Source organism: Cygnus atratus, chromosome 1 (genome assembly GCF_013377495.2).
Source record: "Cygnus atratus isolate AKBS03 ecotype Queensland, Australia chromosome 1, CAtr_DNAZoo_HiC_assembly, whole genome shotgun sequence".
Classification (NCBI taxonomy): Eukaryota; Metazoa; Chordata; class Aves; order Anseriformes; family Anatidae; genus Cygnus; species Cygnus atratus.
In genome coordinates, this window is record NC_066362.1 from 119,398,851 (window position 1) to 119,539,024 (window position 140,174).

General features: G+C 41.9%; 4 protein-coding genes across 4 annotated transcripts; 1 reads left to right on the forward strand and 3 right to left on the reverse strand.

Moving 5' to 3' along the window:
• The first annotated feature begins 2,118 nt into the window (after positions 1 to 2,118).
• Positions 2,119 to 9,238, forward strand: DYNLT3 (dynein light chain Tctex-type 3). Its single transcript, XM_035542346.1, has 5 exons — positions 2,119 to 2,234; positions 2,679 to 2,720; positions 4,632 to 4,755; positions 5,736 to 5,813; positions 6,926 to 9,238. Exons 1-5 carry the CDS (start codon positions 2,205 to 2,207, stop codon positions 7,000 to 7,002), a joined length of 351 nt encoding a protein of 116 aa, XP_035398239.1. The 5' UTR covers positions 2,119 to 2,204; the 3' UTR covers positions 7,003 to 9,238.
• Positions 9,239 to 24,381: 15,143 nt separating this feature from the next.
• On the reverse strand, positions 24,382 to 43,258 carry LOC118245830 (cytochrome b-245 heavy chain). Its single transcript, XM_035542345.1, has 13 exons — positions 43,214 to 43,258; positions 41,057 to 41,152; positions 39,405 to 39,515; positions 36,180 to 36,264; positions 34,824 to 34,969; positions 33,842 to 34,032; positions 30,403 to 30,532; positions 29,658 to 29,750; positions 27,971 to 28,224; positions 27,514 to 27,676; positions 26,504 to 26,650; positions 25,224 to 25,348; positions 24,382 to 24,508 (listed from the first exon to the last, which is right to left on the reverse strand). Exons 1-13 carry the CDS (start codon positions 43,256 to 43,258, stop codon positions 24,382 to 24,384), a joined length of 1,713 nt encoding a protein of 570 aa, XP_035398238.1.
• A 15,569-nt stretch (positions 43,259 to 58,827) lies between these two features.
• Positions 58,828 to 75,984, reverse strand: XK (X-linked Kx blood group antigen, Kell and VPS13A binding protein). Its single transcript, XM_035542131.2, has 3 exons — positions 75,740 to 75,984; positions 67,275 to 67,537; positions 58,828 to 60,317 (listed from the first exon to the last, which is right to left on the reverse strand). The coding sequence occupies exons 1-3, from the start codon at positions 75,982 to 75,984 to the stop codon at positions 59,491 to 59,493; spliced, it is 1,335 nt and encodes a 444-aa protein (XP_035398024.1). The 3' UTR covers positions 58,828 to 59,490.
• Positions 75,985 to 77,221: 1,237 nt separating this feature from the next.
• On the reverse strand, positions 77,222 to 114,503 carry LANCL3 (LanC like family member 3). The gene is made up of 5 exons (XM_035542306.2): positions 113,947 to 114,503; positions 89,370 to 89,493; positions 87,729 to 87,926; positions 85,455 to 85,662; positions 77,222 to 84,426 (listed from the first exon to the last, which is right to left on the reverse strand). The coding sequence occupies exons 1-5, from the start codon at positions 114,478 to 114,480 to the stop codon at positions 84,267 to 84,269; spliced, it is 1,224 nt and encodes a 407-aa protein (XP_035398199.1). The 5' UTR covers positions 114,481 to 114,503; the 3' UTR covers positions 77,222 to 84,266.
• Positions 114,504 to 140,174: the final 25,671 nt, after the last annotated feature.

Genomic DNA, 140,174 nt, shown 5'->3' on the forward strand with positions numbered 1-140,174 from the left:
TTCTTCAATGTATTTAGTTATTTCTAACATCATACTTTGCTTCCCATTTACTGAAATTCCTGCAACACTACTGCCTAGCCAATTAGTCCCCATTTTGTATTTGTGCATTTGATGTTGGTTTTAGATAGTACTTTGTATCTTTTATGAGATTCCTTCTTGTTGATTTCTCCAGCCTATTCAGTATTTGTAATTTTGATCCTGTCAGTCAACATGCTTCTAACTTCTTTCAACATGCTGTCATTAAAAAGCTTTCCTAAGCATCATTTTTATTGCATGATTCCAGTTATTGCTGCTAATGCTGATTAGCTCTTGGGGAGGGAAAAAAAAAAAAAAAAAAAGGTCGTCTTGTGTTTATTTCTCTTACTTTGATAACCCTTCATTAGGAACAATTGGTTACCTTTTCCCTAGATGATGTATTCTTACTTCAAGTGAAATTTACATGTGAGAGCATAACAAGACACATTCACTACAAAATAACATGCCTACTATTTACTTCCCCCTCATCCATTAAACCATTTGTCCTACCAAAGATTAAAATCATTTTGCTTGACATATACTCTTGATAAATCTGTGTTGGCTGTTCGCAGGTGATGTTGGGTGTTTGTTTGTAAACAGTTCCTGGATTAATACTTGTTCTGCCATTTTATAACCTAATAGCTCTCCGGGCATTGAGCTGAGCCTGACAGACCTCCTGCTGTCCTCCTGTCTGTAAATGGCGGGGTTGGGGAGGGGGGAACAGTTCATTTTTTTGCATTAGGACATCAACACAAACACGTATACACGCATCGGTCATTCAGGAACCTGATTTTCCATGGAGTCTGCCAAGATGATTGTTACAAAGAAGGTATTTCTTTGAATATTTTGAACAGAGCTGAAAAATGGTTAGCAGCTGGTTTCATTTGATAGTGTACTGCATCTCAAAGATACAAAGATCTCTGAAAATACAGAGGATAAAAAAAAAGAAGAAGATCCAAGGCTAAGTCCTTTTTAGCGCTGTTAGCTTTTTCTCCTGGTTGCCAGTGCAAATACAACATGTGCTTCCACTAGCTTTTATTTTTAAAAAAAATAAACATGAAATTTTATCCCTAGTTTTGAACCGGTAATACATAAAAAGATACTTTGTTTTACTTGTAATAGCTTCATCTTGTGAAAGCCCAGGAAAATATTGTGCAAATCAGCACAGAAAAAACTTTATACTGAAGGAGATTTTTTATGTCCCCCCTCCCCAATGATTACATCCATTTGTGCTTGTTCATAAAGATCTGCTTTTAAAGAGATTCACTCTTCATGTTCAGCCTTCTCATCCTACTATACCCATTAGCAAAAATTAAATGTGAAAGCCAGTTTCAAAGCAAGGCAATATAAAAATGTTTAGCTTCGTTTCCCCCTGTACTGCCATGTTTTAGAGTTTTTCCAATTAGCGTACAATTAACACTGAGCAAGAGGCACTTTTTTTATGCACGTATCTATCCAAATATCTGCCACCAAAACTGAAAGTAGAACTGAGGCAACCTTGGCCCCGTAATTTGAAAAATCTGCACTGTTTGATAGTAGGCATCTTTCGTGTTCCCCAGGCAACTTCATGGGGAGAGAGAAGACCCTATTTCTTTACACCTGTCTTTATAGTGAGTAAAATAAAACCTAGCGTTATTTCTTTATTATAAAGCGGAAGTAAAAGAACCGCTTATTGCAAGTCACCATGCTGACAACTTTGTGTCAGACACTTTACACTGATCCACAAATAGGGGGGGGGCATAAAAATACGATTGCTTCTCATCAGGAACTTCTCCTGGTGCATGCCCTGTGCCTCGAGCTCTTTATATTCACCACAAGGGGGATGTATATAATAATAAAGCTACAAACAAGTATTTCACCGCCTTTATGGCGAGGGCAGCAGGCTGAGGCGTGCTGCCGGCCTATACCGCCGCTGGGGGACAGAGCCGAGCAGGGCAGGGCAGGGCATGACATGGCAGGACAGGACAGGGCAGGGCAGAGCAGAACAGAGCAGCTCCAACTCGTACACCCAGAGCCCCTGCAGCTCCTCAGCCGCCGCAGGCCCCGTCCCCGCCCCGCCATGCCGCCAGCCCCGCAGCGCCCCCCGCCGCCCGCCTCATGGTGCCGCCGGCACCGCCCCGCCGAGGCGGAGCCGCGCAGGACGCGGAGGAGCCGCCGCCGCCGGAACAGCCACCGCCCGCGCCGGGGCCATGGAGGACTTTCACCCCCACAACGATGAGGTAGGGGTCCCCCTGCTGGGGCTCGGGGCTGGGGCGCCGGCCTGGCCCCGCTGGGGTTTCGGCTCTTCCCTGCCCGTGCCGCCTGGAGGCCGGGGCCGCCCTGCCGGGGTCCCCTCTCGCCTCTGCAGCTGCCTGCCTCCATTACAGCTGCCGGTCTGGCCCTGAGGTTTCTGCCCTCGCCCGATTAGCCATCTAACTTTTTGTTTTGGGGAATATCCTGACACATAGCATAGACAGTGGTGGTATTTAATCTCCATGGGAAGCGCAAAACCAACTGGTTTGCGGGCACGCTGGGGACCGAGCTTTTGGGACCCACTCAAAGGTCGCTGGCAAAAACAACACTAAATAACACACGTGTAGTGCTGGGACAAAAGTGGGACTTCAAACCTGCATTGTGTGTTTACTTCTCTATCGGAAATAAAAAATAATTATTTTTTATTACAGATGATCTTCAACGCTGATGAGGCCCACAACATAGTTAAGGAGGTAGGTGTTAGCCATTTAACCAGTATGTTGTGATTTCAAAGAAACTCTTTACCTTACTTTGCGATATAGTGAAAAGAAAGACTATCAGTCAGCCATCCCAGATAAATTCAAACTTATATGAAACATAAACTGTTTTTTATATCAAATTATACAGAGCTTCATTTGGAACTGCTTTAAGCCTCATCTAATTACTGTCTTCAACTACCTAATGGGGAAAAGGTGGCTGAGAGAAGAGAGAGACAATTTGCTTTACATTAGAAAGACGGGGGATGACAGTCACAGGTTGCATGGGAAAATTTATTATATCTTATATTTTTTTTCCTTTATCCAGCTAGAGAGTAGATAATCACTAGAGCAGGGTGCAGAGAGAGCTTGTGGAGTCTCCGACCTTAGACACTGTAAAAACTTCACTTCAACCTGATGAAACTTGGAAGTTTAGCCTTGGCTTGAGCAACAGGTTGGACTACATGAGGTTGTTACACTATCAATGTCTTTTTAAAAAATATTTTTACACTAAAAGAGCAGGTTGAGAATGAGTAGCGTGATGGTCCAAAATAAATGCCAGGTAACTAGGAAGTGAGTAATGAAGAGTCTGTGGTATACAGATGATTGTCAGGTTTTACAGGGAAATACCATTTTTATAAAGAAATTTCTAGAGGGACCCTGCAGGTCCTTTCCTGCCTGCCCTATCAGGAAGGGAAAGGACTGTATTTCTAGAGCTGCTCCAGGTCACAACAGCAAGCTCTTAGATGTCGGGTAAATGACAGTTCAACCCTTTATATAACTGTCCCTGCCTTGAAAGGCCAGACAGGTTCTCTTTATTTTTACATCTGATGCTGGGAGTAAAGCCAAGTGTTTGTACCTCTGATTTAAGGCTTAACTGGAGCTGAAGAGTTCTGGCATAGGACACATTTTTGGAAAAGACCAAAATACCTGAAGGATCGCTAAGCATCCTTGTCCCTCTCTTACCTTCTGTTCTGTTTTGTTTGTTTCCATTGAGTCATTGTCTAGCTTTATACAATGTGATCAGAACTAATTGAGCTTTGTGGGATCTGGGGCACAAATCTCTTACACAGCCTGTAAGTGGGTGGTGAGTGTACACGATTTATGCTACTGAATCAAAGGAGAACATAGTTGTATTTAACTTACCTATTACGGATGTAAATTTCTTCACACTTTCATGTTGAGAAATTCAGTTTCCACCAGCATTTAATTCTGAATTTCTTTAGGAGTAAAGAATGAAATTTAAGAGTTACAGTTATAGAGCAGGTTGTCAGTCATTTTAAGTTTAAGCAAGATAGTTGGTGGCCATTCTATGGCTGTGGGAGAATATGAAATTTTCAAGCAGTTCAGATATCCCTCATGCTGCAAGATGCAACACTTCAGTGTCGCTTGCTCTTAACTTTTCCTCGTTTTCTAAGTCAAGACACGTGTTTTGCTTTGGGGGCTCTGGCTTTTTGGAGATTTTGGTATATTGCTTACAGACTCAGAAAGGTTGGCTGGCTCTAGCGACATTGATTAGAGTGGTACAATTTCCATTACAGCAGCATCTGAAAGCTGACCTGGAGTAGGCAGTCATTGAGAATGGTGGGATGTGTTAGTATTTTCATTGGTAAATGGATCCAGTGGCTTAACTTGGCACTTAAAGCATATGGCTAAGGTCTTTCCTACACGAAATTTTCAGTCAGAGCCTCATTTTTCTCCACATAATAATGTGGTAAATATATACTAAAAATAATTTTCCAAGAAGGGTCATTTTACTTCCCATTCAGTAACTGATACCTGATGAGCTGAAATGATGTAAAGTAATCCAATTGCCAGATAAAATTCTCAGATTATGTGAGACATTTTAAACCTTTACATTTTAAAGCATGGTATATTTATTGTAACTTTTTTTTTCCTCTATTACAGTGCATAGAAAGTGTCTTAGGCAAGGCAGATTATAATCACAACAAAGTCAACCAGTGGACTGCAGCTATAGTAGAACAGTCGCTGACACATTTGGTAAAGCTTGGGAAAACATACAAGTACATCGGTAAGTAGAAGTAACCATACTTTTATCCCTATACAATCACAGTGAGTAATTGTGGAAAGGTTCATTCCAATGTAGTGCTATATTCAATAAATAACATAAACTGTAAACAAAGAGCAGATACTTGAACTCTTCTGTTATACAGATTTTTACTAATTACTGTGGTAAAACTACAGCAGTTTTATTTGTGCTAAGCATGCTGTCAGCACTTAGCACAGAAGATGCTAAGATGTTACACAGTCTTCCCCGACTCTTAAGCAACCCCAAAATAATTATATCAATATTTTGGTATCAGTTCAGGAAATAGATGCTTTATCTTAAGTTAGTTTTAATAGGATTAAGCTTCTTATAAATACAGACATTTAAAAGATTTTCAGTTCTGTAAGACACCTCATGTCCCATTATTTTTATATGCATATCTATGGAAGAGAAATTGAGATAATTACAAGTTTGAAGTGCTTTGGTTCTTTTGTGGAGTGTTGATATAACAGCTAGAGTTTGCACTGTGTTCTGGTTTTGAAAGTCTTGAATTCAGACTGTCATTGGTTTTACAACAATTACAGGTCAGTCTAGAAATGCTTTATTACTGGAGTGTGGTTTCAGAGAGCTGACAAAAGTAATTTTGGGAAACAACTCTCGTCAGGTGTGACTTCTGTTGTACCTGTGAGGACAGCACATGCAATCCAGTTCTGATGCACACCTGACACGAGCCATATCTAAGCAGTTTAAAAGATAAAAAGCGTAATCCTATTAGCAAGCATTTTGTTAAAGCCATTGTCTTTATGTGAGTAAAGATAATCACGAAATGAATACCAAGTTCTTGAGGAGAATACCGGGGGTGACAGAATTGTCAAAATAGGTGTTGACGTAGCTGAATGCTGCCTGCCAGCCATTTGAAATCACAATGTGTGCTTGAAATTGTAAATAATTCACCTCTTCTGCTTCAATAATGAAAGTCCTAATTTTTTGACTGTATTTTTCAGTAACCTGTGCAGTGATGCAGAGGAGTGGAGCTGGTCTACACACAGCAAGCTCATGCTTCTGGGATACCACAACTGATGGTAAGCTTCCTCACTCAGATGAAAAAGTTGTGGCAAAAGAAATGTTACCTGTTGCTCAGTTGTAATAGTTCAGCTGAACATTTTGGAAGAGTGTTTACAGAAGCAGTAGCTTCCAGAACTAGACCCTTGTTTACAATCCCAGGGGAAATGTTTTGTTAACAATCCGTGTTTGCGTTAAGAGTGACTGCTTTGCAGATGGTACAAAGCAAATGTAGAAATGCCTTCGTTGTGAAACAAAAATAAAAAAAAAATCTCTTCAGTAATTGTAGATCAGTTGAAGAGGCAATAAAACGTTCACAGTAAATGTAAGCACGTAATCCTAAACATATCTGACTGCTGTAAACAGACAGTGCTACTCTGAAGGAGAACAGAACTTGGTTTAAAAAAAAAAGTTTGACTACAGTGTGTGTTTCAACCGCCTAACTATCAGATAGTTTATAGGCTTTCAATGCTCTTCATTGCATCTAAAATAGTTCTAAATGCAATTTTCCCGGGTTCAGGATATCATGAGGAAATTAGGTTAAAATAATCTTCTCTGTCACAGACTCAAAATGGTCTGTTTAGAAGAGGATACCAAGATATAATGTAAAAATAGAGATTGAATTAGAAAGTCAACTGAGGTTAAAACAAAAATCATTAAGTGAAGTTATATAGACAAGCACAATTTAATCTTCACGTTTTCTTGGTTTGTAAAGCCAAGATACGTTGATAGTTGATATACATTGATAAAAGAGGAAAAACACAGACAGAAAATAAAGTAGAACGTATTGGATCCAGACTTTTTCTCTTGATTTCTTGTGAGATTATCTTGACAATTTCAATATCAGATTTTCAAGGATTTTTGCAAATCCAGCTTTTTAAAAGAGTTACTGAGATTGTTTTGTTCTTGCAAATTGTTTTGAGGCTCACGTTAGGTAGTAAGCCATGTCCAAGTTAATGAAAATGTTCTGAGGAATTTAGTCTACTTACAGCCATGATGACATAGTTGTAATCACCTTAAATCATAGCTGAATTATTTGTACTAATTTGACTTAGTTTACATAGAGGTAAAATGAACATAATAAAGACACTGGAATTCTTTTTTTTGTTTGTTTTGTAATAATCTCTTTTAGGAACTTGCACAGTGAGATGGGAAAACCGAACAATGAACTGCATTGTGAATGTGTTTGCTGTTGCTATTATCCTGTAGCTGACTGGAAGATAAATACAAGCAACACCGAAGCCTTTAAAAAAAAGAAAAAAGTTCCAAACACATGGCTAAATATTTCAGACAGTTATATTTTTATTTTTTCTTTATGAGGAGTTGTAGCAAATGGAACTTCTCTACAGAGAGCATAGTCTTAGCCAGTTCTCATAGATTATTTGAAATCAAGCAAAAAAATATTTATATGTAGAGAAAGCAAGTTTAATAATTTAAATATTCAGAAGTATATTAATAAGAAGATGCCACAAAGATCAATAGAATTTATATCAAAGTTAATATCAAAGACACTTTATTCAAGAGGAACATAAAATATCTGGTCAGAGGGTAAGCAGGACCTCTCAGGATTGTGGTGCATTTGGGAACAAATTATGAACACAACTCTGAGTGCACGTGCTGTGTGCAGTATCAGTGCTTCGTGTCTGGTTAAACAAAGATAACTGTCATATTGGATGCTGGTGCTTCTGAAATTGCACAAGCATCGCGCTTTAGTCAAGTGTGAACTTCTGCGTTGAAATTAGATCCGTTCAAGCTATTCCCCTTGAGGCAGAGGATGACTTCACTAGGGCAAAGGTGCAATATACCTGGGCCTAACGAGATTTCCAATTTTCCTTCAGAATGAAGATCATATTTATTGTCAGTTCAGGGAATGTCATGGGTCAGACATTAGCACTGAACTCATAATTACTTCCTAAAGCATTCTGAAAGTACTTGTATCTGATTTTATTCCATGACTACAAATTTGTGACAAGCACTTTATTGAATCCTCCTGCAATGCAAGAGTAGCCAGGAGCTGGGGCAGTAAGACTGGGCCCGCATTTCTCCGAGTAGGAGTAAGTTGTTCAAAGAGAAGGCACGCGCATTTGTAGAGGCTCCTGTTACCTTTGAAACCATTTATCTTGAAGCAACATATCTGCTCTTTATAGGAGTATTTCCTATATTCTCTGAGTCTAGAATTGACCTTAATCCTATGAAAAAATACAGTTAAGTTTTAAGCACTAAGATTTCCCATCCTATAAAGATTTATGCAAGTTCTTTGCTCATCGGATGAGTTTTAACTTGAACTATTCCACATGGAAGGAAAGCATTTGCACACACAAGTATTTGCTGGATTGGGGCCTACATTTTTGTTGATTAATGCACAAGTTATATGATAAAGATGTATCAATACCGAAAATGCCTAAATGATTGCTGCCACTAAGTGGCAGCTACATTGTGTTATCAGATGCTGCTTAAGGATAGAATGTTTTCTTTATTACTGCATGTCTTTGGAAGAGACTGGTGACTACCTAACAGCTACTGTAAGGCTGCAATTTTAACAAATGAGTATTAAAGCACTATTACACAGTTTTGTTTGTTTTTCTGATAACTGACTATGAGGACATGTAGCAAGTGTCCTGTACAAAGAACAAACTGAAAACCATGTCGTTGCTTAAACTGTGTATACACGTAGCTAGTACAAGTAGAAGGAACATGTAGGTGTAATTTACAATGCTGTTCAAAATCTCTTGCTTTGCAGACAAATAGAATTCTGCTTTTACCTAAGTGCAAGTGAAACTAAGCACTGTAACATTGCCTTTGCCTTACGGGCAGGTGTAGTGTTAAGATGTGTATGTATGTTGTACCGACCTTCAGATACGTAGTAGTTCAACATTATTTAGGTGGGGATAACAATTTCTGAACTAGATCCTGACTCTTAAGAGCTGAGTAGTGAAACTAAAAAATCATAGAATTGTGTGGGTTGGAAGGGACTGTAAAGATCATCTAATTCCAGCCCCCTGCCATGGGGGCTTCCCATAATGCCTTCCATTAGACCAGGTTGCCCGAAGCCCCATCCAACCAGGCCTTGAACACTTCCAGGGATGGGGACAGAGTTTCACTGATGTTTGGGACTGCACAAAGTGGAAAAAATAAGTGGAGTAGCAACTGGAACAAGCTTTGGTAGGTTTGATACAGCATAAGATGTGAGCGAGTAAAAATAGTTGTGGTTGTTATCCCTGTTCAATGGCTGCCATGGTTAGAAGGAATATTCCAAATAGCCATTCATAACTATTTTGGTGTCTTTGCTTTTCTTGAAAATACAATGCACTGAGCAAGGCTATCAGTTTAATGAGACTTGGTGAAGGTTCCACTGAGAAAAAACTTGGAAAAAAAAACTTGCTTAACTGTAAGACTGCTTCATTTTTCTTTCTACCAAAACAAATAAAGATCTGCCTTAGTTGTATTTTTGCCTCATGTGTGCTTGATCAATACAAATAGCAACTGAGAACAGTATTTCTCTTTCTTTCCTTCACTTGTATACAATGGTGAGAACTTGGGAAATTTATTAAAGTTTCATGTGCATTTTAGAGAGAAGACTCATCAAAGGCTAATTCCCAAACTTGAACTGGTTTCCCACATGTCTTGTCTGATCATACCAATTCCTTGTGTTGCTTGACGTGGTGATGCAAGTTACAGTTTTTGTTGGTCCAGAAAGATTATTATGAAACACAGGGAAAAGTACTTACATTCTGCATCATACTTTAGCAAATTTAACTTCTTTTATGTTTTTCCCTTCCCCATCATCTGTGGGTACAAACAACTACTTGTATTTAATATAACTCTTAAAATGAATTCTGACCACCACTACTTTCCCAGAAGATTTTCCAAGTAGCTTGTTTTCAAAGATAAAATTCTGGATTGTAGAATATGAGAATGTGCAATAATATTTCAATAGTGCTTTCTATCAGTACAATGTTTTCCTTCGTTCTTGCAGTCATGGGGATGAGTTATTGTTAACAAACAAGGGGTTTTACTAACAGGACATAAGAATTTGTATCAAGGCATAGCCCATATATATGGAGCTATACGTTTCTGTACACTATTTCATGGCAAAAGACACCTGTTCCTCTCATGCAGAAAGGTATATAAGAATTTTGTTATCTATACAGAAAAGTGTGAAAGGGAAGGTAGGGGAACAGATTCATTATTTTCCTTTCTATTACTTGCCAGCTGTCCTTCAGCAAGTGTCACCTTACTGATGACTGTCTTCCCTTCATACTTGCTTAAGAAGTACAAATCCTTTTGTGTTCAATTTAGTTTCCTGCAATCTAAAGCACTGTGCCAAAGCCACTGAATTCCTGGTTTGTAGGTAGCCTGTTTAGCCTACATGAATGTCAGAGCACTGATATTTTAAACATCATAAAAGAGAGAACATTAACTATTGCTAGCCTGTATGCATTAGTATAGTAGTTATCATATAGAGAAAACAGGGCTTTGTTTTAATACAGGCAGCGGATTCTTCGGACAGGAGCGCAGCAAATCCTGTAACGAGCAATTCCTAACTGATTATGGGGATGCACCTTGCTGGCTCTTGCACAATCTTACCAGATCATTTTGTCCAAATGTAATTCCGAGGGGGATTTTTTAATTGTGGTGTCATGTACGTAGAGAGCAGACCAAATCCAGCATCAGAATATCCCGAGCCAGTAAATTCTGCCTGTGTCTCTGCAGGACATTCCCAGACCAACACCAGCCCCAGTTTGTCTCTGGGTGAGACTCTCAGCCCTGATGCAATATTCTGTGAATGCAGCGATAAGCCTACAGAGTGGCTCCGAAGCTACATGGTCAGGTTTACATTGCATTACACTTGAGTTGCTCTAGCCTGTGGGGCCTATGACAGGTGAGGGGGCTGTGTGCATTGGCTTATAGATGGGACAGTTTCTCTCTTTTCCCCCATAATGGAAGGAAGGCAGCAGTCTAACACCGCTGAGGGAGATTTTTCTATTCTGATGAGTCTAAGTTACTACTGAGTAAAGGGAGGTTTTAGCTTGAGTGCTTGAGCATTTGTTTTTAAACACAGGAAGCATACTGTGACAGCAGGTTTGTTTGTTACATAAAAGGTTTTTAAAAAGGGAACAAAATGGTGCTAGAGTGACAACTACTGGGTTCCATGTAACTCCTATTCCACAGTCTGACCTAAAATTACTTGAAAACAAGAATCAGGGTTACAGTAGCACACCTCACTGGTAGTTACAGTTAGAGTCAAGGAGACAGATAGGCTTACTGGGCCAGATAGCACCAGTGCATGAAGGAAAGACAGCCAAGTTTTGTAGTGACATGATTTTAAATAGATTTTTTTTTTTTACTGTCTGAAACTTAATCACAAAGTTTGTAATCTATGCTAGGTAGCTTCACAATGTGGACACCACACAGCTCAGAATCAAAAACCATTAAAATCCCCTATCTGTGGGGAAGGTGGCAAGTTGGACTAACTGTTCAGCTGCAAGACACTCAAACTTTTTCTATTCAGCAGGTTCTCTTACTGGCTATGATCAGAATGATTTCTGAAGAGCTCCTCTTAAATCAGAAACAAGTATCAACATCTTTGCAACCCCCTTAGGAAGAAACTAAACATTCTCTGCTGACTTGTAGTTTGCTGAAGTTTTTGGGGCGGGCCACCTTTATTCAGTTCATTAATAAATTCTTCAAATTATTCAGTTTTGACCAAAAAGAAGGGTGATCTTTCTATATATACTCTGGCTTGTGCACACACACACAACACGCGTTATATACTTTTAAAGATATATTCCTCCTTTCTGTGTATCCACTTCCCTCACAATTAGGGGTCATACATTAGTAATCTTCATTTAGGATTTCATCTTTTGTTATTTATTTCCATTTCAGCAATGTTGAGGTATCAAAACAAGGGTTCCAACAGCATTTGTACACATAAGTGTCCTTGCCATAGAGAACCCAATTTTGCATCTGGATCCTAGCAGCAGCAAGCCAGCAGAAGTGGGAGGGTGAGGCAGCAGCAGCGGTACCGTTGCCTTTTTGTAACTCACAGTACTATTCTTTGAGGTGGTCACCACTTCATCTAATTTCATGCAATAACTCTGGGGGCTGGTTTTCTGTATGGGTTTCTACAGTGGTTTTAAAACTGGTCTGAGCAAATGGCACACGAAACCTACTGCAGGGTTTCAAGTGATGCTGTTTGTTAGTTTATAACCAAATGTCTTCAGAGGCATGTAAAGAGCTCACGGATCCTTGGAGCTAAATAGTATTTGTGTTTGAGTCGAACATTTTAGGACCATAATTCTAAACCAAACTGCGACCACTGCTGTAGCTAGGTGGCCTGCCAGCTTTGTGAACGAATTACAGCTGCATATGGATCAGTATGGATCCCCTAAATGACAATTTAAACGACTGCGTGTAGGGAAGGACACGGCAAAAGCTGGCTTTGGAAGGGAAGGAGTTTAACTTGAGGGTTAGCTCTGCACCCCCTCACGGCTCCCGGGAGCCGGGGCCCGGCCCGGGCCCGCCGTTGCCCGCCCAGCCGCCGGCAGGAGGCGCGCCTCGGGCGGGCGGGAGGCGGCGGCCGGGCGGTGGGGCCGGCATTTCTCCTCAGCGGCCCTCCCGAGGCCGGCTGCCGGCAGCCAGGGGGCCCCCCTCGGGGCTCGGCCCCGATCCCCCCGCACAAGGCTCCCCGCGGGGAGCTGAGGTGGGGGAGACCGGTCCCTGTCACGGCCGGCCGCTTGTCTGCGCACACATGAAAATATGACCACCCCCTCCTCCCCCCCCCCCCCCCACGTGCAGTCCTAAAAGCACTAGCACATAACAGTAGTTTTCTTACAAAACTGTATCGGGCAGTTATGGTTATGTCATCCCTCTCGAAACGTATGTTTTCTGTGAAGTTGTCATGGCCTCCAGGAAGCATGAGGCTGCAAACCGCCCGCCGCTGCGAGCCTGCAGATAGCAGCCCCCCCGGGCACTTCCCCGTTGGGAAGGCAGGAGTTGCTGCAGCAGTTACTGCGGGCTCCGCGAGCTGCAATCGCCTCTGCATGCTCTGGTTTCAGCTATTTTTATACTGTCTGTACTGCCCTCTTGGCCTCATAGGTGTGTGCTTTTTGCACACGTTCAACTCTATTTGACTTTTAATCCCAGTGTTGCTACCATTAAAAATACTTCTCCGTGACCAGAGAAATAGGACTGACATATTTGTATTATACCGCAATAGTAGCAATATCTATTGATAGCGAACAGATGTTGGGGAAGTAAAAATAGCCTTGGCATTAGGTGCACATATTGCCAGCCTCCTTCATTCAGCCGCTGGAGCTGGTGAAGGGGCTGTACAATGTTGTAAAAATTTGCATGATGTTTTCTCAATGAGAAGTCAAACCTGAAACGGAGAAAAGCAAAGAAGAAAAGCGATGTGAGAGGGCAAGGGAAATGCCAACAGCTGAAACAGAAACTTAAGAAAGAAGACAGGACTCCAGCTGTTTTATTTTTGATTTTTCTCATGGGCAAATTTAAATGAGAGGCAAACTCCAAGTCAGTGGGCCAAACCTGAAATGCAGCTGAATTTACAAAACCCTTTTTCAATATCTGTTCTTTCCTGTAGCTCCTATCTCATTTCTCTAGGAAAAACAGATTAAACAAATCATTTTGGAAACCCAGCTTAAGAATTGCTTGAACAGTAGCAGTTGGAATGTGTGAACCTGGTTCTCCATAATAATGATAACAGTAGTGGTAGCACTGCTGTTACTGTGTCATTATCATTGCACCACCTAGAAGCACTAATTCAGGAATGGTGTCCCACTGTATGTTATTCACATGTAAAACAAAAGCACAGCCATAGTCTGAAAGCTCTTCATATTGACTGCAAAGACAAGAGGCAATTGATGGATGCCGACAATCCTAGGAGCACAGAGAAGCAATATTACCCCCCAAAATCGAGGTTCCTAGAGAGGAATTTGAGTCCAACAGCTGTCTCAGGATCAGGGCAGAGAGTACGTGGATGGAGACAGAAATGGAAAGAGATGGCTGCACATCATAGCAGCAGGGAGGAGAGGAGAGGACAGAGCCTCCTGGCCAACCCACCAGCAACAATTGGGTAGGCCCAGCTGGCTCAGAAGCTGGCTGGTGGTTTCGTCTGGTTCTCCTAATTGCAGCTGGACTGTCTCCAGAAAACTGCTGAAAACAGCCGGTAGCCTAGCTGTGGCCAGAGCGGTAAGGGAGTATTTGAAGCAGGTAATGAGCTTTGTGGAGGTTAATAGGGAACTTCTCTTAAGAGTGATCAGAGCATCAAAGGGCACCTGCTCATAGTTTAAAACACAGGACTGGGAGGATGGTGTCATTATCTGAGAGTTTCTGACTCCTGCTTTTGAAGACAGATAGGAGGTAGGCTATGAACAGCTGTGAAGCTAATGTGAATTGAGTGTATTTGCCACACTGGAGAAAGGAGACCTAAAGGAAGATGTACAACTGTCAGTGATGGACTAGGAGTAAGGCCTCTGCAGCAGTGTGTGGGAGGAATATGATGGGGATATGATTCAGCAAGATGGAGGAAAGGGAATGAAGGAGGGGGATGATGAGAGCCCATATATGAGTCTTGGCTTTTGAGGCTGGATAGGAAAAACACCATCCCCAAACTTACACTGAAAAAAAAATCTGCATGTCTCAGGCTTATGAGATGAAATACTAGATGGTCTGACTCAAAGATACCACCGAGTTACAGGTTTTGTCTGCAGTCAGTGAGTGGGAAGGTGGTGGTGCTGGTGGTTGGGGTTGAATCAAGAGCTCTTCTTTTAGTAACTTTGAGGTTGAAGTGGTGGTGACAAATCAGGAGAAACCGTGCCTGTGCTTGAGTTCATCCATACCACAGTTCAAGCCATCTGCCATCACAGTGGCCCTGATGAGACAGACTGAGCTCTGCTGATGTTGTCATCCCTCTGGCCAAGTTACCCTGCCTGGTAAATGAGCTGATTTGCAGCTCAACTTGCATGTTAATGGGCAGGTAACATGGATATTGGGGAGTTTGGGCTGGGGGGCAAGCACAGACCCCGAGCTAACCTGATGTGGTGGTTTTACCCTGCTGGGCGGCTGAGCTCCACCACAACTGCTATCTCACTGCCCCTCCTCAAAGGAAAAGGGGGAGAGAATATGATGAAAATGGCTCAAGGGTTGAGATAAGGACAGGGAGATCACTCAACAATTATCGTCACTGGCAAAGCAGACTCAGAATAGGGAGATAAATATTATTTATTACCTATTACTAACAAGCTAGAGCAGTGAGAAACTAAAAGCAAACTAAAAACGCCTTCCCCCCATCCACCCTTTTCTACCTCCTTCCCCCAGAGCAGTGCAGGGGAATGGGGGAATGGGAGTCGAGGTCTGTCCCCAACACTTCGTCTCCGCCACTCCCTCACGGTCACTCTCTGCCCCTGCTCCACGCGGGGTCCCTCCCACGGGATGCCGTCCTTCCCGAACTGAGCCTGTGGGGGCTGCCCACAGGCAGCAGCTCTTCAAGCACTGCTCCCACACGGCTCCGTACCACGGGGTCCATCCATCCCCCAGGAGCAAACTGCTCCAGCACGGGTCCCCCACGGGCGGGCGGCAGCTCCCCCCAGACCCCCTGCTCCTGCGGGGGCTCCTCTCCACGGGCTGCAGCTCCGGCCCGGGGCCTGCTCCTGCGGGGGCTCTCCATGGGCCACAGCCTCCTCCAGGCCACATCCACCTGCTCCGCTGGGGGCTCCTCCACGGGGGGGCTGCAGCGTGGAGATCTGCTCCGTGTGGGACCCATGGGCTGCAGGGGGACAGCCTGCTCCACCAGGGCCCTCTCCCTGCACAGGCTGCAGGGGAACTGCTGCTACCTGCCTGGAGCACCTCCTGCCCTCCTGCTGCACTCACCTGCAGGGCTGGGCCTCACTCCTTACTCTCCCAGTCACTGTGGTGCAGCAATTTTTTCCCTTTCCTAAATCTGCTCTCACAAACTCAAACAACATCACGTAAAGGCTTGGCTCTGGCCAGCGGTGGGTCCCTTTGGAGCCAGCTGGAGCTAAATGTTATCTAACATGGGGCAGTGGCTGGACTCTTCTCACAGAGGCCACCCCTGCAGCCCCCCACTACCAAAACCTTGCCATGTAAACCCACTACACCTGACAATATGGATGTGGTTGGTACCAAGTAAAGGGAAATGAAGATCTTGGAAGAAGGTCATTGGAAAAAATTTGGAATTTTCCCCCCAAAAAATTGGAAAATTGGAAGCACCAGCAATTGTTTAAAATAATTTCTTGGTAAAAGATGGAAGAGAAGAAGGGCTGGTAGTTATATTAGCAAAAGATAGTTTTGATTATTTTTTTAAAAGATGAGAATGAGTTGGGTGGACAAAGAGAGAAATTAGGTGAGAGATTTCCTCTGCATCTTGTGTGGCATTTTCAGTATAAACAAATGCTGGTCCTGTGCAGCCTTTCCCACTGACACTTTCTCTGATGAGTAAATCTTCACGTAAAGCTGCAATACCTGCTAGTTTGGCCCGCAGTGTTTTCTCTGTTGATGCTGCCCCCATTAGCTGGTGATGGTCAGTGTTTCCATCCATTATTAGAGGGAGAAGGGAAGTCCCAGCACCTTGAAAGAAAGTGGCTGTGGACATTAGCGACATAACAGCTGTTACTTCTAAAGGGGAAGTGGCAACCTTAATGTGGTACAGCTTAGCCTTTGCAAATGACTTGAAAATAACAGGAGGACTTTCATCATTTTCTTGGGTTTGGGGCTAGTTTCTGTTGCTTACATAAATGCAAGCGTACCTATTAGATCTTCCTCATAGTAAGCTGTATTACCCTCTGTGTAGCTCTGAGAAATGCAGATATTTCATTTATTGATTGATTGAGTGAGTGAGTTTAACAGCTTTGGGCTGATGTTTTTCCCATCCAGCTTAACAAGACAAGACTCATGCACAGACTCTCATCATCTCCCTTCCTGAATACTGCTGGTCCCTTTCCTCCAGCCTCAAGATCCTCTCCCCAGATGTTGGTAGAGAAATCTTATCTCTAGTCTATCACTAATACATGAATTTCAATAGCTTATAGTTAACCACCACCACCATCATTCTAGAGGGATTTAGGGCATACAGGTTCCTGCAGAGGGAATCGGTACCTAAAGGGCTTAAATAGGATATTGCCTTCTTGCAAGAAATCAACAAGAACGCTGGCTAAATCCTGTAAATATACTAATGTATTGGCCTGATTATGAAAAACTGAGACCAGCACTCATATCACTATGGTTATCCTGGAGGAGAGGCGATATTCAGAGCAGTTGCTTGGGGAAATACTCATCACACATTGCAGAGCTGCTGGAAGGCCCCAGACAGTGATGTGGTTGGCAGTCCCCCGACGGTAACTTCATTCTTTGTGATGGCTTCCACTTTGGTACCAGCTGAACATCTGACAGATTAATGCAAATAAAGGCATCGGGGCATTTATTAACCCAACAACAACGAGTAACTTTAGGCAAGATTCCCCAGCTGTTCACAACACGGGTTTTGCTGCCGGTCTCGGAGGGTGTGAAATAGCAGTGAAAGGACTCACTTTCAGCTGCAGCAGTAATTGTGGCAGAGGCTAAAATCTTTAAAGGGTTTCCTGTAAATTGAAAGCACAGTAATATTGGGTAACTGAGCATCAGTTAGTACTCTGCAAATAGCATTTTATTGCAACCCATGTTGCTGTTATTTACACACTTCTTATTTACACACTTCTTATTTACACACTTCTTATTGTTTATTTTGACTTGTAGCATTAGGTTTTGCTGTTGACTGCACATGTGAGACAGACAACAGTGATGGAAAGCAATCCAAATCTTTATTTAACCATTTGCAGCTCTAGTACAGTGAGAGTATTTCATGAATTGTTAACAGACAAGAAACTTTCATAATTTTGGAGCAGAAAGTAGTTGCTGCTGACCTGCAGGGCTCTTTATCTGTATTTTCAGGGGGATTTGCTCTAAAAAAACTTTCCCACAATTGGTTTGACAATCTTTTCTGATTATATCCTTGCTGCTGTCTGAGGAAGGTTCACGTCTCTGAGGGCTTGAGTGAATCTGCCACCTGAAAACAGGCTTGACCTAGCATTGCAGATGAAAGGGAAGTATGAGAAAAAGGCCAAGAGGGTGGTAAAACAAAAGCAGAAACTGTCTTCACTAGCTGCTTGTGGGATCTTGCCAGCCCTGGGTCATCCTGCAGAGGCATTCACTTACACTTTGGCTCCTTGGGATGGTAGGGTAGAAATCTCTTCAGTTTAGAAAGGTGGGAAAGCTGCGATATGAAACCAGACTCCTGCTGTGCCAAAGTGCTTTGGTGTTAACACTGGTACTAGTGATGTTTGGGCCTCTCAGCTGCAAAGAGATGATGGCAATTGCCCTGTCCCAGTTCTTCCCTATGCCATTTCTGCACCCAGCTGGTACTGAGGAAAATTCCACCTGAATTTTTTCAGCGCTCTCAGTCATATAAAAAGAAAACAGTGTAGAGACTCTGGACTTCTTCATGGTCCAGTCTAACTCACAGGCATGTAAAAACGCAAAGTCAGTGTAAGAATCACCTACACTTTGCTTCAGAGTTACTTGACCAAAGAGGTCTCTGCAGTCCACTTGTTCTGGAGGCCATGAAAGTCATGGTCAGTGGTATTTTTGTATTTTCTGGTCTTAATACCTGTCCTGCTTTCAGCTGGGATAGAGTTAATTTTCTTCATAGAGGCTGGTATGGTGCCTTGTTTTGGATTTAGGATTAGAATAATGTTGATATCACGCTGATGTTTTAATTGTTGCAGAGCAGTGCTTACACAGAGCCAAGGACTTTTTGGCTTCTCACACTGCCCTGCCTGTGAGGAGGCTGGGGGTGCCCAAGGAGCTGGGAGGGGACACAGCCAGGACAGCTGGCCCACACTGGCCAGAGGGATGTCCCATACCACCTGGCATCATGGTCAGCAGTAAAACTGGGGGAGCTGGCAGGGGGGACTGCTTGCCCAACTGCTTGGGGACTGGCTGGGCATCAGTCAGTGGGTAGCGAGCAGTTGCATTGTGCATCACTTGTTTTGTGTATTCTTTTATTATTATCATTATTTCTCTTCTTTTTTTGACCTCTTCAACTATTTTTATCTCAACCCACAAGTTTTGCCTTTTCTTTTTTTTTTTTTTTCTGATTCTCTCCCCCATCCCACTGAGGGGGAGTGAGTAAATGGCTGCATGGTGCTTAGCTGCCTGCTGGGTTAAACCACAACACTACCAGTTGACCTACATATGTTTTTTAAAAAGTCCAAAACAAAATCAACCAATGAGTTATTTGTAGGGCACTTCGCTTTGTGAACTACTTTTATTATTACGAAGTGCCTGTTCTACGGGAGAGAGATGGTCTGACTCCCCGCCTTGGCTGACCTTCCTGCCCTCTCGCTACAATAATGCTCAGTGAGGTGTGTGGGTATTGGGGATGGGAGCAAGTTTTTTTTTTTCCCCATTACCCTCATTTCTGAACAATGCAAATGAAATGCAGGGCTAAATGCAGATATGTTTTACAAGGCAAAAGTACAGAATTTGACTAACACATGCTGATATACTAGAACAGAGCAGCTCTTAAATCTCCTTCACTGTAGAATTTAAAAAGTTAAATGTGGGGAGAAAATCCTACAGAAGCTGTCTGTCTGGGCAATGCAGAGCTAGCTGCAGCCTTGGTCTCTTTGTAGTGACAGGGAAGGTGGCAGCTGGATCACATCATGCGTGATGCATAGCATGCACTGCACCCCGTGCTTCTCCCTGCACTTGTAGGTGGGCCCGAGCACTTGCAAAAGCATCAGAAAGCCTGAGGGAACTGGAGGTTCTCAAGAAATTTGCAGAGCTGGGGAGCAGGAAGGAGTGGGCGAGTGAGGGTGCAACAGCAGCAACTGGTACAAGAGGATGAATGGGGATAAATCGGTGGTAGCTGAGTGGGCAGAGACACACATGTTAGTCAGGTGAAGGAGTACCAATGGAAAAGGAGGGATGGAGTTAGCAGACGTGCAGAACAGAACTGGAAAGCATTTGTAAGCTTTCAGCAATTCTTTCAACACTTCTCCACTCTCCTGCTATTAATTTCCGCTTGTCTGGGCTGGCTTGCGTGTTGTGAATGTAAATGAGGGCAGTGGGTTGCTGGGGTCTCTGTGAAATGCAAAAATTAACGTGTGGTTCACGAGAAATGACTGCTCTGGTTTGCACCTGTGGAGCTGTCGCTGTTGTACACAGTCAGACATGAGGATCTTGATCCTGCGAGCTCTTATAACCATTAACATCTTAATATATGCTACTAACTTCCTTTGAGCATTTATACATGTGTGTTTGAGGTGTGAGAGCTTACACCTGGCTATGAGTTCTACAAACAACAGCAAAAACAAACAAACAAAACCCACTGCAAGATGGAAAAAATAAGAACAGCGAACATGAATTTCTTAAGAATACCCAAATTAGAGCAGGATTCTGTGACAAAGTGTCATAGTGAGACCCTAAAGTTGTTACTTGCTTGTTCAAAAGTGTCGTCTGTTTAACAGGCAGCTTTTTGCTTGTTTTTCTGTTTCTAATTTGGTTTAACCCACCATTTGAGGACTGAAGTGCAGAAAGTCCCCACCCAGCAGAGAAAGTCTTACAAGACTGAAAAGAGGAAGACCTATTTTGCAACCAGGGTGGTTTTCCCCCGGGACATGCATGATGGTGAACAGGCAGAGTAGCATTCTTATTGTAGGTTAAAACTTATGAAAACTTGGATTTCCTTTCCATGTTTGCAATTTTGCAAGTGTTTACCAGGGAAGGAAGGAGGACAAGGTGAGTCCCAGAGCATACTGAGGTCTCAAATTTATTATCTGGATATGAACAGGTGCTTTGCACCCTCCAGAACCACCGTCCAGTTTCCAAAATTAAGATGGGGCCAATGGAAACTGGAGCTGCCCAGCAGCCCTGAGGATCAAGGTCTTGAAGTGTGAGGCAAACTACAGTGGACTGCAAATCAAGGACACTGATGAATTAATTAACATCTTAATTCAGATGACTACATGTGGAAGACAAAATATTGCGTAAGAAGGGAAGGAAAATGTGATGAGCAGAGGCCACAGTTTCTCTCTTCAGTCCCTTTGAACTGAACTCCTAATTGCTTCCATTAGTTAAAGCATTTATGTTACTAACCCAACAACAGGCTCCTGTTGCCATCAGCAGAGCATTTTACTTTTGAATAGGGAATTTGTGGGACTGGGTGGAAGGACAGATCAGGCCTCAATCCGCTTTATGAACTCCAGTACAGCATGAGGTCAGTACTGCATGTCACACAGGCTGTGTCCCTATCCGTGTTCCTATCCCCAGGAGTGCCACGAGGTCCTTACCTCGTCTAGAGTCAGCCCTACAGAAGAGGCAGCGCTAGGACTGAAGGCTCCTGTAAAAGGACAGCCTTAAAGGGAGAGCCACGTGTAGTGTTCAGACCCCACTGGAAGGGAGGATGATTCTGGAGGGGGCCCCAAGACCTCCATGAGCATGGGCAGCAGCAGAGGTCTGCCTCAGCAACCCTAATTGCTCATTTACTTTGGCAGCCAGCAAGTCAGGAGCCTGGTAAAGGTGGGGGAAGAGTTTTGGGGTGGAAATTGATCCGTGTCAGTGAAACATGGAGCTCTGTCAAGTCCTGCCTTCTACCACCGGCTGCTATCCCCACCCTCCCTGGCACTGCTCCCCTCAGCTGTCCACAGGCACAACCCTGACGTGTCCCTGCCTTTCCCAAAATCTCGCTGGTGCTTCCTATTAAGGTTGGGATGGCAGACACCTTTGCCCAAAGTGCAGGATACCATGTGCAGCTTCCCGAGCAAAGCTGAGAAGCCAACCTTTGTTTCCAGGACAGGCCCTTGAGAGCCAGCAGCGTGACAGCAAAAGAAGCTGTTTATTGTGAGAGCTACCCCTGCCACCGCCCCCAGGACAGAAAATCCCCAAACACACGGAAGGAGGAAATTTTCAGCAAGGGGCCCGGCCTATAGCAGTGATCTATTTCCAAGCAGTGTCATCGGGCCACAAAACAGGACTGTCCTGTAGGCTCACCTGTAGCCTGCTGCCCCGGCCTTCTCCTGAGGGTGAATGAAGAGCACTGCATGTTGTGCATTGGAGGCAGTAGTGTTGTAACCATGATCATCTAGGAGTGGCACGTCTCAAGTGGCTCACAGAAATACCACCTATGTGGGGAACGTCTATAGACCAGGCAAGCATTTGGAAGGAGGGCTTTACTCCATTAGGAAAAAGACAGCAGCGTTGAGAACAATACCACTGACATTCATCCATGCTTTGCTGAAGAGTAGGGAGGACTTGATCTAGTTTCTTTCTTATGTTTGTGTTTCAGTGCTATCTGTAGTGCTATCTGTTTCACTCACCTATCCTAGATTAAAAAAGCACCCTTCATATTTCATATTTCAGACCATGATTGATAATGCATGTCTCATATTTCAGCAGTGTTTAATAAAACAAACCTTTGAAAGAAACTGAGAAGTTCTTGCTTGCTCTTTTACATGTTTTAGGAAGACAGTGGTTTATTAATATGCACACGATTCCTTTTTTCTGAGTTTGAGGTGACCAGCAGTCCCTGGTATAAACGTGCAGCAGGTCAGGGAGTGTCATTAGAACTGGCTGTGAAAGGAAAGATCCCTGGAGTTGTAAGAACAAACATGACAATGTTTAGAAAATGGTGAAGTAAAATGCACCCCCTCCAAGAGTCTTAGAATGGTAAATATGCTGTATTAGACCCCTTCTTCCTTCTTCTGTATTGATTAGACCCCAAACTTCCAGTTTGCCTGCTTTCTGACAGTGTGAAAATCTGATCATATGTCCATTGAAATCAAAGCCAAATATTTCAGTGCTCTCTGCAGAGGATGAGAGCCTTACTCTATTTCAGTAGCAATTCTTTTTATTCCAAGGAAGAAGTTTTTTTAAATTCTGTTTAAGCTCTGTTCTGATTGAATAGGCATGTTTCAAACATTATTATGTGGATTTAAATATGGCCCTTTTGAGAACTGAAGAAAAGAATTGAAAAATTCCTCACCAAGAGCTGATCTTTACTAGCATTTACCAACTGTGACTTCTGCCCTTCAGATGGTGATACAATTCAGTATCATACAGGTAAGTTTCGTATTAATAAATAAAAATGGTAAGCTGTCCTTCTAAAGTAGCATGAAGTGCTTGGATAACATTTAAAAATGGTGTAAAGGGAGAACACATCCCGTCTGGCAAGCTGTGGTGTAAAATATGCTACATACAACCAGAAGGTTACACAAACTTGTGTGAAGTTACAAAAGGAGGTCACCACTTTTATCTGTGACTGCAGGAACCTGTCAGCGAGGTCTAGTGTTGTGTAGGAGCTATTGTAGGGCTTGGCAGAGGAGTTTTAAAGGCAGTAAGCAGGTGGCTGGACTGAACCGGGCTGAAATAAAATATATCTGTTTCAAGTTTTTTTTCACCTTTTTTTTTTTTTCTATGCTGCTGGCTTTAAAGTTTTCTTTTTTCTTTTTCTTTTTCTTTTTTTTTTTCTTTTCCTGCTGCTGGTATTAAAAGTGTCTTGGTTCCTTTTTTTTTTTTTAATAACCTGTTACCTGTACTGTACATACAGAAGCACTGTGCTTTGTATGGGTTTCTTGCATACATGCAAGCTTTATTCGTATCTCTTCCAGCTACTGTCCCCATGGTATTTGCTTTCTCAAACCTACCTCACTACTGTCAAAGAGGAGCAGCTGAACATGGGCCAACAGCCCTGTGTGCATTTTAAAATGCTTCACGAAAGAGCCATTAAACCATTCAGTGACGAGTTCTTTCGGCCTCGAAGTCAGAAATTTAGAGATGTGAAACTGAGAAGTTCGAAGCAGCTGGGCTATGGCTTACAGAGTGGAGGACTTGGTTTGGCACCAGCCTCATGGTCCCCGCTGCAGCTGGGCGATGGTGGCAGCGGTGCTCTGACATCCAGGTGGTTCATTTTCACTTCTCTTCTTCCCTAAAGAGAAACGGCTGCTTTCCAGCTGCCCATGCTATCTCTTGGACGAGGCATTTAGCCTTGTGTCTGGGAGCCTGAGAGATGCTGGTGTGCAAAGCAGATTTCCTGTTGTAAGGTCCAATTTTTCCTACTCACCCTTTCCTAAGTCCTCCCTCATTCCAGAGACTCCCTGTATCCAGGATAAGCTGTCTCTTAATAGCAAGCATTATGCCAGAATACTTTATTGTTTAATAGCATTAAGCTTTCTCTGTGTGAATTGGTTCCCAAATGTATAGGGCTGCCTTGAACCTTCAGCAGTCATTATGAATAACAGGAGAATAAAGACAGTTGAGGGGAATTCCCCTCACACAGATGAAGAATAAATTTTTGCTAAATTGCCAGCATGTTGGGGGGTGGGTGGGCAGGCAGTGCACACTTTCTTAAAGTAAAACTTGACTCCTACTCTACTGCAGCGCCAGAATAATTCCAAAGAAGCAAAGGGATATGCATTTGTGTAACTGGGATTAGAAGCTGGGCTGTTCTTCCCAGAAAAAGAGATCCAGTCTTTAGACTTCGTATTGAATGAACGACTGCCACATATTTGGGAGTTAGAAATTTTCCTTGTTAAAGATGAAGTGTACTCCTCGTGGGTCAGCTTCCGAGTTACTGATGCTCTGCTTGTTGAGCGTGTCAGCTAGGCCCTCAGGTCCACATAGAAAAACACCTATTCTGGAACTGTTAAGAAAATGAAAACATGGTCAGGAACTAAATATAGAGCAGCTGGATGTTATTTGTGCATATCAATCTTATGTTCTGTAGCTGCAAGGTTTTTTTTTCCTCAGTCATGGGACTTAAAGGAGAACAGTATGTCTTCCCTTTAAAACTTATAACCGCTTCAAACTTGCAAGGCATTTTCTACTGCTTCTAAAGGAAATGGTGGGCTAAATCTCAACTCAGCAGAAGTCAGTGAAGACAATTCTATGGACCTCAGTGGAATCAATGAAGTAAAGCCTCAGAGTTTATGACACAAATTCTTGAAAGGGACTGTTCCATTTTTCCCACAAATTTTGGGTGCTCAGCCAAAGGCCATCTATCTATATATATATATAATTTTTTTTTTGAGGTAGAAGGTATTACTATAAGAGGTATTTAGAGGTCAAATGACGTTCCTATCTACTTCAGCTAGGAAGTTGTGATATGTTTTTTCTAAAACATCTGCTAGTAATTGCATACTGCATGAAGTACCTCACCAAACATGGATGATTTTTTTTAAGCTGTAGGTTAAAACAATTTGGTCAAGACTCGAGGTCATGTCCATGTCTGAAACCAGATTAGAAGATACTTGGAGATTGTTATTAAAATACTCTAAAATACTTTCCTCAAACATTATAAAAGGAACAAGATTGTGCTATTATGGCGTTCAGACAGAGGACTATCAGTACAGGTTTACCCTGGATTCTGCCTTGCAATGGTTTTGAACTCGTTTTCCCAGTTAGGTCTTCCATACAAGGTTTTCTGTTTAAGGCCTGTAATCACATCCTTCTCTTCTTCATGATGCACTACAAAATGAGTGGCCTGTGGGAAATGAAAGACAAAGGACAGCATCATGTCAACATGCACTGAATTACTTGCAAACCAAGAACATTCCTGAAGCATTTATGGCGTTTAGAAAGGAAAGTTAACATGAGTATAGTCCTGACTAGTAGTGTCCATCTCCCCTTTTCCCCCTGATTGGGTTATCTCAAGACTTAAAGCCATGAAGTGTTGAACACTGAACACACAGAAATTACATTTCTTTTGGAATGAACTGTTTTAGTCCAAGAACTGTAGAATAAAGCTGTAAATTAAGACAAAACTTCCCCTACAGTTACAATAATACAGCTCCCATGACCTTAATGAAGTCCTGCCAATTTGATCTCTGGAAGGTTTGATCCATATGAGGAGGTCTTGTCTACCTTCCCTGTGTAACTATCACCTAGACCAGCTAAGCTAAGTAGGGACAGGAAGAGGAGAAGAAGTGGTTAGGGCGTAAGTTCAACCCTTGCAGAGTTCTGCAGCACTATTATATGTCAAAAAAGTTAGAGCGGGAACTTTCTCCCAAAGCAAAAATTGTGTGATTTTTCTTCTTTCTTTCTTGTTTTTCCATTGTCTGTGTAAGGAAACTTCCTACTGTACTGCTACCCTATCCCTGTAGCAGAGCTATGGCACTTCAGGCACATGGCAAATTTTGCGAAGGTGAGACAAAAGTGAAGTAAAACATCATAAAAAGTAGCAGAGTGAGCACCTTTCCTGACTGAATCACACATTCTCAGGTGGGTCATGGAGAAGCGGCTCCTTTGTATACCTACAGCGCCCAACATACAAGGGATCAGATGGGAGAACTCATGAAGGCCCTGAAAAGAATATGCTGCCATTGCTCAAATCTTGTGCATTACCTTCTCCCAAATGCCATTAATTCTGCTTTAGGCAGTAGTAACTGCTTTAGAGACACTTGGATGGTCAGCTGAGATTGATGTTGTGATTAAAGACTACTTTCTGGAGTGCACAGAGAAAGTCAGAGTGTACATTAGCAGCTGATCTCATGTAATTTCTGATGGGTAATACCTATCTGCACCTAAAACCTCTGAGAGCCAGGTGGAAGCCCAGGATAATGGCTGTTCAAAAATTTAGCAAAACATAACACACCTGCCTCAGTACATAAGGCAGTGGTATTTTCTGCAGTGTTGTTACCTGAGATTCATCCCAGCCTGTAAGGTAGATGTTATAGCTGAGAAACTCCGCGTTATTTCTCTCCTGCATTTGAGTCTCCAGAGACTGCAAGAGGTCAGCAAACCATTCAAAGGCATGAGTGTCCCTGCAAAGCCAGTAAAAATAGATCTGGAAGAAACAAGAGTAAACTGTCAGGGGACATAGTCCTTTAGGTTTCCGGGTTTCTGTCTGCTGACTAAATAAGGATTTCAGAGTTGTTGTAGAAATTGCCCTGACCAGCTCAGTTAATGGGTAGGCAGTACTGAAGCTATTCAGGAGTTTTGACACTGGGAGGGTTGTGAAGCAGAATGAGCAACTGCAAGAACAAGGAAACATCTTCGTATTTGTCTTTCACTGGTGGGTTACATTTGTAGTTCAGGATGTTTCCCCAGTTGTATCCTTGTAAAACAGCTTGTTAGGACGTAAAATAATGACCTGGAGGTAGATTATATCTCCCTCTCTGCTGACGGGGAAGTTAAATTAAAGCAGGTAATGAAATCAGATCTGTCCTCTGGATATGCCCATAACGGTGGAGTGTGACCCCACACCTCTGTGCAGGGACTTTCCAGGCACAGAAGGCAAGAAGAGGATGGCAGCAGTGTGCTTCCACTGACAGTTGCTCTCTTTGTTGTTAGGGAAGACACACAATATTTGCATGGGCTGTAGTTAGTGCTTGGGAAGTATGGCATGTCATTTTGTATCTAGCATGGCTTGAATGGCACCTCTACCATAGGTGGAAATCCCCAGGACCACAGCCAGGATTTGCGTATAGGATTTTGCTCCAAGGGTATTTCTCTTTTCATTATTTTTAATTTTTTTTTTAAACTTTTGCTTCCCTGTCTGCTCCTCTTGTGAGATAACTGGGCTTTTCTTTCAGGATTCATACATGCTTGGAGCCAGATCCCTTTTCTGGGCCTGTTTTGATTTGGGCTGTCAGCCGTCCAACAACTACATGGGTTCTGGGAAATTTCTGTGATGAAGAGGACACGTACCTTCTTAAGTTTTAGGTTGGTCGCATCGTGGCAGTATTTGTACCAGACAGACTTGAGCACAGATGCAAATGGTGTGACCCCTATCCCAGCTCCAACAAGCATAACAGTTTCATAACTGAATACGTCCTCACTGGCGGTTCCAAAGGGGCCGTCCACAGCTATCCTGAAATCAAAAGTACTCTTAATAAATCAATAGTGAATATTTGTTAGCACCATTTAAAGTAACAGTAGAAAGGTAAAGTATTTGTCTGTTAAAATGCGTGTTTGGGCTGAATGCTAGAACGTAAAAGAAAAGGTGGATTTGATCATAGGAGGGAACTGGAAGGAGCAGTCCAAGGTCAGCATCTGTGATGGAAGTAGTTAAAGACTGTATCGCAGGTGTCACCAAACTGGCTGAGTAAAATTTAAAGTGTTTAAGATTTTGGTTGGCTTTATGACGGAGACTCTTTGTACATACTTGGGCAACTTCCAGGCCTCCTGGAATTCTTGCTTGTCACATCCGCAGGCATTGAACAAGCCCTCTGTCCAGTCCCCCACAATACGGACATGAATACTGAAGTAATCCTCTTCTGGGGCAGAGGTTAGAGTGAATGGATGCCATTCCAGTTTAGACACTGCTGGACATTTGACAAAAATGTATTGTCCGACCTCCATCTTGAAACCCTTCTTCATCATCTGGAGCTCAATCGTCTTGAAAGGATGAATCACCACCTACAGTAAGAGGGACAAGGGGAAAAAAAAGACAAAAGGAAAAGGTTGTCTTCCCTGATCACTGGTTTTATCTATGTCCTTCATCACCAACATCACCCTTTCCTGTGAAGGCAAGGAAAGCAGGTGAAATTTTGTTCCCAGTAAAACTGGGAGTGAGAAGCAATGCCTGACAGCCAGGTGAAAGACTGCAGAAGATGCTGAATTTTTGGCTGAGGTACCTTTTTCACAGTCTACTTGCAGTCATTCCAAAAGGGACAGGTCACACTGGCACATCTTGTAACACGTCACCAGATCTGTTTGCATGTTGTTAATTCTAGGTGCACCGTACACAGTGGCACAGTGTTAATGAAGCTGGATGTATGTATCAACAAAGAGCTATCACACAGATAGGGAATTAGACAGATAGTACCACTGGAAACTGAAGTTTTCATTTTGTACCTGGATGGGAACTATAGTTGTGCCTATTGTACCTATATTTAGCCAAGAATTAACAGTAGGAATATGCTAGAAGCAAGGCTAGCATTTCAGTCACTGCAATTTTTTAATTCTAAAGTCATCTGCCAATGTTATTTTCAGTTTTTAGAAGAGAATCAAGTCTCTCTGTTTATTAATGTAGGTATCATTAATAGTGCTCAGCATTGTGGAAGAAACTTCCTGCCAACAGGGAACCAAGCAGGCACAACAGACATATTATGCAGAAATAGAGAGATTTTGGTAAAATTACTATAAAGTATGCAAGAGTATAAGAGCCTTCCAATATGTCAGCATGGTGCTAGGGAGCAGTAGAGGCATCTACTATGATCCCCCAAATCCTGCTATGACTTGAACAGGGTAGGTCCATGAGATGCAACACACTGCCATGTGAAGAAATTATGTTGGGAAAGGCCAGGGGAGTTTTTATATTTTTGAGTTTGATGCCGTGATAATTTGCCTATCATACTTTCAGAACCAGCATTAGTATCTCTGCAACACACCATGGGGACCTACCACCTAAGCTCAACATTAGCTTTGGTTGTACAAAATAGGTACCCCTTAATTCTCTTACTCAGAAGACATTTGTTCTGCTGAAAAATCCGAATTCCTAAATATCCAGGTAGTTTTGAAAACAAAAATTTGTTATCCTAAATTACTCAGAAGGCTGTGGAATATTTACATTGGTGAGCATTTCCCTAGATCTGAAGAAAAATAATTCTCTAAGATTCAGTCCGGTGCCTTAGCTATCTTCTTCCTGCACTCTTTTAAAGACCGGCTTGGAGACAACTATGCTTAGATGTTAGTGGTTAGTATTATTTTTGCATGTTAGCACCCAGGACACACCTGAGATGTCTTTAATTGACTACATTGTGTGATGTGTTGGCACTGCTGGCTTCGCTGCACCGTCTGGAAAAATTGGTAATGTTTTGCCCAGTGTTAAGCATAGCATCAACACATACCTTTGTGATAACAACCTTCTGCTGTGACCTCCAAAACCGCACCAACCTCTCACAGAGGTACAAAAACATGGGACCTACTACCCACTTCCATGTCTGTTAACAGAATAAAATGAGAAGTCAGATCATGAAGATGGCAACTTACATTACACTGAATTCTGGAAATGCTATTAACAGGAGTTAATTTAAGTTACTTATCAACCAGAGTAGGGAAGCCTTAAAATATATGACACCTTCAAAATAGCTTCTGCTCAGAGAGAGAATTTCTTTCCTTGTTGAGAATTGCAGTTGGATTTTTAATGGATACAATAGTTATAGCAATGCACTTTCCTATGGGTGATTTTGTCTCTACTTTAAAACTAAGGTAGCTAGGTGAAATGTGGAATAAAACTCTCAATGTGTTACTGACTCAGGTCTGTATTACTGCAGGGAAGTTTTCTGTTAACAGCTCTATCTGAAACATGAATGAAAGCCAACCTGGTTAGTTGGTAAGAGCTGAAGTTTCAGCTCTTGATGTCTGGAGACAATCATTTTCTGTTAATGATTATCAATCCATTAATAATATGAAACTATTATGTGGATTATAGCACGTTTTAGGAACCTCCAGAAGCCGCAAAATACATTTTCGTAAACACATATTGCTTTACGTAAAGTAAGCTGCTTTCTACAGTGACTGTATACATTATTTAACAAAAAGTAAACTCTAAACATTTTTGATTGGCTTTACACTCAAAACAATTGTTCTTACCATAGGAGGATTCCCTGAAAACTGGGGGATTGGGCAAGCTCCTTTTCTCCCCCAGTCACTGAAGTTCTTATAGCAAATCTCTGGATTATGTTCAGCCAGACTCTCAGCAGTCTGTCCACGTACAATACGCCTGAAAAAAATTGCAAAACATTAAGGGAATGAAATGTAAATGAACCTACTGTCATGAACTGTCACTTATTATTATTCTGTTTATGTACTATTCTATTTCCGTGAAGTTATGGACTTCTGCAGTGCTAGTGTACCTTTTGATTCAGCTCTACTGCTCTGACCAACCCACAAAATTCCTATTAAAATGATAATAATGAGGAGGAAAGTTTGTAGGGGAAAATACCAACAACAAGATCAGATGAGGAACTAAGGGGCATGTTCATTATCATTTCCAGTACGTGGTCACAATAGGAAAACTTCATTCTTTTCAAAGCAATCCTACTTTTTCCTTCAATAAGAAAAACAAAATGGAGTGCGCTCAATAATCAGTTTCCTAGTGATTAGTGCAGGAATTATTACTGTTATTTAGCTTAGAAATCATAGAGAACCCTTTCCAAAGTACCTCCTTTGATACTTTCTCTCTCTTTAAAGCTGCATAGTAGATGTTCAGTTGGTGTGAATGGGCACAGGTCCCTCTGGCTCAAAGGAGCTACGCCAGCCAAACCAGTTTATGTCAGTTGATGATCTTGACTCTGTATTCTGGCTTGTGCTTTGTTTTGGTTTGTTTTGGTTTGTTTTGGTTGTTTGTTTTATTATAAAGAAGCCTGATTGCTCCAGTTCTAGCTTTCCAGTAGCAGAGCTGGTGCTGGAAGAAAATTTCAGTTTTGAGGACAAAAAATATATTCAGATCTTGTTCATTATTTCCTGCCTCTGTGTGGAGTTTTACCAACTTTAGGGCATGAGAGAGTCCCCAGAATGATGGTAATTAGTAGGATGAGGGTGATAGCAAAGAAATGCAGATTAAGATCTGATGACTCTCCCTAGCAATGGTCTGATTCAGGTTGGCTTTAGGCCAATATGATCCTGTTGATATTTTCTTTCCATGACTTCTCTTTCTGTGTTTCAAGATCAATTTCCTTGAACTAAACTGTGTTTCTTATCTTTCAACAAAATTTGGTATCTAAGTTAAAAGTGTATCTGGCTTTAAGTGACAAACGTATCAGAGGATTATTACAATGCCTGTGCACAATCTTGAAAGTTAAAAGATTTCACTGCTGATAGATACTACTAACGAATCGCTTCCTCATTAAGGGTTTCATTAACATCCTGCCTGAAAAATAAAGGGAAAGAATGACACTGTCCTAGGAGCATCACGAGTTGCAGTTTGCAGGATCACCAGTTGCAATTCACTTCCCCACTAGTGACAATGGCTTCAGTGGAGCCGCCCTCTGGGTTGATTTACGGGAACAGGAGGAGCCCATTTGCTGCCTGTTTTCTGACAACCCTCACCCCCATCACTTAAGGGAAAGAGTGGGCCTGGTGGTTTTTGCCCTGCCCTACAATCCACTCAAAGTTTGACAATGCTGGGAGCCTGTACAAGAGAATGAAAACAATTATTTTCACTTACTGTGCAATGTAGATGCTCTTCCAGTACTGAAATTAAGCTTTCAGTAATATAGCCTTATAATTACTTCTTTTTTCTGCTACAAGTCTTACTTTAACTTCCAAAGCAGGGTGATCTGAATCTCTGTACTCTTTCCTCTTTACTACAAGGGGAAGGTTTGGACTTTCGTCTGTGACGTAACTCATGTGCAAAGAATATTGGTAATGGAAAAATGCTTTAACAGCTTGTAACAGACAAGAATCTGCCCCCTTCTTTCCGTTAACTATATTTGCTTCAGTTTTCTGTATATACATATGTATGTACATATACCTATGTATGACACAGCCTTCTCTTTTGAGATACGATACCTGTCTCTTTCAAACATACAACTTTGAGAGTGTCAGATCATACTTATTTCATAACATCCATCTTTACACATCTAAGATTCCTTCCTTGAGCATAGAAAGACCATCCAATATTTTTTCAGTATAGTATCATTTTCTCTAAACTCAAAATGTCTTTTGCTTTTAAGGCAAAATACGATGGAGCTATCTTTGCCTGAAAGTGATCTAACACCTATCCTGCATATGACTAATGGCCACCCTGAGTTCACTGCCAGAAATCATCCTTCCCACTACAGATGATAATATTCCTGTGTTTATCTCCTCCCAAAGTCTAGCTGAATCTCTATGACAACCACATTGACCTCTACTGCTGCCCAAACTCTTCGTATTTTCAGTACTGTGTTATTAAAATGAAGAAGGTATAGTCCACATCCAAGTAACCAAAAAGTCAACTTTTATGAAATACATGCTACTCACTGACTGCTAGAAAGAGCAATGCTTGCTTTCTGATAGCATTGTGTAGTAGCTGCTGACAAGTCTGGACATTTTGTCGGTAATTATATGGTGTTTGCTGAAGGAAACACGAGCCATTTGTTCTTTTCCTTCAATGTTTTACTCAAACATTCTTCTTGTTTTGGAAGTTGAAATGGACTATCATGCTGCTGATGATCCTCCTCTGCCTTCTATTTTTGCTCTTCCTGTTGTAGTCTCATTTCTGTCTTTTTTTTTTTTCTAGCACTAATGGACTAAGAGGAAGTGTTGTTGAATAGTCATTTTTGTTGGGCATTTTTAAAGGACACTTTCCAGTGCTCTGAATCCTTAGCTATTTTTAAGGTAATAACACCCAGAATTTCATTTTAAATGGATAAAATAGTATAATTATGAACTATGAAATGTGGCTTGGATAATTTAGCTTTTTTTTTTTCTCTAAAAAAAATTCAACTAAAGTTCATTTTTCTAAGAGGTAAAATTGCATATGCATAGTCCTAAAATTGTTTCAATAGGCTATTCAGATAATTCAGAAGGTATGGAATGAACTAACTGTTGGAAAAGAAGATGTTTGGCATTTAAAAGTTACAGAAACTCACGGCTGCCTGTATTTGAGCCGCAACAGCTAAAAATCTATTATGAAATGCTAAAACCCCCAAAACTCATCCAAGTCTGAAAGATAAATATGTGTTGTTATAGTTATCATTTATCCCACAAAATCCTAGGCCTTATGTTATTACTATTCCTTTTAGGACACAAAGATAAAGTAAGAATTAGAAACTGGAGCCTTGGAAAAGAGCTTTCCAGTTTAAATATCAGAAAAAGTTGGTTATCAGTGAACTGATATGCCTGACTCTCATAAGCCTCATGCACGTGAATAACTTGTTGCATGCATCTGAGGGCCTATTGGCCTCAGAACCCGTATTGGCACATCATTACCATAAAAAATAACTGCTGTTTAGTGACTAAAGTCTCTATATACATCTGTGGGTAGAGAGCTTTAAACTAAAATATAGTAGTTATCATGTATTGTGTGATAAATGCAAATACTCACCCAGCACCATGGATGACAAGGCCAATAAAGAAGATGACAAACAGATGATGTGTGTACCAAAATACTTCAAAATACGACCTTCTGATGGTTTTGGTGGACGACGTGATGATTAGTATGAGGGCCAGAGTGATGATAACACCAGTGAGACCAGCCAAGTATGTGAAAGCCACATATAAGCCCCCCATGGGATTCTGTAAAATAATTGAACACATTGGTCTAAGGAAGAGACTGCATCAAAGCTGAGCCAGCTGAACCACCAGCCTGTCTCCCTTGCCAAATTCTTTATCTTGTTGCAAATCTTTGTCATCTTCTATGAATTTGCCAACTATGTTTTGAAAACCCACTCCGTTTTTGTTTTACTGCAAATGTACTCTTACTACAGTAAGTGGAAGTGGAGATAAAGGATTTTCTACCTATTTGCACGCCAAGGACTGTTTCTTACTCTGCCACTGCTCAGCACTAGGGGCTTGGGGAAAAGAAAGATTTTTGCGTAACTCTGTTTCTAGAGCTGAGGTCCTACATCCATATTTAGGAAGCTAAATTAAAGCTCTCATTTTTAGTGGTGTTGTGCAGCTCTGGTTCTCAAAACTTATAAGTATGTCAGACTCTTGGTGCTTCTGAGGAATGGGGAGATTTCTTTTTTCTTTTTTTTTTTTTTCCAACGAGAATTTAGGGAGCTCAAGGTCAAAACGTTTGCTTTGATTTCTGTCTGCCTAATCAGAAGACTTCTTTACAGGGCATTTGTTTTTATGAAATGTTTTAAAACTACTTTGAAATCCTCATGTGAAAAGATATAAAGTATTATCAAAAATCAGCCACACTATTATTGACCAACATAGGGGAATGAATTACAAAAGACTGTTCTGCAAGATGGTTCAAATTGCAGATTGTGTACTCCAGAAATAGGAAATCTGCTGAGATATTCTTACATGATTACCTAGATGAATGGAATAATGATTCTTCACAGCCTGATGTCACTTACCGGAATAGTTTGCCTAAAAAAATTGACATAGCTTTCTCCTGGATTATCACCAAGTTTCGAGAGCACAGTTGTCAGAGTTTCTTTCTCTTCAACACGTGCTTGCACGCTCCACTCTACATTGAATAAGTGTGCAATGGTGTGAATTGCTAGGAGTGACAGGAAACAAATAATTAGGGTTAAGCACAGGGCAAGTACTCAGTGTTCTGGGGTAACATTTGGGTGAACACTGTAACGTTTCTCGACAGCAGCTTAGAACCTTTGCCACTCTCACCCTCTTCATCACAATTTCAGATCACTGATGTGTGTTATTGCTAAAGCTTCACCATCTGAAGTTTACATCTTTTACTGGGTAGAGGAAGGAAAGAGGTAAAGGGAAAACGTTTCTAGAACATCTTTGTTCAACAAAGGCTTTCAGCAATTCAAGTTGAAGAGCAGTGCCCTAATTTTATACTTGGGATGGCTTAAATTATTTCTCAGGATCATACACGAATTATGTAGAAGAGTGAAGCAGTGAATCTGGATCACTTTGGTGTCAGATTTGTTAGGGTTTCTTTGCTCTTCTGTTTGGCTAACAGTCATTAGTAAAGTTTTTGCGGGGCTGGACTTGTCCATAAACTAGTACACCTGAAGTGTTTCACATTATTTTCACTACATGTTATTGCAGGGGTTAGCTATACAACACTTCTCAAATATTTTCCACTTTTATATCACTGGATAAATCAGGGCCTGACAGGTGCAGATCTCACATCCCTGAACAATTCCTCTCTGCTGCAGACCACTTCTGTGACCTTACATAAACTGAATTGCCCTGTTCCTTTCCTGTGAAGTGGTGATCTCAAGTAATCTCCTAAGTACTTGAATACTTTTCTAAGATATATGATTTGTAGGATACTTGAATTGAGAAGTGACAAATTTTTTGGAAAAAAAAAGATAGAAAACCTTTAGTTTACCTAATAACACATAAAACACGAAAATAATTCAACGTCCTGCCCAAGTTTATACAACCCTTTCTTTAATAATTTCTATTATTTTTTTCAGATGTACCAGCTAACTTATAAGCCTAAACAAAAAATATAGCTAGAGTACCTGGTTCTCAAGGCATTGCTAAATACCCTTTATTAATCAGTGCCATGAATTTTGCTAACAGTGCAAGAGAAAGGTATCATTTCTTACTTATCTTTTGTTCTCTGCCAGTTGCAGATTAATGACTGAAAACTTTTAAGCCTTGATACATGCTGACTCCTTTAGGTTAATGAAATCAGCTCTCTGCCCATATCCATAAGAACTTGAATCCCACCTGAATTTTGCCTAAAATGAAAAAGAAAGCAGTAAACAAAGAAACATTTGAGTACCAACCAGTATGAAGGGCGATCATCCACGCCACCATTTTGTGAAAGGTGAGGTTCCTGTCCAGCTGTCGTCTGACACGGGTAGAGCAACACTTTGGGGATGAAGAAAAAAAGTATTTGCAGACTACTTGTGATGCCTTTGCGTACTTATTTAAATGCAGGGAAAACAAAAACATAAACAAAAATGGAGGCCCTAAGCACAACAATTGGTCACATTGGTGGTAAAGAATATTTAGGAATTCAGAATTCCTAAATATAAACAAAAATATATCACTCCATACTTAAGAATATAATAATAATATTATATTTTAATATGTCCCATTGAAACAAAGTATATGATAATGAGAAAAAAATAACATGCAGTATGGCAAGAATATGTCTTATCTGTGTTAAATTTAAATTACGTGTTATAAATGGAGGGAATCATCACACTCTGCCATGCCAAGACAAGGTTTTCGTAGGGACTTAGGTTGCCAGCTAGCATCAGGTTCCTGTTGTGGTTCACACTGTAGAAATGGACTGTAAAGCCTGGCTATAACTGTCATCTCAGAGAACTTCCACTCCAAACACAGCAGTCACTTATGTTCCTAAGTGATTCCTTCCCCAAAATGCTGGGTGTACTTGCCAGACATTCATTTGCAAATTGTCACTGGAGTTATCCAAAGGGAAACAGGAATAAATTAAAAAAAAAAAAAACAAAAAAAAAACCTCTCTGCTAAGAAAAGCTGAAGAACTTGGCTCTTAAGAAGAACAGAATGATATTTTCAATAACGATTATGACAGGTGCCTAAGAGACACCATCTACATTGCACTGTAGTCAGTGGGAGTTCTATAAATTAAAGTTCTTGTAAAGCTAGCATTTATTGTCTCCACACAGTAGAAAGCATAAATATCCTGTGTTGTGTCCTTATATTGCTTTTGCTGACTGCCAAAGGTAACAAAACACTAAGCAAGCTAAAACATTATATGCCTTGGAACCATATAAATGTTTCACACAACAAATTAAGAGAGATAAAAATTTTCTTCGAAGTGCTTGCTGGACATTAACTTTGTAGACAGTCGGGTAAAGTATCTTCCCAGCTAACAGGGTGGATCTGATCATTCCAGATCATTGCTTTTTTTTTTTTTTCCAGCTGTGACTTTGATTAAAAGACAAACTTTAACACTACTGCAATGACTTCAGTGGACTATAACAACAGCCAGAATAAATTTGGCCTTCTCTGCATCATGTGCCTTGAGATATAATTAAAAGGCTTGTAGAATAAAGAGTAGTACAGCATGGAGGTGCCCATCCTGCTTTTCTGCCTTGCAAAAAGCAGGTAGGAGCACCAGATCTTGCTGTTTAAGAAGTTTAAGACCAAGCAATAGCAAAATGCTGTAGTTAAGTTCAGTAGTGAGGCTCATTAACAACAGCAACGAATACAGCAATAAAGGGCATGCAAAAACAACACAGCTGCTGTTCTTTCAATTAATAATAAACAACTTTGTGGTGTATCATTTCTGGGTAGCAGAATGTAAATGGCAGGAGTTTCCATCACATTCCTATTGAGCAATTCACCCCTCTGCCTAACCCCAATGGCATTGCTACTGGAAAGGCCACTACCCCTTCAGTAAGTTACACAATATTTAAAAATCCTGATTTTCTTATGAGATCCTCACAGGTTTTACTTCCAGAGCATAGCTAATTAGACAAAACAGCAGAACAACCATAAACAGCTGTACCACTGCACCATGGCCACCACCGTCCTGTCCCTACCAGTGGCACACTAAGCTGTGCATGTTTTGCTTAAGGTATACAATTACCTGCTTCCTGATGTAATACAACACATTGCTATAGATATATTCTATAAAATTGATTTATATCTATAAATATATTGTGTATATAATATATAAATATACAAATATATAAAAAGCTATTGAGATTTATTGCAACAGGCGACTGAAGTTAAACAAACTCCAAACAGTCTTAAAATCCTATTTTATGTCCCTCCCTCGTGTCCTTGCACATCCTCAGAGCCCTGAGCTTCCTCACACAGCCTGGTGCTGTCAGCTGCAGGCAGGCAGCAGAAATGAAGCTGTAGATCTCTACATGGTTCCAACTTGCAAACTGCAAGAGATGAGCAATTCAGGACAAGAAGCATTAAGACCCAGTTGCAATACAATTCTCAACCCTTGGAATCAGTTTTTAGCATTCCAGTTATGTTTCTGAAAATGTCTTCAGCTTTTTCATTGCTTTGAACTCAGAAGACTTCTTCCCAACCTGCTTTCAGCCCAACTTTGGACAGCGTTGGAAATACAATTTAGGAGCTTAATGTGGCAGAAACAGCTCACTTTTTCATCCACACTGATTGTCAGAGTATATGTACTAAATGAGTGTACACTGTGGGTTGTCTCTGATTATTTTCTTACGTGTTCCCTCAGCTGACAAGGGTCATCCATTTTGTATTAATAAGGTTTGCAACTTGTAGATCCCTTTGGAGGCCTAATAATCATAGCTACGGAATAGAAGCCTTTTTTTAGTATGCCTGAATAAAATTATTTTATCTTTCTGTCTGCATTATTTCTGCTGTAATAGAGATCTAGATTTCAGTAGATACAGTCAGGGCTATCATAGAAAGCCACCCCAGATATCACCTAGAATTGGTTGTCCTTTTTCTTAGTGGTGGTTCCTTTGTGTTGTGCATAACATACCTATTTGGGAGCTAAAAATGGTCAAAAGGCTGGTGAACTATTTCATTCTGAGATAGAAATGCAATGCAGAAAAGAAAGAACGTAATTTATGAACCACTTGAAAAGTCCCATTGTAAGTCTGTGAAAGCATACATTTGCTGTAAGACCTGAACATGCACAGACAGAAGACATGGGTTAATTTCTCCTACTATAAATGGGTATTGTATCATTGACAAATGAGGCAAATATGTGTGAGCATCACCAGTGGTGTCTGGCAGACAGAACAGGGTCTTCTCATCCAAGGCAGCATGATGCCCAGAAGGCAAGAAAAAAGGGAAGAAGTCTAAGTCAAGGCTAAGTATCTCAACAGAGCTTTAGGCATACCGTTGGTATAGAGACCTCAGTCTTGCTCATAGCAAAACTCTGGCCTTCTCTACTTCTTCAGAGAGGACATCCCCAAATAACAGTGTATTTGGGGAACTTGGACTGTCACTTGGGCGTATTTGCAAGGCTACTTGGGTTATTATCTTTCATAAATTTTGAAATTCTTTCTTCATCTTACCGCACTTGATCCTCTGAGGAAGGAGAGCAAGTTTCGACATACTGGCAGCAGAATCAGCATGCAGTTGAAATTCAGACAAGCTGCAGGAGCCCTTGCCAGAGCCAAGGCATGCTGTAATTGGAGAGATGCTATTATTAAATGAACTACCTAAGACGTTATCCAGGAGACAGATAAGCAGAGATTTCATTTATGTATTATATCACAACTATTAATGAGTGTGAGATCTAGAGTTAATTAACAATGCTTGCATTTCAGAGTAGCCATGCTCTGGCCTAGTTAGGGGCACATATGCAGAAAGAAAACTTTCCTCCAGACAGACACCTTCTATGCCCAGTTTTGAAATAACATGGTTGTATGAAAAGCTCCCTCTCAGATCTGACAGTTGGTGGCCGAGCACAAATGCAAGTTTAAGCCATCAAGAGAGTTTTCTGTCCCAACGCTATAAAGAAAGATACCCTGCTGTGGTGTCAGTTGGCTGAGGGTTAGGACAGACAGAAGGACAGCTTAAAAGGGAAGTGGTTGAGTGTTCCAAAAGACAATAGGAGTGGATCAGGACTAGTCTTTCTTGTAATTAACATTGATATCAATGAAGCTTTGTTTTGCTCATAAAGCTCATTTTAGCTTCAGAAGGTTAGTGCCTAAGGCTCCTGCTCTCACCTGTCCCTTGTGTGTGCACCTTTGTCAGTAAAGAGAGTCTAGGGAAATTCATTGCCCCATCTTTTAGACATGTGTTCCCTTGATGTTGATCTTCACATCCTGAATAATTTCAAATTTTGACAAAGACAGTTTGGAAGGAGGCGTTAGTGACCATATTAATCCAAACACACTGAAGGGAAGAGAAAGTGTGTGCTCTCCTTGCATTGATTGGGACCCTTTCAAGTTTCAGAACACAGTAAGAGTAAGTGACTTGGGATTACACTGAGCTCTAGTTACCCATGCACAGGTCTGTGCCCTGACAACAGAAGGCAGAATTCGATCCATAGATCTGAAGCTATATGCAAGAGCAATATTTCCTGCTTGGTTGAATTAAACCATAGATTTGCAGAGCTTTTACAAAATGCTGTGTACTGTAATTTGAAGCTGAGAGTGATTTTTGTGTCTGTGATCAGGCTTTTAAATTATATGAATAAATGAATCTTCTCTATTGGCCATGACCCTTGGTAGTTTTGGAAACACCTTCATAGTTGCACACATACTGTTGCATCAACCAGTTAGGTTATATTAAATAGCCCAGGGTCCAGGATCATGTGACTGCTTTTCACACACTTGATGAATTATGATTGCTTTTCAGAGCTGATAACTATGTCAAATATTCAGGCTATGAAAAAGGGAAAATGGTTGCACAATAGTTCCAATGGCAATATTTTATTCATCTTCTGCTAAATAAAGTGGCAGTCACACGTTTACTTTAATTATCAGGAGAATAATAGTTACCTGGAAACACCTTTAGGATGAGATCTCTCTATTTTGCATACCAGCTTTCTATTCAGAAGCACTGGATGTCTGTCTGCATTATCTGTTTACGTGTGAATTTAACTTCTACATGAACCTGCTGCTCCAGCAACTTGATCCTGTTTCAGTCACAAAAAAATAGGGAAAAATGCTATGTCTATGCTCAGTCTATGCCAAGATAATGTATGTTTTGTACTTACGCCAAGGAGTTCTCTGGTGTAGAAGAATTTTGGTGGGAGATCATACGCAAGATAGAACCACCAAAAGAGGAAGACATTTAACCCCAGCCACACAAGCTGAAAGAGAAACAAAGAAGAAACTTTACAGTTTGTTGTTAAAGATCATATAGCTGAATCTACACAGTTCAAAAAATGGTCAATTAGTTCATTGTGCTTCTATTTGCAGAGTTAGGTGTGCTGCAGGTGGAAATGGGCTTTAAGGAGCACAGGAGTGGCAATAAACCAAAACACAGATAATGGTAGCTGAAACTTTTGCATAGTTTGAAGGACTTACAGTTATGTAAGGACTGCCATGTTACAGGTGTCTCGCTAAGTCTGTGAGTCTAGATAAATCTCCAGACATCATTAAAAGTTCCAAATGGCAGTTTGCCTGAAAATGTCCTTCCCATGCAGCACAAGTCCAGGAAAGTGAAGGGATTTCCATCAGCGTAAGGCAGGATATGGGAAATCCCCAAATCCTCATTACAGAATTAATCTAATCTCAGGATTAAATGCTCTTGAATACGTGTTTAAAGTGTCAGTGTGCCAGTCCCATGTACAGTAGCCTGACAGCGTGCCCAGCAGGCTGACATGTTTGGTGTGATCCTTGATGGATTCTCACAGTCCTTGGTGCTGACCCATACAGAACATGGAAAGTTAGGGGCCATCCATACTCTTCAGCTAGGGCCAATGGAGATTGAGTATGGTGGGGTTAAGGATGCTATGTGTCTGTTTTTTTGAGGTAAATCAATACAAACTGTGGCTGTGCTGTTCCTATCAAGCACCGGACATCCCTGTAGCTAGTCAGCATATAATAAAGCCGTAGTGAACAATGCAGAATACTTTGGTAAGGAAAGTGAACTGTCTGTCTACTTAGCTGCTTTCTTTACTGGTGACTCCTTTAGTTTGTTTCCCTACTAGCTAACCTTGTATACCCCTGAGACTAAAAAAGGAAATAAAAAAAAATCCTACTTGAACAACCTAATGGCCTCTTACTTAATTCTGTTAATATTTCAGTTCTGGTGGAAAAAATATGCCCGAATTCACCTCTTGGTAGTTTCAACTTCCTCAACTCACTGTGGGTGACAGGAAACGTAGTTACTCCTTTTCAAAGCACTGAAGTGCTAATGCTTTGTTCCTAAACTAGAGCTAAGCATCTACAATGTCATATGTAAGTATCAATTGTTCACAGCAGCAGAAATACATTTTTTGAACAAAGACATTCACATTTCAGTCACCACAAATATAGATTGTCTATGTCTTTTTTGCATTACTTTCAGTATTTACATACACTAACCCCCCTTGGCAGAAATCCCATAAATGGTGTTACATTTTTATTGTATATATTATATAAAATAATATTATCATATCATATCATATCATATACCATATCATATCATATATCATATATGCACATTAAATACTGTATATGCGTAGCTCTTGTATCATGTTGATGTGAAAAAAAAGCGAATGCTGAAATACTTTCTTGTCCCTAAGTTTTCTCCAAGGAGGACTGCCTTGCCTTAGTGTTTGGCTCTTTTAAATGGGAGTGAGATTTCTGGTACTTTTAAATCTAGCTTGGAATGAATTTAACCTACTTCCACAGCTACTCCATGTAAGCTATATACAAACTGAGTTCAAATGGTAGTTGTCCTAACAAAGGATTCATGAATCTCTACTCTAAATTCTGGAATCTGACTCTAATACTAATTTTGTATCCTCAAGACATGTCCACAGTGCTTTCAGTTACATCTACTTTTGTTTACAAAAGTGCGAGAAAGGCTTGTTGTTGTGATTGCTTTCTATTTTTGAAGTGCACATGGTTAACAGTGATATGTAATGTTATTCTTTTTCCTTAAGTCACTGTTGCATCCAAATAAAATAGATACTTACATTTATTTCTAACAAAGAAAAAGAAAGTTAACATATGATCATTTCTAAATTGACAATAAAGCCGACCGCAATCAAGATACCAGACAGGGCTCCTAAAACATCATGTTCTTGAAGTGTGTCACTGCACTTGCTGCCCTAGTTTCAGAATAATCAGATAAACCATTCACTGACACAATGAGATCTGGGTATTAAAACTTTCTGTAGAACTTTCTAATGGATACAAATCACAATAAAAATTGTACTTACAACAACAAAGATGGACAGTCCTTCATTCTCCACCCAGTTACCCATGATTGCCTCAGACGAGAGTGCACAACAGCCCCGTTCTTTCTGGGATAGTGTCTCTGTCTTCTCTCATAAGGAAGTGAGAGCAGAAGCTTGCAGCAACCTGTTTCCTTTCTCATTCATTTAGGAAATAAGTTAACCATTGAATCATATCCATAGTTCAATTTCAAACATGTTTCTACCACCTTTACATATAACTTTTCATAGCTCATACATATATAAACCATTGAAATAATCTTTTCCTCATGATACAGAATTTGGATAAAATAAATAACATAACTGGTGAGGTTTTCTGCTGAAAAATATATTGCCACTTTATGTAACTTTTAATGCTGAAGTGTAATACACAAGGCACAGAACAGTCATCTCCTCCCCAGCCTTGTCTTTTTTATCACCTCAAGTCTGAGTTGCCATTCCTGCAGATCCCTTTTGATAAATTACCAATAGAATTATTTATCTTTCAGTAATTTAATGTTCTCAGAAGCCTTCAAATGTAATCTAACACGCCTCTTGTCTGGGACATACATGCAAACCTTGCCATTTCCTCTTTGCTCGGGTCAAAAGTGAGGACGTGTCACTTGACAGTCTGTTTTTCATATCTGGTACTCTCACACAGTTCCAGCCCTGGGAATCCTGTCACTATGTAAGAAAAAAAAAAAGTAGGGTAAACATTTTGCTTCTGTGATTAGAGAGAAGAAATGGAAAATCATCCATATGTATTTTAGAGCTTGTAAGCCCATGGACATTTATCCCAAGTGTATTCATTTAAAAATGTATATATATATTTGTGGGAAATTAGTGATTCTGAATGTTTTGCCTCTGTGGTATCACAGTTCCCAAACCTGCAATAAAGAGTGCAGAAAGATAGACTGGAGGAGACTTTGGGATTAAGAAAATACATCTTTTGTCAAGGTACAGGCCCTAGAGAGGAGAAATCCTTTTACACATGCCTCATGCTCACGTTTTTCTTCAATTCCACCTATTGCACCACAGAAATACAGATCTCCTCCCAAAGTGACTGACACAAGTCTGTCTGATTTCCAAGGAGGTGAGATGTATGGATGGATGATGCTAATGCACTCTGCAAAGATCTTTTTAAACTTTAAAAGCTATGTCCTTCCCTTCCCTTCCCTTCCCTTCCCTTCCCTTCCCTTCCCTTCCCTTCCCTTCCCTTCCCTTCCCTTCCCTTCCCTTCCCTTCCCTTCCCTTCCCTTCCCTTCCCTTCCCTTCACAGAATCACAGAATCGTCTAGGTTGGAAGAGACCTCCAAGATCACCCAGTCCAACCTCTGACCTAAAACTAACAAGTCCTCCACTAAACCATATCACTAAGGCATTCTTCCCAGCATTATACAGAATGGTTTGGCTTGTGATCTCTCTCTGCCAGAGCCATGCCGTGTGGTTCTGCTTTCTCCAATCCTGCAGAATTTCACGGCTTCCCAGAATTTCTTTCTGGGAGGGCCAGGTGGGGCCTTGCACAATACTAACAGTTGTAGAGCACAGGGCCATTTTCAGAGGCTTGATCCTGCTCTTACTGGAGTAAATAGCAAGCTTCTTATCACACTTGTATAACTAAATTTCTTGGGGCCTGATTCTGGCAGTGATGGGACATTTGGTCAGGATGTAAAACTGAAGATGAGGGCACCCAGCACAATTCCCTGTGCTCTTGCTGTTTTCTTCCCGTCTCTACTTCCAGCATACTGCCCTTATTAAATTTCTCCTGGAGTATGGCCTCTGTAAGGTGACATAACTGGGACTTGAACAAAAATCCACTGCAGAAACAACCTCAAACATTTCTAAACAAAGCTATCTGAGTGATAGAGATGACTTTTGAATTACTATTTCTTGATCCATAGTGGCTAAAATGTAGCCTTGTTGAGACCAGCCCTCCTTCACAACTTCTTCACAACGGCAGGGCTGTCGGTATTTTAATCATCTTCCTCCACAGAAGCCTCCCAAGTTTCAGTAACTGAAAACAAAATCCAGTCTTCAACACCTGTGCAGTGGGGTTTGCAACAACTTCATGTGACGAGCAATCTCTGTGACGAGCCAGGCTCTCCCATGGTATCAGTTGCTTTGATAGCCCTGCGAAATGGATGCCAGCAGAGGCTCTGCTCCCCCATACCTGGCTCATGTTTACAGAAGAAGCCTTTGGGAGCTGAACAGCTGGAGTGGTCGGGGAAGGAAAGGAGTCAGAAAGACTCGGGGATGTCTGTTCTTGCTGTCAAGACTAGCCAGATCTCCCCGCCCAGAAACAGCAGTGCTATCACTCCATTTTCTTCCCCAGTTCAGGCCAAGTTACTTGTGGCCTCTACAAACAAGCGTGGGCAGCCAGGATGCTCTGAGCTTTGGCAGCCCTGGCTTGCCTGGCAGCTCCTCAGACGCTGCAGCCACTGAAACATGGGCTCACTGCCTCAGGAGGTTTCTCAAGGGCCATAAACCCAGCGGGGGCTGATCCGAGATCTGTCACAGCGGTCACAAAGCTTAATATCCTCTTGGCAGCCTGAGTAGCAGCCATGAAACAGAATATATTTTAGCTGCTCCAAGCCTAGCAGATATCAAATACTCACAGTTTATCTCACTGCCTGAATTGAAAAGAAGGGGTAGAGGTCTTGGATCTCTCGATGTTGTGTTTTGTGCCTCACTGATGCTTGGAAGCTTTGCCATTAATGTGAAAAGCGACAGCACAACACGCAGCTGGCTTTGCCTGGTTTCTGTACGTAACAGGTGTGAGAAGAGCTGGTATCAAAACCACCCACACGTCACCCTTGATTTAATTCTGATGCTTGGACCTTCTGAACACGTTAAATATCATTGGTGTAATATTACCAAGACTTGCTGGTTTTGTACTTTGGTCTAATTAAAATAAAAAGCATCATGTACAAGAAAAAGCACCACTGGCAACTGTGTATTAACCATTATGTAGGAGTGTGTTAAACTGAAGTAAGAAAAACTTGAATACGTTTTTCTTACTCTGTTTCTAAAATTTCTTTCAAGGTCGTTAATTATTCACATCATTTTTCATCCTTCTTTTAAGTGTAAAGTTCAGTGAACAGTGGTCCTTTCTCAGTGTGACAGTTTGAAAAAGTAAGTCTCAGTCTTCTTCATTTCTTTGCAGTAATTTTACCCCCTTGCTTAGGAGGTTACTTCAGTTTCTCTGCTGATCTGTGCAATAGTGTTCTGTTCTTAGGCTGAAATCTTTACTTTGAATGCTGTGCAGCCCTTGTCACTCAACCTTCCCTTCATTCTACACCAAAAGAGGTAGAAGTGGAAAAAAAATCTTGTCAAGATGCCTTACGTGAAGGCTAAAGCCCCATCCTTAACCTTGTATCCGTTCCCAAATAGCATAATTTCTGGAGCTTTCTCTGCTGCACCACACTTAAGACCTGCTTTCACACAGTCTTAAGTTATCACTGTATTGACTTCCCTTCACTCAGGGGAATGACATAGTCTGAAACTCCTTCCTTTCTGTTTTGTTTACAAGGTAAATTATTCCATGCTGAGACCATGACAGAAAAGTGCATAGATGTGAGCCAGGAAAAAAAAAAGCCAGTGAGACTTCAGTGAGGACTGGCAGATCCTTCTATATATTTGCCTAACATTACCACTGTCAGTGTTGCTCTCTGCTCCTGTACTTCGCCATGCTGCATTTTGCAATGACCATGTCAGGCCCATGTGCTAGTATTCAAAACATCCAAGTACGATCAATACAATACTGGCCATATCAGCCCTAGCTTGTAGTCAAACAGCACAAAATAAGTCAAAATGTCTGTACACTGCTATGTTGTTGGAAGGAAGATCAACCACCAGTGATGCACCCTAAGTACAGAAAAAAAAAAAGTTATCATATTAAGCTGGCAGTAGTTTCCAGGTAGAGGCTGTAGTAAGCATAGCATTAGGATAGCATGACCTCCCATGCATAAAGCCAGAGGCCGAAATAACCCAGCTTTGTGTGGGACTGAGGAGGAGGAACCCCAACTTGCAGCCTTCAGGCAGGCTCCCAGGCTTTATGATCTGCCAGTCCGGCTCTGGGACTGGCACACGGCCAAGACCTATTTGCTGCTCCCTGTGCAGCTACTTTTCACGTTTTCTCCCGTGCTCTCACCACCTACTGCCTAGGAGGGGTTCAACCACCCAGGGCCGGCCGACCGAGGGCCTGCAGGCGGCGGGGAGCGGCTCGGCACCGCCACCCGGCGGGCACAGGAGGCCCTCGGCCGGGCGCCGGGCCCCTTCCCGCCCGGGCCTCGCCACCACAGGCACCTGCCCTTTGGTGTCACGCCCGCTTCAAGCCATGCTTGCTTTCCAAAATTCCTCTCCTGCTCCTATATGTCAGCCCTGGGATGTCATCTCCCATTTCTAATTAGCAGCTCACAGGTTGGGAAGGGACCTCCAGAGATCAATTGGCCCAGCTCTGTGCTTCCAGGCAGAGCCGTGCTGCTCCTGGCGTGCCTGCCTTGCCACATCTAGATGCAGAAATAAGTGAGGTGCACGGCAGAGCCTGCAGTGGGCAGAGGAGTTAAAAATGTCTGAGGGGAGAGGTCTGCTCCGATTGTGTCAGTGAAGCAGGCCAGCACACCAGTGAGAGTTGTCTGGATCTGTGTGTATGGCCTTTTTCATGGTCCCTGGACCGATCCCTGCAGTGAATCTCCCACAGGGTTAGGGATGTTAGGGTTAGGGATAGCTCTGAGGAGAGACCTAATCTTTGCTGGGGCACATTTTGATTCATAAAGCTAACATGCAGTCTTTCTTCAAGACACTGGGGAGTCTGTGAAATTTTACTTTTTTAATCCTTTTTCCTGTAAAAGTTATATAAGAAAATGAGTCCACTGACAGTAAATGTAAGTTTACATTTTGTGTTAAATGTCAACTGTCAGGGATCTGCACTTCCACTGGGAAATATTCCAGGAGATGAGAAATCAAACAAGAATGAAAGTCACAGGTGTGAAATTTAGGTAAAATATCAGCACAGTGGCAGTTCACTGCCCACTATGGTCTACAATCTCCAGGCAGCAGCTTTTTTTTTTTTTTTCTCCTGTAACCAAAAATACCACTTTCTCAGTGTTTCCCTTAGGATTCCATCTCTGGTTCACATGGGCTGACCTTTGCAGCTGTAGATCTGATCCTAGAGGCATCTGAAAACCTAGCAGACTTGACTCATCACAAGTCTTTTGGTGTTAAAGAGAGGCAAGCTGCCTTGTGACATGATTTCCCCGTTGTAAACATCTATCACTTTTCTCTCATATTTGACTTTGAAAACCAATTTTTGAAATTAAGACTGTCTTCTTACTGCATGAGTAAACCATACAGAAAATTTGGGGTGCTGCAGCTATAAACACGTTCATATCTACTGTCACTTCTAATGTAGGGATCACCTGCCTCTGCTACACAGCCTCTGCTGTAGACGCTTCCCCTCTCCTGAGGGGAAAAGACAAGGCAACAAAACATCTGCTCTGAGGAGTTCAGATGTCTGCAGTGCTGTGCTGAGAGAAAGGAGTGGGCAGGAGGGTGAATTAGTGCCAAGACACAGAGAAGTTACTCAGGAGCTTCCTGGGAATGGTCTGAGCAGTGCAGCATCCCCACTGGAGGTGAGTTGGGACCAGGAGCTCTGGCACTGTGGTGGCCCACCGACCATGCGACACCCACATGCACCTTGAGCACAGAGGCAGCTTGGGAGCATGCATGTGCATACAAGAGGCCTCTCTTCCCAGAAGGGTCTATAATCCCAGGTGTCCTGGTTTTGGCTGGAATAGAGTTAATTTTCTTCATAGTAGCTAGTGTGGTGACATATTTTGAATTTAGGATTGAATAATTCTGATAACACACCAATATTTCAGTTGTTGCAGAGCAGCATTTGCACAGAGCCAAGGACTTTTTGGCTTCTCACACTGTCCTGCCTGTGAGGAGGCTGGGGGTGCCCAAGGAGCTGCGAGGGGACACAGCAGGGACAGCTGGCCCACACTGGCCAGAGGGATGTCCCATACCACCTGGCATCATGGTCAGCAATAAAACTGGGGGAGTTGGCAGGGGCGCTGCCACTGCTTGTGGACTGGGTGGGCATCAGTCAGTGTGTAGTGAGCAGTTGCATTGTATGTCACTTGTTTTGTGTATTCTTTTATTATTATTATTTGCCTTTCATTTTCTGTTCTCTTAAACTGTCTTTATCTCAACCATGAGTTTTACTGTTTTTTTTTCCGATCATCTCCTCTGTCCCACTGGGAGGGAGGAAGGTAGTGAACAGCTGTGTTGTGCTTTGCTGCCTGTCAGGATAAACTACAACAGCAGGTCTAAGGTGTACCTGCAACATGATACAGCTTTATCTGTTGGCTAACTGGTTGTCCTAGTGGCTGTGTTGCCGCAGAGGAAGAAATAGTACCAATATAACTACACAGCCATAGAAGTATTCTGGTATCCTCCTGTATGCACATGAACAGCATATGTCCCAAATACACCAGGTGGGAACACCTCAGTGCCTACAGCCTAACTATACAGGTGCTTTACATTGTTGCAGTTCATCTTATAAATACAAATGAGTGCTGTGATAGCTTTTTGCTGATTTTCCTCTCCCATTTTTCAGCATGGGGGTGACAGTGCGACCCAGTTCAGTGACCAGATGCCCGTCCACAGCCGGACATCTGACAGCTACAGCCTTTGGCTCAGCCCTCTTTGTACGGAGGACTGTAATATCAATAGGGGAAACACTGAGGAATGATCTCATGTTTAATGGACAAATCTAAAGAAGATTCATAGAATCAACAAATCATTTAGGTTGGAAAAGACCTCCAAGACCAAGTCCAACTGTTAACCTAGCACTTCCGAGTCTACCACTAGACCATGTCCCTAAGTACCACATTTACATGTCTTTTGAATATCTCCAGGGATGGTGAGTCAACCACTTCCCTGGGCAGTGTGTTCCAAAGTCACACAATCCTTTCAGTGAAGACATTCTTCCTAATATCCAACCTAAACCTCCCCTGGCACAACCTGAGGCCATTTCCGCTTGTCCTCTTGCTTGTTGCTTGGGAAAAGAGACCAGCCCCTACCCCACTACAACCTCCTTTGAGGTAGTTGTAGAGAGCAATAAGGTCTCCCCTGAGCCTCCTTTTCTCTAGGCTAAATAACCCCAGTTCCCTCAGCTGCTCCTCATAAGACTTATTCTCTAGACCCTTCACCAGCTTCATTGCCCATCTTTGGACACGCTCCAGCACCTCAATGTCTGTCTCGAGGGGCCCAAAACTGAGCAGAGTACTCAAGGTGCGGCTTCACCAGAGCCAAGTACAGAGGGACAATCACTTCCCTGGTCCTGCTGGCCACACTATTTCTGATACAAGCCAGGATGCTGTTGGCCTTCTGGGCCACCTGAGCACACTGCTGGCTCATATTCAGATAATATGACACAACGAACTGTGGCACCAAGGAGCAGGCTTTGCATAAAGCTTTTGCTTTAAAATTATCCTTTAGCTAGAGTACTAAGAGGTGGCTCATCCTTGTGCCAAGACTGAGCATGAAGCCTACGTGCTGCTAAGTCATACTTAAGCTGCCTCTTAATAAAGATGACACTGTTCCAGCAACAAAATTCACTGGACTTACATGTTTCTCTTTGCTTATTTGTCATGATGCAACTTTAAAAAAATAATTTTTATTTTTATTTATTTATGGATTTGCCTTGATGAGTTGGAGAGTTGTCTGAGAGTAGCTTGCAAAACCTTACTTGGCTTAAGTGGTCTTGGGTTGACCTAAGGCCCTGCACTGGGAGCATGACAGCCTGCTCTAATACACTCAAAAGCTCTGAGGCAACCATCCATCTCTTTGAAAGACTTAATGAGGTTATAAATGACACATCACTTGGACTTTTAACTGTGATGACTTTCTTCCAGGTTGAATTACCATTGGATCACTACCTACAGATGCCTCCTGTTCCAAGATTGTTTACAGGACTTCACACCTCCCTCTCTAATACGTACTTAACACTTTCAGAGAAACCATGATTAAAAATTACATTAAAAGGAGTAGATTGGATTGGGGAATAAATTTTCTACATTATTGCTCTTGGTTTTGTTTTTATTAGCTCTTAATACAAGGTTTGATGGCTTAATGATATTCTCCCTTTTCCATTGCTCAGGCTTTCATAGGAGTAGAGATAGATGAGAGATACCTCAACTCTTTCTCAGTTGGGTTTAGAGATCATTTCTCCTAAATATTTTTCTGCCAAAGCTAAGGGAGCTGTGTCCACCTTGTTCAAAATCAGATCTTTTACTGCTAATTATAATTGCACTTTCTTTTGTATTCTGGGATGCAACCCCACCTCAATGAGACTTTCCTTGCCTGTCATGGAGAGTCTACCAAATCATGCTTCAATCCTTTGCCAATAATTTTTCCCTTACAAGTACATTCTTCCACACACTAAAATGACATTTAGTTTTCTAGTACTCTAAAAGTTTTTGTGAATCAGTGATACATTTAAGACCATAAGTAGTTTGTATTTTTTAATTTTAGATCCTGTTAGTAAATCTTTTGTTTTGTTTTGTTTTTCTTTTCTTGCCTGAAGAGACAACTGTTCATTTGCTGGTATACCCTAGAAGGAACAGTGATGTTTATTAAGATAGCAGCTGAAACACATAAGCCCTTGACTGCTATCGGACAACTGATTTATAGCTGCCTACTAATTGATTCCTGCTTGGGACCCCTGGGGTTTCCAACTCACTTCGTACCAATGGCTAATCATGCTGAAGAGTCAGGTATAACTGGCAGTTGAGTCACTTGATGAGTTACTGGTACAGCACTCTTCAACCTTCTCTGAATTTGCCTTACAATCAATCTTTATGGCACAACATCAACATCGTTACTGAGATCCATGTTTCATAGCAAGACAGAAGTAATTATTTACTTATTACATCCCTTGCCTGTTCCCACTTGATAATCTGTCTCCCCTTCAATGTTTTTACTTTCCTCTTGCTCTAAAGTAGCTTGGTTCATTTCTGATCCAAACAGCCGAATCACTGTAAGACTTATCTTTTGCAATGTCTTAAGTTTCTCTAATCAATTATATTTTATCTCTCTGTAAAGAACAGACACTGACTTCCCAGGGCATCACATCCTGTTAGTTGATAAAGAAAACCAGATCCAAGCAGGAACCCTTCAGCAACCGTGTGGCATTAAAAGCTCTCTGATATACTGCACAAGTTATTGCTTTTCTTTACGTGCATAAGGAAGGTGTGAACAGCTGAGCAAACTGCATGCATTATGTCAGTGGTAATATTTGTGCTCTGACCATTTGCATGGTAATTGCCTATTTCTTGATGAGATACAGAACCAAAACTAATGTGTGTACTGCAATGCTATGTAATTACAAACTGTGCTGGTATAAAAATTGACAAACAACAAAAAGATAAATTAAAACCAAATGAGGCTATGCCTAGATTTGAAAGGCCTCAGTTTTTGAGGCAAGGTACACAATATTACTGTACCCAGACTCCTTACTTGGGCTTGCACTGTGCACCTTATGAGAACACCAGTGGATAAATCTAGGTTCTTCTTCACCTGAGTTTTTCTGAATTGCCCCATACACTTCTGTAGGTTTGCAATGACCCTTGCCTTGCCATCCCTTCTCTCCCCTTCCCTTCTCTCCCCTTCCCTTCATATTTTTCATTCCTTTTCCTTTAAATATATATATATATTTCACTCGTGATTGGGCTTTTTTCTCCTTGTTGCTTAAAAATAAGAAGAAAATGAAAGAATAAGAACATCCAAAACAATACATGGACAGTGAAAATATATATTTAGGAAACATCTAATTACTCTGTGGTTGTAAGCTACCTTACTTTCCCTGTAGTATCAAAGTTGATGCTACAGTTCCAAAGATGATTCTACACTTGTTTTAGAAAATCTCCTTCCCATTCTCTTTAAAATGCATCTATTTTTTTTTATCACATCTGTATACTCCTGAATACTGTACTGTCCACTATTATTAACATTTTCAATGTAGCAATGAAGAATTGATGCATTCCATGAGCTCAGCCAATTTCATAGCCAAGTAACTTTAGCTGTAAAGATCAACTGTACTGAAAAATGCAGCCACGTGTTTCACTGCATTGTTTCTCCATTTCTATTTAAAATGATCACCATGAAGCAACAGACAGCAAGAAACAGCAGGAAATGTATTCTACAGAACATAACTGATGTTAGGAGGGCCATCAGCTGCAAAACTAATGCGATTGCAAGCATCTCACTTTCTGTTATGTGTGCTAAACACAGCAGCTCTTACTACAACACAGATTTATACGAGCATCAAATCCACACATAAAGAAAACAAAATGTTACACTGGTACATTGACTGTAAGTTGCTGTTTTGATTTTAGCCTCTGCATTAGAAGCCAGGCTTGAACTAATGTTCACTCTGACTCTCTCTGGCAGTGCTCTCCATCAGACCCATCCCTGATCATGTTGCTGAAAGTATCTGTAGCTGATTCAAGTTCTGTACTGACAGGGCACATTAATCAGATGAAAAGAACAGCTGATGAAAGAATTTCCAGAAGTTAATATATGTAACATTTATTCCCTGTCACTTTATTTCCTCTGTCAAAATGGGAACTTTTACAACTATGAATGTGAAGGCACAGAACACGCACTTCAGACAGGCTGTTTCTAGTTCATTAAAGCAGATCTCACCTTCAGGACCAAAAAGTTTCATCAGTGATGTTATTCCAGAAGAATCTCAGTAAGCAACTTCCAGCTAATTAGCATCTGTCCTCACTTACCTTCATTTACCCATTAACATGAGTCTGTAGTTAGAACCCTTTACACAAATAAGCATTCGCCTCTGAATTTCACATCTGAAAGGTGAAATCGTCATACCTGAATACAGACACTTATGACTTCTGTAAAATTTAATTTCAGCAGCACGAGATTTTCCTTATGACTGTGAGAAACCTGGAAAAGGATGAAGCTGTTCTTTCTTTGTCTCCAGGATATAAAGTTGTTGTTTTGGATTTTGGAGTTGTGATTTTGGAGCACCTACCTTGTATTTTGACTTTAATATTGCGGTGAATCTGAGAAACCAAACAGTTTTATTAAACTCCTTTTTACAGGTCAGTAAGAAATTACATAATCCTTAACAACTCTTACTTTAAGTCTTCCGTCTCTAGAGATTCAAATTTTCCATCTCTGCCAAATTACTATATATTCATGTTTCAGTGATGACTCCTGAGTGATTGGAGTCACTGCAACTGCATTTTAAAAGACTGAACTATAAATATCTGCTACGATGTTTGGCTTGCAGAAATCTCAGTTCCAAATACTGTTTTCTTTGGTACATAAGCCTTTCAAGTAGGTGGGAAGTAATAAAAGATGGTTTACTGTTTTAGACTAGATACTATTGGCTGCTATGGAAAAATGTAGGCAAAACAGGGGAATAATATATATATTAAATTATAGTACAGTTTACCAGCCCCAAATATTCATCAGTCCTGAGCCAAGCTGCAAATGTTACCAGACTGGCCTGCAAATAATCAATTCTTTTTTTCTTCTAAAAAAGGATTCATTTTAGTTGTCATACATTTTTCAAGTCTAACAACCCCCTGTCTTTTACTTGAATAGTTAGAAACTTACCTTAAACATGGTTTTCTGCCATCGGTGGAACAATACCAAAAGCATAGTTTCCCGTAGAGCTCATATTGCACCCTATAAACTGAAGTGACTCCTGTTATGTCCCACGACTTTTATAACGTCCTCATCTTCTTTTCCCTGTGTATCCCTTCATCCCCACAACTTCTAATCCTCTTTCACTCCAAGAGCGAGAGGTAGCAGGTACATGGATCACTGAGTGTGATACACAGCCTTATCACACCTAAAAAGAGCGCTGATTGCTTGGCTGGTGTGGGCTTGCTAGTGGTCAGCCAGAAGGTCAAGTAGGTAACTTAACGTTGAAACCTTGCTTATCAGTAGGTTCATTCTATCAATCTGTATCTTCTCCTCCTGGTAGCTGATAGTCTTCACAAATGTGTATAAACCTTTTATTTTTCCCCTCAGATTTCTACCTTCAGAAAAATTTAAAGTTGCCTAATGAATTTGGTATGTACTGGGGAGAACAGGGACGACAGAGAGGCGGGATGGTCACCCACGTCTCTTTTCTTTAAGAAACCACATTGAAAATCAAAAGCAGTGATTCTCTTGAATCTGTAGGCAGATACTATCAAGATTTTTTAATAAAAATAAAAAATAAAGTAATAAAAAAATGCAGAAATTATCAAAACTGTGCCCAAATCTGAAATTTTTCATTTAGTTTTAAATCTGCATTTGATTTTTTAAAAAAAAGTATACTTGTCATTCATTTAAAAATCATCCCCTGAAACTAAAAACAGTATCTGTAAGAAAGGACTAATTACTTTCTGCATTTTAGAGAGGGCAGATAGTGGTGTCCATCACCACCAGTACTTCTAAAACGTTCGTCATTTAGGTGGCATGCTGACATTTCAAGCTGATACATATATGTATAAAATAGATATCATATGACTCCACAGTAGTCCTCAGTGAGAATTTTGCTGGTTATTCCCAAGATCAGAGACGAGCATGTGATAAATCCAGATGAGCATGAAAGGAGTGTGCAGGAAAATGTAACAAGGTCCTTTATAAGGTAATGACGATTCCTTTCTGCTTCCCAACGTAAAACAATTAAATACATAACTAAATCTTGACAATAAATAACCTAAATTGATCTTGTTTTTTATGTCACTTATTTTAAACCACTAACAATTTCAGCTGAGATCCCCACCAGCTAGTAGCATTAGAAGCACCATTGGATTTAGGTGAAGAACTCTCAGATCAATCACAGATTATTCTGTCAGATTTGCTTGAAAACATTTCTTCTACTGTGTGGTACCAGGTGACATAGTGCTATACAACCTTTAGCTTGGATTTCTGAATGCAGTATATTAAGAACTGACACCAAAACAATGCAAGTTAGTGTTTCAACATTTTAATTCATGTTGTTTTACAAGTATAAAAGACGTACCAGATCTTGCATACTCATATCCATGAACAATCCTTACTGAGCAATCCTTCGTGTGACTCAGGACTACTCAAGTGAGTTCAGTTTTTAACATTAGCCCTATACCCTTCCATTGAATATATACACCTCTAACATTGAAAAATCACAGTAAATTCGCAGCAAGACATCACTCTTTCATATACATACATCCTTCCTAGCTAATACTACCCTTCTCTCAGTGCTGCCACTAGGTGTATTGATAATAATACTATCTAGACTGTCACTGTCCTGGGAAAAACTGCATCTCCTGGCATTATAGCACACTTCAGAAACATAAGCTTGTCCTCTAAAACACTGGTCTTGATGCAACAGAATATCTTTGTCTCTGACTCCCTCTCATTCCTTCTTTCTACCAGCAATGGCAGCACCGCAGGATCAAAACACACAGAGCAGCAATATGGCTAGTCAATCTGCACGTGATGCTGCGGTGACACGAGGCACAGAAAAAGCAATGGCACTCACTGTTGATGAGGCCAGCAAAAAGAAGGACAGAAAAAGCAATGGCACTCATGTTGATGCTGTGTTTAAACTGTATTTGGCTAGTATTTGGCTAGTCTGTACCTAAGGCAAAACCATATGACAGTGATATAAGCCATACAATCTTATTTTCAAAATATTTAATATTTAAATATTTAAATATTAAGATTTAAATATTCGGGCTTCTATGCATGCACGTGAGAAAACTAGTATAAAAATAGGAAGTAATATGGTACATTCTCTAAAAATATGCATATACATTAGTCTTCATCATTAGCATGTAAAGTTGAACAGTACTCACTGCATATATATACTGGACTCCTGGCTGTGTCGTTTACAGCTCCCTCCTGTTGACTTCCCTGTAGCATAAGCATTTCACTAGCTGAGGTTTGTGAAGTTTTCACTGTTTCAAGTGGCAAAATCACAATTGGACCATCATTTCCAGTGTCCAAAGTCTGATTTAAAGACTTGAGAGCTCTCTTCTTAGCTGTGAAGTACTTCTACACATGAAGTCACTTTGTTCTCAAAGACTAAAATTTCTCACCTGGGCGCATATGTAGTTAGGCAATGACTTTAATTCCCTGATCATCAACGACCACCCAACTATGAAGTTAGATATTCAGTTCTAAGAATACCTGAAAAATTGGCCCCATGTGCTGAACTATGAAGGTTTGGATTTAAGGGGTCACATTCTCACTTGCTCCTTTAACTCACCATAAAAAAAAACAAAAAAAAAAAACAAATGGAAATACTCTTCTACATCTAGAAAAGTGCAAGGAAATACTATACTGTACCTTTATGTACAGAAGTACAGAGAAATACTGTAGTGTCTTCAAAGAATCACTTCACTATTCTAATGCTACTCAGAGAGAGAAGTTAGAGAAGAGATGTTGGGTTTGGGTGACTTCCCCAAATATATCAAGTACATTCCCATAGTAAGCTCATGCCTAAAAATTCCTATTACTACCCACCAATAATTTAATGAGATCTACATATACATACCACACACATACGCACATTGAGCAAAATGAAAAACATAACTCCATTATAAAACTGAAGTAGGAAGACATTCATTTACAGTGCAGTAAAGGAAAAAATAAAAAATAAAAACAGCTTAGCTCTGTGCAGCGCTGCACGTGACATCTCATTACAAACGACCTCAGACCCCAACTTGAGACGTTTCTAATAAAATGGTGTTGATATCATCCCTACTGAAGAACTTCTCATCTTCCATAAAGTAGGATGGAAGTTAGGCTGAGGACACTAGAATGTACTTTGAATCATGAATTGCTTTTTTTCCACGAGCAGCCACAATGTGTTGTGCACAGAAGAAACCCAAGGTGCTAAGCCATCAAAGTGCAAAAAGCTTTCATTTAATTTTTTAAAATGCAGTTGTTTTTGTGTATTTTACTAAATTGTACTTCTTGCGTGTCCACCTGCTAAAGTTTTCTCAGTGATTTGCAAAATACAGAAACACTTTATTTGTGGTGGTGATATAGTGCATTGAAGAAAAAGTCAACAACTTCCATTTTATTTCAGATTTCAAGCCTGTGGTAATTCTGAGGTAAAAGAAGCCTGAGGTTTTTGCTGTACTGATATCAACCTAGCCATAATACATCACAGCCTCAAAAAGGACTCAGTCTTTTCTATCTCCACGTAACAAGTCACTGAGTTGCCTGCTTGGTGTACTATCAAACTGCTGACAAACACAGTAGCACTTGTCCCTGCTAATTTTAGCCATCTAAAATGGAGACATGGTCAAGACTAGTGGTCAAGACATCTGGTTAACACTGAGAAACAGGCCTCCAGAGAATGATCCGTGTCACCTAAGACAACGTTTTAAGATGCGCTGAATCACTCGCTGGAGATGTTCCCTGGAGAGCACATACCTGACTAGTTCATACAATCCACCCAGCTTCTAGGTATTTCAAGTCATGTAAAGTGAACCCCACCCTAATACAAGAATAACACAAATAATAAAGTATTATTTAAATGATTATATCAGAACAGTGAGCTATTCCAGAACATTACAATTAATCTGTTAAATTTAATTCCCTTACTAACAAGCAGCAAATATGAAGAGTAAAACAGTGCATAAGCCAATAACCCCTCTGTCCATTCTCAGTAAGTCACATTTCAGTATTAGTGCTGGCTAATTAGCCGTTTCTTGGCAACCTAGGCAACTGTGCATTGTAGAAGTCAAATTCTTATGCCACAGAGAGAAGAATTATTTTATGACATTGATTAGAGTGTAAAAAAGTCTGCCATCTGAGGAAAGCAGACCACAGCTATAGTCACTAGATAGTCAAAGACTATGCTCTGTTTCCATGCTAGGGTGGCATGCCTTAATGACATCCTATCTGAAATAAAATGCATTTCCTTCCATCCTCAGATTTCCTGAGTAAGATGAGAATCAGGCTAGTTTTTGAAGGATGTCTTCTATAATGATTTCAAATTGAGCACGTGATAATAAAACCATGTCAAAAAGAATCTGAAACAGAAGTCTACAAACAATGACTGCTTTCTACATTCATACATAAACACATACAGGTACACATACCCATAAGCAACGTTTTCCATAAAGGTAGGCTTGTCAGTCTTCATGCAGCATACACCTGCAAGAAAGAAAACCCACCCACAAGACACAATATCCAAGATGCCCAACATTCCCAGCAGGTGACCTGCAACCTTCCCAAGGCACATACTTGTTTCCAGTTATACTAGGCATTGGAAGAAACACTTTGATGACGATTCCCATTTTGAGAATCTGTTGTCTTGTTACTGCTTTGTGATTCATCAGCATTTTCAGATGATTTCAACTCTGCCTTGTCTGTTACTCTGGTGGATTTGGGAGGCTTGCAAACAAAGCAGAGGAACTTGAAACAGGAGAGCAAACCTTCGGTAATGCTGGATGAAAAGAGTTTTTTGCACGGGTGACAGAACTGGTAGAACACCAACATGAAGAGGACAGCCATGCAGTAACCTATCAGGAGCTGCAAGACCAACAACGGGGCACAGACGTACAAGTAGATATCAGTTTTATAGATGTACCACATCAGCAGGAGGAATGCATTCTCAATGAATCGCAGCATGTAATACACAGTCAGACAGTACCAGTTTTGAGACTTGTTAATTAAGTCAGGATCATTGAGCTTCACCTGCACTGCCGACCAGCAGAACATGTTAATGCCTGCGTACAAGAAGGTGAGAAGGCACAAGACAATGGTGGTGCCGACCCTGCTCAATGCCTTCTCTATGTTCTCGGGAAACGGGGACTTGCTTTGCCAGAAGAGAATCCACGGGTAAAAGAAAAAAACAAAGAAATTCACTAGCACAACGGGGAGAGTCCAGATCTGAAGGACTGAGCTGAAAAGGACCAGCACTGTAACCCGTGTAGCAATCTCAAAGCTTCTCCACATGAATATGCAGAGGTAGGCAGCTGGTTTCACACTGATATCGTAATCATCATACTTAATCTTAATAGCCAGGATGTTGCAGCGTAAGGCGCCATATACAATTGACAGGAGAGAAAGGACCATAAATACACCTACAAAGAGAAAAGACAAATCAGAACCGTCATCTTCACAGAAGACATTGCATCAGAGTAATACAGAGATGCAACTAGTTGTCTTCACAGCACTTCTAGGGATTCCCAGCAGGGCAAAAAACCAAAAAATCCATTCCTTGTATCCACTTCTGGGTTCTTACTCTAACCCTGTGTCCTGTTTTGGTCCCCATTTGTTACATTTCCAAGTAGACAGAAAGAGAAAAGGCAGTGAAAAAAAAATCACAGGTGTCTCCCCACCACCTGCCCAGGACTGTTTGTACATGTACTGTCCTTGGTGATTACACAGCTCAGTTGTAAGACTATGAAAAGTTGCTCTCAAGCAGTACTCTCACAGTACTCCCTAAGGCCCTGGGGTGCTACTCACCCTCTGTACAGATGAAGGACCGAGCCACAGAACCTAAAACTTCGGAATTAGTTGGGCATGCAGACACCACAATGCTTTTGATGTATTTTGTTGAAGCAAATTGTCTAAGCTCACAGAAGTCTTATGGCACAGAGCTCAAAACTGAAAGTCAAAGCAGTTTAAACCCAAAACCATCTGTACCTTTTTTTTTGGCCTTTGTAGACAAATATTTGCTCACGTATCTATATTGTGATTTCCTATACAGGTATTTTCCTTATGCAGCTATCTATACCATGCATTTAAAAAAAACATTTCTTTTAAAAATGACTTAAAATTTAGACCAACTCTCAGTATCTCCCATCTACCCGTATCCCTCATGTGAAGGTTTCCCTGTATTAATGTTATGTAGAAAGTAAAGGCAGGGACTGGCTGTTACCTGGCTTCTACTCCAGAAGCAGCAGGGCAGAGCTTTCTGGCACTGCAGGAGGGACTCCTAACTTGTCACATGAAGGCTCAGCCTGCTGTTTTGAGAGTCCTCAGGCACATTTAACAGCTGAGTCTCGACAACGAGAACGAAGAGAAGCAGAGGACAGACTTCTGAACTGCCCTGTAACAACCAAGATGCAGCAATGCACAACCTCTGGGCTACAGCACTCTGTTAACTGATTGCCAGGTAGGAGATGTGCAAATTAAAGTGCTGAATTAACAAGCACACTGAGGATGGGAACCAACTAGGAGAAAGTTTATGACCTAAGCAGGTATAGATGTATAAGAGCCCTGGACATACATAATAAACACAGAAGCATCCCAGTGGTCAGGAGTGCTAGCTGTGCATTGTTTCGTCAACATCTGCATACCTTCTATGCAATTTTTACCAACATGCTGATACAAGGGACCAATTTCAGGCAACCCCATGCAATACTTTTAGTTCCAATCTGCATTGTTTTCATGCGAGGAACACTTCAAATTTTAATCAGTTAAGCACAGTAAAAATTATTGTTGTTGTTGGTTTTTTTTTTGTATTGTGTGAATGAAACTAGCCAAGCTAACTGGTCATGCTACAGAGCATTATATTGCACCAGACAGAACAAGATAAACAGAGTTGGCAATTCTTGATTACGTCAATTACTTTTGTAATGCTTAGCAGCTAGTTCTTGCTGCAGCCTTCGATTAGTTCATGTAATTATCCAGTACATGAACGAGATTGCCTACTTTGCTATAGCTATTTAACCATGACTATCATTTTTTTCTAATTCAAGTTACTAATTTCTGAGCACGACTTTGAAAAAAACAAGTGTATTTTAGGATCTCTAATAAGTTTCTCACAGGTTTTTCCCTTCCTTTTAGGTAAACTCTCTCCCTCAAATGCCTCTGAATTACTTTGGGAAAGAATTAATTCTTTTTATCTAAATTTTGAATAGTACTCAGTAAACTGAAAAAAATGCCATTTTATACTGTAATTTTGTACGTGCCAGTTTCATGTTGCATATATTCTCTGAAAATGGTTATTTTTTTGTTTCACACTTAAATTTGTAATGTGCATTTTTAAACGTCTTTCTTACAGTCCTACACTTGATCTGAGTATTGTTAAACATTAGAAAGCATTGCCTAAATAAGGAAGAGCAAGTGAATGGAGTCAATAATACCACTGTGGTTCTTTCCAAAGTCACTCCTGTGGCTCCTTTCAAAATCTTTCCTGTACTTTTGTGTTGAGTCTAGAACTGTGAGAGAACAAATAACTTCAATGAGCTAATTAAGCAAAATAATGCTCTGAGAGTTTAAAAAACAAAAGCACACAGAACAAGTAAACCACATACACAAAAAAATCCACTGTAGAAAGTGTGCTTCTGTCCTGGAACTCAAGCTTATCTTCTGCTTCTGATTCCGTTTTAGGGATTCTCAGTGAATCTCAAACTTGCCCTAATAACTCAAACCTTCTAAAGAGGCACTGCTCCATTGATAGAAACTACATTCATGCTGACTCTGGTTTAGTACTGTAATCCAGTTCAGCCGCTTTTCCAAAAGCTCAGTACTGCCACCAAACTACCAGTTCAAACATCACTTCTAAGTCTGTGATATAGATGGTTTTAGTCAACCACATACAGAAATGTGGAAAGGTGATGTTATTGTTGCTTTCCCTTATGATCTGTCACTTCTTTGCCTGCTCACGATAAAGGAAAGTATCTTCCTTTGAGAGTTCAAAATCCTTTAACAGTTCTTATAAAGGTGGCATTTCTGTTCTTCCTTCCTACTATATATATAGCAGAAAGCTATACTTTTCTCACAGATCAGAGATGCACAGTCCCAGAATCATTCAGGTAGGCACTGTTTTACTTTTTGGTTTTGTCACTGCTACAACTTTTAATTGAAAAAATGCATCTTTTCCAGCAGAATGATTTTATTTTTAAATGGCAGGAAATCCCCCTTTTGAGATTATTTTGTGTCTGTAAACAACTTTACTGCTGCTAATAGCAATTAAAAAAAAAAACAAACACACTTTAAACTTACAAAGGAAACAGATCTTTCACATTTGATACTGCACGCTGTGAACTGGCCTTTTTTCAAGGGTAGTAGGCCAAATCATGCAATCCTTCCACCTCCAGCCAGCTATTTTTGTCATTTAAAATAACTCAGGTCTTTCCAGCACCTCCTGGCCTTGAGCTTCACCAGGTGGGATTACCTAAGCAAAGCAGTCCTGCTGGCTGTCCAACACTGTGTAAGCAGTCACGAGCCTGATGTCAGCCATACCTTAAATGCAAGGTTTCAGTTGGCTCTAAGACAATGCATGATAGTGACAGATGCTGTAGCATTTAGTACAAAGTGAAGCCCAAATGCAAAAGAGAGACTGTATTGGGTTTACATGGCAAGGTTTTGGTAGCAGGCAGCTGTAGGGGTGGCCTCTGTGAGCAAAGCCCAACAGCTGCCCCATGTCAGAAAAGGGCCAGCTCCAGCTGTCTCCAAAGGGACTCACTGCTGGCCAGAGCCAGGCCAACAGGTGATGTTGTCTGTGCCTCTGTGAGAGCAGATTTAAGAAAGGGAAAAAAAAAAAAAACCTGCTGTGCCACAGCGGCTGGGAGACAGGAGTGAGAACCAGCCCTGCAGACCTCCAGGTCAGTGCAGCAGGAGGGCAGGAGGTGCTCCAGGCAGGCAGCAGCAGTTCCCCTGCGGCCTGTGCAGGGAGAGGCCCCTGGTGGAGCAGGCTGTCCCCCTGCAGCCCATGGGTCCCACACGGAGCAGATCTCCACGCTGCAGCCCCCCCGTGGAGGAGCCCACGGGGAGCAGGTGGATGTGGCCTGGAGGAGGCTGCGGCCCACGGAGAGCCCGCGCAGGAGCAGGCCCCGGGCCAGAGCTGCAGCCCGTGGAGAGGAGCCCACGCAGGAGGGCTTTATTCTGCTTTTGCAACTCTTTACTCCTCCTCATCTTACATTCTTGGCAGACAGTGAAATGACAATTTCGGACAATAACAGACACTGGCAAGAATCTGATTGTCCAGAATAAAACATCCAGGGAAATTTATTAATGCCGTGAACCACACAAGAAAGACACGACACGGCACGACTATGGTTAACAAGCGATTAGTCAAGGTTGCACATTCCTTTCAGAACTTTTTGATTCAATAGTGGAAGCAATAATGAGTTTCAATCAGATCTAAAAGGGACAAACCATATTACAGAATCATAGGATCACTTAGGTTAGAAAAAACCTCCAAGATCATCAAGTTCAACCATTAACCTAGCACTGCCAAGTCTCTTGAGTTGTCAGGAGTGGGAGGTGGCATGATGGTAAACAGTTTTAGATTCATGGATGATAGTGTCCTCACTACCTCTGACCAAGCAGAATCTACACAGAATAACAGATGAGGTAGTGCAGAAATCCAGAAAAATATAGACTGATGAGAAAACACGACAAAAAATATCGAAATCAGAAGACAAGAAGAAAAGCATAATAGTTATAACATGGACAAATGTAAAGGAGTGTGTCAAAGAACAGGGAGGTTGAAGAGATCTGAAATGTGGAAGAAGAGCTGGACTTGCTGCTAATTACTTTGATAATGCCGCAAGATCCAAAGGCTGAAGTCATGTCTCTCCACATAAGAATCCCCATGTACACATAACAAATAAGCTGAGACTGTGGTATGCATTATTCCTGCTTGCTGTGGAGGCTGAATAATAGTGACGGAAAAAGATATTACTGCCGAAATAAGCTAGCTGAAGAGTGCAGAAAGTCTCAAGACTTCAGAAGGTAAGATACAACAAAAGGAATATGGTTACGGCTTAATTTTTCATTGACTCATAGGATGGTTTGGGTTGGAAAGGACCTTAAAGATCATCTAATTCCAATACCCCTGCCATAAGCAGGGATGCCACCCACTAGATCAGGTTGCCCAGGGTCCCATGGTCTTGAACACCTCCAGGGATGGGGCATCCACAGCTTCTCTGGGCAACCTGTTCCAGTGCCTCACCACCCTCATCGTGAAGAATTTCCTCCTAACCTCTAATCTAAGTATCTCCTCTTTTAGTTTAAAACCATTCCCCCTTGTCCTGTCATTATCTACCCAAGTAAAAAATTGCTCTCCATCTTTTTTATAAGCCCCCTTTAAGTATTGAAAGGATGCAGTGAGGTCCTTTTCTTTTTCAGGCTGCTTGTCCCCGACTCTCTCAGTCTTTCTTCACAGGAGAGGTGCTCCAGCCCTCTGATCATCTTCATGGCCCTCCTCTGGACCTGCTCTAACAGCCCCACATCCTTCTGGTGCTATGGGCCCCAGGCCTGGATGCAGCACTCCAAGTGGAGCCTCACAAGGGCAGAGCAGAGGGGGACAATCAACCTCCTCGTCCTGCTGGCTGCTCCTCTGTTGATATAGCCCAGGACATAGTTGGCCTTCTGGGCTGCAAGAACGCAATGCTGGCTGATTTTGAGCTTTTTGTCTACCAGAACTCCGAAGTCCCTCCCAAGAATTCATCAGAAATCATTTTTCTGGTGAATGAGTTCTTATGGACTCTGCCATTGTTCTAAATCGCTGATTAAGAAAATAAACTTAAACTTATTAAGAAACTTAAACTTATTAAGGAAATAATCAAAATTCTTTTGACTTCTGTATTTTACAATTACACTGGACCTGCTATACAAGTAGCTTCTGGGAGACATGAGGTAAATACTGCATTCGCTGGTGGTGTCTTGCCCTTTCTTTCTATTCATACATATTTACTGAACTCCCTGGTGAGCCACCTTAGCTCTGGTTGTTTAACTTCACTTCACGCACAGAAGATCACTCATCAGTCTGTGAGAAAGAATTTACCTTGGCAGTGACAAATAAAAGTCAAAAGTAATAGGGAGTTACAAATCATTATTAAATATGCATTTTTCTAATGATCTGGAACTCAGGGCTTCTCCTTGCAATCATGACCAATAAGGTCAACACTAGTAATAGAAGAAACACAATAAAAAGGTGACCTTTCTTAAGCAAATGCCGTCTCCAGCGAAGTGCTTGGAAACCGTGCTAATTACACTGCTCAGCAAAGGATTCAACTGCATTGTCCTTATCCCAAATTGCAGATTCCATGGTTATTTGAAGAGTCTACCTGAGCTGTGAAGTACTCAGAAACTCAGGAGCAATGTCTTTCAAGTATCAACTGCTATAATGTTAAACAAATACTTTTGTATGAAGACCTTCACCTGTTGTAATATCTCTTTGTGCTGACTAACCCTTCAGCATGCTTTTGTCTTCCATCCCCTAAGTTGTGAGGAAAACCCTGACATTACTATAAAGGCTTCTTCAAAACAAACAAACAAGGCCTTCGAAAGACCTGTGGCCTCTCAAGGTGTCGTAGCTACAAGAGCCATTTTGTATTTCAGAGAAAATCCTGCTTGTTCTCACAGGTGCCAAAGGCCTTTCTCACATCAAAAAGCCAGTTGTCCTACCACCACATGGTGCAGGTTCTTCTACTAGCAGCCAGCCACCGAATCAAGATTGTATTTCCACAGTGCTGGATCACATAGTGGAGCAAGACGTAAAGAGTCCCATGGAAAGAGAGATGCATCCTAGTAAGTCCATGTGGTGTAGCACTGCTTGGTGAAGACTTAACAGCTTGGGTCCAGAGATGAGATGGTAACATTTGCATACTAAGTTACGCCTTTTGATTCCAAATTCAGAGTCTGGCACAAGTAAAAACAGTTTGTGGCCTCAGTCACACTGCATTCCTGAAAGTGCGCCTTTCATAATGTATCATGACAAAATATACTCTGCATTGTAACCCAAGGAATTTTCTAGAAAGTTTGCTCAGAAGCCAAAAGAAAACAGAGTTGTTGTTTTTTTCTCTTCATGAAGACAGCTCAGTCCCTCCAGCTGCCTCCCTCTCATGCCGTAAGGGCCACTTATCAAATTAATGCTTCTACAGCAACCGAAGTACGCTAAAGGAAATGTTAGTCTCAAACACGATGACATAAACTTTGTCAGCAACACCACCGTCAAAAGCTACCAGATGAAACCATCTGCAGTGTGTTCAGTTCTTGTCAGAGGCAGCTACTCCTGGCTGCTGACCCTCCTCCTCTCCCTCCCACCAAATTACGAAGGCAATGACAACAGCTCCACCTACTTCTGGCAGCCGTTATCTCCTGCTGCAGGACACAGATGTAGAGCTGGAGCGTGAGCTGGGGGGCTGAGCCGAGGAATGCCTGGATCACAGAGGCCCTGCTGAATGCAGACCTGTGCGTACACAGCTTGCCTTCGGCCTGGCCCACTTCCTTCTCAACTTCTTCGGAGTACCCATCCTTGGGCATCTGCCTCTTCTTCGTGATGCTGACATACGGCTCTTCGACTCTGCCAGCATGGAAGTAAATGTAAAAGACTTCCACACACCTACAAGCAAATCAGTAAACAGAGTAACAGGAAAAAATGAAACAAAAGCACAGGTCTTCCCACTGCTTAGTATTTTAAGCCATTTTGTACAAAGTCACTAAGTCTTTTGTTTATAGAGCAAACCTTACACATTTTCTCTTCTTGGTACATTTGTAATAGGACAGATTTTGCTATGCAAAAACATTAACTGCATGTGATGATAGGGCAATAATCTGGGAGTGCCTTTGGGGCTGCTTGTAGGAATACTTGGACATGGGAAGAGGTTTAGTTGTTTTCTGTGAGCTGCCCTTGTCCTCTGCTGTCCTATTAAAGTGCTTTAACTACTCATCCACTATAATGTTCGCAGTTTCCCAGCCCAGGACCCAAGTTGAAAGTGTTTCTTTAGATTCTTTTGCCTTCTGGTGTTATCCATACACCTGTGACACACCAATTGGACACAACAATAAATCCACTTCTCATACCTTTGTCTTACACAAAACATCTCAAGACATCAGAGAGAAGCTCAGAGTACAAGTGGGTGCATGCACCTCAAGCACAGCTGGACTCAAACCCTTGCTTGCTCAAACCCTTGGTCCAAAAATACAAGTACCAAGCAATAGCAGCAACAATGAGAACAAGCAGTTTAGCACCCTGCAACTCATGATATTAGCCTGTTTTAAAAAGATTTAGAAACAGCACCTTTACTCCTTACGTTTGCTTAGATTTATTGCAACATTTAAGAAATATGAAACACAGTCTTGCAAAAATATTCTAAATAAGAAGATGCAATGTTTTCAGTTCCTGCAGTTCTTCATTTTTTAAACACTGATGATCCAAACCCTGTTTATGTAGCTCTAACTTGCCACACATTGACTTCCAAGGAAAAAAAGTTGTGCCAGTACATACATTTCTATTCACAAATTACATATCGTTTTAACATATTTTATTACACGTTGCCTCTACCCATGCATGGAGAATAACCCATATGTTGGGGGGGGGGAATGGAAAAGGGATGAAGGGGTTGGCATCAGCAAGTGCTACAGCAATGAGGATAATACGACTCCCTGGGTACTAAAGAAGAAAATGCAGCCTCAGGCAGACTTCTGAAAGGAAAGTTCCTGAAACTTCCTTCCAACAATCAATTTTAGACTAGCAAAAACTTTACAGACACTATTCTAAGAGAGTCCTGTGGTATAAAAGTGTCAAGGTTGGGCTTTGGTGTCAAGCAGGAACTGAAACACTTAAAGGAACAGTCAGCATTGTCTGAGAAGTAATAATGAGCAAGTATCTGCTGAGGTATAGGCAAAGTCGCAAGATGAGGGGGAAGAGAGAGGAAAGAAATGCTCTATTTCTGTCACATTGCATAGGGTCCTGAAGATACAGAGCCTGCTGTGGAGAAGTCTCTATATAGCAGAAACATAAAGGACAAACAGCATTGGCTACTGAAAAAAAAATGATCCTCCGAAACCCAAACCCAATGTGGACAAAACCTATTTTGTCTTTTATGCCTAACACTGCCACTTCAAAACCAAAACCAACTGATGTGTGAGCTGCACAATTAATGATGGATGGCTTCCACTGAAGCTCTCTCCCAGCTGAGAGAGGACTTCAAGGGGAATGGAAACCTCAACTGCACAGGCACCCTGTGACACCACTTCTAGTTACAGCTCTTCTCATGGCTGGACAGGTATCTCGTCATCTTCTGGTGTAGGCATCATCCTCTGATGAGGACTCAGCTGTCTTCTTTCTTTCCATGGTGCCCTACTGAGGTTCATCTCTCCCTGGTTGCCTCCATAGATAACAGCTGCTGGAATGCAGTAATCTCTGAATGTTTTCTAGGTCAAATTTGGCCAATGTATTTTTGTAATGTCTTGTCTTCTATTTAAAAGTATCTCACAATTACCAAGCGTAGACCTATGCTCGCCTCAGACTATTAGCTATCATTAAGTTTTCAGCTTTCCCTACTCCTCCTCACCACCCCCCAGCAACTGCCAATTCAGTCCTTTGGAGGAAAGCCTTTAGAAGCCTTTTAGAGTGAAGTCCGCAGGCTGATCTAAAAAGCAGCACTGATAAAAATTCATTTTCCCCCCTAACTGGACCACTCGCAAGTTTCAACTGCTCTAGATGGAGAGCAGTTTCAGTACACTGTAGTACTAGCCTTGATTCAGTAGGCTTCAGCTACCATGCTCACTAAAAATATCTGAAAGGCCTGGTACGCTGGAGGCTCCATTCACAGTGGTGACTTTCTATTTTTTCTTTGTTAAACTTTTTAGTCCCTGCCAGCTTTGTTCCGTGTGAGAGAATCCATACAGCCAAAAATAAAGTGTGAAAAATTAATAAAGCACAACAGCTTATGAAGCGAACAGAGATTCTGAAAACAACAAATTGATTTTATTCCAAAAGAGAGGTCCCAGAACATTTATGTCTTGCTTAGTATTCACCACCATCTATTCATCCTGAGCTGAGGGCAAGTCTGAAGCTATTACGGAAAATGAGATCTCAGCATCAGCCTCTGAACTCTTGCAGTGTATGATTAAAAGCAAATATAGCTGAGGGACCCATCCAACAAATTTGAGGTAATCCCATAAAAGAGGTGATAAGATTCCCAGTATTTGCTACAGTCAGTAGTCCTATTACCAACAAAAAGATAGGTTTTGGAGCAAGCATTTGATTTGTATTTATTAGCTAGGTATTAAGTAACAGTATATTGGCTCCGCGTTTATGATGGGAAATTTTTATTTCCATGGAGGAAAGCAAACGTTTCCAATACAGTGTGAAATGAACGGTCTGATCAGCACACCTTACAGCCAGAGGGGACTTTAACCAGTGCGACAGAGCAATACAAATGATATGAGCAAGCACTGAGACTTCACCAGTAGTGATGCCCATCTTCTCTCAAGTCCTAACCATCCCATACAAGAGTGTCTCTGGAGGTGATGCCTTCTGGGGCCCACAACAAATACATTCAAGACTGCACTTGGTGCCACAGCCCATGCAGAAGCTTCAAGCTCTTCTACAGAATGGGGAATTCCGGAGAAGACCCCATTGATCACTGTTCATTGTTGCTCTGCAGGAACAGGAGTGGGACGTCCCAAGTTCTGCACGAACCATTTCCTGCAATTCAGGGATGTTTAGGGCCCTTCAGCAGATCCTCATACGGAGTCAAGCAGAAGGCCTTCAGCTTGGGAGTTACACAGGATGCAAAGCAATGACAGCTGTAGTACAGGCTAAGAAGGAACTAAAATTAATTCAAAGAAAAAAAAAATCAAACCTACTCTCCACACTGGAAGTTAAGAAGTGGGAAAAAGATGTGCTGCTTTCTCCTCTGTTGCCGAATCTTGGCAGAGGGAAGAGCTGTACTTTTTCAAGGGTCCTGATGGTGCTTGCAAAGAGTGATTCAGCAGCAACACTTTCGTCTTCCACACTGTCTGTAGGAGGAATAATCCTATGCCTGTTAAGAGCAAGCACCTCATTCCCTCCTTTAATCATGGATGCGTGGGATTTAAATACAGGCAAAATAATGGTGCTATGGAGAAGGAGCAGGCAATGAAGACATGGAACTTCCCACATCCAACAAGTGCTCCAAGAGCAAACGTCCATTTGAGAGGCCTACCCAGATATGTTCATTGCAAATGTACAAATGGATTTCTCTGATGAATCCATTTTAGTAAATCCTTTTTCTTCAGTGAAGTGTGCAAAAAGACTGATCACGCCTACAGAATTACTTATCTGTGTCAGACAAAGATTTGTTCTCATTCATTTTTCCACCTTACAACTGCACTGACTTTCTGTTCATCGTGTCTTGGGACACCTAACACATCTGCTCAAGAATAAAGGAAAAATAAAAACAAAAACAAACCTGAAGAGGGTCTAAGGCATATTCATCCCATCTGGAAAAGAGGGAGATGCGCCAACAGTTGTAAAGCTTAGAGCTAGCTGAATCTCCTAAAGTCACATCTGCCAATGGCAGTCCTACAAGGAAAAGAGTTTTTTAGACCTGTGCTATCCTGAACTATAAAGCAGATCGCTAGGAAAGACAGACCACCCACAGGAGACAATGCTTCTGCACAGCAAGACTTAGTAAGCTAAAATGGTGAAGATAATGCGTATTAGATTTCCAACTGTAGAATTATGTGCCCAAAACATTAATAACTGATCATTTCAGCCTACCAGTTATTATTAACCTACCTATTATTTCCTACAGCTCACAGATATCTAACTTTAACCATAACAACTGCTCCTCTGGCAGTTTGACTCAAACTTCCTACTACCTCTCCTTTGCTGCTGTCTGCATGGTACATACGTGCACGTCATTTTGTTTCTCCTTAAGAAACAAAGCCTGGTCCCATTAAAAATCTATACTGTATATCCTTGTCCCATTAAAATCTGGGGAAAACAGTCATTACTATTCAATATATGGGTCTATTTTATTTGCTTTCAATTTTTTTTCACAAGAGAAGTTCACCTGGCAGACAGAGCCAACTCCATGACCACAAGTCCTGTCTGTTCAAGTCTGGCAGAAATCTACGTTCCTTACTTCACTCCCTTCACCTATCAACAGCTTGCAGAACAGAAAAGGGCAAACAAGTTAACAGGGGTTTCTGTGGCACCCTTCATGAAAAGTTATTTGCATTTTGAACAAATCCTTAGGTGCGGAGCAATACAGTAGCAAAAATACATCCAGTGTTTTTTTGGAATTGTTGCAGTACCTGAAATCTTGAGACAATATTGGTGTTATAGGTGCTGTACAAATGAACAGAGAACAAAGAGACAACCCTTGGTCCAGGAGAAGCCAGTAATAAGCCAAAAAGATCATTGCAGTCTTTTCCAAATAAAATAAAAATGTCTTCAATCTCTCATTGAACTTGGCTATCATTTTAAGTCATCTTTTGTGTTGTAATTTATTTTGTATGGTAATCTCATCTGAGAAAAAAAAAAAAGGAAAGAAAAGAAGAGAAAGTATCCAAACATTTTCTAAGTATCCAGATGCATCACTGCGTTCATGAGAAGTGGCACCAACCTGAAATGCTGCAGTACTCCCCGCCAGTGCCCAGAAATCTGCAGTCAACTTGTTCAGCCAACTACTGCGAGTTGTCTCTGGCAGCCTACGCCCTGGAGATCTGCGTCAGGGCACCAGAGGGGATTAGGAATTTTACTCCACAAACTGCTCTGACTTTATAGAGACACTGTTCTTAGGGGGAGAAGGAATTAAGAAGGGCAGGCAAACAGTACTCTTCAGGTACAGCACGTGACCTCTGCAGGACGAGGGGAGCATCCTAATTTTAGTGCTTCCAGGGGCAGGCCAGCGAGTGCCTCGAGAACAGGTGGAGCGTGGGTGTCTGGGGAAAGCGGCGGCATGCAAGAAGATTTCATAAGGGAATATGCTTTTTTTCTCCTGTAATACAGAGGATTCAAAATAGGCCAGACCATTTGGCTTGCTAAGCTAAATACACTCCCTCCCCTACCAAGATATTTCCATGCCGTTCTCCAAAATTCAATCTTAATTTTTAGGAGAAAGAGAAAGGGGAGAAAAATTTCTTCATGATCTTAAAAGGTAGGCATCTCCCACATGTACACGTGCTGTCTGTCAACCAGTGCGCTGATGTTTGAATATTTGAGTCTGAACAGAGAAACACTAAATACCCTGTATCGTGCCACAAACCCAAGAGAGAGGGTTAAAAAGCTAATGCTGGCTTTCTTAAGGTCAGCCAAAGCAGACCGGCCTCTATTGAATTATACCACCCTGTGCAGTCTCCAGGCTATTTAGCATTTCCTTCTGATGTCGCAAGTGCACAAAGCCTGCGACAGCTCTACCGTCTGTGTCCTGTTTGAACTAATTTGACCCAAAAAACATGCTGGGCTGTGGAAGAGAGGTGTAAGACCCCCACTAACGAGGGACCAAACACAGGAGATAGCATGAGGCTTTGTGCTGTGGCCACAAATTCTTGGGGTCCAACAGAGCTCACAGTGCACCTCAGCTGGCTCTGTCTTGTGTCCTGGTGTGTATTTTGGATAGAGGTGATAAAAGGCTATCATTCAGAACAGAACATTCAATTTTTTCCCCCTTTTCTTCAGTCCCTAGGGACTACTGGGTATAAGTAGCTTTGAATTAAAACAAACAAACAAACAAACAACAACCAACAACATAGGACAGAGACAGAGATAAACAAACCAGCAGCCCTTTTTAAAACGAGGAAGCAGATGACTAACAGCATCAGGGCTCTCTCATTCAAAGCATCAAGGTTTGCCTAAACGGATGGGACCAAATGGCCTCAGGGACACTGTTTTTCTTCAGCTCTCAGCGGTAAAAGCCACAGTGAAGTGATAATACAGCAACATGTTTTGCCTTCTAGCTATCCCCCTCTACTTGTGTACACTCCAGTCCACACAAGACAGTAAGCCTACTGTGCAAATCAGGGAATGGTGACATATTTCACGTGCTGAAAACACTTGAGCATTCCCAGCTTTGATCTACACTTGATGGGAATTGACATGTTTCCTCTTCTGCCACACAACAGTGTTTAGTGGCAGCAGAAAGGAAGGCAAGGCAGAGGAAAACAAAGTCCCTTACTGTCTATCTCAGACCAATCACTTCACCTTCCCACCCTCCTGTAATGTATCCTATGAGTAGACACATTTCTCTGAATCCAAAGAGGTTGTTTTCTCTGAAACTTCCTCTTAATTTGTAGAGTCCTTGCAGCCTTTAGCTGGAAGCAAGTTTTTCAGGTGGCATGTGTACCACCTTCTTTTAATTAATAATTATAATTTTGGTTATCCCGGGTCTAGAGAGAGGCTGATTCATACTGCCTACACGATGCCATGGGACCTGTGGCACGGGCACACCGCAACACCTCCAAACTCTCTGGAAATGCTGAGGTAGCAGATATTGGAGGTGGTGCACACACACTCACTGCAGCCTTCGTGGACACGAGAGGGCTCCCAGATGCCCACTGGTTTCACAGCAACGACTGTGTCTGGGAGTTCACTGACAGCAGAAAACATTTCCTATGTGACATGTGGCTCATGTTGTAAACAGAGAAGCTTACTGTTGAGATGGAAAGGAAAAGTGAAATCGCGCTTGGATAAGGTTGAAGCAGAAGTCTATGTCTCTTCCAGAAAATTAGAAAGAAAAATTTCTAATTTGTTGTTGCTGTTTATGTCCTTTGTTACTTCTTCACATCTTGCAGCTTCCCATGACAGTCGTTCCAGCAACTGTTTTAGAAGGGCAAAAATCCTTAACAGCCTCTTTATTTTGAGAGTTCTCTTTGGGTCCACTCCTGTTTTCCAAAAAAAAAAAAATAATGTGCAAGTATTTTGTTCTTCGCTTTTAGAAAGCCAGAGCTCTTCAAGAACCTGTTATGCCATAACACAGTAATTGTTATGCCATAACATGGTAATCTCTTTAAAGTATTAACAAAAACAAACCAGCCAGGGTTACAGAGGAATTCAATGGGCTTTTTTTGTGAAGTGTAAGACGTTCTGAAACACCCAAGCTGTTCGCCCTCATTAGTTTGAGCTTAACAAACCTTCCATTTCCACGCCATCCAGGAATTTCAAAAAGCTCCACAGATACCACGTTTATTCTTCTTGTCTTTTAAAGATTTGACCATAAATTGGAAATGAAAATAAATTCCCAAATAAACTGGAAACGAAAGCCCCCAGCCAATGTTTTGTCGTAGGTTTTCACCAACTCTCTAACTTTTAATCTGCCTTTTTTTTTTCCCTAAGGGCGTTTTCCATCAGTTGGACTCAGGTTGTAAAATTCTGCGAGGCGATTTGGGGCAGCTCAGTACCCGAAAGAAGAGACCGGCTAGGGCATTACCAGCATTTCCAACATGCTGGGACCCTTGCTGTCCTGTTAAAGGGGAGCCTGAGCAAAGCCTTCCCTTCTCTCGTGGAAGCAACCTTGGGGTATGCAGCTACGGATGAAGCAGCAGCGAACAAACACAGCCACCGCACGGCTTATCTCATCTGCAAAGAGCCACCCGGGCAGAAGCTACGCGCAGAAAACACCGAGGAAAAAAAAAAAAGCCAGAAGGAAAGCAACAAAACACGCACTGTAGGGCTCTGCAGGGCCACAAAACTCCTGCCCCCCAGCCCCTGCGCCTCTTCCCCCCGGCAACACGCCTTTCGGTGCCGCCCCGGGGCTCGCAGGCACCGCCACCCTCCGCCCCCCGGGGCTCCCCGCAGCCCCCCAGCAGGACCGGGGGGTCCCTCACCGACCTGACGAGGGGCCCGAGCTGCAGGAGGTGCAGCAGCAGCACCAGCGGCCGGTCGCGGCTCACGTCGCGGTGGATGAAGACCAGGCTGAGCTGCACCAGCGCGCAGGGCAGCAGGGCGAAGAGCAGCGTCAGCCACTGCCACATGCGGTCCCCCGCCGCCCGGTACGCGCCGCTCAGGCACAGCGCGGCCGCCGTCTCGGCCACGAACAGGACGACGGAGACGAGGACGGAGCCGGGGAATTTCATCGCCGCAGACACAGCCCCGGCCCGACACACGGACCCGCACACCCAGCGACCGACTGACCGCCGCGCAGCGCGGCCGCCGCCCGCCAGAGGGGGCCGCAGGGCCCGCGGCCGCCGCCCGGCCCCGCCGCACCCCCCTCAGCTTCGCCTCGGCTTCGCCTCACACGCCCCTGTGGCCACAAAACCCAAAGGATGGCCCGCGACACCCGCTGTGCGGTGGTGTGCTCATCCCACAGCTTTTCACTTCACCGGCAGGGGCCAGGAGGCGCCTCCTGCCCGTCCCTCTCCCCTCCAGAGCTCTGTGGTGGCTCGGGATGTGCCTCGGGGCACCCTGCGGGTGGCAAAACGCGTAGCCTAACGGGCAAGGCAGGCCTCTCCATAACATCCCGAATCTAAACACCTGGAGAGATATAACACCCTGAATATAAACACCTGGCAAGTTACAAAGCTCCTGAGGCATCAGGTCGGGCCTGCACGCTGCGCCAAGGAGGGGTCTTCAGTCGCTGCCTCTCGGCGCAGACCCTCGGTCCATGCCCACCAGGCTCTCCCCTCTTGAGCTCCTCTTTCTCCTGGCTGGTGCCCAGGTAGCTGCGGATCTGCTTGTACACATCAGCTAGGAACCGGAGAGCTAACAGGAGCACGCAGGAAAGGCAAAGATGTGGAGTCCGGGATCCTTTTAGCCGATTAATGGCATAGCACTAATAGCTACTTCTGCATGCCAGCTAATATTCTGTAATGCTACCTAGGTTGTCACCAGATTTATAGAAAAAGTGCCAATAACACTTTGTTTGGGACGTTTCTTGACCTGCCTCTGCACTAGCAAATCACGAGTCCCATCACTCACCTCTAGCTGAGCTCAGCTGATGGTGGCAAAGGGGAAACTTTGTTCCGGGTGTGCCTAGGTCATTGTGGTGCTCTGGTACTGGGATCGGAGGGCTTTTACTGGGATATAAGCAGGGTGAAAATAAACAGCAGAGCAGCAAGCTTCAATCCACAGGCCGAAAGCAGCCTGTCTTCTGTTATCTCCTGTGACACAACCATGGGACAGTTCTGCTGAATCACTAAATGCAGCCTGGATGTTTTACCTAATTCTCACATAAATGATTTTACCTTTGATAACACAGTACTGCTGAAAGCCCTGGAGCCTTAAGTCACTGTTCCAGAAAGAAAAGTTGCCGGGAAGATAAGGAATTGACCGGAAAATGAGGAATTAACAAATCCAACACAAAATCATACTGTTCAAAGTAGGACTTTTATTTAAGGCAAAATATAGTCACAGCTTTAATATTAATATTATGGATATACACAGTTTGTTCTGCCACTATGAAGCTTAGTATTATCTCTGCTTTTAAAAAGCTATAAAATCTATTTTCTATCATAATGTACAATACAAAACGAATACAATAAACACATTCTGAAAGGTCACAGTGTTTAAAACATTAGAAGAGCAGGGGTCCTGCTTTTAAACAATAAGGTGCATTTCTAAAGAATCAAATCACCTTGATTCTAAAGGGACTGTACCACAGTATGGCTGCAAATGGCTGTTACACTGAGACATGAATCTAGGGTGCAGCATGTACTCAAATCAACACCCTGTGTTGGAATATATTGAATATTCAGGTGTTGCCAACACAAACTAGACGTGAAATTACACCCTTTATTGGTAATGCCATTTAGTTTCCTGTACTTCTAATTGGTATTGGCTTTCATGCATATTGCAGACATACTGAGTAAAAATGGGTGTAAAACTGCTATCAAATAGGGCCCTGCATATACAACCACCTGTGCTTTCCTCGTACCATATGAACGAGTCTCACTAATCCCGTGGGACTCACGTTGAGAAAAGCCTGCAGGTTTGGGGCCCAGAATGATGCAGTTCTGCCCCAGTTTCACACATGTGGAAGGCCCTAACCTCGCATGCCTGAAATCAAGTGGAGATTCACCATTGACATCAGTGGGTCACATATCTGGTCCCGAAAATGAGAGCACGAAGCCAAAACAGTAGCAGAATTAGACTGTTAGAAATATTTCTTCTCTTCTGTGGTCATGGTAATGAAGACAAAAACAGAGCCCAGTTTCAGGTCAGACAGCCTTTCTCTTCTGTATGAAGTAGGAATAAATATTTGAATAAGATTTGTTTTCTGTTCACTACAGGTTGTCATTAACTTCAGGACTTCTGGTAGCATGTGTGAATCGTAGAATCACAGAATGGTTTGGGTTGGAAGGGACCTTAAAGATCGTCTAATTCCAACCCCCCTGCCACAGGCAGGGACACCTCCCACCACACCAGGTTGCTCAAAGCCCCATCTAACCTGGGTATGTATAGTCATGCAGTATTGTCGATGAATATCACTGCATTATAAAAGATCTTTTATTCAAATATCATTTTACCACTAGTCAAAATGAGTTTTTAATGATTTTTTCTGCCATTTTAGTTGGTATTGCTGTGCTTGACCTAAATGCCTCCACCTTCTCTTTGGGTCATGCAATGAACAAAGCCAAGGGACCCTCCTTGTACATGTTAAACATAAATACAGCTGTAAGTATTTTCAAACAGATTGCTGTTTATAGATTAACTTTTTTTTCCAGAGCGAGCGTGATGCAAAGTTTTAAATATACAGAGTACAGGACCAACAGTGACATCAATGACAGTGTAAATATATCAGAAAATGTATTAGGTGAAAGACAGGTCAAAAAGTTTGTGCATGTTGGCTTTCCCCCTCTCTCTCTTTTTTTTTTTTTTTTTACACCGTGTAAGTATTGATAATGTACATCACTTTTATTCCATTAAATGATAGGAGTAGGCAGTAGGTTCAGCTACAGGCAATTCCTTCTTAGGCAGATTTTTTTTTCAGCATATGATGACTGCTGTAATGACAATGAAGAGTTCAAGGCAGCTATAACCTGTTAAGTACAGCGCATACTGTACCACAGCAAACTGTGCTATTCTCTTGGAAAATGCCTATTCACATCCCTAAACTGCTGTATTGTTTTGTGGACCCTGAGCATTTTTGGGTTATGGCTTTGAAGTATGTTGTTCCGTCAGTAATGTGATTTTTGGTCATTTTCTTATTTATTTTTAATTTAGCTTTATGCCGCTTCCTACTTAATCCAGGACATCTCTATATAAACTCAGAGCAATCTGAAGTGTGCTGTTAGACAACAACTGCTCATCTGTGTAATTTTTCACAGGAAGATTACTCTTTAAAATCCACAGAGAAATTCTTACTCCTGATATACCAGTTTTCCTACAGATTAGAATATGCACTCATGTCAGTGAATATTCAATGTATGTAGGAAATTACTGCACCTGAGATTTATTTGGCAGACCTTTGATATACACTCTGTCCATGGATCTTATAGGACAAAATTTCAAGACAAATAACAAGGTTATATTCTCAAAATGCATGCATATGCTAATATAGTTTGCTGTTTGCATAAAACATGCAACATCTTGGCAGATGCTATAACTGTATATGCAGGTAATGCTTAACATACAAAAAACTGATTGCTCATGAAAGTTTCCATTTTCACACATTGCACCCGTATGTTTCTGAATATAACAGATACCTACATTTATTTTTTTCCATGGGATTTTTTTTTAAGTCAATATTATCATATTCACTGTATGTCCATGTAATTATTATTAGAACCCCAAAGTGGCATTACTTAATTTCACCGAGTGGTGATGAGGGTGACTACTTCACTTGCATTCATTTGTGCATATTTCCTAGAACTATTTGAATGTGTATTTGGGGAGGTTTGGTTATTTCACTTATTTCTGACTGAGATACTAGAGAAGTGAACGTGTTCCCTAGAAAGTCTCCCCCTTTTGTTTTATTTAATGATGCATGTCATCCGTTACAGTTATTTTACAATATAACGATTTTTCCTTAGCAGTTGGGAAACGGCCAAGCCAGTGAGAAGAGACCACCTGGGAGTGTAAAAATAATGTAATGCAAATAAGTGGAACACTCCTCTTCAGAAAAATCAATCGATCTTATTTTCAAGAATAAAAGACCCAGGCTGCTTGTTTAGCCTTCCAAAGTTAAAAGTCTTTCCATAGACTGGGAAAGAAAGGCAGGGAAACCGAAGGAAACAACAGTGCAAACATAGCAGATATTGAAAGCAGTGGCACAAAACAAAAACATTATCATGCTGGGAAGTTGTAAATGGCAGGGAAAAAATAAGATATATTCGTATTAGAACTGTACTGTTGCTGAAACGGATTGCATGTGGCTCTACGAATCCTAAAATGACTAAATCTTGACATCACAGATCTAGTTTCCCTCAAAATTATTCTATGACAGTAATTTATGGATGACCTACCAAAAGTCATGAATAGCATATAGCTCTTTAAACTGCTGTGTAATCTACAGCTTTACTCACAGACAGCACCACACAAACACAGGTACATCACAAATAAGCACCAATACCAGCACAATGCATCCCTTTTGCTCTAACTGCATAATCAGAAATGCTATTATATCACTTAAATTCCTATTGCCTACACTTTAGAAACTTAACACAGTAGAGAGACTAATGTGCAAACGTGACTCGGTAACTTGTGTTTTACGCTTTTAAAAGAGGCTTCTCAAGTTTCTGGTATCACAGTCTTTTGTCACAGCACCATGGCACAATCTGTTCAGAAATACAATTTTTCAGTCTATTAGGCTTGGTTTTGGAGCAGGAGGAAGCAGCATCCAGCTGAGAATATCTAGCGAAGGACACGTAATTGATTTCCCCGAGCAGCACGAAAGGAACACAAAGGACCTTATTTTTTATCACACTAAAAAGTGCTGATGGCTCTACTCAGGTTGCTGTCCTGTCCATGCATTTAATGCAACAAATAAAGGTTGCAACAGCGTATATGTAAAATAGTAAAAGGGAAAAATAGCAATTAGAAAATTAGAAGTAGGAAAAAAATGGAAAACCGTGCCCATTTACTGAGTGGTATTTTCAGACGAGCCCTAGGGTATACTGACACTGTTCAGAAGCTGTGACTACAGCACAAACCTTAGTCCAATTGGATCGGATAAGAAAAGCAACAAAGCTGTAAGAATGAGCTCAAACTGACACATCCAATGTGACAGATGAGTCACTATATTCCAAGATTTTACACGATGTATCCTATGAGACTGGATGTTTATGTTACTATTATTTATATCTTAAGTTTCAGTAAACACACTTTGTGTGTTGCTCTTGGTGACCTCAGTGCTGAACTTGTGTAATTTGCAGAGAGAGATGTGGGACCTAGATTTTGAAAACTGGGTGGTTGCATGGGTTTTCTCATTGCTGACCTTATCAAGTGAGTATTTTCTTTCTCATAGGATTAGTATCAAATGAAGCCAAACACATGGCTTCATATGTGGAGAAGGGTTGCAGACACAGAAGATTGTTTTGCTGGTGCTGCAGAAAACAACACAGAGCAGATCTGAACCTTCTCTGAACCTAAATCAGAAGAAATTAAATCTACAAAGAGACATGGGGTGGGGGGGTGGGGGAGCACCAGAAAACTGGCACTGAATCTTCAGATAGATTTTCTGCCATTTAGAAGAATTACATTAAAAGATAAATGACGGTTGGAAGTTAAGCATAATAAAATGGAGTGATTTTATCTACTACTGTTATGGTAAATTTTAACATATATGTGGTGTATGTTACAATATCAGCATTCATGACCTGGTCAGGGTCTAAATTACTGTATTTATTTATTGTGCTCTAGACTTACTGAGGTTTTGGCTCCTTCAAGCATCTCCTGACAAACAAATAAATAAATGGATGCAATTAAATGCTTTGGCATAATGAAAATTAAGAAGTAAGTGCTGGGGACAAAATCAAAAGGTCATGATTACTCTGCTGATAGGCGTAGATTCTGTTAAGGCTTAATTTTTGTTTGTTTGTTTGTTTTTTGACTGTGTAGTTATCCGAACGCTAGGCTTTTTATTTTACTTTATTTAATTTTTTACGTTTGCATCTGTAAATAAAATAATTGGCAATAAATGTAGGATTGCAACAGGCTGTGCCAGATTGTGGCAGAACCCATTTCTCTGTCTTAGGATAAGATAGAATACAATTGCAATAGCTGTCTAAATGCTCTGACACAAATGTTACTTACATATTTTAGCTGAGTGCTGCAATACAAATTGAGACTAACAAGTTGTTGATCATGGGGAAAAAGTGGATAGGCCAAGTGTTACCTTCCTTAATCTTTTGTGTAAAAAGGTTCCAGTTATGAAATAGATTAGCCCTATGCATTATAGTAAGCAACTATAAGCAAGGAGAATCCCAATGGGCTCAGGATCTGCACTGCTGAAAATGGACTTTCCTCTGATTTAACCAGTGCTTTTAAACATGGCTGGGCAGAGCACATGGACTTTCCATTCACTTCTGGATTTAGCCTCACATGTATACCTTCCTATGAAATACCTGTACACAAAAATGTACACATCTCACTGCTCACAGTGATGAAGTGACAGTAATGGCATCCTTAAAAGACCTTTTATCCCACAAATAAACCTGTAACAAATGTATATTGAATTTTAACATTCATCGAAAGATTCCCAAATACTTGCTAAGCAAATACAGAACTACATTGCTTTAGTCACCAGTGAAATATGGTTACTCCTATGTTTAAATAATTAATTAGAGCTGCACAGTGCATGACAAATAGCAGAAATCCTAATTTGCAGCTCATAATAATGCAAGTCATCAAGTTAAAATAAGAGTGGCATGAGGAGAAATAGGATTACAATATTAAAACATGGAAGGATTGCAAGACTTGGCTCCATGTTATAGCCTGACCAAGGCCCACTGAAATCAAACGGGAACTTTAATCCATTAGGCATAAAAAATAAAGAAATTGTAATCTCCTTCAGATGAGAATGCAGGAAGAGAGACTGCAATGCTTGGCAGTGCACAGAGGTCATTTTTTTTTCACTCTAACTGCAATTTTTGACGTACTGGCCTTCCCGATCTGTCTGTAAAGGTAATTGCATTACATTATTCCCATATAAATAAAAATATTTAAATATAGGTATTGGTTTTATATTTTTTAGTACAAATTACGTATTTTCTTTAGTTTTTAATTATCATGATATATATTACATATAAAACTGGATATAATTGCAACCTTAAGTGCTAGTGCAACTAGTGTTGAGGAAATCATTTATTTCTATAGGTAGAAATAATTGGGGCATATACATTATTTTGTTAACCAGGAGAAGAAGCAGTTTTGTTATCATTTTTTTCTTAAGCTGAGTATGCCATCAAGGGTTTGCATTCAGTTTGCAGGGTCTTTAATGAACAATTCATCAGGAAAATAGTTCTTCCATTCTCTGAACTATGTATGTCTTTGTTCAGAAATGCTGCTATAGGTAATTAATTCTTAAAGGAAGCTTTTGTATCACTGAACAATACCTATCTTGCAACGCGGTACTGTGAAGAAAGCACCTGTCTGCTGTGTCTTTGCTATTTACCTTCTTCATCCAAGGCTCCATTCATCTTCCCTGTGAAAGGGAAGGTATTGATGAGTGACACTGTTACGGTAAATCAGTAAAGGAAACCAGCTCCTTACTACAGACTGTGCTCTGAAAAGAATGGTCAAATTCAGTCCTGATTTACATACGTGAGACCCCACTCACTGAAATGAACCTGTGAAACTGCCGGCTGAATATGTAGCTATCTACATAACTACCATTATATGCATATGATGATGAAAGAGCTCCAAGATACAGGTATTTCTAATACATGGTACTAGTACTAGTAAACGTGGTTTAGGTAGAAAATCCCAGATTTTGCCTTTGTGCAGTGCAGTGACATATCTACAACGCCCTCCCCGTTAAGTGCATTGCTGCAGAAGACTTGCTTTTACAGGTCTCTTTTTAAAACATACTGGATGTATCACTTTCTTCCTTCTTTGCATGTCTCTGTAATTCTACCTTGCCTTTTCTGTTCTCCTGTGTAACCACCAAATTAAAAGTTTGATAATGCCCCTTTCTCTCTCACTTGAATAATTAGATTTTACTTCTTATTACAGATAAATATCTACCCCCGTCAGATTTAATCACTTCCCCCCTTTTTTACTGACCCACTTTTTTGGTCACATGCTTCCCTCCCAAAGCCCCAGAGTATTTACTCCTTCACCTGACTCCCAGCTACGTTAAGGCTAGCATTAGTGGTACCACTGGCTTGTTTTTTGTAAATAGCCTCTCCCGACACGTAAGTGAAACTGCAGGTGCCTTCTCCCGTTGCCACTGGGATGTGGCCCAGGAGAATGTTATTCTCTAGACAAAGACACTGAAGAGGGGAAACTCAGCTTGGTTGGGTTGCAGCAAGTCAGTCAGGAAACACACGGTTCCCGAGAAGCCTTCATACAGACTGTATACACTTTCTAATGCCCGGGAACCAGCCTTAAATTCTTCTGTAAATAAGAACTCTGCAAACCTAAGAAACAGAAAAAAAAAAGAATGTATTATTATTTGGTGTCCCTGTATATCTACTTCCTTGTTGTTTGAAAGCATCTTTTTAATAACGTTTAACAATTAAAAGAGTAAAAGGTTTATTATTTAACCTTATCTGCAATTTTTACACTATTTGATTTCCACTCTAAAGTCAGATCCATTAGATTTAGAAGACCCAAGATTTTGTGATCTCTACATGTGTTGTGCTTCGAGAGCTACACATTGTTCTGGCTTCTATAATGCGTATCATTAAGCAAATAGTTTTTCATAACTTTTGTATCGATTGTTATTTCAGCAAGACTCAAGCAATGTTTTGAATCGACACAACAAATTATGTAAAACTGAAATAACTAAACAAACTTCCAAGAACGTGGCTGAAAATAAGTCACGATAATTACCAAACTACTTCCTCTCATTAAGGAAAACAATAACAAAATCAGAATACTATCATATTAAATATATAGTAAATGACAGAAATATAAATCACAGATAACTGCACCACTATGACAATTCTCAGTGGGCCGTGCTTTCCTGCATCAACCAAATTGGACTTGACTCCACCAGGTAAGCTGGGTAGGACAATGTCAAACTGGCTGAAGCTGGGCATGATAATTTAAAAAACTGTAAAATACACAGCGCAGCAGGTCCTGTACTTCTCCACTTATAGTGGTTGGGGTAGCGTGAAATGCTCTGAAAACCAGAACAAATCGATACGATGACCAGCATCTCATTCTACCCCGCGGTTGGCCTTGTGTAGGCTGGTTTCTGACCTCAGGTCTGGCTGAGGCCTGGCTGTGGGCTGTTCCTTCTTTTCCCTCTGCAGGGATCCCAGGCTGTGGGCAGGGAGGAAGCCGAGTGAACGCCGCCACCTCTGCCGCTGCAGGTGGCCTGGCCTGCACCTGAGGCCCCAGCGCTCCCAGAGGGCTGGAATCGCAGCCCCTAAGCAGCTTTATGTTCAGTAATTGAGGCTGTCTGGTGCTACCCTCAAACCAGACAGGTAGGAATACTAACCTTTGTGCCCTGTAGATGTATTTTGAGTTTCCAGTGAGCCTATAGAGCAGCAGGAACACGTAAGCACTACCAGCCACTCCGTGGCATATGCCAGGTCCCTTCTTCAGCAGGCCTTTCTGCCAGGTTAGCTCTCCACAGCGGATACAAGTGTCCAGATACTGAGGCTTCTTGGAAACCAGATAAGCTTTGGCAAACAGATACGCAATGCCTAGGAAAACAGCAACGAAAATAGTCTTGTCATAAGTAGTGTACATAATAAAAAGAAAGATAACACATAAATACATAGTAGATTGACATGCAATACACCTGCAGTCTCATGCTCTACACATGTCAACGTTACATGTCTACATGTAGAGGGAGGAGTATCTGCTACCCTAAAAAGCACAAGGTAAGACGCACTTTTGCACTCTGTGAAAACACCGCTTTCAATCTTTTCAATGCTGTACTTAATTTAAGGTTTCCCTCTAATATTCACAGTCCTTCAGCAATTTAAAACAGTAGCCACATTTCTGTCTTGAAAACAATAAACTCTCACCACTGCCTTCTACCATTTCAAATCCCCATTCACCTCACCTGTTTACACTGACAGAAAAACAAGGATGGGCAGGACAGGGAATAGTTTCTTGTATTGGCAACAGATACAGTTTTTCACTGAATGAGAGAAGAATCTTGTCTTCTTTTCTCTTCAGCAGGGCACATGCTGCTTTAGTCTATCTATGAACAGTTATGAATACAAACTTCTGTAAAAAAATGCTATTCGGCTTATTTTTTGAGGGACTGGAATAAATGGATCATAATCTTCAACAGAGTATTGCACTGCTTAGTTCACGGTAACCTTAAAGGAATGCATATGACATTTAACCAAATCAAGCACCTGTCTTTACCAATATAGACATAACTTTAATCTAGGGAGACAAAAGCTCACTTGTGGTCTGAATATGAAGTAAATATAAATATGAATAAATAAATATAATATGAATATGAAACTGAAGTAGCTAAAAAGTGTTCTTGTAAGCTACATGTGCTTTACTATCCATGAAGAGTGACGGGGTACAGGATTTTCCGGGAAAGAGCAATAGCAATTAATGAATTTAGATGTCTCTAAATGTTTTCTAAATTAACTTCTTTATGCCCTTTGGGATTTTGTCACCTTGGCTGAGTCTCACTACATTTCCACTAATAGTTAAACCCACATCAAAGTCTCAAGATACTGAAACAAAGAGGGCATCTTCCCCACAGATTTCATCACTAGGCCAGCCACACCATAGAAGTCACTTTTTTCCTCTTAAAAAAAACTGTTTTCATGTCACTTCACTAGAGTGCAAGAGCAAGAAGCTTGTTCCTTTAATCATACCAATAAAAATATAATGCATCAGCAGAAAGCACATATGAGGGATATTAATTATGATGTACTTTTTGTAATTTAAATAGAAACCTTTAAAAGCAATGCCTCAATGCTCATGGCCATTCTTGAACAGAAGTCAGCTTCTCTGTAACCTAGGTTCATGTTACAAAACCAATAGGACTGGTCAGCAACAAAATTCTGCCTGGGGTTAAAAAAGCAATTTCAACAAACAGCATTAATTGCCAAAATTGTTAGGGTATAAGACTTGATTCTGAACTGACAGACAACAGCCTTAACTCGTGAACCCAAACAAAGTATTTACCTTCTCTCTTAAAAGCAGTTGTATATGTGTGAATTTCAGAAAAAAATGCCTCTTTCTAGTACAAACTCTCCGTCACATGAAAATATTTTGACCAAACTTATGCATTATCCATGTAATATGCACAGGCTTAACCTTTGATTCTGATAAGGGGGGGAAAGTTCTGAATGCCTTCCCTGGATTCTCATATGTGCCTGTATCTGTGTTCTTTTGGATACAATTCTCTGTCCAGCCGCATGTTGTCTTTGGTCTGAGCTGTACCATTCTTTGAGGCTTTGCCATGAAAGGGAGCAAGAGTGTAAAACACATGAGTCAGGCCTTTTCCTGCATGGCAGTGCTTAGCATTACAACCAGATCCTCAGAACTTTTTCAGCTATGATCACATACATTTATAAACTCAAGTAGGATGTATGCTTACCCTTCCAGCTGCTTGAGCAATACATAAAACATTATTAACTGCAAGAAAAAAAATTAAATAGTTCACCTTCATCTCATAAAATGTCAAAATCAGTGCAATTTAACTTGAGATTATCTTCTTCATGGAATCACCTAATGTGGAAAAACAATGTGATCAGCATCTGGCTGTGCATAGCATTAATGGGAAAAGAACCTGGAGCTCCATGACACCAGTGGACAAGCTCATTCTCCCTTTCGATCGTCTCCCCCAGCTCAGGAGGCCAGTTGCTGTTCTGCTCTTGGTCCATGAGGAAATCGACACTCTGCCACACAAGCTCCTGATCTGCTGGCTGCAAGTACTCGTAGTAGGAGAGTAACATCTGAAGGATTGATGAAAGCCCATGTGCTGCACCTGCAAGGAACAGCAACAGTCAAAAGGAGAGGGTAGGTTTAGGTGCTACCTCCATCCCCCTGCATCTTTCCTTCACAAATGATTTCCTTGTCCAGCGCATGGCTCTTTGGTTTTCTTTATGCATGTTACAATAGTGCTTTAAATGAAAGCATTTCAGGTGCATGACACTATGATTTGTTACTGCTTATGTCTTCTCCAGTTCTCCAAGCTAAGGAAAAATACGCATGAATTTTGTCTGCTCTCTCTGGTATGACTGAAATTCTGTGCATGAAGTTAAACTGAACATTAACTGAAAACTGTTTCAAGATGTCATTTTTCTCGACACAATGCTGAATCTGAACCATTGCTCTGAAGTCTCTGTTGAACCCAAACTGAAACTGGGCCACAAAAGGAATTTCCAGTTACTGATTGAGAGTATTATCCAGCTAAAACCTAAAGTTCAGTGCAAGAACTGTCTGTACCTGCCAGGGACGGTGGAGCAATATTACTCTGTGACATCTCTGTCTGCTCCCCTGCCAAAGAACTCACTAATATCTGCAAACAAATCTCATGTTTTCTGCACTATGGCACAGCGCCTTGACGACCCCACTGGTGACCTGCTCAATAACTTTTCATCACTGCTTCAGAGGTGCTCCAACTAAGCTGCTCATGATGGGTGGGAGGTGACTATACGCTTGAGTTGCATTGCAATTACTAGAAATGCTCTACAAGTCCCTGCTTGGCAGCATCAGCTTACAAAGTACCTCCCCTGACACTTCTCTCCAGAATTCTTCTCCACACAGGCAAGGGGACCAGCACCTCTCCCTGCCTCCACCTGCCAAGGGCAAATGCACCAGGGCAGAAAGGAGGGAATGAAGCTGCTCTCTGCTGCTGCATAGGCACCTTTTGTACCCGCTAGCACTAGAATCAGTCCTTCCCTCCAGCTCCTCAATCCCATACAGCAGATTTAGGAAGCTTGATACAAGCTGTGACACTAGGCTGAAGCTGCATTTGCTGCTGGGGTACAGGAGCTGGGGGTCGGGTGTGTTGGAGCCCTTCCTGAGCTTGAGGACAGCTGCAGGCACACACTTACCGTGCTATCTGTTTGAATATCTGCTGCTACATGTTTTTTCCAACTGGAGCTGATTGTGCCCTGTTAAAACAGTTAATGTACCCGCAGAGAAATAATCTCAATCACAGCTAGACCCAAACTGGAACCAGACTGAAAAGGATAAAGGTTCAATTATCCTATTTTAGGATAATGAAAATTAAACACTTTTTTTTCACACACTCAGGAATAAGCGTTTCACAGCTAGAAACACTGCTTTTAGGAAAGGAAAAGGTCCCAGCTCAGTCAGGAGAAATCCCACACTGTATATTTTACATATTTTATTTCTGAATCATCTACTGGCTCAGCATCTACACACTGCATTACTTTTGAAGTATTTGGTGTGTTTTACTCACCAAGATACTCTGTTCCATAGTAGGAATACATGAGTGGGAATGGTTTCCTCTTCTTCACTGCATACTGCTTTCCTGATTCCAATATGGCCAGGCAAATCGATTTTATTTGCGCTGGGGTCAGCACCTAACCAGACACATCAAAAAAAACCAAACAAGTCTATTATAATAATTTTGTATTTTAGACATTTTTCAGGACTCTGCTGTTTTTCTGGTGCACAAGACAAAGTACTGCCTTTAATCTTATGAACATGCTATAATATAAATTTCTTTTAAGAGCTCCTTACTTAATACAGTAAATGTACATAATGTTTCTCAAAAACAGAGTTTGATCCCAACTCAGGAAAGTGAATGTCAAATCTTGGGTGCACAGAGGCCCACTAAGAGCCTTCCTTTCCCAGAGATACTTGAACCTGATGAAAGCAGACAGCAAGCACCAGGCAAGCTGCAGTACAACAGCTGTGAGACTGGAGGAAGAGACAAGATGAGAAGACAAAAGAAAACGTACCTAGAGAAGAAGTAAACGTTACAGGCTTTATTGGGACATACTGAGCAAGGCAGATTTTTCTTCAAACAAGATAAAAAAAAAAGAGTAAGCAAGGAAGAGGGTATTAGACATTATTAAAAAAGCAACACTACCTATTTGGGTTCAGAAACATCTTACTAAAGAATTACCCCTTCTAACTTCACAGAAATGCTAACAAAAAATGAAGTGCAAGAGATTCCTATAAAGGGAGGCTAGCTATGTTTACAGGACTCTGTCACCAAGAACAAGTCAATGCTGCCTTTGTTTTAATGGAGTGCTAGGAACTGACTAACGCCTCACTCTTAGGTGTGTTGAAACTAAACAGGATTGACAAATCTTATGCTCCACCAGACGTGAACTTTTTCAAGTTGCTGACCTGAAGTATTCAGCGAGGAATCTGTTTTACAGCTTTTAACTGCAGCTCTAATGATACGTATTTCACTACAATCATTTGCAAGTTCCTCTATGTCAGCCACTTGTGCACATTATTGACCAGTACCTAGGTCATTGAAATAATTCAGCTCAGCTCAGCAGCGTTTTGGCTTTAGGGTGCCTGTATTGCACCTGTGTTTTGCAAAAATACACTTCAACTTATCAAAAGAGAACTGGTAAAGAAAGGGAGAAAAAGCAAAGTGAGACAGATAAAAGAAAAAGGCTGTAGGATAGCCTTGACAAGATAGATAAAAATCCTAAAACTAACTGGAATAACAAGATAATGTCATTAAAATGTTTCTGTACACATTTGCTCTTGTAATTTGTATTATCAAAGGTCTTACAACTACTTAAATTTAAAAAAATACAATTTGCAGTAATTTTGGAGGCATCATCTGTTATAAACTATACACTTTGGCAAGTAAAATATGCTAGAGATAGTTAATGTCACTTAGAACTTGACTGAAAAATCTTGTTTGTCCATCTTACTTTACTCCCTGACAACAAGGCTTTTTATTACTGCTACTCCAATGAATTTGTACAACCTGGAGAACAACCCAGTTCTGCTCTTGATTAGTGTTCTTTAATGTTACTGCAGCAGAAGTAAATAAGCTCTTAACATCTGGAGACTTCACTCATTTCCAGTCAGTTTAAGATTAATTGTTTCAGCTTCACTGAATTTAATAACGGCTTAAATCCTACGCAAATGAGAAGATCACAGACGTAGAGAGACATGCTGCACTCTCTCCAGAGTTCTGATTTATAGTCTTGTAGCTTGGGACCTAATTCTCCAAATCCTATACTTTGTACATGATCAGTAACATAACCCTTGAAAAATAGAAGTAAAGGTTAAGATCTCTTTGTAATGCTGGAAGGCAAATGGATGCTGATTAGAAAACTCAAGATCAGTTCATTTTCTATATGCAATGGTTCCTTTACTTAATAAATGAACTGGATTTCAATGTAAACCATGTTTTGATCAACCTATTTTCATGTTCAGCGCATATAATTTTTAAATCGAATTAATGACAATTTCAAAATACTGATTGTGTTTTTTAAATGGATTTCAACTTCTACCCAAATCCAGCCTTACACGACACTGTGTAAAGAAGTATCAGCTAGTAATATGTGTATTGTCCATCATTTTTTAATGTAAACTAAGTGTAAGAAGCAGAATGCTTAAGCACTAAGTGTATAAACAGTATACCCTTTTGACTGGCTTAATGCAATTATGTCAGCTAACAAATACCACTTTTTTTTTTTTTCCAGAATGGAAAAAAAGCCCCCATGAAAAGCCAGGTGAAAACTTAATACTAAAATCATGATTAGAATGGATGTTAGAAATCAACCCATCCTGAGGCACATCCACGGTACTGAAGAGAAAATGGAGAAGAAAATGACCTGTATATCTTGAAAGCAACCTTCTCTCTTTGGCCACTCAGAGTGGCCTGTAAGCATGAGGCAGGTGGGAGATGTGTACTAACAGCTAAATAAGAAGAATTTTGTGCTGACTCCAAATACTTCTAGCCAAGCACCTCAATCCACATGTCCGAATAAGGCTGCTGGTTTTCAAAACACTTAAATATGAGACATTTGTATTTGCTCCTTATTCTAGAAAATGATTCACTGAGATGAGAGACTCTCATCATAATTATTAGTGGCCTTCCAAAGGTTTAATGATCTGATACCACACTTAAGATCCCCATTGGCATGCTACATTTTATTTCAACCAAATCTGTATTAAAAGCTCCTCAAGAGATCTTTCATGTTGCCAAGAAATAAAAACTATGGGCTGTCTCTGTATGCTCCATCTCAGCATCTTTAAAAACTAGCAAAAAACGTATCACCAAAACAGCAACCATAGAATACGCTAATCATAACCACAACCGGTTTAACTGTGATGCCATGAAGTTCATTTTCATTTCAGCATAGTCACAATGCCTACTTGCCCCTGGGAATTACTGAAGCAGTATGTTTAATTAGAGACAGCAAAGAAATAGACTGATTGTCCCAAGGTCTTTAAAGGATAAGTTGCATATTGCTATCATGTCCTCTGCTGAAACCTGTACAGTGCTTTAATGAAGAGCAAAGCCAGTATGAGGATCTGCTGCCCAGAAAACAAACAAACAAACAAACAAAACCCCATACACATATCAAGCTATCTCAAGCTGTATTTTCATAAACTTTGATGTCATTTAATATGAGCTTGCTACAGAGTGGGTAAAATTATTCTTTATTATGTCAGTACTCAGCCAAAAGACTACTGATATTAAGAGATATATTGCTGGTCGTTTAATATTTCAGCGCTTTTTGTATTTTTAAAGACATCACAACCTGTCCTGTCACATCAGAAGTGCTCATTTCAGTTTCCTCACTGGATCGTAATTTGAAATATATTTCCATATGTATTCTACATTTCTTCTGCAATTTCCATATCAATGGGTTGGGGGAGTTCTTTATTTTCTGTTTTACATCATTGCACGGCAATGCTGTGTGCTGTTAAAAAACCTGCTCCATTCGCACTGGTGACAGTTGCATTCCCACATACTTTTTACTTTAAGCACAACAGTTAAGCAGTACTATGACACTTAGTATTCACACTATATTGTCAATGCCTTGGAGCCCTACTTACAGCCAGGAATGCTGCTGTGATTGCTTCTAGTCTCTCTGCTTTTCTCTTGTGTCACTCCAGACAATATGCCTTCTTCTATTAAGGCATTCCACAAAGATGTGAATTACTTAAGCTAGGTGCTTTATTCAGTAAATCCTTGTTACAAGTCAGCAAGGAAGGGCTACGTCTAGATCAATCACAGAACATCAAGCTTTTTTGTTGTTAGAGGTCTTTCTCAACTCGAGATTGTTTAGTTGGAAGTAAATAATTTCACAGCTCCATTTAAAGTACTAAGAGAGATTTACTAATAGATTGATTATGACAGTGCTAGGCCCTACAAATGTGCTTCAAAAACTGCAGACAGAAATCTTCACCTTGGGGATTAAGCAGAAAGAAGCAGCAGAACTAGCTTTTCATTGCTGCTGATTATAACATTTTCAGCGCCTCATCATTCTTCTGAACGCTTGGTACAAACCCCTTGGCTCACGAGTTGCCCTTTGAAAAAACTATTGCATACAACTGCATATGGTATTGAATATATCTGATGGCTGTAAACTTTAAATTCTTGGATCTCTATTTATTTTCTTTGAGCTCTTTCTTGTATGTATGTCATAGGAGGCATTACTGAATATTAAGCATCATTATGTGCTTATAGATGCATCAGTACTTTGAGGAGGTAACTTGTACCCTTACACTGTTATGGAAAAAGCCTTATTCAAAGCATCACAGAATGGTTTGGGTTGGAAGGGGCCTTAAAGATCACCTAATTCCCCCGTGCCCCTCCCAAATGGGCAGGGAAACCTTCCACTAGATTCTTCTATGTATGTAAAATTTTTTGAGCTTGTACATAGCCCATCAGACCTCTGTCACACTTCTAAAAAAACATGTACATGAATTTGATCATATGCTTCTTCTGATGCCATAAAAAGTGTCAAAAATAAGCTGAAAGAATTGGGTCAGCCTAAAAACCTAACAGGAGCTTTGCCACTAGTCTCATATTTTGAAAGCCCAGCAGAGGGAGCTTGTGAATTACTTACGATACTGAAAAATGCTGTCCAAAGATACATTTCTTTTCAGCTGACTCAAGCAGAAAGGTGCTGGAGCCATCCTGGTAGTTCAATGACACCTTACTGCACTGAGTGATGTCTAAGTTCACTTCCTGAGCTTGATCTTTTTCTCCCAAAGACAGGGCTTGGGATTGTTCAGGGACCTTTCCACGCAGTGTCACTGGCAATTTTTTCTTTCAGATGTTAACACCTGAAGCCATGAAAGAGTAGCGGGCACAAAGACACAGGGGGCTGCCTCCCCGTAGTGTTATTCCAGTTTGACTGATGTGGGAAACCCAGCTCCAGCTCTACAGCTGTCTGCATTCCCTACAGTGTCAAGTACACTAAAAAAGAAAACGTTTTTTAAAAAAATCTCCTGAAAACATTTTTTTTTTGATGAATGAGATTAGTTCGGGATGTGCTAATGATACTGTTGCTAATGCAGCATGTTTCATGCTGTAATATCATCGAAAGTACTTTCTAGAGAGCATACTTCCCCAAATTTCTCATGTTAACACAACTACAGGACAGTACGTGTAGACTCAGCACAACTACTAATATGATGTCAGTCCACTGCCAGTGCAACCTTGAGTTAAACAGACTTCCCTATAGATCCCATTGCTGTTTATTTTTAACATGTAAATTTTCAGTTCTTTGAGTCCTGTTCTTTTCCTCAGCAGCATGGAAACAGCAATGTCAGTCCTATCCTGTTTTGTGGGTCACTAATCATGACTTCAACAGAAACAGAAGAGTGCATTTACTCCTGATGAATTACATTATTGGCAAAGAAGACAACACAGCACTTTTATTATTGCTAACAGTGTAGACAAATTTCCACAGGTCTCACTTGTCAGGACTGTATAGCAATAAAACTATTACATTTTGCAATTAAACCTCTCCTTTAGAAAAGGAAAAATTCAGACATGGCTGCAAATGAAGTGTTGCAAAACACGGTGAAGCACTGCTGTTATTGTGGCTAGCAGGCTGCCTGGGAGCAGCTGGTGCTGTTACAGAGCTGGCCAAACGCAATGAGCATCGTTACTCGTTGTGTCTCAAGGTGAACACCAGAAAGACTCAAGTTAAAACAGCAGCCAGCCTTTCCTCAAGCTCTCCCTATCCTGGGTCAATGAAAAGAGAGGGAAAGCGTCGATTTCTCTGGTTATGCTCTGTTCCTCTTTCCTGTCTCCCCCTCAATTCATGACAGACCCCGGCATCTCTCACTCAAATGCACTGGCAGCTGGCTGGATACAGCTCGCTACTCCTAACACAGCAGCTCTCCTAGATCCTGAGAAGGAAACGGAAGGTTCCCGTCTCCCTCTTTACTTGAAGGCACCAGGGAAGCACAGCACCCAGCTCTCTGTTGCTGAAGAAGTGAAGCAGGAAGGATGCCACGAAGCAGATTTCTAAGAGTAGTTCAGATAACCAACACAACTGAGCAGGTATCAATCAGCCTGTCTACTGAGAGGTTACGCACCACATCCAATGCATGTCCTGACCTACCTAGTGGAGGGTTAGAGTTACCAGAGAGCACACAGACAGCAACTTCATTTTAAGCACCTGTCCCTGGAATTGCACCTGAATTTCAGAGCATGAATTAAAGAGCATGTTTAAACCAGTACAAACGTAAGACATGCAAATTAACTGAGAAACAATCTTCGCTTAGACGCTTGCTTCTACATTACAGAATTCTGCCCAAACGTTTTGCAACATACAGGTAAAATTGTGCTGTGTTCAGCCTTAGTCAGAAAGCACATCCGTACGTAAGTCCTGTAGTTAACATATGCCAAAACTACAGCACCAAGCTGTCATATCCTGATGGGGGATCTAAGCTGCGCTCAAGGTAAGCGTTCCTGACAATTATGCATTATGAGTATAAACATCTTCCAAGCTGGGCGCCTTGCACTCAGGTTTGAGGAACAAGCTGCCCAGTGTGTTGTAGCTGTGCTGCCCCAGGATCCTTTCCCATTTTTAACACGGCTAAGCAAGGGACATCTGCTCTATCCATGTATTTTGGATCAGCTTACTTCCCCTTAGCAGTGGGTCTGCCGGTTCATTGGAAGTCAACCCGTGCCTTCATCTGTTTCACAGGTACTTTGTGTAGTAGCAGAGCTGTCCTGGTGCTTGAGTTGGCTGCTGCATGTAACCTGTGCCGAGACACAAGAACGCTGCCTGCGTTTCCAGCTCCAGAGCAGCAGGAGACAGGATTCACGAAACAGCCTTTCCAAGAGATTAGAGCTTTGTAACACGGATGAGAGAGCCTCCCCAGACACCGCAGTAACCTTGGCAGTGCCTCTTGTCTGCGCTCAGAAACGATGTAAGTCCAGTTTAATCAGGCACTCCCATTTGCTGCAGCAACTTAGGCAGACCTCTCATTGGAAAATAATTTGTTAGTGTTGGCACGTCTGCATGTCAATATGAGATGGACAGAATGTCATCTCAACACACTCAGAAAAGGCTAGTATTTTTCACCGGGAGGTGACCTAAGCTTAGACCTCTACACAACAGAAACCAAGGAAAGTTGACAGGCCATATTTTAAGTTTTCCTGAAGGTCTCCAGAAAGAATATAAGGCTTCCATTCCTTCCTTCATTCCTCTGGAAAGGAGAGCACTTGGCATCTTACAGGTAACCGATCTGATAAAATGTAAAGTGTTTACTTCTGAGGAATATAAATGTGCAAAGCGAAATGTTCATGCTAGGACCTCCTGCAATTATGCATTGGACCGCTGACAAGTACATGGAGACATAGTTAATTTTGAAGGTGCCACTAAATCTAGAAGTTAAATCAGGCACTGGAAAACATTTTGCAAGGGGAAAGAGGAAATGACATTTCCAGCTCACCACCAAAATTTAAACTGCTATAAATTTAATGGGGGAATCTAGTTTTCTATGGGAAAATAGTAAGTTATGTGTAAAGTTCCTTCAAACTGATATTTGGTTAAGAAAGACAAAGAGACCACGGCATTGTGTATCACTTCCTACACCTGATTCAACTCAGCTTTACTACTGTAGTGTCCTGTCCCCGTGGAGGCTATGTGCTCTGTGGCTGGCGTGCTCCACTACTCTTCATCTCTGCTGGGAAGGGCCAGCTGGGTGCTACATTGCAAAAGCTGCCACAAAACTGAGATTGGTTGGCATAACTCGTCCTGGGAGAGAGAGGAAAGGGGTAAAGAGAGAGGCAGAGAGAGAGAAAAGAGTGAAAAAGCTCTGCAGCCCATAGCCTGTGTTAACTAGCTGTTCCTGAAGAGGGTGCTCTACACACAAATTCAGTGCGGTATTGGCCCACGGTCAGGAGTTTGCATATAGCATATTTAAAGGGTTTAATGTTTTTCTACTGCACCCTTCACCAAAGTATCTTCGTGGCCAGGTTACTGTATAAAACCTGTATGGTTGCACAACCACATACCTATTTCCAGGTTATCATAACCATTATTTTCATGCTGCAATTGTATACGTCATTAAAGCTTCACCAGTTCAAACAGCAGTGATTTCATTGCTCATGTGAGATTGCTGGAAAGAGGAATGAAAAAAAAAAATTACACTGGAAAAAAACTATGTAATGAAATAAATAAAAACTACAGGATGGGGACAGAGAAAGATTGATAGTTCCTTGACAATCTTTCTAAAGACGTTCATAGTTCAATTCATCATAGGCAATATGGTCATCTTAATCACCCAGGGTAATGGAAAAGGAAAAGAGGCTTTTCAGTCTTTTTTTTTTTTTTTCATTTTGTCAAAGTCATTTCACCTATTAGATCATTCACATTGCTTTTAATATTAAAGTCCTCATGGACCTGCATAGGTCTTGACTTGGAGGGCGTTACTCTTGGCAAGAAATGCTGGAGGTTTTTCCAGTTCACCTATTATCTAACATAGTCTGAAAAATGGAGTAATTTCATGACCCTGGGAATGGAGTCCAATAATTCAATTAGCAACCAGGTCAATACACTAGACTTTCTATGCCATATAATTAATCTTCTAAACTATTGTTGTTCCATGTCTTACTAATAAAACCACCGGGCAGGCTCACAGTTTATTGACAACGATAATAATTTTGCCTAAGGCAGCCTTTAAAGACTGAGACTACAGGAATACGGCTTACTTGACAGAGTAAAATGCTGACCTTGCTGGCAGAAGGTGAATAGAGAAACCCAACAGATAGAGCTGAGCAAACACCTAGCGCTTCAAGGATTTGATCCTACTCTCCTTTTCGGCAGTTTGGAGGGAAGTTACTAGGCAGATGCTTTCTTGTTCACTGCTCTACACCAATGTAGAGCGCGTGACTTACATGCAATAAGAAATAGTTATCTTTTCGACACTTTTTCTTCAATTCAAGGCTGTGTACCATCTATGCCTCTATTGACTAAAGCTGCATGTACGAACAGCAGCTCTTGCTGGAACTCCTGGAAAAGCTTTACTTTGTGTCAAATATACTCAAGGAGATTGTCCCCTGTGACAGGCAGGACACTGTATCTTTTCCCTTACCTAAATGAAAGAAGGTTCAGAATTTCTGCTTAGGCATGAGTCACCACCCCACTGGAGCTAGAATTCCAAGAAATGGTTTGCATTTTCTGTTGAGGCAGAGACTTACACGCTTGCTGTAAAGCTACTGCAAATACTTTGTTTAAGGAACTAAAAACCTAGCAGTAAAATGAAAGATTGCAGCTTCTATACCCAGCATCAAAATGTATACCTATACTGGACATTACACCTACCTGATCTCATTCACTGTTCAGTTCAGCAACAGGAATTTATTTGCCATTTGACCTGTTACGTTAAGTCTTGGTTTGCAGATGCAGCTATGATTGTAGTGCACAGGTCAAATTTCCACTATTTTCCAGGGGGAAATTTTTTCTGTAGGACTATAAGATTGGGTCTGGAGTATACATGTCTAAAACATTTTATCACTTTTCAACTAATCAAATATTACAAGTAAGCAACTGCACATCCAGTTATTTATGAAGCATGCTGCTGGATATTACAAATTATTTGTTCCTCCTTTTTTCTTTTTTGTCTTCCTCAGTGTTTTGTTTAGCTTTGTTTACATGGTTGCAACTCACAAAAAATGCTGGGTACATTTGAAACATGGGAAGATGGAGACTTCATACTATAAATTATTATGCAGCCTAATGTTTTTTTCTCTTTATGTTAAAGGCACCGAATTCCTCACCTTTCATCTTCATATAGTCCTCTTACCTTCCCCAGTGAACAATTCCTCATCTACCTCCAACGCCTTTAGGCTTGCTTTCCAAATGTTTGGATCCCCTCCTTCTATACAAGTGAACATACTTCATGCACAGGCTTAGTGAACGGAAAAAGAAACAGATAGGCCTCCTCAACTTCTCATGGTAATTTCAACTTCATGGTAATTTCATGTAATTTCATGTAATTTCATGGTAACTCATGGTAATTTCAACTTCTTCCCCCCCCTCCCCCCCCCCCCCCCGAAAAAAAAAATCATGGGAGAGGCTAGTAGCTCAGACAACAGAGCTACTAAAGCAGAGCACTCCATTTCATACTCTTCTGCCCCAACCAAAACACTAATTATTTTGCTCCCGACTCACAACCAATAGCGCTCTTTGCTAATGAATTCTGCTACAGATGGTAGCATTTGGCAAACCACCCATAGAAGAAGACTTTATGGCTTGTTACTGTGCTAAATTTACAGAGGTGATCTACAGAAGCCCAAGAGAGCACAATAATATTTTTTTCATCTGTTTCAAATTAAGGTTCAAGAAAGAGAACACGGTTGCAGCCACAGTTAAAGGCTCCCAACTGCAATGCTTTCAATTTTATTTTATTTTTCATTTACAACAAATGAAAGCTTGGTTTTACATATTAAGATGCTACGTATGGATGCACGAAACGCCATGATAGTGGCTGCATAATACCTGCACAGTGGTAACAGTTTAATACCTTAGCGGAGTCCTTGACCTAAAAATTCTTACAGTCACGGAAGAGTAGGTCTGAAGCTATATGTGACAGTTTCCATAGTGCTGTGAACTGCTTGGTGAAAATCTCTCCTAAATGTACTGCATCACTGTAAAAAGCAAACAAAAACTGTTAGGATGCATGAGAGTAATACCGAAATAGTTATTAAAAAGGTACTTTATCAGCCACAGCTCTGTTCTTTCTCCTGGTATTTTTCCATGTCTGTTCTCTCACTATCAAAAATATACGTATATATATCAAGCAGAAACATATTTTAGAGACAAGTAAGAGATTCTCCTAAGAAGTGAAGCTCAAAAGGCTGCAGTTCATTTTCTGGACAGGACGTAATTAATGTGATAAAGAACACAAGAAGTTATTTTATCTTGCAGCATAAGAAAAAAATTATAGCTTACGAAAACCAGCAAATTAAAAGACAAAATATTTCTCTGTTCCCCTAAGATTCAAATAAGCTAGGGAATTTATTCCTGCCAAATTTAGCTGAGTCCACGTGCACTGTGGAGTTTTAACAAACTCGCTGAATTGCTCTGTAACTAAGGGGATAATTTTTTTTAACAGATTTGTAGGTTATCTGCAAGGAGTGCCCCACCACTCTGACTGAATTAAATGACAGTTCTTTGGAATATTGTTTAAATAATTATTTTATCACTTTTCAGATAATGCAATCTCACATTGTAAGAACATTTAGGCCTGATAACTGTTACAGGGCTAGTTCACAGAATCAACTCTCAGAACTCAACACAACAATGTTAAAAGAAAGGTAAACCCTTGTGCTTCGGAGGATAACACCATTTCTGGAAAAATGCAGGTTAGTAATGTTACAGGCAACATATTTCAAAATTGCCTTCCACAGTGATTTGTTCATCTACTCTGAGCCACCTAGTACTGGTACAAGACATCAAACCAGATGGATCACTAGAAAAAAATCCTGAGGAGGAAAAAAACGTTTGTGTACTCCCATGAAAATGTTGCCAGCTCCTCACTGCAAGCAAGAGGAAGCATTTGACTGTTTGGACAATGTCCATGTTGTGCTGTATGTAACACAGTTTGCAAACTGTTGCTCAAAGCTCTTCTGCAATTAGTGTGCCTCTGCCATGCAGGAACAGTTTCTCTTTCTCTCTGCGCTTACACTTTGGGTGACTGGGACACAGAATTTGGAAGCTGGAGTTCTGGGCATTTCCCTCCAGGCACTGCCCTAAAGAACATCTGATTACTTTAGATAAGTAATTTCAATCAGAGCTGCAATAAGGGATACTTGCTCTAGCAATCAGCACACTCAGCTTAGAGGTGTCAGCTTCAATTCGTGCACCATGTCAGAAAAAGAAGGGATGTGAATTTGAAGTTAGTGATGAAATCTCAAGGTTATTCTGTATAGGAAGGAAGAGACTCTAGCCTCCACTCAGACTGTGATTTGCTGAGTCCAATTTGGTCTTAAAACCTGTACGGGTGACCAGAGGTGATTGCATCCTGCCCTTGCTAGTGGGAGAAGGTAAGATGCTTAGTTTGCTTTTACCCCACACCAGGCCGGACCCTACCCGGGTTTCTGTGAGAAGAGCACCTCCTGCACACTGGGAGACACTGCAACGAGGAGACAGAAGCTAGGTGGGATGTGTGCCCCAGCGGCTGTTCAGGGCTGCAGCCCAACAGCCTCCTTTGGAGGATGTAGAGGGGAGTTACAGCAGGTGAGACTGAGTGTACAAAGCCACTGCTGTGCGAGGGCAACTGAAAGCTGTTGCATTAACACCACGGAGAAAAGAGAGCAGTACAAACCCGTACTAGAGCTGCACGGACTGTCAGCGATGCAGTGGCTCATAAATTCTGTCAGGGCTGAAGTGCCCCTCAGCGCAGCACTTGGGATTTGCATGCCTATCAAAAGCTGCCCAGGAGAGTTTAAGCACGTAAACTGGGTGCTTTGCACATTTAAGCACGTCCAACCTTAGTCAGCAGCAGGGGAAAGTTCTGACTACAAAACTTTTGGGTCTTAGCATCCAGAGCGGGTTTTAGGCAATGGGAAGACCCGAAGAATCACAAGGAGCAAATCCATAATGTCCCTGTTGGGTGGTACACCTGCGTGGGCAGTCCAAAATTTCACTGGCCGCCCTGATGCCATACTGTGTTCACCTCTGTTAGGACTGGTTATGACTTTTCACTTATATTAGTTGTTCATTCCCACACAGAATAAATACAAAGAAATGTGATACTGATTTACATTAAAGTGCTACCCAGTTGCATCCAGACATACAAGCGGTGATGCGACAGACGTGCAGACAGTATGCCAACACAACCACTTCAACTGAGTACACGAGTAACTCAAGCCCTGTCATGTTCAGCTTACTTGAATCTCAGTTTCTTCCTAGCTGAGAGGATAAGTATTACAGATAATTCTCCCCAGATACATGCACTTGTACTGCTAAAAATAAACCTTCTTTTAGCTCATTTTTTAAATCTCTTGAACTGTTTTCATACCTTCCCTCTTCCTGCATACAGTATTTGGCACTTCTCTCAGTTTAGAAGCCAAAGCAATTCTTATCCGGTAAGCTGCCTCTTCTGGATCATTAATGAAGATAATACATAAGGCTGGTTCCCAGATCAGCCTTTTATTAGCATTTATGATTAGCTTTGCTTGTGGTCTTTCAGCCAACTCCACATTTTCAATGTCCCCATCCAAGTCAGCATACATTAAGTTTTCAAGGAAGATTATATTTGACACTGTATCAAAACCTTTATTCAAATGCAAACAGGGTATTGGCTACTGCTCTTTCATCAGCCACTAATTTCATAATTCTGTTATTTACAACAAGAGATCTTGTTTGTCTCACAAGACCTCTTTATTCTTCTGAGTCATGTTGCTTTACATGCGTAGTCCTGTTATGTAGATATTTATGAGGCATGCGACATCTAGAAGTATGTCTAAATATTTGCTGTTGAGGAACAACACTGCTACCTGCAAAATTAGTTAAATGAGTTAAACCACACAATAGGATAATTCACAGGCTAATTGAAGCATAAATGGATCGCTTCAAAGAAGCATCAGCACTGCTTTCAAGCAAAGGTAATTCTAGAGAGCTCCACGCTGGCCTCACGCCACTTTTACTTTCTGTGATGATCTGCAATTTGTGCCATGCCAGTAAGCCGCTGAGTAGAAGTATTAGCTGCAACTACAAGAAGAATGCTGACAATGTAATGGAGGAAAACCAGATGAAGGTGATAAAGTCCTCTGACTCATCTGAATTTTGCCCCGCTCTCAGACTGCAGGAGCTGACTGAGGTAGTAAAAGTCCTGGTGATCTCTGTGCTGGCTCCCAGATTTTCCTGGGCACATCAACAAGACAGTTCTGAAACAAAAGACAGTGGCCTAAGAGCTTCCAGTGGCATTGCCTTGCAATATACCCACAAATCCAAATGCAATTCAGGCCATACATCAGATACAGCCAACCACTTCTAATTCAATACTGCTACGCTTGAAGGGCAGAGTGAGGGTCATGGGATTACTCTGAGGAAGTGTGGAATACCATGCTCTTCAAAAACATAACTAAGTTGGGAAGTAATGAGATCACCATCTGCACTTTTCTCCTTGTTAAAAGATTGCCATTTGATACTGTAATAAAATTAGGAAATGCCACCAATTTTCCCTTTGTGCAACTTCTTCTCCGTTGTGACTGTATGTACTGCACACTCTGGGAGTACGACTCTGCTGTGCCAGAAGACGTGGACGTGGTTCAAACTTCACCAGGAAAAGAGGATGAGGAACAGCAGCCACAAGGCAAACCATCCCACCGCCAACAATAATTAACAAGCATTCCCTGCACTTAGCCGTTACCTTGCATTTGAAGGTCTCAAAGCACTGTATAATTAACTAACGGGAGCCACTGTTACCTCATGCCACAGGCTACATTGTGTGACTGCTGCCCTGGGAGCACTCAGTGCCACGCTTCTCTGCCACTAGATTTGCCGTTTTACATGATTATTCTCTGCAGCTTTATAGAGTAACTGTATGACATGAGAGAGGACGGCCTGGCCAGCTATTTCTGCTCAATTACCTGGAAGAACCGATAATAATTTTGTCAACCTTAATACTTAGCTGCTGGCAGAAGAGTTTGCCTTTCCTTGATACAGCTGAGATTGACAAGGAGGGATGCAACTGGTATTGAAGGCTGTGTGGCACTGTGGGGTGATGAATGGCTCCTTTTGACCTTTTTGGACTTCACGCAGGATCTTCCCTGCTGACAGCTGCAGGGGATTGGACATGACTGAAGAAACTGCAAAGCTTTGCCCATTGAAGTCCATAGAGGAAGTCTGAGGAGGTGCAATAGCGCTGAGAACCGGGTAGTGGGGAAAGAGGCAAAGGGAGCAGGAGTGACTGCAATTTATATTTAACATCGAATTTTTCTGGCCTTCCACGGGTGCTGTCCACATACTAACTCAGGGACTGTTTAGCCTAGAGAGGCTCAAGGGAGATCTTATCAATGGGTGTAAACACCTGAGAGGAGGCAGTAGGTAAGGCAGAGCCAGGCTCTTCTCAGTGGCACCCAGTGGCAGAAAGTTCTGCCAAAATATAAGAGAAAGCTTTTCTGCTGTGAGGGTGGTCAAACACAGGAACAGGTTGCCCAGAGAGGCTGTGGGGTCTCCCATCTCTGGAGATCTTCAAAATCCAGCTGGACACAGCCCTAAGCAACCTGCTCTGAGCATGGGGTTGGACCAGAACATCTTCAGAGGCACCTTCCAGTCTTGGCCATGCCTTTGAGCCAAATTCAAATGTAACTAAATGCATGTCATTACGCTGTTCAGCCAGTTGTGGGGATTTTACTCCTCCGGAGATCTTCAGATTCAACTCTGAGTTGAATCGTCTTACCTGCGTTGTTTTTTGTTAACATTTACCTCACAATATTTGTTTACCAAAATAAGCTAACGGTTCTGTAGTTCTTAGAGAACAAAATCAAAATATGAATGCATTCCTACTATGACTCTACGTTTTGTCTTCTGGATTTGTACAAGTACATAAGCATTATTCCCAGACATTTTTGCTGGCATTATCAAAAACATCTATGTATGAGAACAGCAGCCTGGCATAAGCACGCTCATGATTGATTCAGCTCTGCAAGACCGAGAACAAACAAATCAATATTTACTTAAAGGGTCTGAAGAAGTTTGTTTTGCTGTTCTAGTGCAAAGAATTTTCACTGGGTTCATATCTGACTATCTTATTTCTGATCAGATTTAAACAGGTACACGTGAAATGTGTATCTTGGGGACCACTGCTATTATAAATGTAATTTTGACTAATCTATCTCTGGTTTAGCCTGAGAAAACTAAAATAATGAAGTGTAACATTAGCCTTTTCGCAGCTGGCAAATAGGAATACCTAGAGATCCAAAGTGAGCCTTCCAAAGGAATGAAGAACCTAGAGAAAGTGGCAAGCTTCAATACTATGAACATCTGCAGCAAGGGTGATGCTTCCAATCCGACTATAGTATTATTTTACTACAAGACAACCTCTGCTTTTGTTAGAACACATTTCTGGTGAGCCAAAACACCTTTGGTGATGCTGAATGAAGCTATAGGAAACTTTTATCCAAATAAAAGGATAGATTTCCATCGACTCATGCTGCTGGTCAATCCAAGAATACACAAAACAGCCCTCATTGAAGACAAAAGATGCAAGATGATACGGAGCTTTATATCTACACTAGCAACAAAAGGAAATCACAAGAGCAGAGTAAGTTTAAACTCCAGACATTTCTTCATATTTCATTTATTCCTTGATTTCTAATGTGGACTAAATAATGACTTAATATGGGCCTCCCAAATATACTGTCAAAACTATACTTCCAGAAGGAAACCCCATCACTGCCTGGATGTCCCCTGAACTATATTGGTACTTCTAGTGTTACAACATTGAGCAACACATTCCCATTTTTGTTCAGAGAATGAAGGAAAGTAGATTATCTATTTGATATTAATGAAACGAACCCCCTCCAGTTGAAGAAGCTTCTCATTTTGCTTATTACAGCACAACTTCAGTGTTTCGGTGATTCCCTGACTTTACACGACCCCTACCTGCATCGCTTATTCAGAGGTCCTAATGAATACCCATCCACGTAGCAGCGACCTATTAAAAGTCTGCTGGATTATAGCAGGTCATGAGATGGATGTGAGTCAGTGTCATGCTGGTGTGAGATGCAAACACCTTACTGAGCTGCATAAATAGAAACACGACCTGGAAGAAACACAAAGTTAAATCTCTGCTCGGTTAGAAAGAGCTGTGCCAGAACTACGTGTCCAGCTTCTGGCACTCTTCAGGAAAGGCTGGAGGGAGTCTGGCGGAGCACATGGGAATGACTAGAGGTGTAGAAAACATGATGCACGTGGGAAGATTAGGAGGAACAGGATAGTTTGTTTAGAAAAGAAAAGATTAAGGTCAGAAATTGAAACGCTCTTGAAATACATGAAGGGCTGCAGTAAAGAGGAGCAGAATAAACCTTTCTTAGTATTTCTCAATGGAGAGGACAAGGAATATCAGGCTTGATTCACAGCAAGACTTAGATTAAGCATTAGGCTAGACTTTCCAATAAGCAAGGTAACCAGATAGTGCCTCTGACAGCCAGGGCAGACTGCAGAACCTCCACCACTATCAGGTAGTTGGAACAGGTTGGAGAGAGGCTGTCAGAAATGACACAGGCACAGGTAAACCTGCCTGGGCGCCAGGCGACAGCCTAAGCCACCCCTCTAGGTCCCCACCAGTTCTTTGGTTCTGTGTTATCACTGTCAGGATTGAGCAGACAAATTATGCAAAATTGCCAGTACCGAATCTGCAATACCCACCACATTCCACTAAGTTAAGCACTGACTCATCATCAGTGGAGAGCTGCTTAAACGATTTTCCTGTGCTGCTGCTAGCCCCAGGCCCACACACGTCAGGAAGAGCAGCTTCCACTTCCCTGATACCGAAATCTAAATTGGACGAGTATGCTCCCAACTCACCATCCTCAACTACATTACTAACAATTTATTATTCCCCATGAAATAAAAAAAACACTGCACCAGTGAGAGGACAGAAGTATTCTGTGAAGAAAAGAATTAGCCACACAAAATAACCAAATGCCTTGGGCAGCCAGAAGGTGTCTTTATCTAGCACAATTCTTTTTTCCTGGGTCATTCAATGCTGACATCCATTCAGTCTCACTCGTGATACACTGGTCTTCAACGAGAGATATTAAGCCTTTAAAACGAGGAATTCAGGAATGCCAAACTGTGGCAAAAATAGATTTCTGTTTCTGCTCTCACACATCAAAATACACCGATCTGAGAAACACAAAATGACTCAGCAACAGCTTGGACTGCCATTAAGATACTTCTGATCAGGTTTGCCTGGAATGAAATAGCTATTTCAATTATTTTGCCTTCCTACTCCTTGAAAAAAATTAAGCAGCTCACTATCACTTGAAAATAATCCTACAATGTAGATAAGTAATAATTGGTTTTGACTGTATTTAACTGAGCTCTGCCATAACGGAGTGGACACGAGGTTACGCAACATCACACAGTGCTTAATCTCATTCTTGTCAATAGTCAAAGAACTGCACGACAGACACAAGACAGAGGCATCTTGACATAATGCCTGAGCAAAAATGGTGACCTGACTGCATATATTGAATTTTGATTAAAAAAAGGGGCGAGGGGATACTGAACTTAGCTGACAAGACCCCAGTTTTTAACAAACGCCTTACATGATGCTGTGCTAGGATGCTCCTGCAGAAGCAGAGCAGGCCCATGGGACTCAGACGTTTTAATTGCCTCCAGCTCCTTTCTACAGAGCTCCTCTGCTGCTTGGAGGCAAGGCTGAGGGTAGTGGCTTACTGGCTGAGCATCCACAACCACACGACACCTGCTCTGCAATCTTTACATAGGCTGTCAATAGGGTGCTGGGTCCATTTTAAGACTGTCCAGCTGAATTAACAGAGAGAAATTAATTAACAGAGAGAAGAGGGTCTATCGACTTAAAGAAGGAAGGAGAGAAAGGGATGGTTTCTATACCTGAGCCCTGCTAGTTGTGGTGCACAGCTGTGCTGTGATTTATACACAAGTCTAATGTTTTAACAACGTGTATTAAATGACTATCAAGAAACGCAAGGCTTAATTTTATCCCTTAATTTCAGTGCTGTAAAGTGCAGAGGATGATACTTTTTCATCGGTAAGTGTTAGCCTCAAGCTTCTTTCTTCTGTCACTAGAAGCTCGGTCTTTCACTTTTCTACTTCTTTAGTCTGGTAAATAAGGTTTCCTAACAGAATTACTGTTCAGGTTACACAGTAATTTATGGTACTGTGTGCACGTAGTAGGAGAATTTCAGTGTTAGAAGCAAACACAGGAATATCCATGAACATGTTCGTATTTGCTTCCAGGCATCAGGTAGTTACCTCAGTTATTTGTTACAGAAAGAAATTAGGGAATAAGACATAATGTTGTGTTCTGAATTTGCAAGTGCTGAATTAGATGACAGCTATTTCTGTAAGTGTGTGTGCTTATGCAAAGAGAATGCAGTAACAGAAGAGTGACAAGCAAAAACCACGCAGACAAAAAAAGTATGTTTCCTCAACCAACTGTAGTGTTTAGTCCTCAACCCCCTCTATAACCCATTTTCTCCCTGTCCATACTCTTCTGTTGTTTGCTTGTCTTCTAAATTGAGTACATTATCCATCAAAACCACAACAGTTTACCAGATAAACTGTTGTTTGTTTTTTTTTTTTTTACTTTCAGATTTAAATCTCCCCTGCTCCAGGGCCTAAGCTATTTCTTGCGTTTTTTTTCCCCATTCATCTTTGAATTCTACTCCTCTTCAGACTTCTGTTTTTACATTTTGCTAGTATTTTATTTCCTTTGCTTTTTAATATTTTTAATTGACTCTTTTTTCTCCTCTCCATTCAGTTTCTGTGAAATGTCATTGTTTTTCCCCATGCCTCCACTGTTTCTCTGCCTTCCCATACTCCCCCCCACACGCATGTTCCACACACACACTCCTTCTGCTGTGTCATTCAGTGCTGCCTGATGCCTCACTCTTACAGTTAACTGTGGCTCTTGGTCCTTTGTCAGAAGAAAGCCAAAAAAATCTCTATTAGCCTCTGTCATGGAGAAAAACGTAAATGTCAAATATAGCTATCTGTGGAAACACAATTATAATAGTATATATGACATAGGTATAAAATACAACATGAAATTTTGAAAAATATCACACAGCGAGCATGAGAAACTTCTTGAAGACTGCCACCAAACCGACCATACCACACACTTCGAAGACCACCAGCTTCCACCCCAAGCCCTGTGCCTCTGCTGGCCCTGGTTTGCTGATTGAAATGCTCAGGTGGCTCTGGGTGCTTCGGGAGATTCAGCCACTGCGTGTACTCAGCAGACTGGACGCAGCACCTTTTCTATAAAAACGCCCTCTTTCTGATTGCTTTATTTCACTCCTCAGACCCCATTACTCACGCGAGGAGCACATCAGAGGCAGCTCTGCAGAGGGCAAAGACACCGTGCACTCAATACCTCCGCTTCCCACAGGCCAAGGAGAGGTGCTGACAGACTCCAAGGGGTGACCTGAAAGTACTCCATGGCGATGACGAGCATGACGACTGAACTATCAAGGCTTAGAAGTTAACTTTGAAATTTAAGCTTTGTAAACTTTGAAATTTAAAGGAGTTTGAAGGAAGATGGGAAAGTAAGGATCTATTTTTGGATATAAGAAACTCCTCTGGATATGTTTTTTTTTTTATTAAACACAAACATTGTAATGTCAGTATTAAAGCTTAGGTTGCTTTTTCAGCAAAAAAAAGATGATGCTACATTGGGAAACAATTTTCCAACAGCACAAAAAAGTGCAGAGATATCTGACACTGCCTTTGTATAAAATTATTTTTAGCAGACAATGGCAGATTACTACCACTCTTTAGCCATAAGGTTTTGAAATCCGTATTTCTGCAACAGAACATAAAATGTATGTGCACTGTCAAACCTGCATCAATCAAATCTCCAGCCCTGGCAGGATCCCCACCAAAACCTCTTTACTACAGCACTATTTACTGGCAGTTAAACAACGTGCTTGAAATTCAACATTTTAAAACCTAAATTTTCTGCTTTATCTCTACAATTGGATATTCATCTTCCACCACGTTGAGCTGAATTCTGGTGGCCATTATTAAGGCATCCCGATCTCTGAATTTGAAGGCTGCTTAAAATAAAATTCATGTTGCCTTGCTGAAGAGAAACGGAATGGTTCTGAAACGCAGACCCAAACCATTTCAGAATGCTTTCTAAACAAATCCAGGTTTAAATAATTCCCTTTGTTTCACTTTTTACTTTAGAAAACTCCCATTTTCAACTCCCAGTTGAAATTCACCAATTTAAGCAAATTAATGCAAAATGTCTGGTGTGGCTTAGGAAAGCATGGACAGAAAAATGTACATTTTCAAGAAGCTGGCTAGGACCAAAAGCTTTTTTTTTTTTTAAATCTTTACTGGTACCTCATTTAAATCCTCTGTGGCAAAAACTGACATCCTGGCTGTGTAGTGGCCTGTGTAAAATGAAATAATGAAATCAGTAGAGATCCAGCTAGCACCACAGTGTTTAACATTACAAACACCCCATTTCAGATAAACGGGCAAATTCTTCCACAGATGACTTTAAAGGGTATAGAAAGGGAATGAAATCTCACCTCAGAGGACAACCCTTCCATTTCAGGCATGGGTCAGAAAAAAAGCCCAACATGGGAACCTTGAACCTGGGGGTGCACCTCTTCAGTGGGTATTTTGCAGATCTCCCTTTGTAAAACCAATCCATCAAGTGTCTTTCATAAACACTATGTTCAGCATGAATAATCTCACTTTACACTTTAAAAAGTCTTAAAGGAACATGTTCTAGGCAGGATTCAGGAAGCTCCTTCCTCTGATAATTTCTGTATCTTTTTCTAAGAGATGGAAAAAAAAATAGACCAAAAATGTGAAGAGAAGTAACCTACAATAGCGTCGAAGTGCTAGGTAGAAGGAAGAGGCTGAGGAATGAGTAATGTCATCCAGAGACATCTGAGGGGTTGAAAGAAAATAATTTTCATTCTCCCCCAGAAATACACTTGCTGGACCTGTCAGTGCCCAGGCACTGCACGTCATGGCATCTCGTTTGTCTGAAAAAGAACCCGAGGCACCTCTCTGCTACAGATAGGAAGGTTACCCACAGGTGGTGGGTAACCTCTTACGATGCCCGCAATGTCCTGCTCCTCGACTGAAACCACACCATCAGGCGGTGACGCAGTTTTGCCTCCTCGGTCGTACATAACTGCAACACGGCTAGTGGAAGTCAGTCAGGCCCATCAGTTCAGCCAGTTACTGAAAGAAAACCTGAGCTGCGCTAAACGGCCGTAACATCCCAGCAGATGGTGATGCAAGAAGCCGCTTGAACTTCTGTACCTTTTCCCCCGTCATCCGATAGTGACACTGCCGGAGGCACTGCAACTGCCGAGGCACACCATGCTCCATCGGCCATGAAATGGGACAGAAACGTTGCTGAGAAACCACGAGGAGAGGATAAAACACCGTCTGAACAGGGGGCCAAGACCACTATTTTAATGGTCTCTTACTGCTGTTTGCACGAGCAAGCACAGACTGAGTGAGCAGAATTAAAAGCAGAACTGATGGATTTCCCCAAGCATACATAATGAAGCAACACTAGAAACATCAGAAAAAGAGGTACCTGAAGAAGACAAAGCAGAAACAAAATTTCCCCTTAACAGTGAAAACACAGGGGCTAAGGACTGCTCAAGTACATGCACCTTATCTATACCTAGCTTGTACAAATGATATGTTGTTTCTGCAAGAACAACATTTCACCTCTCTCTCTGCGAAGTACTGATTACAACATAATAGAGATTAAAGAAAGGATGAAAACAACCATCCTTCCTAACACACAGTGTCTTCTGCATCAAGAAGGTCAGATCCTCTTAATTCTTGCCTGAGTAATCCTTACTCGTGCAAAAACTCACAATTAATTCATTGGGGAAAAATGCTGTATTAGCCTAGAAGTCTGAAAACCAGCAGAATCCAAATGCCTTCTTCACAGGAGGGCAATGTTATTCAACTGACAGCATCTTTCAGGACAGTCTTAACTTTCTTAAGAATATGTGAAGCCTTAAAACGCTGAGACTGTTTAGCAAGGACCAAAACATCAGGGCACAGCAGCTGAGCTAAATTAGTATTTACTGAAATAAAGCAGTCCCCTTCCTGCCCTGCCCGGAAAAGACAAACACCAAACCCACAACAGTAATTGTAAAATTTCCTCAAAAAGCCTTTCTTCAAGGGCAATTGATTTTTCATATGTAGGTTACAATTTGACTTATTCAGAGGAATAAATACCCATATGGGCAGCAGTGGCCAAATTTCAATGTGAATGGATTTCACTTTGTGCTGGAAATGTTTGCGCAGCAGCATCAGGAGAAGAACGTGGGCCACAAGAAAACATGCTGCAATGAGCCATGTGAGACTGTGCACAATCAAATTACAGGAGGTAGCATTTTCCAGCAGTTAGAATCACAAGGCATCGCTTCTATTCTGGGATGTACCTGGCCTTCTGTTTGACCTTGGGTAAAAAAAAAATGCATGCACTCTCTCTGGGCATCCCTCTCCTCATTCGTTAAAAGATGCAGGATCTAGTTTGGCAATGCACTAATTAAAATAACCTTGTATTAGGAAGGGAACTTTTATCAGTGGACACAAATTTTGCTAAAGCATGAGCACACAGACTACAGATCATTATCATCTTGCTCACTTAAGGAGCACAATATTTTAAAAGTTTTAATTTTTATTAAAGTAAAAAATGAAATTGTTTTATTAACACTTACCAGTTTAAATATTTTCATTTATTTCTTTCACTGCACATTTGAAATTACAGTGTGGTGACAGAATAAATAATACTACGGAAGGACATCTAACTTACCGATTAAAACATCTGCAAGGGGACACAGACTACATATTAATGCAACCATGGCAAAAGAGAGCCTCTACGATTGTCCTTAACTCACCTGCCAGAGGGATTCCACAATATGTGCACACCTGTGCTCACCTGTGGGGAAGTTTAACTCTTTCCAGCTGCAAAGTATAATTTTTCAGCAAGCAAGCAAAGAGGGAGAGCTTTCCCCTTCTTTGCATTGCCTGTCAGAACACATCAGGAGGTTGCACCTGCTCTCCCAAGTGCAAGGACTGTTCAGCGATTGCTCTCAGGGGTGCAAAACAAACAGAAGGGGGAAATAAACGAAGCAGTGGGGAAGTAAATTAAGCAGTGGGGTCCAGGGTGCGATCTCATAGAGCTGGTACATCACAGTCCCCCCAGAAACACAGACATAGGTACTGGGACACACTCCCCCAGCGCAAGCTGAACTACAAAGGTGGCCTAGACCTCTGTGAGGAACCATCATCCCCTCAGACTGGTCCTGCCGCATCTACAAAACTTTCCTCTCATCGGAAACGCTGTCGGAATGAAAAGCCTGGACATGTTATGTTTATGAATAACATAACAATTTCTACGTTTATGGTACTTCAGACAGAATCCTGTTGGCATGCTATGTCAATTGCTCAGTGCTGAAATGATTTCTGTTCAAGGTAATCAAAAAATTCAACTGGCTTAGCATGCTTCATGCCTCCTCTGGATATGCCGGAGCCTCCTCGGTCCTCCATTAAATGGATTTCCTCAGACTCCAACTGCCATGACCGGCACTGGATGGGGCAGGCACTGCTTCTCCTTGCAGCATGTATTTACTCCTAACAGCGGCTCGCTCTCCCGGGAGGAAGAAGAGCCAGAAGCAAACCGGGGATTAACAGAGGGAGCACAGATCGGACCTGACACGGGGACAGGACCCCAAACCTAACGAATGCCGCTCAGACACCGCGCCAGCCACCACCCCAGCAGACACCGGACCCGGTGCTGTTGATGATTATTCCAGACCCGGTGCCGTTGATGCCAATGCTCATTCCCCGGGCCCTTACCTCCATGCCCAGCCGCTGCTTCAGCACCAGGGCGGCGCACAGGTACCCGGCGCGGCCGACGAAGAGCTCGTCGGAGCCGCACTCGAGGAAGGAGAGCGGGGCGCACACCTCGCTCAGCTCCCGGAACTTGCCCAGCGGCCGGGCGAAGTCGGGCAGCCCCAGGGCTCGGTAAACCAGCGCGGCCACCGCGTACACGCCGGCGCCGCCCAGCAGGAAGGCGGCCCGGGTGTCGGCCTCGCCGCCGCCCCGCTCCTGGTAGCGCAGGCAGGCGTCCACGACGCGCCGGGCCGCCCGCAGGTAGGCGTCCCGCGACGGGGCGAAGAGCGGGCACTGCGCGACGTGGTACAGCATGTAGGCCACGCCGGCCACCCCGCCGTACAGCCCGCCCTGGCAGCTCCCGAGGGGCGGCAGCTCCCGCAGGATCCGCTCAATGGTGGCCGTCACCAGAGGCACGGCCGCCTCCGCGTCCGGCCCCGCCGCCGCCGCCCCCTGGTAGTCATCGAAGCGGTTGGCGAAGCAGCGCTGGCTCGCCATGCCCCGGCTCTGCGCGGCGGGAGGGCGGCGGGCGGGGAGGCGGTGGCGCGGCAGGGAGGAGCGAGGGAGGCGGCGAGGGGCCGCCGGGGCGGGCGGGACGCGGCCGCCGTGAGGGGCGGTGAGGAGGCATCGACCGCAGCCCCTGCCCGCGGCCCCCTCGGGGAGCCTTGTAGCGGTCCCCGGGCTGAGGGTGTGACCGCTGAGGGGTGGGGGGACCCCCCCGGGAAGAGGGGAAGGCTGGGGGTGTCCCTGACAGGCTGGCACAAGGGAGGCTTTGGCTCCTTTCTGTCATGCGTGAGCCAAGCAGAGCTTGTGAGGAACGGGTCCAGGGCACTGGATGGGTTCCTGGTTAACACAAACAAACAAACCCACCACCAACAAAGGAAAAGCTTGAGGCGGGCGCTAAGAACGACTCCTGTGTGAGGCAAATGCACAGTTGTCACATCTTCCCCTGCGTACGTGAACTGGTGCAGCAGAAGTGAATTTATCATCAAAAATCCTTGACTTCTGGTCAGCTGGCAGACCCTGGCACTTGCTCTGGTAGATGCACCCTCAGTGATTCAGGGCCTCCCCATGGATGCTGGAAAAAGCATCTTGCCAGAGGCTCCAGCCAGTGCTGGCACGGCTTTTAGCAGGACCAAAACCGCTGTCCTCTGGACGCCAAAATATTTTCCTAGAGCTGTGGCTCCGTAGCTCCTTTGCACATAACGCCTTTCTTCTTCCAGTTCCCAGTACACAATAGCAGGACAAATAATGTGGTTTAGCTCAAAGAAACCCATTGCCTCCAGTAGGCTTTGGATTAAGGCACTTAGCAGCAAACGCTTCAAGCACCATGCTGTTGCTGTTGGATTCCTTTGAATTCAACACGTTATGGTCAACGTTTTTTCCTCAGATTAGTTTTTCCCTACATTTCTCAAATGGATAGATGTTACAGTGGGTTATCAGCACATGCTACACATTTAAGCTTTCATTTAAGAAATCAAATTACAGTTGATACAAATCAAAACATTTCTTATAAAGTCATCTCCTTTGCATGCATTTTTGGAAACTGTGATGTGCTGAGTTGTAACAATAGATGACACCATTGGCATAGAAATGTAAGTTAATAAACAGTAAATTAACCAAGATACTTGGTTGTCAGTTTCTGATAGCAAAACTCCTTATACTTCTCTGAAAATGTTCATGGTGCTTCTAGGTTTGTATTGGCCCATTCCACAAGTACTGATATGGACAGACTTTTGCCCATTCCACAAGTATACATATTTGCAATATGTCCAGCCTTGAGTGTCCAGGCTTAACAAATGATCTTGTAAGTGAAATTTTGGAAGTTTTGTTTTTTCATTCTGACACATTTTTTTTCCCCACATTTTGAGGATGCTTGTTTCATATTTTTAGTGTTATCATTCACATTTAAAGGGCTGATACGTTCCTGCAAGCTTTTTGGGAGGGAAGCATGTCGGATGAGGTCCTCCCATTGATGGTAAAGGAATCCCTTTGCTGGAGGTGCTTGTCTACCTGCACTGAAAGAAACCAAGCGAGTCTCCTTGGCTTAGGTACATCTTTTTGAGAATCTCATCAAGTGGAAATGGATCTTTGCCACTCTCAGCAGCAAAGACTTTAAGAAAAATAAAGACTTCACAGGAAAATCAGTGCATTAGCAATGCTATTCTTAAGGAGGGTCAAGTAAGACTGCTACAATACTTTTAAGAAAGGATTCAGTAATCGCATGCAGAAGAGGAACGTCTTCAGTGCTCTCAAGAGTCTTTTGACAAAGTGAAGAGTGCTTAGACACTGTAGGGCTAGCGGAAGTCATGGAGCAATCAGCAAGAAATGAGAATGACAGTTTCTGCTGTACTTTTTTTGTACAGGAGTATTAAACCACCAAAGGCAACAGAAGAGCTGAAGAAAAATTACAGAAATGCTTCTTCTAGCTGTATACAATTTAAAAAAAATATTGACTAAGTCTTAAATTGCTTGTGTTTTCATGTATGAAAGTTTCATGCTTACAGATAAGATGTATTCTATACCCTTTTCACTCAAACCATGCATAGATACACTCCTGATATGACTGGAAGAGAAGGAGGGATCATAGAATCACAGAATCATTAAGGTTGGAAAAGCCCTCCAAGATCATCAGGTCCAACCATCCCCCTACCACCAATGTCACCCACTAAACCATGTCCCTAAGCACCACGTCCAACCTTTCCTTGAACACCGCAGGGATGGTTACTCCACTACCGCCCCGGGCAACCCATCCCAATGCCTGACTTCTCTTTCTGAGAAAAATGTCTCCTAATTTCCAATCTGAACCTCCCATGGCACAACTTGAGGCCATTCCCTCTAGTTCTATCTCTAGTTACCTGTGAGAAGAGGCCAACAACCTCCAGCTCCCAACCACTTCCTTTCAGGTAGCTGGAGAGAGCAATAAGGTCTCCCCTGAGCCTCCTCATGTGTCTCTCATCAGATCATAGCCTGAGGTGTGCCCTCTGTGGTCCCAGAGGAATTGTTGGCCTATGGTGTGTGGCTTCAGCTTGAGAAAAAAGTGAATTTCCTCTCTTTCACCCCTCTGCACTAGTTTGTGCCCCCTAGGCATGCTATGCTTCTGGAAGCCACAGAGCTGGAGACAAGCTGCAGGTTATACTAGGAAAGGGTGTGACACAGGTGGGGTGGGTGGAGGTAATGGGGGAGGAGGGACTGGAAGCCTCAAAGCTGTTCTTCCATCTGAATAAATCTGTCCTTACAGAACGCATATTCTGGGTATGTGTTTGTTGCATGTTGATAAAATGTAGAATGATGGAATAACTGCGGTTATTCCATGGTTGGGAGGGACCTCAGGGGGTCATCTAGCCCAAACCCTGCTCCAAGTAGGGCTGACTACTTGTTGGTGTAGTTGTTCCTGCATGCTTGTTTGCTTCCACGTGCTTATTTACATATTCCTTTAGGGAATCAGCGCCATCTGATATCTCTGACAGAGCACAGTTGTGTGTCCTCTGTTGTAGTGTTGGGACTGGAGGCACTTCCTAACAAGTGTCTTAAAGGGTAGTCTGTCATTTGTCTTACGTGCTTTTTTACTGATGTATCAATTTAGTGAGCCTTCAGGGTTTTTGCATACCCACATGGTTGCCAGTTTTGTTCCTACACTGTATTCCACCTCTCTCCTGAGCTAGAGGTGAAACATCAGGCTCACATACCCAGGCTGAGCTCCAGCAACAGATGTGTGATTAGTGGTGTGAACTGCCATGTAGCTTACATGAACAGGGTTGTGCTAGGGGCTGTTCAGGCTGGTTTGAGCACACCGGCTCTTAAATTCAACGCTAGTTGAATTCCCAAACTACGTATGGAAATCAGCCATCAGTACCCCGTACTGCCCAGTGCTGCTGTTCCCTCTCAGGAGAGCTTTGCCACTGCAGGTCACATTTGCAGCTAGCTCCTCTCCCTGCCTGCTCAGGCTTTGTCCTGAGTATCCACACTCCTATTGAGTGGCTCTGGGGTTTACAGGACCACCTCTGACCCTGCCCTGCAATCAGCGCATGGTTGATAGGCAGCTGGTTTTGAGCATTTGACAGAAGTGGGTGAATTAGGCAGAGCTGTTTCATGTCCCCATTAGAAAAGAAGTACCCATTTTCCCCATATGCCCTTTGTCTACCTTCCCTGCCATGGGTTCCTGAAGAGTGAAATGCCACTGCGCACTGCAGAGACCATGCTAGCAGCCAACACACAGAGAAGTCTGAGCAGGGGTGACAGTCACACAGCAGGGGCAGTCCCAGGGGCTTCACACCATTGTCATTCACCCGCCACATCCTTGTCCTGGCCGTCTCTGGCTGCTCAGAGACTTACACTTATGGTTTCTTACCGTAAGTATTTTTTCATTTCTCAGGTTGGGCTGCCCTGTACTATATGGACTCTGCTCACCAGCCGCACAAAAGCTTTTGAATTTTCATTCCTTGACAATAATTGACAGTGATGTGTGAACCTATTTTGAAAATGAAGTACTTCTTGGCATCACACAGTGGAAGCTCTTTTCCTAAGCCAGCCTTTTACTCTGTTACTTGTGTGTGGTCGATAATACAAACACGGTTGCTGCATGACAGAAGTGATGTTTTAGTGCACGTATAATGCCATTTCATCACAAGGGAAGTTGTCTATCAGAAGATAAAGCACACCATTTCACAGAGATTATGTTAAATACTGTGTCAAATATTTATATTATCCCACATCATTTGAATTCCAGTGGGATTACAATGACTGCTCTTGTGCTTTTATGCAACAGACCTACATTCTGGGACTTGCATGTATTTGTTGTTAAACAAGCCGGGCTATGAACAGTGAAACTAATAAGATCTGGCATCTTACTGGTTTGTTTTCTGCTTTTCATAGTGGCCATCTTACTCCCAGGCCTGTCCTCTGTCGGCATTTCTCACCGTGGTCTCTGCATCCCAGCCAGGCTGTTCCCATTTGGTTGGTGCGTGGAGTTGAGTTATAGCTGGCCCACGCAAGCAAGGGGCTGTATTGAATTGCTTCTTGCTCCAAGGGGGCACTAAATTTCTGTACACAGCTCAGTTTCATGAAGCTTAGGAATTTAATAGGAATTGAATTTCTTTGAGGCTCTGTCTTTATTACCAATTTTGGTTGAAATTGGCCAACAGGTGCAAAATTACGGGAATAGTGTGAAATGATGAAAAGGTAGATGGACGGTTATGCATGACCGTGTATGCCTTGCTTCCTTTGGAAATGAGGCTAGAGAGGTTTTGTTTGGTTTAGTTTTAGTTTTGGTTTTTGTGTTTTTGTTTTTGTAACAAGATACTGAAAGTGTGGGCAGAGGCACTCATTACTTACAGAATTACTTCTGGTTACAGAATATCACATTATCCCCTTGAAAAGGCAGCCCTACTTTAGAAATGGTATCAGCACAGATAAAAACATAGCTACTGTGATGAAGTCCCTGAAGATTTTTCATTGGGGAAAAGTATTACATTTTTTCAGCACCTCTCTGTATGCTGATTTGCCCATTTATAGACAGGTGAATCACCACACAGTTGTTGTCAAATGCTGAGGCTCTCTGCAGAGCAGGAAGTTTGACATTCTAAGTTTGGGCTTATCTGGCAAAAATCTGTCTTCAAAACAGCATATGCAGACCCCATCCTGAGCCACCCACAGGCATGGTTATTCCTAGCCTTCCTTCCCTTGGCTTGAACCTACTCAAACTGGCAGGATGGTGGAGTTCTTTTCCGCAGATACGTCTCTCACAATCTTCAGTTTCTTTGTCATGCAAATTGCGTCCGATTTTGTATGTTCAAGGTGATTTCTAATGAACCAAGAGTACTTTTGTATGCTTAGAGAACAGTAGTTAATTTGCAGTTCTCTGCATGGCTCCAGCATTAGCCAACACGATAAGGAAGCAAAAAATCCTGCTGTGCACTCCCTTATTGATATTAAAACAAACTAGTTGTTTTTGTCTGACTAATTAGTCTGTCAGTACAACATACATTGTCAATTTAAAATTTCCTTATGTGCATCTATTCTACCACTGATGATAATGTGAGATCCGAGATTTTAATTGTAACATTTTTGTCAGACCTGGAATTTAGAACCATTTCAAAGTACAAGAGCAAAAATCAATACCTGAAATCAAGTAATATTTTTAGCATGAAAGCAGCAAACATTTTTGTCTGTCGTATTTTACTTGAATTTTCTTCTCTGTACATTTTGCTATTCCCTTTGTGCAACCTGATCTCAGTAATTGTTGCGCTGGAAATGTTAGACTTTTATTAACAAATCATGCTTCTGCTTGCCAGAGCAGGGACCTCACCCAGCGGGCCTCATCCTACAGCACCTGCAGGTGATGAAGAAAACTGAGGATGGTAACCGAGCTCATTGCAGCCCCAAGATCAGGCACAGCTGCAAGCACAAATAGTAAAATGTTGGAATTTCAGGCTATATGACCAAATCTGATAAGAAAATGTCCTGGGGTATTGAATACAAGTAATGGTGAAGTTGGTTTTACGTCCTTAAGGAAAGGTAAAGAAACAAGCACCCCTTAACGGTATGCTAGGAAGTTGGATACATGCTGATTCTAATGTGGATAGAAGATTTCTGAGTCCCAAGTCATCAAAAACAGTACAGAATTTGAACATTTTAAAAATTTCCATCTTTGCCACACATACTGACCAGATCTGACATCTCTTAGCTTGATGAATTTGAGAGGCTCAAGTGCCGGGTAATACAACGTGTGTTACAAGATATGTACTTACACATAGAAATACTCTATTATCCAGAAACAAAACTTCTTTTAGGTGTTGCTGGTTTTTGTTTGGTTTTGGTTTTGTTTTCCCTTTTTTTTTTTTTTTTTTTGGTCAAACTAGCAACTTTTCTGCAAAGCTGGGTTTGCAAAAATGAAAACTTTCATATGAGACTTCTAAGAACTTTCTATCCCAGCTATTTTCAGCAGACCCCAAGGAGTAAAGAAGCCTAGGTTAGGGCACATGAAGTCACACAAAATTGCATAGGTCTAACTTTGTGCAAGGGGGAGCAGCCTGGTCTAGGTGCTTTCATGAGTTAGCAGAATACTGACTTCTCTCCATGGGATCCCAATGAGTTATACTTTATGATGGCAGACCTAGAAAAACAAAATAACCTGGCTTAGCATGTATAGTTATTTCCCCCTCAAACAATAAAACAGGTGACTTAATTTAGGACATTGAAAATAAATTAGGTTGATATTCAAGAGAACTCCAGTTACCTTGGAAATTTTCCAGATTGATACATTTCAAAACACAACTCTCAATGTATTCACAGCATGACTGGGTTCATAAGGGAGCTCTGGAGGCCATCCGCTCCAAGCCCTGCCCAAGCAGGGCCACCCAGAGCAGGCTGCCCAGGGCCGTGCCCAGGCGGCTTTTGGAGATCCCCAAGGAGGAGACCCCACCGATCTCTGGGCAGCCTGTGCCAGGGCTCCTCACCCGCACAGCACAGAAGGGCTGCCCGGTGCTCAGAGGGAGCCTCCTGGGCTCCCGGTTGCGCCCACTGCCTCTTGTACTGGCACTGGGCACCACTGAAACCCTCCTCTTTGCACCCTCCCTTCAGGTATTTATGGACACTGATGAGATCCCCCTGAGCCTTCTCTTCTCTGGGCTGAACAGTCCCAGCTCTCTCAGCCTTTCTTCACAGGAGAGGTGCTCCAGTCCCTTCATCATCTTTGTGGCCCTTCACTGGACTCTCTACAGTATCTCCAGGTCTGTCAAAAGAGAAAATACCAGAGGTCAGAGTTTTTAATTCTTAGGAAGCCTGAAGCAACGTATGGAGCACTTTTTTCTTAATACAGTGATAATGTTTTCTTGGGAAAGTGCCAAGAACATCTCAAAATCAATTTCTGTTCACATTTATTTACAGCTCTTGTGATTAGTACGCCGTCTGTCTTCATTTCATTGCTACATGTTAGTCTGATGGGATGCATAGAAGCTGTGCTAGACTGCCTGATGAAGATTCATTTATCAGAGTTTATGCTATTTTGCTTGTTCAGCATCCCAGGGGGAGGTAACAGAAATGTGAAATACATTGTAATCTGTGTTGCTTTTTTTTAGTAAAAGCAAGCTACAAAGTCATAAATTGCAATAGTAGGAAGTATTGGACTTTGAACAAAAATATTTTTGCCTTTTTTTTTTTTCCACCCTCAAATGTGTAAACTATGATCCAGCAAATGTTTACACCTGGGATTTAGCTTATATATATGAATGGTACCTCACTGTTCTCAGTAAATATTGTTTGCAAGATCATGGTCTAAGATTGTTCCAGAACGCCATTAAGCGTTTTTGTTTTTATAGTCTTCAGTTTGCAAATGCCTTTAAAAAAAAAGGCTGGAAGATGCATAAAAATAATTCACAGCATCATGAATTATGCAGGGAGACATTCTTGTTCCCTGTAGATAAGCAAAATGTTCAGGTACTGAGATATAAATTTTGGATTACAAAGTTGGGCTCTGATTCAGAAAACCATTTGGGTCAGAAGTACAGCTAACATCCTTAAAATAAAGGATGTGTGTCTGTGGGAAGCCCCTGCAGGATCAGTTCGGGAAGGACGGCATCCTGTAGGAACAACCCCACGTGGTTACTATAATTTGCCTATAAGCCAGATGTTTGAAGTTTGTTAATTAAAAAGGCAATGTAGAAAAAAAGAACTTATATGTATATGATAGGTATACACAAAAAAATATATATATATGTATGTGTAAGCTCATTTTAAATTTGAAAATAAAATTTGCTCTGGCAAATCTGCAAGTCTTTTTAAAACAAAAGCACTGCTTTCTCTGATTATTACCTTTATTTTTACACCTTATTAAAAACAAACACTACAAAACAGTTATACCTACCCATATACCCTGTGTTTATTTGCTGGTTTGCACAGTGCTGTTGGTGAAGTCAGTCTGTTTTGTTCCACTTCATTGCTTTCAGCACTTTTGCAAAAAAAGATGAACCTTGACACTACTTTTTCGAGTCACAATTGGTTTATATGAATTTGCCTGCATTTGCCATTTTCTCTTGCTGCCTGTCCTTCTCTGTTCCCCTTTTTCCTGGGAAACCTGGGAAAAAAAAAGCCATCAGCTTTCAGAAATCAGGCATTGAAATACAGCTTGGTGAGCAGCCTCTCTGCTGAAAGGGATGCTGGACTCGATCATCAGAAGTCACTGCAATAAAAACTTCTGCCTTTGTTCTTGTAAGTGCAGCTGCTGTTGCTGGCAGGGCTGGACTGGCTGGCTTTCTAGATGACCCACATTTGGATTCTTGTTCTTCAACACACAGCGGCTTTCACAGATGTCAGTGCTGGCTACCTACTGTGGAGAAATTAAGCCTCTGCACGCTAGCCAATGTACAAACTGTTCCCTCTCTTTAACATCACTTCACCTTCCAGTGTCGGAAGGCTCAGAGGCACACACTGGGGTACTTAGTCACATTTTCCCATATGCACCTTTAGATTTAGCTGTCATTTTGTACAGAAGATGGGTTTAAGTCTAAAATATCTCTTCTGATTAGAACAGCCCTGCATTGGTAGATCAGACGGATATTTTCAATGGGCTTGACTCCTGTTTGTGGTAAGGTCCTGGGCTTCCATTTGCATCAAAGTCCTATTCTTGCAGAATGTTTCCTGGAGCTGAGTCTGTATCAGTCTTGGCTGTCACTCCAGTTGCTTGGTCTGTTAAAAAGATGGAAAAACAATATATCTGACCTTGTTAAGCACAGGAATTTTCCACTGGCTTCCTCCCACCATTGCTAAAGAGGGAGTTTCTGAGTGAGAGGGGACATGCTCCAAGCATTTTATGGCCCAGTGATGACCTCTTCCTAAAATAGCACCTGAAGATCATTAGCTTCTGGAACAAGATAAAGAGCTCCTGCTCTCCCACCCACATACCCCTGCACTCATGTCCTGGTGAGTGTGGGCACCCCTAGCTCACTGGCAGGCAGTGAGTGGAGTGTGAAAGGAGCTCTGTAGCACTCAGGATATGTTTTGCTGCCAACATATGACCTTGTATCCCTGTTCCTCACCTTATGGCCCACAGGCAGAACTGTTGAATATATGAGGTGAGGAACAGAGGTTTACATGTGTTGGCAGTGAGGTTATTAGTTAATTCACTCCTGTTCTCACTTCATCCCCTGGCTGAAAACAAAGATTTCTGAAATGCCTTCTTCCAGCAAGTAGCAGAGAGAAGACAAGTTCTATGGAAAGTACCTAGCTGGATGTGTTTTTTTCCACCAAAAACATGCACTGCCTTACTTTGCTAAATGTTTACCCTCTTTGGCGCTTGCCTTTCAGGCCCAGAAAACTCTTGTTTTTCTTCTCCCAAGCAGTAAGATTCCCCGTACAGGGTGAGGAGGCACTCCGATCACCAGGCAGAAGAGGTGGTACAGCAGCCAGGAAAGTGTGCTATGACATAAAGCTCCCTCACTTTGTTGTCTTTTTCTCTTCCCTTGTCCTGCAGGCCAGAGGAATCAGGGCTGGCAGCTGGCTGCTTCTGGGAGGTGGGTTTCATCTATGAAGACGGAGAGCGTGATAAATCATTGCATCAGGGGAAGCGTGAGGTGAGCCAAGCGTATTAGTGTCAATCTCACTGTGTGGGATATCAGGTCTTCATATCAGAGGCACAAAGGTCATTTGTGGTTTTGGAGCCTGTCCCTTAAAGCAGCATAAGCAAGATTAAAGACTTGAAATTAAGCTGCTTTACTTTAAAATCATTTCACAAGATGCTTCTTTCTCCCACCTCTCTCTCCTCCATGTAGGTTGGTTTTTAATGATGTTAGGAATTAGTAAGAATAATATCGCTTCCAGCATGTGGCATAACTGAGATTAGTTAAGAATTCATGAATGCATCTGGAACAAACAACCCCACGTTATTGAAAATAAGACCAGTTATGTGATTAAAATGAATGCAATCAAATTTGAAGCTTCAGGCACTACAGCTAAACAAACTGATATATCTAATCAGCAAACGATGCACTTTTAAGGAACATATTATAATTTAGAATGAAGAAACTACTTTAAAACTGTCTTCCCCATCCAACGAATGACTGTGCAGCAATATTTATACAGTCATAAATAGAATCTTTTAAATGGAAATCATGAAGGTTTTCTAATTGGACTTTACAGTTTAAAACTTTGCACCTAAGAACTTGATACAAGGGAGACATCTGGTGAGACATCCCCGTAATGCCATGCCTCCTCATGGAGTCACACCCGCAGAGCAGGGCTTAGCTTGCTTCAGTAGAGATTCCTCTGTACCCTTCAAACACATGTATATGAGATACCCCGAAAATTCTTGTGTCTTGGAAAAATCTGACTTCTTTGTCATAAATTGTCAATTGAAGTATTTGTAACATTGGCCTCATGGACTTACAGAGCTGCTATTATGACTATTACAGAGTGCTAAGTGACACTACGGGTGTGCTGTTACCCTTGGTAAGTGAATAGGGATCCAGAAAGGAGAGGTGAGGTGAGGTGAGGCGAGGTGGCACAAGGACAGGAGAGAGAAAGAATTTCTGCATATGCCGTATTTTATACTTCTCTGTGACTTCTGCATTCACAAGCAATTTCTTATGATTTTTTACAAGTTCCCTGTTATTCTTTCATTTGCGGCATTTTAATCAAAATGACAGTGATGTTATAGGGCAGTAAACGCCTTTTAGAATTACTGTGGCCTTCCAGTACCTGATGGGGGCCTACAGGAAAGCAGGAGAGGGACTCTTTGTCAGGGAGTGTGGTGATAGGACAAGGGGGAATGGTTTTAAAGTAAAAGAGGGGAGATTTAGATTAGAGATTAGGAGGAAATTCTTTACTCTGAGGGTGGTGAGGCCCTGGCACAGGCTGCCCAGAGAAGCTGTGGATGCCCCATCCCTGGAGGTGTTCAATGCCAGGCTGGATGGGGCTTTGGGCAGCCTGCTCTGGTGGGAGGTGTCCCTGCCCACGGCAGCGGGGTGGAACCGGGTGATTTTTAAGGTCCCTTTCAACCCAAACCAGCCTATGAATCTAGGATAATTAAAGATGCATGTTGTATTTTGTTTAATGGCTGACATGTTAAGTGCTCTAGATTCTACATACAGACTCTGCTTGTCTTGAAATTGCCGTGTTTAATGGACACAGAAATGAAAATGCATTTCATGTATTCTACACTAATGCATTTTTACCCTCAGATATTGCTGAAAGAATGATGTAAAGCATCCATGTCTTGCTGTGGTGGCTGTGTGCTGCTGTTCGGAGGGTGCTGGCTGTGTGATAACCTGGCACCTTCCCACAGGCTGCCTGGCACTGGGCACCACATGGAAATGTCAGCTGTCACACACGGAAAGAATGCATTTTGTATCATATTTTTCTATCTGATACCCTTTCTGGATCTTTCACAGAATATTTTTCATGCCTGCAGGAAACTTTACATTTCTGTTCATGCAAGGGTGTCTAGGCCAAGCTACTTCCATGAGTGAGAAGGGCCAGGAACATAGTCTGCTTCTAAGGCCTGCCCTTCAACTTACCCTGCTTTGGGAAAGGGTGGTTATGATGGTGGAATCATTGGATGGGACTTTAGTGAGTCTTGGTCCCACTCCCAGCCCTTCTTCTCATCTGCAGAGTGAGCAGAGAGGTGAACTGATCGTGGGCAGGAGAGCAGCTTGCCTGGTCAACAAAGCCCAGGTAACTGATGTGCCTGTTCTTCAGAGCTGACATCCATGAAGATGTCTAAACCATGCTCAGGTAGCTTGATAAATGAGGCTATAAAAGAAAGGTGTGAAAAGCTAATAGTAATTTATTACCATGGCATTTTATTATTTTATTCCTATAAGCATTTATATGGAAGTGGCACTTTTACTATGCAGAACTGTGTTTTAACACATATTTTTGAGTGCACATATTTGTCTGTATGCCTCAGTGCAAGCACAAAGCAAAGGTGGTCTGAAAAGTTAAAGCCATTCCTAAGTTTGCTGTCATATTTGTGTCAGAGACCTAGATAACTGTTTTTTTTTTTTTAGTTTGTTTGTTTGTTTTGCATTTACATTTGCATTTGTATTTGCATTTGCTATTTTTTACTTGCTGGAAACATTTCTGGTAACCACATGTGAGAAATACTGCAGGCACTATATTTTTTTGCACCCACAATTAGAAATTGAGCAACTCGATAGAAATCCATTAGACCTACTTACTCTGTGCTATCGACAGGTCTGTTCTGAGATCAGCTGTCCACTTTGCAGCAGTCTAAAGTAATAGACTGCAGGTGAATCTTCACTTGAGGCTCTCTTGACAAATCCAGTGGCTTTCCAGATTTCTTCTTGTGTATAAACATCAAGTTGAGGTGTAGGGGAGGTAATTTTAAATGACCCATTCTGCTGTCTGTTTGTAGTGCTGACTCTCAGGCTCTGGTTGTGGTAACACATTGCCCTTCTGCTTACAAGATTTCAGTGCTCCTGGGATGCTGCCCAGCCTTCCCTTTCCCTTCCGTGGAGCAGCACTGTTTGCACTGCTTCTTCTCCTAGCTCCTATCTTCAAAGCTGTGAACATCCATAAGGTGTAATGACACACACTACTAAAGGTCACCACAATGCTTATCACTAAGCATAACTTCAGTTTTCACAATGTAAGTTGCTGGTCCTGGCAGATAAGGCTGGACATAGTATTTATACTCTGTTATCTACCACAGACACAGCAAAAACTTGCAAAAATTAGCAGAACTGTATACAGTTTTTTCATTATAAGTGTCTCATAGACCCTACTGAACACAGCCTGCAGAGGGCTGCTAGGTAACATTTCTTGAGTCTTACGAAGGATAGTTGAGACCATCCTCTTTAAATGTAACATGAGAAAAAGATTTTAGACTTCATCCTATAATTGAATGATGTTTACCTTTCCAATCATTGCTGATTTTGTTTAGAAGAGTGTGAAGTCAGCACTTGTGGTTCTGTTATATGTTAGGTACTGAATGATACGTATGCATGGAAGCTACTTCAGAAATCTTATTTCATTGCCAGTTTTCTGAAGAGAGGAAAGAAGACTATAAGGTTGTCAAATTCATCTTAAAGCCATCGTACTGGCCAGAACATTCAGAAAAACAAAGAAATAGGCCCTCAATAAAAAATACACTGAGATGCACTGCTCTTTTATCAATCATTTTCCCTGCTAAGCTATATTTTCAGTTTGAGTTTGTAGGCTGCCCTAAACAGTAGGTTTCAGCTCCCTGCTTGTAGCTTGCTAGATTGTACTGCAGTGCACATAATAAAGATTGAATATTTGCTTCTGCAATAAAAGCTACCTAATCAGGTGGTGAGGACACAGATTCACAAATCAGAGAAACTCATCTCAGCTCTTGCCTTAGCTAATGACCTACTCTGTGCCTTCAGTATCTGTGGCAATTTCTCAGATATAAAGTAGGGAGAGTAGTACATGTTTTCCATTATAAAGAGAAGAGCTTCTTAGGTTAAAAATATTTTTGAAATGTTACTGTGATTTTATTATGTTTTAATTCCCCGTGATAAAGAACAATGATATCTGTAAATGAGAAGTGAAACATTACTAAGACATAAAAGGGAAATGGAATTTTTACAGCTCAAATTAGGACCTGTATGAAAGCCTGTGGGCTTTGGTACTGAGCTTTTTAAAATTAGATAAATAAATCTACCATTTTAATTGGCATATTTTTTCTCTTTAACCTTCATGACTTCACTGAGTAATGAGTGAAACAACCAAAGAATGATATGTCATGCCTATATGCAAATCATCTTTAACATGCTTATTGCAACAGATGCAAAGATTTAGAATCACTACAAAAAGAAAATTTTACTTATTGTGTATTTCAAACACAGGTACACATATGCGCACTGACCTTTTAGAATTACTGGTGGTCTGAATAACCACAAGCAACAAACAGTTTGGAAATCTAGAAAAAGTTAAACATAAGAACAAGACAAAAAAAATTGTCCCATCTTCTATGATTACTTAACTACTCCAAAATAATTCTTTTAGACATTGTTCTCTTCACATCTTCAGAGAGCACAGCATTGTTTATCTGTTCACAGGGATAAAACCAGCTGTCATTGTTCTTTTTATTCTGTATAAGGGAGATGAGTTAATATTTCTTCCAGATGGGGAATTCTGCCTCATATGCGGAAAGTTGTCAAGAACAATCAAATCAAACAGCAGTATAAAATACGTAACAGAATCCCTCTGAAAAATTGAAGCAAAAATCTTCGCTATATTCCCATTCTCTTTTGATCAAATGCGAGTTGAGAGTTTCCAGCCACACTTGTTTTTCCAATGACTGATTTATCAATGAAGTGGCCAAACAATGAAAATATTGCAAATCAACCCAATCTCCCCAGTATTTTATCTCACTGGTGAATGACATGTGATTTGTTTTCAGACACTTTTCATAACTTGGTTAATAGAACTGAGCCAGGCCTAGATCAATAGTTGTTCTCTCTCACAGGACTCTTTGCTCTCCACGTTTTATTGTATGACTTCTGAAGCAAGCGCAAGCATCATCGTTAAGGCACCTTATGAAGTTACCTTGTGAAGTAAAACAATTCATCTTTATCACTGGCCAGGAAAAGGGACTAAGCATACTCATAGCATGGTTGTTGGTGCACCGACCTGCTGACAGAACAAATGACTTTGAGTCATTTTGTCCATTAAGTATTTTATATTTTTTATATGTATATTATATATATATAGTATTTTATATGAAATTGGCCACTTCAGTGAGTTTTCAAGGCCAAGTATTGCAGCATACAAGGAAGCACACACATCTACCTCCTTCAGTTCCTTTCTCACTCACCATAAACCCTAGAGCACAAATTGAGGTCAGATCCAAATTATGTGCCATGTGAATAGTGCCAAGTGAACCCAAACTGCCTTTTCAGTCCATGATGTATTCATTCAGTTACAGCTAAGAGTATAAAATATGAATTTTTGTTTATGATATTGATAATATACCTTTTTCATTCTCTTACATATATATTAAGGAATTAGTCACATACCCACTCAGAGGTACGGCTATATGCTAAACTCTAAGTCTAATGAAAAAAATAACTTCTGCAAAAACTTCTACAAAAAATTTTCAAATTTTCATTCTGCTATAAATTCCTACTTTCTTTCTTCACATCCATCTACCAAGTGGGAAATTTAAGTTCGTCAATATTAACTTCTCCTAGCATTCAATATTCCATATTGGACATGTAATTTCTAGGAGGATCAATGCAATGAAATTCAGAACTGTGCAACTGTTGGGAGAAAAAAATAAAGTACTTTTCTGTGGAAAGGCGACTAAAGCTATCAGATGCACTTTCAACAAACTAAGGGAAAGCTTCATGTTCTTAAGTTTCAGTAAATATCTAGGATCTTGCTAAAGTATCCCCCTATATTTCACAGGCACATTTACATACAGTCTCAAAAACCCAGTCCACTGGCTTTCATTCAGACCTGGTAGACTCCTTTGTGCTCTTCATGCAGAGGTTTCATCCTAAGCAAGATCAGTCATACTCTCATCCCAAAGTCTTCCAGACACAATGCTGTGAAACACAGGGATCTGAGGTTAGATGAAGCCATCCTTCCCCAAATCCCTTTATTGGAAGTCTGGGACCACTGATTGGGAAATCAGAAATAACTGCACAAGAAACTGAAATAATCTCTGCCACATTACTGCAATTGAGATGAGACACCTTGCCTTCCTCATAGCTTTGGGAAGAACAAGAAGGAAGGCATTTGGCAGGTATTGCCACCTCCGAGAAACAGACTGGCTCAGGAGCAGAGATCTGTGGCTTTCTACCTTCCCAAGTCATAAGAAAATTGACCATGGGATGTCCCTGATCACAGAAAATTTTGTGAAGATATTGTTTTGAACTGTCTTTACTGAGTCAGTCTGGAAGAGTGGTAGCATGACCCCTGCTTGTTGTTGCTGTTGTTGTTGTTTGCAGCCCCAAGAGGGAATGTGCAGTTGCAGGGCCTGTTCTGTCTAGTTTGTGGGTGCTGAGAAAATGTGAGCTCTGCAGTCTGCCCATGCTCACTGCCAAACAGGTTGCAAAAGAACCTACTGTTAGAAGGACTGGTGTGGGGAAGAGAAAGGTATATATCATATAGCCGCTACTCCATAATGCATCTTGGAGGAACTTAAGACTCATCCTAGTACGTGTAGTCTGTATTGTCTTCCAGGGTCTGGACAGGTGCTGGGAAAGAGCCTGGCATGAGACAAGGGCCCAAGTTTGCCACCTGACTGGTGCCCCAGAGACACACATGGGATCTGTAATCTGAACTCTGCTATGCTTCTGAGGAGCCAACAGCCAAGAAAGTAAATCCAATTGTTAAATAAAATTAAGAATGAAAACAAGCTCAAAAATAGTAAGGTCTGTCTGAGGGCAGCATGCCAAAATGTAAAAAAATAAAAATAGAAGCCTCATTTGGCTGGTAGATAGGCAGTGATGAGCGTGCTGATCTCTTATGGTTATTACACAACTAAGCAGGAGATACATCAGCATGGATGTTGTTAGAACTAAAAATCTTATCTTGCATGTTTGGATATACGCACACCACAGTTTGCATGCTCATATGGACAATCACTTGAAGGGAAAACACAATCTGCTATAATGCCTATCTGCTAGACAAAATGTGCATGATTACTTCCATATGGCTTTTCTTTCTGAAACAGTAGAGCTCCAAAGTGAGGGAAGATTTTAAACAGAGGTGATGATGTATTTCAAAATCCCAGTTCAATAGTGCACTTATGGGGGAAATCAGCCTTCAGTGGGATGTAAGCATGCATTTCTGTGCTTTGCTGAATAGCGATATCCTTAAACATCTGCTTAAAGATGTGTACATACTAAGACATGATCTTCTATGGGTGAGTTTTTAATCAATTCCCAAGCGACCTCCTGGACAAGGATTCAAAAGGATAAATTTGTATTCTGCAGAAAATCAGGATCTGTTCCCTAATATCACATATTTTTTTCTTTACTGCTGTGCTGGATTTTGAAGATGAAAAGAGCTAATGCTATTCATCATCACACAGTCACGTTTAGGAAATATTCACACCGCTTAATGGAAGGGGGTGCCTAGTTTTATGTGCCTACTCTTACAGTTGGTGGGGAAAGACTTCTTCAGATGACAAATCAGAAAATCCAGATGTTGCATTGCATTTTAATGTAACCCACCACTGATAACTCTAAAATTGCCCCTGATCTTTAGTTCCAGCTTTGAAAAGTTTCTGGGTGAGCTTTTCTTTCCACACAGCATACAAAGGAAATGAAGCAGGCTACTCTCCTAATTTTGATGTCTAAACATTAGTTGCCTAGATTTAAGAGCTGTTAATAAACAACATGAATGATCTTTTCCAACAATTTGAGGGGAGATGGGCTGTAGGGTCACTAATTGTCATAAATGCAAGAAAGAAAATGGAGCAGCCTGTTACTTTAGGCATTCGAGAGCTCTTTAGCAGGCCTGCAGCGTGGGGCTGTAGGAGCTGCAATGTACAGCGGGAGGCATCACTGCTGCCAGCACCTGCCCTGCCGCTGCCCTCCCCAAAGGGGACATGCATTCTCCAGCAGAGACAGAAAAATCAGGCGTCCAAGTGGGAACATGCAAAAGCCAAATCACTGAGCGCAGGGGAGTTTTAAACAAGTCAACCAGAAACACCCAGAGAGCTGTGTGTCTAAAACCTTGTCTTTGATGTTTCCCCAGGGACGCAGAGATTCACAGCCCTGAAACCACTGCCTGTGGTGCCTTGCCTGCTCTCTTCCACAGCCAGGGATTAGGAAATGCACCCAGGAGGTGAGAGCTAAATCCCCAAGCAGCATCACCCCTGCAGAACTTTGTACCGATGGATTTGCATTACAGGAAAATATGTTAGCAGCCAGCTTATGGGGCATTTTGTACGGAGGTGATCCTTGCCTCTTAGTGAACTCAGTCCTCTCCAGAGTCAGAAGTGCTGACTTTGTGGGAGCAGCAGGCAAGGGGCCCCATGGGTGAATGGGCTTGGGATTTAGTCTGGGGAGGGGTATTCTGTGGTTCCTCAGGCTGCTAAGAAATTTGAAACTCAGTGCTCTTAAGGCAGATAAAATGCTCTAAAATAGGAGCCAGACTCCTCATCTTAGCATATGCACTGCCCTCTGGGCTCCAGGTCACAGCTGCTTTCTGCTGGTGCCGAGGTCCTTCCATTCTCAGATGCACAACGGCTCAGCTTCAGGAGTCATGGGGAGCATTCCCACCCCAAATATGCGCTGCCTGATATTTAGGACATTCTTCTAAGCTCAGGGAGCTGGGGACTCAAGCTTCCATGGGATTAGAAGTGCCTAGGATTCGGGTTTTGTGTTTTCTGGGTTGTTGTACAGAAGAAGGCCATTGTGTTACTTGATAGAGTCATCTTAATTGAGCTGCAGGATAGTTCAGGCTAGGGCAATGAATTCTGAATGCATGCAACAGGTCAATCCCCAGACAGCCTCCCGGGTTAAACATACACCTACCTGGTCAGCTCAGTGCAGACAAGGCCATGTACAGTGTGCCTCTTAACACTGCAGCAGGCTCTCAGGGACGTTTTTCCTCTCGGGTGGTAGATGTCATGTGCATCAAACAAACAAGGCAGCATTTCCCTCAGCTAGTCACAGCAGGGTAGGACAAGATCATATCTTGATTCCTTCTCCTCTGGGAGCTTCCCAGGCTGTGCCTCCTCCTCCTCCTCAGTGTGACTGCTAGCAGCACAGGCCGCATGTGGAGTCCTCTCTGAAGGCAGTCTTATTCAGGAGCTTCTATTTCATATACGGAAATCAATGGCTTGTACCAGGTAGCTGAACCACTGTTACTTTCTGTCTCCCTCAGGCAGAGAAGGGAACTCACTGCAGCTTTCTGCGTGCTAGCAGACATCTCTAGCCATAGAGCGGGGCTTTTGACAATGTACATTTTGCACAGAGACTCTCGAAGTCTGCCTAAGCACCACTTTATATGCATAAATCTCTTTTTGGATCTGAGGATTAATCTCGCGCCTCACTTTGTCATCTGCAAAATGGAGAATTTCCCTACCTGACAAGAAAAGTGAGAGGATAAATATTTCAGAGACCATGAAGCACTCAGACAACTCTCTCAGTACGGGTGACAAAAGCACCTCGGCTAGACAGGAGAATGCTGCTTTAAAATTCCCAGGAGAACAGCGCAGAATAGAGATGAGATGTAACAATGTGGGAGGCAATTGTAGCAATCTGTGTGATAGATGGCATCATTCACAGGAAAGCAAGATGGATCTGTCTATAGACTCCCATTCACAGCGTTGGCCTCACTTCTGATGTGCATTTCAAGGCACGCACCATGCCACAAAATAATGATATTTATCCACCCGCTTTTTAATTGCTGCTTGCCACGTGAACTCCCATGGAAAAACTCAGAAGAGGAGCGTTAGCATAGTTGGGCTGCTTAATGTTTCGGCACTCCAGGATGATCTTTGCAATTCCTGAGGTCTGTGGACTTTCCGACTACGTGTTTAGGATGGGCAGGTCTCTGAACACTCTCCTCAGGCCAGGCACCCCTGGGTGCTAGGCTCAGGCCAGGCAAAACCTCAGCGACACCGAGGAAGGAGAGTGCAGCTCGGGCATCTTTAGCTGCTATTTACAAGCTCGCCCCACGAGAGGGCAATATGGCAACATCCATTGCGCTTCCACTCCTTAATAAACCTTTTAAAAAAGGATCAGGCTCTTGAACCGGGAATTTCATTCTACAGTGTATGCATAGTATTTATAGAAAGAGCATTTACTCCTTTAAAGTGTTGCTATTTTGCTTCTAGCAGTAACATATAATCAGTATGCATTAAATTTCTTTCATCTCACAGACGATAATGTGACCCTCTGCTGGTATCCAGTCTAGTACAACTAAACATGGGAAGGAACCTTAATTCTTTATGTATCTCAGATATTCCATAAGACAATGAAACTGGAGGCTCAGTGCCACAGCTCATCCTCAGAGAGCCGCCCATTTACCAGTAATTTTAAGAGGATTAATAATATGAATAAAATTCTCTAGCCTCATGTCCTTACTTTCACTGACCCTTATGCAATTAAATATCTTATTTTGTGTCTCGCCCTCAGGTCTGTAACCTGCCTTGTTTAGCTGACAAATTTCTGCATCACCTCCTAACCTGGTTGATCTGAACATGCTTTTCGAATGTGTGTTGAAAGCAAATCACGGCTCCTACTATAGTCTATAAAAGGTTTATCTTCCACTTGAGTGGAAACTGCTAACCATATGCTAAACATTTTTGATAATGTCATCCAGAAATGTTTTCTCTGCATATTTCATATTCTGTTTTATCCTCCAAAAGGCCATGCATATTTTCAGCTGTCTTCTCGGATGCAGCTGAAATATTTTTTCTTTTGATTCGGTTCTGTATGAATGATTTGTCTTAGCTTTGTCTTACACAGAAGTTACTTGCCAGCTCCCGGCTCTGCTAGTGATTTGCAGTGTCACCTGCTATCAGGAAGGAGAACACAACATCATTAACCAGATCTTGACAGGTAAATGATAGACAAACCGCATCAGAAATGCTTCGAGTAATGCTGTTGGAAGGAAGGATGCACATTCTTACACGCAACAGCTTAAAATGAGTAAATAACTGAGGTGATATGGCGCACACAGGCTGTGCCAGCGTGTGATGAGGGCAGGAATGCGGGGAGGATGCTGCAGCCACCCTGGGACCAGGCAGGGCTGCCTCCTCCAGCCAGCAGCCCAGGGACCGAGGCACAGCTTGTGCCTTACTTACAGCCACAGAAAGGTCAATGTGTTTAGCGTGGCATAGAAATTACTGTTTTCGCTTCTCCCACATATCATGATACCTAATTGCTGTAAAGCATCGGGCAGCCCTGTGGAATGGAGGAAGTAACTAATTGAGTTAGTGATTGCTCGTGCAGTCATTGCTCAGACACGTGGGCCTCTGCACGCACTGCGTTGGACACGTGTGCTGCGTGGCCATCAGTCTCAAGGGTGTGCCCCTGACATCTGAGCTCAGAGGTGGAGATGATGAAAGGCAAAGAGGCATTCATGGCACGGAGAGGAGGACATGGTGTGGAGGGTCAGAAAGAAACTGTGCTTTGAGAATTGCTTGGATGAAGTAAATCGTTTTGTACAGATGAGGACAGGGTTGTCTATAATAATCCTATACCCTTCTGTGAGAAGTGGGTGTGCTGCCACCATGAAAAATTAAAAGTTAATTTACTCTCATTTTGTCTTTCCTTTGGACACCGCCATCAAGCAGTGAGCAATGTTACTGCTACACTTCTGATGCTTTCCTGACATTCACAGAAAAATCTGATTTGGTGTCTGTCCTTGTGAGATGTATTTGGAAAAGACATCTTTTGCAAGTCTTTGGCTTCCAAATTTACTTCAGCAAAGATGCCAGGAGGCTCTGCTCAGATGAAAGGTTTGGGGATGCCCCTGGCAATGCTGGTGCTGGAGCCATTCACCCAAATGCGGGGTCACTGAGCGGCTGCCAGCGCAAAGACAAACAAGCCTGATGCTGCCAGAGCAGAGGGAGAGAAGATATTCCTGACAAGAGGAGTCACAGCAGACTAAAGCACAGGTTAAAACATCAGCTGCCTCTTCCTTCTGGCCATGCCCGGTGGTCCTTGGGTCTGTAGGGTCACTGGCTACCGTCCTCATCCCAGCTCTGCTCACTGCCTGGGCATGGTGGGATGGGGCCACTGGGGGAGGCTCCCGCCCTGCTGCCAGCACTTGCTGCACCAGGACATCCTTCGTAGCCTTGTTTCTTTTAATGAATATAATGGCCTTCTCCGGACTACTTTTTTCCAAAAAAAAAAGTAGTTTTGCTGAACTTTACTAATACTGAATTACCGGACAGAAAATTTCCTGTGCATCAACAAGATTTGCTTAATGGAAGAGGACGTTGCTGTCAGGGAAAGCTGTTTTTCCAGCCCACAGAAACAATTGCCAGCCAGCCACAATGAAAGAGAAAAGGAGGAAAAAAAGATGGAAACCATAAAAAGCTCTATAATGTTTTAAATGTGATGTTTTAATTGTGCTATATATTTGACCATAAATTGCAACAGGCTTTTAAGCAAAAATAAACTTGAGTAGACTTTAAAGAAATTTTATCTGTGAGGCATATACATAAATAGAGCTACACAACTTTTATTAAAGCATCATAAAGAAGAAAATACAGATTTAGTGTGACTTTCAGTATGTAACTAATTCATAAATCTCCAGTTAAATTTTGTACACTGTGAGGAATGTGCATGCATAGAGGTTGGACTCTGGATAATCCCCACTATTTAACTGGAGTAAAACCAGAGTGGTGAAACCTGGTGAGTGGTGAGGTGGTGGGAGGACGCTCAGCTAACCTCCAAAGCCGCATCCCACCCACGGTCTCATTCTCACAGGACAAGCTGTGTGCTAAGCTAACCAAGCATGTCTGCAACAAAGTGTTAACCAAACAGGTTAACAAGAAGTAGATAAGATTGAAACCACACTAGCCCAAAACTTTAGCCCAAATTAAGAACTTCAAAGGGTAGGCCCTGGATATTAATAACCTTGTCATACGTCTATTCTGACTGTTACTTAATTTGGCCACAATCTGATTAGAATTTTTCCAACCAGGCTGCAGAAAAAAACTCATTTAAAGACTAGAGACTATATACACAGGGTAAAGATTTGTCAGGATGCTTGGTGCACATTTGGCTCAACACTCAAACGTGATGCTTCACCTGTTGGTCCCCAGAGATTCTTCTTGTGTGTCATCACATGTGCTTGCTGGAGTTAAAGCTCGGGAGCAGTAATTACTCCTTAGCCAAAACTGAAAGACATACCAACAAAAAAAAATCTTTTAATGCAAGTTTCTTCTTCCTGTGTTTGGACTATAAGATTTCCATTTTTAATGTCTGTTTAGGAATACACATTTTCAGTCTCAGGATATCTTTGCCAAAGGAGGAGTGGCTGAAGATATCAGGCACTCCGGTGCTGCCACCTGAGAACAAGGCTCTGAAGCCAGCAGAGATGGAGGATGAGCTTCATCCCCTTTCCTCCAATGAGTGCCACTTGGTAGAAAAATCACTCACTTGTACTAGAAGACCTTGTTTCCAGTGAGCATATTTTATCTGGGAACTTAGAAGATGAGAGACACTGAGGTGTTAGAAAGCTGCCTGGCAGAGAAGGACCTGGGAGTATTGGTTGATAGTCGGCTGAGTATGAGCCAGCAGTGTGCTCAGGTGGCCAAGAAGGCCAACAGCATCCTGGCTTGTATCAGAAACAGTGTGGCCAGCAGGGCTAGGGAGGTGATTGTCCCCCTGTACTCGGCTCTGGTGAGGCCGCACCTCGAGTACTGTGTTCAGTTTTGGGCCCCTCGCTACAGGAAGGACATGGACGTGCTCGAGCGAGTCCAGAGAAGGGCGACCAAGCTGGTGAGGGGTCTGGAGAACAAGTCTTACGAGGAGCGGCTGAGGGAGCTGGGATTGTTCAGCCTGGAGAAGAGGAGGCTCAGGGGAGACCTCATCGCTCTCTACAGTTACCTTAAAGGAGGCTGTAGAGAGGTGGGGGTTGGTCTGTTCTCCCACGTGCCTGGTGACAGGACGAGGGGGAATGGGCGAAAGTTGCGACAGGGGAGGTTTAGGTTGGATATTAGGAAGAACTTCTTTACTGAAAGGGTTGTTAGGCATTGGAATGGACTGCCCAGGGAAGTGGTTGAGTCACCATCCCTGGAGGTCTTTAAAAGCCGTTTAGACGTAGAGCTTAGTGATATGGTTTAGTGGAGGGCTTGTTAGTGTTAGGTCAGAGGTTGGACTCGGTGATCTTGGAGGTCTCTTCCAACCTAGACAATTCTGTGAGTCTGTGATGCTGTGTTTAGGTGCCCTAAAAGAAATCAGAAGTATGTCACAGCACAGGAAATGAGGAATTATATATGAAGAGACTTCTGTTTTCTGTTTGGTGTAGAGATGGACCTTGCAATGAGAGCAGCATACAGACAGAGTTGGGCTCCACAGGTGCTGTTTGGTAGGGTTCTCCACACCTGAGGATCGTGTACCAAAAACTATTATGTCTCAACCCTACCCTGGATAACAATGAATGATCAATCCCCAGTTCAGAAAAAATGATCCCAAAACAAAAGAACATATTTGTAGCTCCCATTCAAATATCTACCTGTGCTTTATAGCTGTAATCTGCAAATGCATGTAAATTTTTGGGAGGCAGGTAGGTAGGAGGTATAAATTTCAACACAAGGGCAAGCGTTCTGCTGATTGCACTCAGTTCATGCCCTGTCTTTCATGCAACTTTGCTTTCAGCAAGGAGAAAAGTTTGTTTTTTTTTTTTTTCTTTTTTTTCTTTTTTTTTTTTTCTTACAGGACAGTACTTAGTCCTGGAAATTGTAGGAAGTACAGGTGGAGTAGTTCATGTACAGGGACATAAGAAACGCTTCAAATCCAAGAAAGGGGAGAACTGAGTAGTCATCAGTTCTACAGGAAAGAATCTGAGAGCTGTTGTGTGAATAAGCAGGAGGATCACCTGTAGGACAGGAGCATCATTGGACATAACACTTTCCACTCTGCTCAGCATGGGCCAACCCTCAGCAGAACTGCTCTTCCAGGTTTGGGAACTATATCTTCCTAAAGAAATGGACAAATTGGGGAAAATCCATCAGAGAGTGATGAGAGTGGCCAAAGTTGTAGAAATTGGACTATTACAATTTAGAGAAGACTGATTACGTGATAGTGATCTTCCAAAATGTAAGAGTCAGCTGCAAACAGTTCTTAACGTCCACTAAAGACTGGACAAGAGAGGGTTTACGCTGCTGCAGGAAAGGCTCAGCTAATGCATCAGGAAAAACCCTGGCAGGACTCTGCTGCCTGGAGCTGGAAGTCCTTACGTGAGGTATGACAGTCATTTGCCAGGATCTGGCTCTGCCTTGTGGCAGGGAGAAGGAGCAGGTGACTTCTCCAGCCTCTTCCAGACCCCTGATCCCAGAAGCAGCTTGTGTGGATGGTGCTCTCCGAAGTAGGCAGCTTTTCTGCTTTGTGAAGGTTTGTTGCACCACAGCCCCTAAAAAGGTCACAGATATATTACTTCGAATAGAAAGGTATATTACTTTTAGCTGAATTATTTTAGCTATGGTTACACTTCTTTAAATCAGCTAGCTGTCAAGGTGTCTATTTACATTTATTCTTCCCACTGCCTGGTTAAGTAAATACGTGTTCTTA

What these genes read in the sequence shown, in the direction of transcription:
- DYNLT3 (XM_035542346.1), top strand. Translation starts at nt 2,205, where the DNA reads ATGGAGGACTTTCACCCCCACAACGATGAG. An exon ending in TTCACCCCCACAACGATGAG is followed by an intron (nt 2,235 to 2,678) that starts GTAGGGGTCCCC and finishes TTTTTATTACAG; the next exon opens with ATGATCTTCAACGCTGATGA. An exon ending in GAAAACATACAAGTACATCG is followed by an intron (nt 4,756 to 5,735) that starts GTAAGTAGAAGT and finishes TGTATTTTTCAG; the next exon opens with TAACCTGTGCAGTGATGCAG.
- LANCL3 (XM_035542306.2), bottom strand. Translation starts at nt 114,480, where the DNA reads ATGGCGAGCCAGCGCTGCTTCGCCAACCGCTTCGATGACTACCAGGGG. An exon ending in AGCAGCGGCTGGGCATGGAG is followed by an intron (nt 89,494 to 113,946) that starts GTAAGGGCCCGG and finishes GTGTCTGGTTAG; the next exon opens with GTGCTGACCCCAGCGCAAAT. An exon ending in CTATGGAACAGAGTATCTTG is followed by an intron (nt 87,927 to 89,369) that starts GTGAGTAAAACA and finishes TGTTCCTTGCAG; the next exon opens with GTGCAGCACATGGGCTTTCA.
- XK (XM_035542131.2), bottom strand. Translation starts at nt 75,984, where the DNA reads ATGAAATTCCCCGGCTCCGTCCTCGTCTCCGTCGTCCTGTTCGTGGCC. An exon ending in CAGCTCGGGCCCCTCGTCAG is followed by an intron (nt 67,538 to 75,739) that starts GTCGGTGAGGGA and finishes ATTTGCTTGTAG; the next exon opens with GTGTGTGGAAGTCTTTTACA. An exon ending in GGAGATAACGGCTGCCAGAA is followed by an intron (nt 60,318 to 67,274) that starts GTAGGTGGAGCT and finishes TTCTCTTTGTAG; the next exon opens with GTGTATTTATGGTCCTTTCT.
- LOC118245830 (XM_035542345.1), bottom strand. Translation starts at nt 43,258, where the DNA reads ATGGGTAACTGGGTGGAGAATGAAGGACTGTCCATCTTTGTTGTT. An exon ending in TCCTCAGAGGATCAAGTGCG is followed by an intron (nt 36,265 to 39,404) that starts GTAAGATGAAGA and finishes TCATCCCCAAAG; the next exon opens with TGTTGCTCTACCCGTGTCAG. An exon ending in GATGATCGCCCTTCATACTG is followed by an intron (nt 34,970 to 36,179) that starts GTTGGTACTCAA and finishes TGTCACTCCTAG; the next exon opens with CAATTCACACCATTGCACAC.